Below are 130,882 nucleotides of genomic sequence, written 5' to 3'. Positions count from 1 at the left end.
TGTTATTACTACTACTACTACTACTACTATTACAGTCAGCATTATGTAGTGGTTGGAGTGTTGGAATAACTCAAATCCCTGCTCAGCAAACACGCTCAATGGGCGTTCGAAAATCTAACCTATCTTCCGAGGTTAAACTGAGGATAAACTGGAGGGGAGGACCATGAATACTATTTTGATCTCCTGGGAGGAAAGGCTTTTTTAAATGCTTTATTTATGTAATTTGTTGCTTGCTGGTATACCAAAGAATATTTAGCAAGGTCCAATATAAAACTGAGCCAACTAGTTTCATACAATTTTAGGCTTAGCTGCCCCACTATAAACTGCTTATGTGGCTCCTCAAATATTTTCTGATATCCACATAATTCTGGTATCGGTTACACATCCCTATGTGTGTAGAGGATATAAGTCTGTAAATTTCTTTGCTCTATTTTTTCTTATTATGTGTGAGAGCAGAAGGTTGAGGGAAAGAGTTACTTCAGTATCTCTATCTCTAGAGATGCAATAGTCTGGAAACTCAGTACTAATGACCATTACTGTAGAAGTCGTGTGAGGATTTAAATTGCGTTCTTCCTTGGTGGACTCATTATCATGCTTACTGAGCTAAGATGTCCAGGTTCCCTTTTTCACCTTAGCTACTGCATAGCATCATTTATTTCCTGAGTTACTGAAGCCATTCCCAGGCAGAAAAGAAAGAAATTTTAAAGACAGCAAGGAAGGAGAAGACCAATTCAGCAGGCACATACGGTATATAGTTTGGTCTTCACAATTCTGAGCCTTGCCTGCTGTATTCTTACACGGAATAGGAATGGAAATTTCCTCAACTTTACTTTGTTATAAGACACCACATTCAATATTGCCGCCATACCCTACTTGTGGGCTTCCCATAGACACTGTGGAAAATAATATGTGAAACTAGATTTCTTCATTGCAGGGGGGTTGGACTAGATGACCCCTGGGTCCCTGCCAATTCTACAATTCTATGATTCCAGGCCTTTTGTCTAATACAGAAAGACTCTTCCGTTCTTCATCAAGCTCTTCTAAAAAGTCTGAAACCCTGCTATGCTATTGTCCCACATACAGATTTTTAAGTCTGGCAGCTAGCAATAACAACATTTAATTTATTTATAATGTATAAGATTTGCCACCCGGTTTTAATTATAAAATGATCCCACAGCAGGTTACACTACTGATAAAACACATGCAAACTGTCAATCAATAATAAAACAAGAAAACAGTTGAAAGCACATACCCAGTCAACTAGTGTTCTGTTCTGGCAGGTAGGCCATAAGCCACAGAATCCCATACACAATTGGCAAACGATGGTAGGAGAAGATAAGCATGCCAAGTCAAAGATAAACCAGGACCAGGCACAAGAAACTAATCTGAGTCCAAAACATGATCTAGGAGCAACATTAGAAGGAAACAGTTGAGGGTTCAGCAACAGAGGAAATCCAATCTAGTCCAAGAGTCCTGTATCAGGGAGCTAGAAACACAGAAGAGGAACAATCAATAAAAGGGGATCAAATTGTAAAAAACAGATTATATTATATTTGTTAAGTTGTGGGTGAAAATATCAGATGACACAGCGATTCTTCAAACAGCTCTTGTTTATTCACAGGCCAGAACAGAACTGAACTGAAGGGTTCAGCCAGCCTGCTTATATACAGCTCCACTACAACGCAACAGTAACAACTTTCTGTAACTATCCAATCACTGAATGTCACTTTCAATTCCTTATTTGCATATGTGGACCTGAGTGAAAACTATCTACAGTTTCCCCCTGCTGGCCCAGGGTGAGAACTTCAGTACATAACAGTATTATTATTTTAGTGCCATAGGGGTATTGTTTGTATTTTCTGCCTCAGGCAGAAGCAGTAGACCCCTGGGTTAAGCTGAATTTCTATTTCTCCTTAAATGCCAGGTGTCCTAGGCTGATTGTTTCACCCTCTTGTGCAAAACTTTCACCCACAAGCACTTGTCCTTCCTATGCAGAAGAGCCTCTAGAACAAAAAGCAACCAATTTACAACTGAAGGTAAACAATCGATAATCAAACACAAAGGGGCCGAAAGTCCCATTCCTTCACAATTCCAGCTACAGACATTGTCCAGAGACAGTAAAACCCATAGTTCCTGGAAAGTGTCAGCACAGATTCCCATCTGATTTATTCAGATCACCAACAACTCACTGCCTGTCTGTGAACCAAACATTAGCAGAAATATAAAGGACTCTTGCTGCGGACTGAACAATGCTCCCATGGCTTTACTTTTGAAAAGATAATGGCAGCATCATCGTTACACTGTGCAAACTGTGCCAAGTCAAGTAACCACCACCCAGGGGTGCTTAATTCCTGCACAGTTATCATTTAAAACTGTGCCCAGCAACACTCATTTGACATGTAGGCATGTATGCTGCTCATTTTTTGTTACTCACCTCACTCTTTTTTCTTTCCTACTATATATTTTGGAAAGTTGTTTGTCCATTTGCTGTGCATTTGGACACCTTTTAGGATATTGCAACCAAATCTTGTACGAAGGTTTCCTGAGATCAAAGGGCAGCTTTTCATCTATGTTTGGATACAACTGGATGCCATTTTGAATCAGGCTGATGTGCCAAACCTATCAAAATGGTAAAGAAGGACTTTAAAAATGCACTGGGTTTTTTTGTGTGCTTGTTTGTTTCTTAAGCAATGCTGGGGACAAAGGCTGCTAGCATGTTTATAAGAGTTGATAAAAGAAGCAGATCTTGGTAATTAAGGAGAAATGGGTAATGTTTATTATTTATTTAAACCATGCTTTCTCTACCAAAGCTGAGTGCAGAACAGTGGAAGACAAGGAAAGGAAAGGAACTGCCGAGAGAGCTTTGTGAATTTTAATGCAGTTTGTGAGACTGGATGGGAAGCAGAATGCCAAATCACTTCTGGCCTGTGTAGTATGTTGGGTATTTGGTAAGGCTATTTTAAGGCCAACTCTCAAAGTAAGAGTATCTGTAGTTTGTTGCCATAGAATGTTCTAAAGCCTCTTCACAAACTATGTGCATCAAAAGCATGAAAAACTTTTTTTAAAAATCATTTACCTGCTCCCGCATCTATCCGTAATTATTTCTCTTTTAGATTGCTTCCTATGAAGCATCTCAGAGCAATTTCACAAGGTGACAAAAACACACACACATATATAACAATTGCACATATAAGAATAATTAAAACAACTGCATATTTTTTAAAAAAGCTGCTGCCTATACAAAAAGTTTAAACCATTGCATATGTCAACACAATTTCTAACACAATACAGATACCGATCGCATACATCATACATAGCAGTGTTTCCCAAACTTAGGTCTCCAGCTGTTTTTGGACTAGAACTCCCATCATCCCTAGCTAGCAGGACCAGTGGTCAGGGATCATGGGAAGTGTAGTCCAAAAACAGCTGGAGACCCAAGTTTGGGAAACACTGATACAGAAGCAAAATGTGCTCTTTAAATGCCCTCTGATTTCCAGCTAGGGATATTAACCATAATGTAGTCTAGCAACCTAGTGGGCAACTGGTGCCCCTGAGAAGCAACCTCCCACAAGCAGGAACATGAGTGTGATAGTACTCTCTTGTTTATGGTTCCCAGCAGTTGGTATTCAGAGCTCTACTTCCCCCGATTCTGGTATGGTAATATGGCCATACTGATTAGTCGCTGCTGACCACCTTCTCCTCCATAATCTGCCAAATCTCCTTTCAAAACAGCCCAAGTTAGCAGCTATCACATCATTTTATTTTAGTAAATTCAGTAGGGCTTCAGTATATTGCAGTGTAAATAAACTATGCAGACTCCTTCTGCAACTACTTAATTTGGACTTCACATTCAGGTACTCACTGTCAACCAGCTTGTTCTTATAGAGCTTCTATAATTCTAGGATAACTTCTGGGATTACATATAAAATTTCCTTTTAGGTTAGAAGTCAATAGCTGAGCTAGGATGAGTTTAAACGTAATTAATTTGTTGGTCATTATGTTGCCACAAGACTAACAGGACTATTCCTCTGGAAATTGTTTTTAAGGCACAGCTGTTCTACAGTCATTTTTACAACCCCTTTACCTTATAACATGTCCCTAAATTCTGGAGAGATTTAGCAAGTTAGGATAAAATGTACTTGAATTTTCCTTCCTATTTGAAAATGGACAAGGGAGTGCTAAAAAAGTATCCACAAAGACAAATACACCAAACATCCCACTTCTCAGTTGAGTCCTTGGGTTAATTTAGTGGATGGCTTCCATTTGTTGCAAACTAATTTACAATGAAATGCAATCCTTTGTCAATTGGGGAGGGAAATTAGCCATTGTAATTCTGAGGTTCATAGTGTATACTATTTTCAGAAACTTTGGTAAGGTGAAGTTTTAACATCTTCCAGAACGTGCAAAGACACACTTTGCTATGCATGTACTTATCCAGAAAATAAAGAAAGATGAAGGATGTTTATGAATAGCACATGCTGCTGTTTACATCGGTTAGTGGAGTGCAACACAGTGGGACCAGATGTTCCTAACATAGCCTGCCATCCTTTATTTTGAAAGATATTATTTGCATGCTATATAATCTAATGTGTCAATTAAAATATGCTCAAACATAATTTCTCTGCCTTTTTTTGCTTTGAAATTGCTGTGATACAAAATCTGTGTCATGCCTGTCTGAAAGTTATCCTGTGGGCTGGTGTGTTACATTCTTGGTTAAAGTTCGAGGCTAGTGAGGAAAAGCCCCAGTTCAGGTGACTGACTAAGCCTACTAGGTCAGCTCAGCGCAGCAGACAGCACCAATTTTAATTTTTATTATTTATACCCCAACAATCTGGGCAAACTAGGCCAAAGAATGACTTCCTTGCAAACAGAAGAAGAAGAAGAAGAAGAAGAAGAAGAAGAAGAAGAAGAAGAGTAAGAGTAGTAGTAGTAGTAGTAGTAGTAGTTTGGATTTGATATCCCGCTTTATCACTACCCTAAGGAGTCTCATAAGTGGCTAACATTCTCCTTTCCCTTCCTCCCCCACAACAAACACTCTGCGAGGTGAGTGGGGCTGAGAGACTTCAGAGAAATGTGACTAGCCCAAGGTCACCCAGCAGCTGCATGTGGAGGAGCGGGGAAGCGAACCCGGTTCACCAGATTACGAGTCCACCGCTCTTAACCACTACACCACACTGGCTCCTCAGAAAGACCAGCTCCTTAGGTCCTGCCCATCAGAAGGGCATAATATGCCATCCCAAGGAGAAGAGTAGTCATTGCTCTGGCTGTGATCATCACTGCTGTCACTGTCATGGTGTAGTGGTTAGAGTTTTGGACTAGGGCCAAATTGCACATCCCCACTCGGCTCTGAAGCTTGTTGGGGGCCTCTAGGCCAGTCACTGTCTCTCAACCTAACATACCTCACAGGGTCATTGTGAGGATAAGATGGGGAGAAAGATATTCATGCACAGCACCTTCAATTCCATGAAGGAAAGGTGAGACATAAATGAAAAAACGAACAAACAATTCTGTGTTCCCCTTAACGATACAAGGCAAAAGAGAAAAAGTTGTCTCTTAGATAATATTTTGACAAACAGTAGCCTTACTGAATTTTTTGTTTACTGACTGAACTTGCTGAGTGCCTTTGATATTTTAGTACTGGTTTGCTGGTTTGTCGTTTGTTTATGTAGACAACTTACACACTTTCAGCAAAAAATGAATTCTCAAAGCAGTTTGAGAATTGTGCAACAATTAAATTGTGCAACAATTAAAACATTCTAAACTTGTGCAGTGTCTTCCAAACTTTCCACTAGTTTCATATACATCTTTCGTTGTGTCTTGTATAGGGCAGCCAGCTATGCTTTGCCAGGAAAGAGCATTTGCCTCACCGAAAAGATAAGACAAAACAGGGAATCAATTTGCATAATGTTTGCATACCACAATTTACACATATAGGCACAAATTTAAAAGTAATTACCAGAATTTATATAAAACTACAATATATCTCACCCTATCGCACTACAGTGGGGGAAGAAAACAGTGGCTGAATCCAACTGTTTCTGGGCAACTACAAGGCTGCTGCTCTCCATTTTTATGGTTCCCCATCTTTAAATCAGACCTGAGCCACATTCGCACCATCTATTTAATGTCCTATGATAACACTTCAAGCAGCCATGGCTCCCCCCCCCCCAAGAATTCAGGGAGCTATAGTTTGTTAAATATGCTGAAAGTTGTGAAACAGGCCCCTATTCCCTTCACAAAGCTACAATTTCCTGTGGTGACTGATTTTTAAACCACTCTGGTAATTGTCGCTCTTGGAGGAGAACAGGGAGAAATATTCTATCAGTGCTTTTAATTGTACAACAGAACTGTAAAACACCTACCAGGCAGCAGGCTTCTTTATGTGATCAGGAAGGCTACTTGGTCTTGATCTGTTCATAGTTTTTCACACTCACCGCTACTCAGATAAGGGCTCACACAGAATGATTCCCTGCCTCAGTGGCTCATGGGGAATCTCGCGCTCATCTCTGCCTAGCACAGAGGACACCCCTTCTCTGGTTTGCATCATCTCTTACCCAGAAATCATGAGGTAAATGAAGAGTCACTGATCTCTCTCTCCTTCAACTCCTGCCATTCCCAGTGTTAAAAGTAGAAGAACCCCTTTTTAAAACAGTTAGTTATCTTCTGCGTAAGAATTCTCACCTTAGCAAGCCAGCAGCAATATAAAGATGCTAAAATATCTCCACAGATAACTGTGCATCTTTTTTGTTCCCTTCAGTAGGACTAGGATACTCTTGTGTATGTAGGCTACTCCAGTTAAGATGAAACAAAAGCTGGTTTTATTTACAGTGGTACCTCAGGTTACATACGCTTCAGGTTACACATGCTTCAGGTTACAGACTCCACTAACCCAGAAATAGTACTTCAGGTTAAGAACTTTGCTTCAGGATGAGAACAGAAATCGTGCTCTGGCGGCGCGGCGGCAGCAGGAGGCCCCATTAGCTAAAGTGGTGCTTCAGGTTAAGAACAATTTCAGGTTAAGAACGGACCTCCGGAACAAATTAAGTACTTAACCCGAGGTACCACTGTACTGATTTCTGTTATATAGTTTTCAGTCTGGCACTCAAGAACACTAGTCCTCACTTCCAAACTCTCCCGAAAAACACTACTGCCTTTGGGCCAGTAGGTGGTTACCATACAAGCCTATCACAGATGCTAGTTGACGAATGAGGCGGCCGTTGATCCTTGGGACGTTTGGCACTGCAAACCTTGGAGATAAATTACTGATGACAATTATAAATGATTTGATGGACAATTACTGCACAAAATCCTGTGCTTGGGGGAAGGGGGTGCTTATTCCTCGTCTGTCCTTTCTTGATTAATTAATGAAGCAATTAATTTAACAATGGATACTGAATTATTTCAAATGCTTGACAGGATTAGAAACAGATTGAAAGCTAATAAATTTTTTGCTTGGCCACACCCACTTCTGCACTTGGCCTGCAAAATGTTAGTCACTCCCCGGCCTAGAGGCAGCACACATAGCCTGAATCACACATTTACTCATTCCAATCCAAATACTTAAGTGTTTGGACAATGATAGAAAAATGTGAAATTGGCATATAGTTGAATTAGTACATGTAAATGAGCAATGCTACATTTTGGAAAGTGCATATGGTTAAACCTGTTTAAAACATGATGGGAAATACTGTATATTACATTGCTAATCCTTTTCACTTACCTAACAGCATTGTTGCAGTGTTTAGTGATCTTAATGCTTGCAGAACTGAATTCACATTAATAGCTGATTTTGGCTGCAACCACACTGTACACTTAAAGCATATTTAAAGTGCATGGCTTCCCCCAAAGAATCGCGGGATGTGAAACGTAGCCATCACAGAACTACAATCCTCAGCATCCTTCAACTACGGCTCCCATGATTCTTTGGGGGATATAATATGTTTTACTATAGCCCAGGCTAAAAATGTTGAAAATCCAGGCTCCTCTTACACCTATTAATCTATATTAAGAGTCTCCAACTTTTTCACGGCCAGGGGCACAATTGGAAATATAAAAAACTGCCATGGTCCTCACCAAATACCCATGGCATAGAAAAAAGGGGGTGTTCAGATGACACCCCCCAAAACAAACCACCCCAGGCACACCTACCCCCTCTAAAACAAATAAAACAGATAGAAAGGCATCAACCCACCCCTCCAATCAAAAGAAACTCTCAGTTTTGTTTAAGATACCACAAGTCTTATTTTGTGGTACCTTATTGAATGTGTTCCTTCTGAGGGAAAGGGAGGACCAATTTTGAGAAATATACTAGGATCCCAAAACACATTAATCAAGTCTTGATGGTATACATTACTATCTTTTGATATTGGACGTTACTTTGGGTTACAGAGCACAGTCTGGTTTGCTATGGCCTCTTAAACATGCATTTTCTCAGCGGTAACCAGCTGGGCCATAGGGCTGGCCTTGTAAATCCTTTTAATTAAAATGTCTTCCTTCGCAAAGGTGATTGTATTGGGGGAGACAATTGCCTGCCTGAGCATGTTTTTACATACAAGACTTCTTGTGGCAAATTTAACAGTGTAAGAATATTTATCTAGCAGTTCATCGCCACAGGATAGGTGAGGCCCAAGCTCCTGTTAAAGCAATTGATTTTGGAAAATGATTCTCTGTCACCCTTCTATTACAAAGAAAAAAATGTGATTCTGCAGCAGTAGGTTTAAATTGCACTCAAACCATTCCTAGTGATTGTAGTGACCTCTTGTGGCGCTTTTAGAATATTGTGTGTTGTTGTTTCATTTGGGGGCCTTCAAAATTAAGTTGGCATTTGCCAATATTTGGTTAACAGGTTTTCCCCTCCCCACCCCTTCCTGCATTTAAACTTCAGGCAAGTTTTATTCACACTTAAAATGTTGCCCCCCTCCCTCATTAGAGTGGTAGTCTCGTAACCTGGGGAACTGGGTTCGCGTCTCCGCTAGTCACATTTCTTTGAAGTCTCTCAGCCCCACTCACCTCACAGAGTGTTTGTTGTGGGGGAGGAAGGGAAAGGAGAATGTTAGCCGCTTTGAGACTCCTTAAAGGGAGTGAAAGGCGGGATATCAAATCCAAACTCCTCTTCTTCTTCTTCTCCTAGAATGATGGGCAGACACCTTCCTTTGAGCTCAAGGACAACTGGTCAATATTGTTTCCTGACATCCTGACATCTCCTTTGCCTTGTCAGTCAGGGCTCACAGATGGGATTGGGCTTCATGGGTAATGCTGATGGCTTGGGATAATGTTGATACCCGTATATTGATAGAAAGAAAAGGAAACTGTGCCAAAGAGGCCCCATTGCTTTTCAGAAGCACAGAAAAATGGAGGCACATCTAGAAGGGCAGCTTTATTTTTTCAAAGCACACAAGTATATCCCAGTCAACACAGTGGGAATTGTTGATTTTCTGGACTCATTTGTGTATTTATTTCATTTCAGTTCTCAATAGCTTCCTAAGAAACACATTTAAGTGTAGACAATTCTCAGCTATGTGGACCAGAGCGTAGTTTCTAGACCACCCTTCATCCCAAAAGAGCCCAGGGTGGCTAACAAAGCAGTTAAATTAAAGTAAAACAGTAAAACAGCAAAACAGTAATAATAATAATAATAATAATAATAATAATAAAAATAATAAATAAAAACATTTTAAAACTTCATACCTGAAAATGTGTTCAGCTATAACAGAATGGCTTCTAATAATGTCAGTTAGAACAGAATGCTTAACAAAATTTTAGAAAAAATATTAGATGACAAGGAAAAACATTGTAATTTGGGAAGCTGGTACCTGACTGATGCTGCCTTTATATCCTGCAATCCTGACAGACAGGACCCGTTTTTTGTTCATATACTTACTGTCCATTATCTATAATATGTGAGTAGACTTCAGCCTTTTTATTCAGCTAAGTTCTGAAGCAAATTACTGTGGCAAAAAAAGGATAGACTTGTTGACCTGTACTTGGTATGGCAAACCTTTTGAAACTGCGATGATCATTATATAGCACACTTCAAAGTACAAATTGTTTTCAGTTCTTATCCTTTCCCCCCATTGTGATTTAAGGTAGGCTGGATGAGATCAAAATGACCAGAACATTTAACAAGTATCTGAACAGGCATGAATCAGCAAGTGTGATATACTTGGCTTTCCAATCTGTTTTTCTTTTATTGTGTCATTTTTATAACTTAAATCCTGCCCTTCAGCGGAAGACCTCAGCATGGATTACACACATGAAAACACCACCAATAAAATTAAAGTACAATAAAACAATTAGATGCCATTAAATAAATATTACCCATCTGTAAATCCAAACTTTTGCATTCAAAGGCTTGCTGAAAGAAACAGATCATTTGCTGGTTTCTAAAACTGGCTGAAGTTGTATCTGTACTTCATGCAGCACTCCTGATAAAGGGTTATCCACTGGAATAACCTACTTTGCACTCAAAACAACACATGGATAACAACAACAACAACAACAACAACAACATTTCTACCCTGCCCATCTGGCTGGGTTTCCTCAGCCACTCTGGGCGGCTTTCAACAGAACATTAAAAACAGAGTAAAACTTCAAACATTAAAAACTTCCCTAAACAGGGCTGCCTTCAGATGACTTCTAAAAGTCGAATAGTTGTTTATTTCCTTGATATCTGATGGGAGGGCGTTCCACAGGGTGGGCGCCACTACCGAGAAGGCCCTCTGCCTGGTTCCCTGTAACCTCACATCTCGCAGTGAGGGAACCGCCAGAAGGCCCTTGGAGCTGGACCTCAGTGTTCAGGCTGAATGATGGGGGTGGAGACGCTCCTTCAGGTATACTGGGCCAAGGCCGTTTAGAGCTTTCAAGGTCAGCACCAACACTTTGTGCTCGGAAACATACTGGGAGCCAATATAGGTCTTTCAGGACCGGTATTATATGGTCTTGGCGGCCACTCCCAGTCACCAGTCTAGCTGCCGCATTCTGGATTAATACATATTCATAGCAAGCAATCCCTTGCTCCCCAAATAGCAGACCAAATAGCAGACAATCAGCCATGTCATGTATCTTATGCTGAATGCTATAAATCTGGAGCATGAAGGACTTAAACTCTTATGCTCCATCAGGGGGGTCTATATCACATTACCATTTCACGTGGAAAGGAAAACAAGTACCCCTCCACATTTTTAATGTATGGTACATTTTCTTTTCTTTTTTTAGAAGTTCATCAAATGGTGGTTCAAGAGATTTCTCATGGCTTCTGATACTTTTTAAAAAGCCTGCCTCTGTAACTAGAGGCTTCAAACAGCAGTTTGTTTCATCCATGGTTAGTATAAGCAATTTTCATAATTTAAACCACGGGCTGAAATTGGTAGATATATTTCAGCATGGCTTCATGTGACCCAAGTCTTAGGATGCTACAGGGGTGCCAACTTGAATAAAATATTGGCGGGGGGCAGGTAAGGCCCGTCCTACATAACTGATCACATGACACAGTGCACGCACACCATTTGAATGGCAATGCCCCTCAACTTGAGTAGGGGCAGCCCCCTCAAATATTTTATTGGGGGACCAAAGGGACCTTGGCCCCTAGGAGTTGGCTCCAATGGGGCGGCGTCTGAGAATAGCAGATGTGACCACAGAATGTTTTAAATGATGATGGTGGAAGAATAGGGCTTACAGTGGTAACTCGGGTTACAAACATCTTGGGTTACAAACACTTCAGGTTACAGACTCCGCTAACCCAGAAATAGTACCTCGGGTTAAGAACTTTGCCCCAGGATGAGAACAGAAATCGCGCGGCGGCGGTGCAGCAGCAGCAGCGGGAGGCCCCATTAGCTAAAGTGATACCTCAGGTTAAGAACAGTTTCAGGTTAAGAACGGACCTCCGGAACGAATTAAGTTCATAACCAGAGGTACTACTGTATTTATTTTTGCTGGCAGGGTTTTCTAGCATCTTATACAGTTCTGCGGAAGGGACAAAATGTAGCAGGTGCATTTTCCTAGCTTGCAGACACAGTGATAGGGAAAACTTTACCAATATGTACTTGTTGTGTAATTGCTAAAGAAATAAGAGCAACCACAGAATTACAGCTGCAAGCGCTAACAGCCCAATCCCAACTTTACCAATATGTAAATCCCACTGAGGGCAAAACTCGGTGTTATTTTAGCGACATCTGTGGTTTTTCTTTATTTACAGGAAGTGGGGGAGATTTTCATTGGGAGCACAGAAAGCAGGGAAGAGAGGCTCCCACAATGAGCCAGAGAAATTCTCTTTCAGCCTGCCCCACCCTTGCGTTCCACCCATGAGACCTAGAATAAAAGCGCTCAAAGGAGTAGGGGAGTTGCACTGCCTGTGTCTGTCTTCTCCTGACACAGGTCATCCATAAGTGTAGTTTCTGTACCGGAACCAGACCTTCAGGCGGAATAAAGCATGAAATGGCCCAACTTCCACATACTCAAGTCCCTTACCTAAGAAGAGGATGTTTGCAACCTGCCAATAATTAACTGAATCCTTGGGGTCTAAGGGGTTCCTAGAAGCAGCCTTAGGCAAGCATCTCTTTCAAGGAAGATGGTATCAGATAGTGTCATTCTACTACTTAGTCACTAGATGGCACTGGACTTAGGCACCCATTTGCCTAAGCTTTTATTGTACCACTTTCAACAAGCCATGGCTTCCCTCAAACAAATCATGGGAGCTACAATTTGCTAAGGGTGATGCTAGTGGTTAGAAGACCCCTATTCCCCTCACAGAGCTACAATTATCAGTCCATTAACAGTTAACTGGGGTGTATGGGGGTATTAGGGGAGGGTTAGCATCTCTGGTGGGGTGGGGCACGTCATGCTTCTTCTGAGGTAGGTTGTCCACCTTTGGCCCCCACCTTGCACTCAGCTCTCACCAGTGGCTCCCAGAAGCTGTCAGCATGAGACTGGGCCAAACCCCAGGGAAACAGCTTTGACTGCCCGGTTAAACCAGGTGAGGGTAGCCGATGTGTCTCAAACCCTTCAGTGAGTTAGGGACTTCCCCTGAAAGCAAAGACAAGCTCTGGCAGGTTGAGAGGACAAGACCAATAGAGCGTCCAATGGTCAAGAAGGTGGTTTCTAGACAAGTTGTAGAGGAAAGTGAGGGGCAGGTGGGGTTTGTTAACTTGGGAATGCAAGAAAGGTAAAACTCTAATGCTAATCCTACCCTGCAGGATGTCTCCGGGAGAAAAGACATGGGAGTAAACCATTCATGGATTTGGAGTGGAGTGCTTAAGATGGCTGGATAGCACTTTGCACACCGCCTGCAGCCAAGCTAGTACCAAACGTGTTGCTCTACTTTTGTTTGGGTCACAGCAGAAAGGCCGAGAGTGGGGTCTTGTCATCTGGGCAGCCCAGGACTTCCATACACAGTCAGGCTTGCGCCCCAGGGGAGTGACTTTGGTGCTGCAAACATGATTTGTCTTCCCCGTTATCACTTGAGGCAGACAGATGCCAATGACAAAAACAGTTAATCTTCCCGCAGAATTCTGAGAATTGTAGCTCTCTGAGGGAAATAGGGGTCTCCTGACAACTTTCAGCACTCACAACAAAGTACAGTTCCTAGGGTTCTTTGTGGAGAAGTCATGACAGAAGCGGTGTAACACTGCTTTGAATTATAGTGCAGGTGGAGACCTTAAACTGTGTGGCATCAGGAGTTTCTGCAATCTGATCTGTTCTGTTCTTGTTTAAGAGGGTCAATAAAGTTATTGTCTAGCTTCCTGGCTGATGCCTTCTGGGATAGCTGGGGCTGCCCTCTCTCACAAGGAGAGGTTCATTACAACTCCCAGCCAGAGAAGCTGGTCAATCCCTCTCCGTCCTCTTATCAGCCATGAAGGCCAAAGGTCAAGTGGGCATGGAGTTGGTAGGCAGGGAAATATAGTCCCCCCAAGTAATGTGATAGGGCATGCATGAGTCAGAACCAACACCCCAGGGCCTGTAGAAACCTTTCCAGTATGCTGAAGCTAAGTTGCACATGTGTCATTATTTAGATCCTTATTAGGCAAGCTTTTGTCAAAGCAAATACATGATTCATTGCAAAATATTCCAGAGACCTTGACAGAACTAAACAAGAGAAACTGCCATTAAAGGCTTACAGCACAGCTTGTGTAAATCACATATATAATTCTGATTTAGTAGTTATTACGTGAGCTTCTCCTTCTGTTTTGTTTTTTAAGGGAAGATGTATTTGGAAATGCCTCCTTTAAAAGTACAGTGCATCTGTGATGATTATGTGGTTTAGGAAATAATAATCTCCATCAATGATTCAATAATAGCAGCACCAACAATGGCGGACTTACAGTAAATCTACAACTGTTTAAAGCCCTAAATGGCCTCGACTCAGTATACCTGAAGGAATGTCTCCACCCCCATTGTTCAGCCCGGACACTGAGGTCCAGCTCCGAGGGCCTTCTGATGGTTCCCTCACTGCAAGAAGTGAGGTTACAGGGAACCAGGCAGAGGGCCTTCTCGGTAGTGGTACCCACCCTGTGGAACACCCTCCCATCATATGTCAAGGAAATAAACAACTACAGTGGTACCTCGGGTTAAGAACTTAATTCGTTCTGGAAGTCCGTTCTTAACCTGAAACTATTCTTAACCTGAAGCACCACTTTAGCTAATCGGGCCTCCTACTGCCGCCGCACCACTGGAGCACGATTTCTGTTCTCATCCTGAAGCAAAGTTATTAACCCGAGGTACTATTTCTGGGTTAGCGGAGTCTGTAACCTGAAGCATCTGTAACCTGAGGTACCACTGTATCTGACTTTTAGAAGACATCTGAAGGCAACCCTATTTAGGGAAGCTTTTAATGTTTTAGGTTTTATTGTGTTTTAAATATTCTGCTGGGAGCCGCCCAAAGTGACTGGGGAAATGCAGCCAGATGGATGGGGTATAAATAATAAATTGTTACTATTATTATTATTATTATTATTATTATTATTATTATTATTATTTCAGCACTGGCTCTTGAGTTTTGATTCCCTTTCACCTTTTTGGTTGCAAGAGTTCACCCACCACACACACACACACAAACCATGCTTCGTTGAGTTGCTGCAACATTTTGGAACCATTATTATTTCACCTCCTCAAGGTGAAGTTCAGAATAATAAAGCACTTGTTATCCACCATTTAACAGAAAGGTGAATGGGTGGAATAGGGTAGCAAGGTTGAGGCTATGTGGGCATAGGAGTGGGAGCACCAGATGTTGACTCTGCTGTTATGCCTGTGCAGCACTGACCTTGCTGCCACCCCACAAAGTGATAAGGGGCAGCCAAGCAGGTGTCAGAAGAGCAGCTCCACAGCACTGCTGTTCCTGAGCTGGATTACTATGTCCATCATCCCTGGCCAGTGACCATGCTGGCCGGGGTTGATGGAAGCTGGAGTCCAGCAACAGCTTGGGGGGGGGGGTTCCCCACCCTATAGCTAGCAGCCACTCAACTGTTTTCATCCATCCTTGTTTTCACATATTTGGCACTAAATTTCCAAATTCAGTAACGGCGACAGTTGTTAGAATGCAGAGGACAGGACAAGACGAGTCAACAAATGCCTGAATTCTATCTCGCCACCTGGTCACAAAAAACGAGGGTAGCATGTAGTCGTCATGCCCTACCCCCAGTACTCTTGTACAGCTTTATGACAGGCAGAAATTAAACAGGTGTTATATTTTCCAGCTCACAGAATCTGTTATGGGGAAAGCTCTTACCTGTTGGATTCATGACTGATCTTCTTTCCTTAAAAAAAAAAAAAAGAGGCCTATACAGTTTTAAAATGTGCTTTTTTGTCGGGGGGGGGGGGGAGAATTGGGTTGTTGTTTTTGTTTTTATTTTTATTATGTATTTTGTGGTTTTATATCTTTATCTTATTCTGTAGACCGCCCTGAGGCCCCAGGGCATAGGGCGGTATGAAATGAAACGAAATGATGAAATGCATGCACATGTCCCCTCAGAGTTAAGTCTCCTCGAGTTCAGTGAGGCTTATTTCCTTTTCGATTTGTGGACTCGTCAACTGGAGGAGATATTACCTCTGGCCACTAGCACACTTAAAATCCATAGCCTCGCACCTGCTGAGTCGGAGGATGCGCTTCTGCGGACGTTTCCCTATAAGACGGGAGCTTTCTGGAATCGAAGGGCGCGCTTTGCTGCCTACCAGTTCTTTTCCCAACTCCAGAGTGAGGTGATGGACACTTTTGTAGACATTGGACCGCGACTGAGAGACGGGGCGGGCGGGTTTGTGTGTGAGATCCTTCCTGGCAAACAAACGAAGCAAGGGAACAAGACGTCCTAAGCTAAACCCCCAGCGAGAAATCCTGTGTGTGTTTGTGTGTCTCCCTGCTTCGGCGGGGCCCCCCAGGTGGTGTTTTTGTTTTTTGCTTCTCTTACTTTCTGCCCGCCTTCTTCGCTGCGCGTCCGACGTGTGCGCGGCCAGCTCGTGTTCCCGGAACCTCTCCAACCCTTCCTACGTGAGGGAAAGCAGGCCGGCTCCCCCGTCGGGGACAAATGACTCATGCCATACAAGCAAAGCAAAGCGAGGCGGCTCTTAAGCCCTTCACACCGGGCAGGCAGCCCCCGGGTAAAATGAACGCCTCTCCAGACCGACGTGGGCTCCGAACAGAGGCTGCAGAAGGAAACTCCGCCCCCAAATTAAACTGGGAAGAAAACTTCTCCAGACTAGCGGCGTTTCTTAAGCGTTTGCGCCAGAGCGCCAGCCCTGCGAGATGTTTCTTCCGCTGCAGCCTTGGCGCACGTCGAAAGTTCCTCCGCTTTGACGGTCGTGGCCTTGAGGCCGTTCTATAGCAAGTACTGTACAGTAAGTTTTGCACAGTAGCATGCATTCCAGCCACGCAAAGGTCAGGAGGCTTTTGGACCCAAGCTCAGCCCCAGCACATGCCGCCTCTCTGTAGCCAGGTAAGCAAGAGGCACGATCACAGTTCCAAGCCAGGCCTCCGCTCTAATAAATCTTACAGCTTTGTGTGAGATGCGTAGCTGTCAACGCTTCCCCTTTTTTAAGGGAAATTCCCTTATTCCAAATAGGATTCTTCGCAAGAAAAGGGAACAGTTGACACTGCCATGCCATTTTCTTCTTTGCTCTTCATTATGTTTAGTTTGTTTTTTCCTGGTGGTGACTGGTAGCTGTTACAGAAACGCTATGCATTTAAAGCACATCCCCTCCCCTAAAAAAATTAATAAATCCTGAGAGCTGCAGCTTAGGCCTCATCATGCTACAATTCCCAGCACCCATAAAAACAAAAGTACAGTTCCCAGGTTTCTTGTGGTCGGGGTGCTTTAAATGTACAAGCCTCGGCCACACAGCCAGTACATATGACCTTTCCTCTATCTTATTCAGTGCAATTTTTCTAGAAAAAGAGGTGCCAGAACTCACAATTGAACACCTCCGTTTTCTTAAAATGGCAATGGTGCCCACCTGAGGTGCCAGAACTGAGTTCTGGGGAGTTCCAGTTGAAAAAAGCCCTAATCTTATCAATACAGTGGTACCTCAGGATGCAAACGGGATCTGTTCTGGAGCCCCGTTCGCATCCTGAAGTGAACCCAATCCACGTCTGCGGGTCGTGTTTTGCCACTTCTGCGCATGCGCATGACGTCATTTTGACCATCTGTGCATGCGCGCGCAGCGAACCCCAGAAGTAATGCGCTCCATTACTCCGCGGTCACCGCGGAGCGCAACCCGGAAATACTTAACTTGAAGCACATTTATCCCGAGGTATGACTGTATTCCCTGCTCTACCCCAGTTTTTTCACCTCCAATACTTTTACCACAAATCTGCAGTATAAAACTGTGTTGGTTTGTTGCGATGCAGCAGCATAGGGGAACATTTTTTTTAAATAAACAGGTTTATTGTTGCATAAGCTTTCATGGACTTTAATCTGCAGTGACCAGCCCAGGTCCCTCCTGGGCTCACAGTTACACTTCAAGACCTACTTTTTACCTTGTGGTAATCCCTCGACATGGGAGTATGCAGAAAGAAAAGCCTGTTGCACTGCGTTTAACCTCCCACTTTTGTTACATCTGGCTAAACACAGAGCTGAGGCGAGACCTTGGTATTAAACTGCATGATTTCTGGTTTGCAGGAGGTATCGCTGTCCTCACTCACATAAACCTTCGCTGCACTGGTTGGTTAATATAGGTCAGCTACCTTAAATGCTAACCTTAGCAATTTGTTCTGAAAATACCTAGCATTTATATGGGCATGCTGCTGTTGCTGCTCTAAATACATTTCTGATTTGAAGAGGAGCAAACCTTTCTGCTTCAGTTTGCCATATTAGAGGCCAACAATGTGTCAAGTAGGAGAAAAAGAGTGGAGCCTTCTGACGGAACTGCACATGCCCTGAACCTTCCTCTTAGAACATTAGTCATTTCCATTAAGAATGGGCAGATTGCCACTACAGTCATCCCAATCCCAAAAGTAGTTAATCCAGAAACACTGAACTAGACCAATTACATAGACATTCACTGACCATTTCAAAATAAATCAAGTTTTCTCAGATTAGGATTATGTGATTGCAGTTTATCTGTATGCATGCGCACCCAGCCTCCCAACCACGTGATGCTCAGATGCCGTGGACCAGGGGTCAGCAACCTTTTCCAGCCATGGGCCAGTCCACCGTCCCTCAGACCAGGTGGTGGGCCGGACTATATTTTGAAAAAAAAAAAATGAACAAATTCCTATGCCCCACAAATAACCCAGAAATGCATTTTAAATAAAAGGACACATTCTACTCATGTAAAAACACGCTGATCCCCAGACCGTCCGCGGGCCAGATTGAGAAGGCGATTGGACCGCATCCAGCCCACAGGCCTTAGGTTGCCTACCCCTGCCGTGGACACACCACAAGGAAGTAGCAAATGCGTCCCAGCACCTATTGACAGCGCTGGGTTTATGATAATTAGAAGCCTCTGCAAAACTGTATAGGGGTGGCCCAGTATGCATGGAACCTAATAGCCCCTGTTGCATGGTCATTAGTATCAGTTGTGCAGAGACACTTGAAAGGTAAGGGACCTCATGTCCCATTCAAGAAGGATAGACCATCTTTTCTACTTTTCCATGGCAATTGTCATCACAGGGACATTGCAATAGTGTGGATCATTTCTATTTTTCTAAATAGATGATCACTCATCAGATCCCAACTCAGAATAGCAAAGTAAAACAAAGCATGCATGTGGCAGGAGATCCAAAGTTAATCTGAAACTATCAAAATAGAAGATCCAAAGTCATTCTGAAACAATGTGGAACAGATTCCAAAGGGAGGTCTATTTTTTTGTGCTGGTCCTTTGTTGCCATTTTAAAAAAGAACTCAGGGAATATGCTTTGTCTTTTTTCAAGATGCAGAAAATGTCCCCAGAGTGTGAACACTATGCCAGTGTGGTGTAGTGGTTAAGAGCGGTAGACTCCTAATCTGGGGAACCGGGTTCGCGTCTCCGCTCCTCCACATGCAGCTGCTGGGTGACCTTGGGCTAGTCACACTTCTCTGAAGTCTCTCAGCCTCACTCACCTCCAGAGTGTTTGTTGTGGGGGAGGAAGGGAAAGTAGATTGTTAGCCGCTTTATCAAATCCAAACACCTCTTCTTCTTTACAAAAGAACTAGAAAATGCCAGCACATAACAAAAACGGCGATAAGGAACAGAAGTAAATACTACACAGTACAGAGTAACAGCAGCACTCCCAATTATTTTGTGCTCACCGAGTTTCCAGTGCTAAGTTTTTAATCCTTGCTCACATGACTTTATCCAAACCGCAGGTGTATCCTGTACTTTGTTGCAAAGTACGGCTTTTTGATGTGGTGTTTCTCAAACCAGCTTCAAACTGACTGGAGTCCTTAAGCCTTTTCTAATTAGCTTCTAGCCAAGGTGTGAACATGTTTGCTAGGGTAAAGACATATTTGCCCTTCAACGCCCCCTGGTGTGTATAGAAACAGAAATGAATCTAAGCCATGCTGATGTGAACATCTAAGGGTTGGGGAGAAGAACTGTAAAATGCACACAACTTCCCCTCCCCAAACCTTCACTGCACTCCAAGCGGTCAATGTGAACAAACTCTGTGTTTCGGTCTCGTATTATTTTGGTTCTGAACCAACCATGGGCTTCATTCTTACACTGCACATACACACATTTTCACTAGACACAAACAGGGTGCAAGTGAGGAGAAGGAAGCTGTTGTTAAATCACAGCTGTAAATGCCTAGAATTCAGCAGCCATGGGAATTCTGACCCAAGAGTCAGACCATGGAAAAGCTTATGCTACAAAAAGGCGCATTTTCTCAAAACTGCATGTTGTGATAAGAATTTTATGGTCTTAGATATATGGTAATGTTCATAAGTGACCGAGCACGTACATAGATCAGCACAGGAAGACCAACCTGGAACCATTTTGATTCCTAAACTGAGCCAATGTTTTCTCTGCAAGGTCAAAGTGGGAAACCTACCGCTGTCTGTTTCCTCACAAATCCTGTCTTAAGGGCACATTTAAGATATGAATAAGGTATGAGCCTGTGACATGGCCCAGGAGTTATCACTACAAAAGAATGGCCAGGCTCCCCAGGCAATCCAATTAAGTAACCTGCCAGACAGGAGATAAACAAGGACAGGAGAAAAACAACATTCAAATTTCTGTTTAGACCACCTTTTCTGTGATGTAGGTATGATGTATCTGGGGGGTGGTCTTAGGTTACACCCCTTCTGTGATGTATGTATGATGTTTCTGGGGATGGTCTTGATCTACAGGGTGGCAATTTCAAAAGTCTTTATAAGGCCTTGTGCGCCATTTTTCTGGGCTCCTCCTCCTCTCCTGCGGGTGAGGGGAGCACCCTGTTGCAACAGATCAATAAAGATCAGGCTTACTAGCTGCTTTGCTTCTCAATATTCTCTGGGTGGCCTCTGTTATTCTCTCCTACCAATAGGGAACCTATGTAAGGACTCTATATGGGCTCTTGGATACCCCATAAGGGAAAAGGGCAATTTTTGTTTACAACAATGTATAAAATATCCACTAGATAACAATAGATAGGCACTTGCGTATGTGCCGGTTTTGTATATGCACAAAATTCAGGAAGTTAAGCATTAAATAGGCAAATATTTCCAGCCTTTGTTTCTGCCTGCCTGCAGTTGACGTATTCTGATGTTGCAACAGGTAAGCATCAGCCTGGCTAGGCAAAACAGTTGTAGGCGAAATGTTATCCAGGGATTTTACTGCTAGTTTGTGTGAGCAGAAATCAGTTGAGACATGGGGGGGGGGGGTTGCTTCTGAAGAAAACTGGAATTTGCTGCTTAAAAGGAAGGGGAGAAGATTATAAGAGCAGAGCTGTAATTAACATCCCATAAGAGTTGAAACCGTAAAGCTACAAAACCACTGTACAAGGAACAGTTACAGAACTATTAGGCCTCCTCAGTTAAGTTGTCATGTGGAGAAGTTCCTGGACTTCAATGACGTGACACGTAAGCTACATGTGTCAGCGCTTAGAGAAGACTTTAATCTGCAAATGCGGATTAACACTAAATACTCAAAAAGCTTCAGGAGAATTCAAACAACATGCAGGTTATTGAACATGCGTAACAGCCTTTAATGACTTCTTGTTATGCACAAACCAGATATAGAGTGGTCTGAAACAAAACTTTGCTTAATACATCAGCCTCATAACCCATGGTTTGAAGATGGCTTTTTTTAAAAAGAAACTGATCGTTTTGTTTCAAACTGTAATCTGGGCCACGCATAACAAAAGGATTCTTTAAAAAGTGAAAACTAAGTGTCTCCCAGCCACAGAGGTGGTGGAGTGTGTGCATTCGAACCCAGGGCTTTGCTTGGGCTCCCTGCAGCTCATGTGTAGCACTAAACCACCTATTAGCATTTCCTGAAATGCATAACTTGAGCTACTGGTTCTCTCAATAAGGGATATAATACAACAGTTGACTCCTGATGAAAAATTAGCAAAAGGACAGATGACACTTTTGAACAGAATTTATTTATTCCAAATATCACATAAATACATTTCCCCATGAATATTCCAAATATACATGAAATGAACATTGCAGCAATTTTTTATTTTTATTTTAAAAAAGGGGTTTGGCTTTTGTTTCATATAACAAGAAGTGCCAAACATAGTTGTAACACATACCTGTCTTTCATCTTCTTTTTAACCAAGTACAAAAATGTGATTAATAATTTATATTTGTACATATATACACATACACCCACACACACGTAGACATACACACATTTCTTCAACTAGCTTCAAAACAGATAAGGATTTTCTTTCAAGTTTTATCTACATAAAATACGTTTTCTTTAAAAAAAAAAATGGTCACAAGCTCCAGGATCTGGTTTTTGTGGGTGCTTTGTTGATACAATCATTCCAGAGCTGCAAAATTAAGGCGCTACCCAAACACCAGGCCTTCAGCTATGTATGACACTGCATGACTTACGCATACAGCTTTCTGAACACCCTCTGCCATTGATTCTCTTTGAAATTAACTACAGCAACAAGCCAAAGGAGCAGAAATCTGCTGATTATCAGCTCACTGGAGTCACAAAGCAATCTCAGTGACTGAAAAGAAGAAAGGGGATTTCGAAAGAAGTAGATAAAAGGCCACAAAAGCAAACAACTGGTATGATCCGTGAATTATTTTTTTTAAAGAAGATTTAATCTCACTTACAAAATCTATTTTTTTTATATGGAAGCCTTACACAGCAGGCTTCTAATGGAAAACAGGTTTTTGCATGTTTGTTTAGAGGGGAGAACGGAATGCCTTCTCCTCCTTATCATAATCAATAAACATGTCTGGATCATTTTTCTGCAAAGCTTTTCAGACCATAGATACCCTAAGCCCCACTTCTCTTAGGCTGCCAGACCAATCAGCCTAAGAGAAATAAAAAAAAAAACACATTTTTAAAATGTTGGCTTTCGTCATGTTTTTCAATTAATGCGTCTGCTCACTTGACAGACGTTGATTATTAAAAGAGCAGACAACCTGACCTTTCATTTCAAGGGCTAAGTGTACCATGTTGAATTCTGCCAGAAAAGTCCTCCAACCAAAACAAAACACCAAATAAGAATATCAGCGGTGCTGTAGAGAACAGAATTTAAACATGGAAAGTGCTGAAACAGTAAATCAGCAGAACAAAATAAGTTTCCTGTTTATGCTCAACTGCCGTGTAACTTCAGCTATTAACAGAAAACGAGACAAGGAGGGAAAATATATGAAACAACTTTTAAGCAAGCACAAAGGTACTGTGAAAAATCATGAAGTTTGTCGAAGTTCCCTGCCAAAAATTAACGAGGGCACATTTTGAAGGGATTTTTTTTTTTTTTTACTAGATACCTTGGAAGCTTCTAATGTTCAGGGGGTTTACAGGAAGACGGATGTGTTTCGGAAAGTATGATAGCACCCAGGGAGCAGATCGAAGGGAAAATTCACCAAGACGGTCCTTTCTCTAGCTTAATGCTAGCTCTCTTGAAGGAATTACAAACACAGCTCTGGTAGAAGGTAGCAGAACTTGCAGGAAGGCTATGGTAGAGATTATTAGATCATTGGTTGCAAGTTATGCAGTTTACAATTAAAAGTGTGGTCACAGGTCAATACTTTACTACAAAAGGCGAATTCAAGGTAGAGGCAACTACAGTACATTCAGGGTGTGTGTTGATCAGTTCCTAGGCAACTGCTACTGGCAACTTCTGACTAGATACTTCTGCCAATCATCTAATACCACTCGGACTACAATTACGGTACGGATAATGCAGTCAATCACCTTTTAGATGATATTGCTTCCTGAATTCACATGCAAGTGTTCACACCTTCGTCAAAAGAGAACACACTTTGTAATTTAAGGAGGAGGCACTTCTGAAATATTTTGGTATTGCCACTATTTTCACCTTCCTGTCTTATTTGCACGTGAACCTGTGTCTTCAGTTCACACGGCATTCCGAGATTTGAACCGGTGTTATTTCTCCCAAGCTGTTAACACAACTGTTTTCTACAATTTGGAGAGTTCAGCAGTTTGTAACAGTGCTTTTGCAGCTTCATGTTCACTGCTAAAAATTTCTTTCCAACAGGCTGACAGACCTCTTTTTAAAAAAAAAAAATTAAAAAAGAAAATTATTAACAATACGTACTGAGACATCAAAATACAGCTATATTTACAGAACCAACAACTAATTGAAGGTTAACACCTGGTTTAAGCTTGCATTGAAATTTGCCTTTACAGATTTCAGTATGTGCCTCCTCTCAAAGTTGTCACTGAGGACCAAGACTCCAAGCACAGACAGTGGTCGGTACATAACAAATAATAATATTAACGTTTTGGTTTTAAAAAAAATGTGCTAACAAACATTGTTCCAGTATAACAGGTTAGGCTGGCATGGCTGTTGAAAATATAGGTGGAAACTGGATCTTACCTGTTCTGAGTTATACTTACAGAATGAGCATGGAAGGGTAATTTGAAATGGCAATTCTATATCTCAGCGGCCTTTTGAGAGATTACCACAGAACTGCTTGAACCAAGTATATATGTACATATGCTAGAAATGCTGGCCATGATCCAGCAACGAAGCTCAGCCTGCTCAAGTGGCTCCAATGGCAGCAAAAAAAAAGCATCCCGCGCACACAGGGAATTCCATCCGGCACGGGAGGCTGCAGGATCCTCATGCGTACCGATATCTAAGTCACAACCACTGACAACAGGCTATCCATAAGTAACTTTTTTCCATATTGTAACGCGGGTCACCTGAGGTTATTCTTTTTTTCTATTTGTAGGAAGTTGGGGGGGGCGGTTTAGGGGAACCCGACCATCCTATACATACATCGAAACACTATTTCCCATTACACATAGCATGCAAGTTACAAAGACAGGGAGGGTTGATCAGCCGCAGTGCTGTCACCAGCTACTCTTTTGGTCAAACACTGTCTTGCAAGGCGAACGTCCAGGAAAACACATTTTGCTTCACAGATCAATCATTTTGTCAATATGCTACAGACGAAAAGACTGCCCCCTGTTCATTTAACACTTGTTGTCTTGTGCATTCTTCCTCTGGAGGATATTTTGGGGGATTTCCCTTCAACTGGCAACCTCTAAGAATTGTTTTTCAAAGTTTCTTTTCAGTTTCTAGTCCACTGTTTGTTCCGAGTTCTGCTGTGTAGAATTCAAAATGGCTGTTTGGGGCTTCAGGAGCATCTCAGGGCTTCTGACTCAGTTGTCCCCCCGTGATAAAATGGACAGTTGGTTGCAAGTAGCGATTCCAAGTTGTTGCCTGCAGCGATCGGCTATGCTGCGATTGTGGTGCAACTTCTAAGAGGCTCAGATTTCTCCAGGACAAGAGGCACAGAATGCTTGGTTAACTACTGGGCAGAGTGTGTGCAAAAAAATAAAAAAAATAAAAAAATGTGAGTGCTTAGATGAGCAGATCAGTTTCACTGAAAGGGAAAAATGCATCGGTCTCTTGAGAATACTTAGGAGTATTCACAACCATTTGTTTTCAGTGTCTGTTCACAAATGAGGATGTGTCATCTAGGTCTTTTGCGTGTCACAAATATTAATACGCGCCGTATAGCGATAAGACGATCTTTAAGTGAAGTCATGGCAAGAATGGCCAATTGGGCCCTGTTCTCCAGTGGCAATACGGCCAACAGCCACCAGTTCCAAGCTGGACCACTTGGGTTGCTCTGCAAAGGGAACAACGAAACAATACATCTTTAACATGCTTAATATTTATAGAAAAATCTAAACGACAACCCTCTGCACTAAAATGTCTTACTATTTATAGGGTGATCCAAAATACCACATTCTGCAAAATCCTCAGGCGACCGACAGTGAGAACAGACCCTCTCTTCCTCTCACCAACCCATCTTTTGGAGAAAACAGTACTATAACAGGGAGTCGGCCCAAAACCAAAAGAGCACTCTCTTTTCTGAAACTATTTCTATTTCTAGCTTGGTGTCTGTCTAAGACAAAATTATACCTGGCTAAAAATAATTGGCACAGAATAGGAACAAACAAAGCTATAGTATGACAATATCCTTTGGTCTGTTGTAATACTGGTGTTTATCATGCTAGTTAGAGAGAAAGAGAGACAGAGAGAGAGAGAGAGAATGTGTATTTGTTTAAAGAGACTGAATATACATCTAAGTCATCCACTACCATGTTTAGGTTGTAAACCCATGTGAAATCATACAGTTGGCATTATAGGAATGGACATCTTGAGGCCATCCCACAATCTTTGTTGATGAAATAGGAATAACAACATGGGTGGAGATTTTTCCTTTAATGAGAATTGCTTTTTCCATTCTGGCTTTAAGCAGTTTTGAGCACTAAAAGCTGAACTAGGAACAACACTGATCATTCATGCAGATTTGCTCCTTTCTAAAATTTCCAGAGAGTGTTTTCCACACACACACCAACCACTCACTATGTGGTCTCTCAAGTGCAATCGCCAAAGGAAGATCTCTGTAAGTGTTTCGATAGAACAGTCCCGTGTTACTGATAAGGCTGTACTTTCACCCTGTACTAGCACAAAATGATTGGTTTATAATCTCAGAAAAGGCTAATGCACAAAAACAGACCAAGGAAACAAAGCTAAACCGAAGCCCATACAAAATTTGCCCCAATGTCTGTCTGTTAAAATGAGTTATCAGTCTATGTGAGCAAGTCCAAATGTAATTATGACACAAATGAGGATTTAACATCTTAATGGATTCTCCCTGGGGTGGTAATCCAAACGTGCAAGATTTATTGGTGGCAGAAATTTAACTAGATGTTTTTAAAGGTGGTGGTTGTTTTACTCCCAGAAGCAAGTGAGCATAGACCACAGTTTAGTATAGCAACTAGCTAGCAATATATGTATTTTTAGGGCAGAAGGACAGTTTCTCTCTCTCTCTCTTTTGAAAAATCTAACAGTGGATTTTACCTGTAACACTTTCCCCAACTTGAACAACAGCATGAATTAGAGCCCTTCCTCCTCTAATTTATCTCTTTTTTTTGGCAGAAAAACGGTTTTGGGAGGAGGTATTTGGAGCAGAGAGAAGTAGCAGGTTTTCTCATCCTAACTGCCTCATAAATGTGTGCTGGAACCTCGTAAAAGCAGTCAGGGAGCAATTAGGCAGCGGCAAGGGGTGGGCGGTGGGGGTTAAGCACTCCCCCTGCTATTTCTCTCTTCCAAATTTCTTCTTCCCAAAGTTCTTTTTCTTTCTTGAAAGAAAGGGGGTTGGTTCTAATACACATTTGCATATAATGAATACTTAGCCCCTGGTGAAAAACGTACTCTGCACGCTCCTATCTTTGACCCTTTCTCAATTTAGTAAATTGAACTTCTTACAAATTTCAGCTCTGAGAATTCTGCTGGTGTTCTAGGGACGGGGTGTGTATGTGTCGGTGTAAAATGGCACGTTTTGTTCTACTCACGCTGCAGTATCCTCACTGGATGTCTATTAGGTTTATACTCCTTTGTTGGGGCCTAGGGATGTGGTTTGCATGGACCCTATCCCTATACTGCACATTTCCTGGGCCCTGCTGCTCCACACTTTCAAGCAGCAAGCTTTGGTCTGCAGGATTGCTCTCCAGGAATTTCCCCACCCTGTCAGAGGAAGGGTGAAGGGAACTTCTGGTCCGCTTCCCTGCAAAAGTCGGTGGAAAGTATCCCCTACTCCGTGATCTTAGACGTTCTGATCCATGAACATCTTTTCGAATGGAGACTTGTGGTACGTATAGCACTTACCTGTGGCTCAGGCTCCTTCCCTGGCATGGACCCAAAGTGGTTCAGAATTTGCGCTTTCATGTTGTCTTTAAGAGAAGTAAACCAGGCGACAGCTTGATCATAGACTGAATCATGAAGGCGGACAAGTTCTTCATACTCTGCCCCTTCAACCTGCACAATGCACAAAAAGGGATTCAAAGTCATGTTTCTCTCATTTGCAGCGTGACAAAATCAAGGCAGATAATATAAATTAGGGTTTATCTACACTTTTTTCCGGGGCATAGTACGTGCTTTAAAGCTCTGTGTCCGAGTGCCCCCCCCCCTTTTGCTTCGGAACTTTCCCCGCAAAAACCCACTCTTTAAAGCTGAACAGGAGCAAAAGGCAATCCAGGGGAAATCTGAATAGCCATTTGCTCCGATTCAGCTTTAAAGAGTGGGTTTTAACTGGTAAAGATCGGGGGGGCGGGGGAGAGCACTTGGACACAGACCAGGAAAGTGTGGACCTGTGCCTGGAAAAAAAACGGAGCAAAGGGTAAGTGTGGTTAAGGCCTTAAAGTGCTGCCTAAACAGTTACGCTACTTTCAAAATGACTTGGGGCACAGTAACTTGATTTTTGTGCTAAAATGGGCACTGGGGCAGAGGACAGTGTAGCCTAGAGAAGGTGTACTCCCTGAAAGCTCTACTCAGACCCATTCTGTCCCCTAAGTGTGTGGCAGAAACTGCAATAAGTTTGTGTAAAAAACGCACCAACACTTGCTTTGCAATCACAAGGGCCACAAACTTTCTCCTTCAAAAGCGAAACAGAGATCTTTTGGGTGGTAAAGGTGTTCATCTCGTTTGGGTTTTTTTTATACTAACTGTTTTAGATAACTTTTCATCTGAATGTTGAATGTGTAAGTGTATGTCTAGAGACAATGGATAAAACAAACACCATCAGATGTACTGCTGGATAAGTGTTTAATGCTAATTGTATTTGTTTAAAGACCAATATAAATTGTTTTTTAAAACAATTTAAAACATAGGTTACAAATATATATGTATATTTTAAATGTTAGACAGGAACTCTTTCTATACTTTTTGAGAAGCCAGCTAAAACTTTTAATTCAGCAAACCTATCCAGACACAGATCATTATTATGTACAAATGTTTTTAAAATGTTGGTCTTTATCTGTGTATTATTGATCAACTTATATTAATTGATGTGTGCAGATATTTCATTATGGGTATCCTGTATATTTTTTCCTAAATGAATGAAACATTAAAAACTGTAAAAAAAAAATAGGCCCCACCATACTTCAACAATAACAGTAAAAAATATTCCAAATCAGATAATTAAAATCAATGTAATAAAACAGGCATCTGCAACCCCCCCCCAAAAAAAGATTAAGAGCAAACCACTCAACACAATACAATAAACTAAATACAATTCAAAAACCATCGTAACGGAAGCATGACACCCACACCTTATAGAAGCAGTCATACAGAAGAAGCTTTCTGACTGAAATGAATGACTCCTCCCAATTATTCAAGGAAGAACATTACAGTGGTAACCTCTAGTTACGGACTCAATCTGTTCCGGGGTGCCGTTCGCACCCCGAAAAGCCCGTAACTGGAGCACCGCTTCTGCACATGTGCGAAGCACACAGAACACTTCTGCGCATAGCGCGCAGAACGCTTCTGTGCACACACACGCGGCAAAACCCCACTTCTGGGTTTGCCGCGTTCGCAAGCCGAAAAGACGCAACATGAGCCTAACGCAACACGAGGTATGACTGTATTCCCCAAGGCCTGCTGGCATGGGAAAGCAATTTCTTTGTACTGGAAACTTGTGGCAGCCACCTAAAAAGTCAAAACTTCCATCTCTTACCACTGAGCCTAACTTGCTATCTCCCCTCCTAGATCCTTAAACTCAGTGACTGCTTCCAACAGTGCAATGGGTCTGCGAGCTCTCGCATAGCCTTCATGCATTTGGGTGCTATTCTTAAGGCAGATCAAACCTCCTTGACTCAATGTGGCTTCTGCATTAAGAGGATTTCACTGTATTTAAAAGGGACAGTCATCCACAAGGACAACCTTCTTAGGGGAAGGATGGAAAGTGAAGAGCAGAGAGTTCAACAAAGTGCATGAAGCACAAGCGTACAATTTTACACACATCTGCTTCACGTGGAAATTTCTCGAGCCACTGTTTTATGGCAAAGCTTTTGTCCAGACATTCGCATGGGAATCAAAATGGCGCCCTTGATACAAAAGAAGGTTCTGCCATATTTTGAGGTAGCGGAATGTGCAAACTAAAAAATGGAATTCTATCAGATTCTGGGAGGGACCAACTCCCTGTCACCTCAAGCATTTCCAAAGCTTGTTATTCTCATGGTTTAGTGCTGCATTAGTGCCCTTCTGATACAGTGAATAATGTGTGTATGTGCTTTCAATTATTTACACAATCGTGTTGCAGATTAGTAACCTCTGGTCTGGTAAGCTTTCAATCCTCCTTTTGAAGGATGGAAAGATGGCAATCAACAGCGAGTGATTATATATATGCACGCTGTTTGAGATGCCACTTGCTAAACAGTCATCTGTATTCTCCCCGATGTCCATGACTGATGTGGAGGATGTGAGTTAAGTCTCTTTGCAGAGTGGATATTAGGCAAATACACTTGTAAAAGACCCTTACGAGACAAGTTGTAATTTGAGTATATTTGAACAAATGATTTTTTTCTGCTGCCAACTCTTGCTCTGCATGTAATAAGAGATCTATTTCCCGTATTCTGTCCAAAACTCAACACAGTAGCTCAAGTTATTTTAACCTTCAAGATCAGAATGATAGCCTATTCCCTATGCCTTCATCTGTTCCTCCCATCTGAGAACAACTTTACGTTGTGCTGCTGGAGAAACCAGTTGCAGAAATTAACAGGATTAAGCGCCAGTGACCAAAGCATGCTTGAGGAACGTGTGATCCGATATAGAGCTTTCTAATGCCTTATCATCAATCTAAAGCAGAGCACCACTATTTAAGAGGCATGATACAAATTACAGGCAGATTATATATGCCAGTTCTAACATTTGTCCACTAAATACTACTAGCAGTACCTATAACCACCAATTTTAGTGAAATTCCCATTTCTCATGTTGCTTGTTTCCCCAAACTGCTGCTGCTATAAACTCATGTTTTCTCACTCGATATATTTTTCAGGCTGTGCAGGGCATGTACAACTAGGAATGCTACACAATAAAGTTATAAACATCTCCAGGAATATGCTTCCAGTCATTGTGAAGTTTGGTATGATGCTGTCTCTTCAAAACTTGTTGGGCATAGTGTTTCGATTCAAAGTAGTATTAAATTTCCTAATGTTAGTGGACTAATATGCAGAGCAGGGGAGAGGAAGGAAACAGCTTAAGCTACTGGGGAAAGAAGGTTCTATGGTTGGTAGAGGAGGAGAAAATGGAAAGGGATGAAGAGAGGTTAGTATTAAGAGGTTGGGATGGGGTTGTCTAATGGGACAAAAAACAAACAACCCCCCAAAAAACAACATAATTTATTTTGCAGTTGATTAAATAAAAGGATGCATACTTGGAAGGCAAGTGTAGAAAAAAGCCTCACAACACTATACAAGTTACCTTTTTATCTTCCATGTATTCAATGTTTGCAGTATTATACCCGTCTCTCTGACCATGGCTCAAGACCCTGAAACGCCGGACACCAACTGTGTCAACAACCGAACGTCCGTCAGGGAAAAACTTCACATCCCTGATCTCTAACATGCAGCCGTAATCAGCAAACCTGAAGGGACAAAGAGAGCCATATTAGTCCTGTGTATTAAGTATACCTAAAAATTCTAAGCAAACTTAAGGAATGTGTCTCATTGATTCAATATGGAATCATCAGTTCCATGCATGTCTAGAATCAAGCTGTAAAAGGTTCTTGCAGAAATTGTGCATATATGTGATCAGAGAGATGCAACGCACGTGGAACTAGGTTGCCTATTCTGTGACTGATGAAAGGCTGCAACATTGGTGTTAGAAGAATGCACGGACTACGTTCAGATGGCTGGATTTTCTTAGTACTTTGCAACTCCCCATGAGATTATTGACGGGGAACAGTTAGGAGTTCTTTAACTCTTTAGATCAAGGTGTGTATGTGCTGCAGGATTTGCCGCCTGCTTGAATTGTCGTTTTGTCATCTGAGTCAGCATGTAATACACACAAGTCACTTTCAACACATGTAATAAAACAATCTTTCTTTATTCCTTTTGGGTGAGAACTTCTTGTCGGCACATGGTTATGGATAAACACATATTCATAACGAACACACATCGTAACTCTAGCCATAGATCCTTAAAAGTTCTTGGCAGTGTGTGTATGAATACACCTGAGCGCTGGACACACAGGTGGGTTCAGACACACACACTCCGTAACACCAGCATCTCTTTCAGGAATTTAGTATTTGTAAGTCTGCTTCCAAATCCTTTGCTTACCCTTTCAGTTCATCAGCTAAGCACATGCCAAACTGCTTGGTGCCAGTATCCATACATCTTCTTATCATTAACCGATAGCGGGGTTCAAAGATGTGAAGAGGGCAAGGAATGGTAGGGAATGCCATGGTGCACACGAAGATGGGGACATCTTTATTCAGGCTGTAAGAGAACGAAGAGTCGTATTAAATCAGCGCATGCAGCCGAAAGCTATTTTCTGAAACCTGCCATGAAATAAGCTTGGCCGTGTTGACATTATTATTCCCTATTTCCTAGGCCTTCCTTCTATCAGTGACACACCCACATGCAACATTAATCCACAGTTTTAAAATCAACTGGAGCAGGCCTGCACTCCATGTTTGTTCTTGGCCTACTGCTTGTGGTGCGCTTGAAGGAAATAAATCATGCGCCCAGCGCAATCATGAGCAAGGCACACATCGTAACAGGCTTCTTTCCTTTGCCCCTGCCCTCCTCTCTTTCATAGGAAGGCTGCTTACTTTGACAATTCCTTCATTTCTTCTTCGTAAACTTTCTTCCTTTCAGACAACTCTTCTGGCAAGTAGCGAACTATTAATTCTTCAGTAAGGATGGTCTTCTTGTAAGTTCGGCCGGCCAAAAACTAAAAATGAAAGCATTCAAGAACTCAGTAACAAAGCTGGCTTAGGGGCAGAATCTAGTGATGAAGTTAGTGTGGTTAGCCAAACCTTTCCATATTTTAAAAGCACTGGGGGGGGGGGGGAGCTGCAGATGTTGTTGGATGGCAACTCTTACAATCCCTTGTCATTAGATATGCTGACAGGAGTCTGACTTCCAACATCATCTGTAGGCCCCAGGCTCTGCCATCCTTGCCTTAAAGTCTGAAGAGAAGAAGAAAAAGTGTGTGCAAAATACACAAAGATGGCACAATCCTGTATAGTGCAGTGAAGGGTTTTCAACAGCCAGGACAGATACCTGGGATAGCAAAATAGGGGGGGGGGCACTCATTCTGTATCTGCAGAAGATGTTGTAAAAAGAAAGAAAGAACAGGAACCATTCTATTATTGTGGTAAAGCCGTACTGCAAAGAAATTTCCAATTACTTTCCTTTTTTTGTAGTCAAAAGCGACCTTGGAGGAAATAATTCATGTTTAACTACTGCTGTACAGTATATTCATATCTTGCTAGCCAAGCTTCTTTGAGATGCCCAGCTATAAAATGAGGTTCACATTAATAGGTAGGGAGCTTGCCAAAAGAGGGTTGTTGTTGTTTTGCTCCTCTACTAATCCCTCCCCCATGTTTCCTGGCTCTGTGGGCAACGGCTGGAGCCAGGAAGAGTCCAGCTCAGACATAGCAGGACTGTGGCAGGTCCCTGCAGGCTCAGTGTTCATGAGGCCAGTTTCAGAAATATTTGACACCTTCTCTTGAGTTGGGTGTGTGGATCCAAGTCTCAGGAGGTCCACAAGAGCCCAATCCCTTCAGCGGTGTCTGGGCTGAAGAGTGTGTACATGAGCTTCCTCCCTTCCCTTTGCCCTCACACCAAATGAAAAACCTCGTTGTTCCCCCAAGAGGAAAGCCTTCCTGCAATAACTTTGGGGGGAAAGCGTGCAGCTCAATCTCCTTTGGCCTCCAAATCCACTCTAGGAACTTAGGCTGAAGGGTACCACGTAAGAAACGGCTTGCTTCCTTTCAGCCTAACTTTTATTCACAGCTGTTTAGAACCACACAACTTTAGTTGTAGTCCAACCCGTTGCAATACAGGAATGTTTTGCAAGACATGGAGCTCAAACCCACCACCCGGAGATTAAGAGTCCCACACTCCTTGCATTACTTTGCATTTTATAATGATGCTTTAAAAACGTTGCGAGCCACCTTGATTCCCAAACTTGGGGGGAAAGAAGGATATAAATATATTAAATAAATATAAATAAAACTAAGCTGAGCTGTGCAACTCTTGAGCATGCCTAGCTTTGTGTCCTGCTGCAATTTTGAGTGGAGAGTATTTCACCCACACCCAAAAGTTTTCCTGCATACCCTGAGGGCTTTTATCACTGGAACACACCTACTTCTGCATCACCAATTCCTTATTTTGCAAGTCAGTCCCCCCCCCCCCACGCCTGGTTTGCTAACAGTATTACCCAACCAAGAGGCTTCCATTCAAGCAGCCCATGGGAGATAGTGGAATACTTACTTCAGACAACTTTTCCTTACAAAGCGGGCAGTATGGATTATGGTCCAGGCAACGTTCAAGGCATTTGAGGCAGAAGGTATGTCCACAGGGAGTAGCAACAGGTTCGTAGAATAACCTGAATGATTGTGAGCATTGAAAAAACAACTAGTTACACTTCCGTTCAAAGCACAACTCCAGATTTTTCACGTGCATTAATAAAGGCATATGTGATTTCATGAGGTACAAATAACAGCTCCCGAGTGTTAAGATACTCAGATATATAAGGTAGACGCCAAATTGCTCCTTAAACCAGGGTTGCAGGTGCCAAAACAGAAATTCTAGTTGCTATTTTGGGGCCAGACAGCTCAAAAGTCGTATTTTTCAATACGACTTTTGGGTTCCTGAAATTCTTTCTGATTTTGCAGATAGATGGATAGAATTCTACAAGATGTGGGAGTAGTGTGCGAAATCAGTCAAGATCCAAGGACCCCCAGGCATGCACCTCCAGATGGTGGAGACATCAGGCGCCATCCTGGCACCAGCAGGAACTCGCGCTGCGCTCCGCAGGCTTCAGGCGGCTATCCCTGAAGCCTGGAGAGCGAGAGGGGTCAGTGCACACCAACCCCTCTCGCTCTCCAGGCTTCAGCGAAAGCAACGCGAAGCCTCCAGAGCGCGGAGGGAGCGCTCCCTCTGCGCTTCGGAGGCTTCGCGTTGCTATCGCTGAAGCCAAGGAGCCTGCATTTGCTCTATAGGACGCACACACATTTCCCCTTAATTTTTGGAGGGGAAAAAGTGCATCCTATAGAGCGAAAAATACGGTATATGACTGAGAGCTCTTTTTAAAAAAGGAGTTTGAGCATAGCTATAGAGCACATATTCCACAGGAAATCAATGTGATGCCCTCCTGTAGTTTTTGTACTGCAACACCTAACTTCCATGACCACTGGCACGGCTGGCTAGGGCTGATGGGGAGCTGAGAGTCAAGAAACATCTGGAGGACCAGTGCTATTTTTCTAGAAAAAGAGGTGCCAGAACTCACTAGGAACACCTCCCTTGTTCACTTATAATGGCAAAGGTGCCCACGAAAGAGGTGCCTGCAAGGCCCTTTCAGCCAAGCTACACCCACCTGCTGTCGCCGATTTCATAGGACATTCCTTTGGCACCGCACCTTGTTGTGCTGCTTTCGGCAGAGACTGAATACACTCGGGAGTTCCAGGTCACTTCCAAGCATACCTGATCCCTGCCAAAATTAGCACAGCAGGGCAAGGTGCCAGATACGAGCAGCACCCAAAGGTAAATCCCCTGTCGCAACAGGAGAACCTGCAGCACACTCCAGACGGATCCTTTATCTTTGGCACTGCTTGAATTTGGCACCTTACACCATCACGCTGCTTTCAGTGGGTATAGGATGCACTCAGGAGCTCTGGGTTTTTATGGCATCGGGTGACTGGCAGGTCGGCCATCCTGTCAATGTGGCCTGAAAGTTGACCACTTTCAGATCCAGCCCTCCAGCTGATGAGTGGTTCCTCACCTCCGTGGGTAGATAGATTGATAGATTATGAATTAAATAGCTTTGTGTGCATAAGACAGGATCTTTCCCTCTTTCCTCCACCTTTAAAATGCCACACAATATTTTCCAAACAACGTTTAGTCCATTTATTGCTAATACCTCATGCAAAGGGAACACTCAAAATCAGATGCATCCACAAGGCTTGCGGGTATCGCTGTTAAGGGAAGAGAGCTGCGATTTTCGCAATAAGCGTCTCCATCTTAAAAAAAAGAGAGAACACACACACATTGAAAATCAGCAAGGTTTACTGAAGGGACCTATTATTAATTTTAATTGTTCAAGGTCATCCTACATTAAGAGCTTTTTCACTAACTAAACCAACATTTCACAAAGGGTTTGCTGGAGTACTGAAATTAGAGTATTATAGAGAAGGGCAGGCTAAAGTAGACAGCGTAAGGCACCCATTTTCCTATCAGAAAAATCATGCGTTTACATCATTTGGAATTGCTATCTCCAGCTCCGGAGGAACAGATAATGAATCAATTTTTCATATCTGAAATTGCTGAAAAACATCAAAAGCAAATGAAAGCTGCTGCAGAACAAAACCAATGAAGTTGGGTAACTTGTTGAATCAAATGAAGTAAATTCCAGTCCATGAAAGCTTATGTTACAACTAATGTGTTCATCTTTAATATGCCACAAGTTCATTGTTTTTGATATAAAAGAACAATACTGTAAACTGGGAGTTGCATCAAAACTGCTCTCCAGAGAAGGAACACAGGTCTGGCTGTAAAATTTCACATGTTGCCCACTTTATTGTTTATTGTATATGACCTTGGTGGTTAGGAGTGAACCTCTCTCTCCAAAGAGTTGTAGCTGGCATTTTCTTTAAACAAATTTCAGCAAATGCCGATGACACATTCTTTACTCTGGCTTCCGAGATGCATAATTTTACAACCAACCTTATTTATGTGACTGGACTTTGTCTTAAAATTGTTTTCAACATTGTGCTGTAATTGTTATCAGCTGCCCTTGGGGCCCTTAGGGTGAACGAACAATGAATTAAAATACTATTTCAACTCATAAAGTTTTTTTTTTTTTAAAAAGAATCTTACAAATTTATCACCAAGTATCAAATTAAATTCAAAAGCTGTGACACAGGCATAGGCAAACTCAGCCCCCCAGGTGTTTTGGAACTACATCTCCCATCATCCCTAGCTAACAGGACCAGTGGTCAGGGATGATGGGAATTGTAGTCTCAAAACATCTGGAGGGCTGAGTTTGCCTTTGCCTACTGTGACACATCATGTCATCCCACAGATGCTGCCAACCTGGTGCCTGTGGATAATGCCCCAATTCCCCAAATTCTTTAAAAAAACAAACACCTTCTACTATTTTAAGACCCTGATATATGAGATGAGGTGTAGCAACACCACTGTTCTCATTTTTCTGTGAAAAATTAGCCAGCTCTCCCCTATTCAGTGTTTTGCTTTGAGCCACACTCTAAGTTGAGAAAAATTCCTGTAGATACCCGAGTGTGAGAGAGGGAGAGATGAACACGTGTTGTGTGTGAGAGAGATGTGTGTTTGTGTGTGTGAAACAGAGAGGCATGTATCCATGACCTGTATGCGGGCAGCAATTGTGTATATGTGCATGAGAGAGGGGTGTGTGTTGTGGCCACCTGCCGCGTTTCTTATGGTTCTGGAGAATGCTCCCTTTTATTTGACAACAACAGCATGTGCGAGCGAGAGAAAAATCAGTATCGTGTGATTTTCAGAAACAGGCTCAGAAGGAAATGGATGACTTCCAGAAATTTTCTGGGGCAGGAAGGGGCAGAGAAGCAAATTCTTGTACTCTCTTTAATTATGCCACACCCCCACAGCAGCTATGTGCCATTGTGCCACATCTCCATGGCACAGGTGCGAATGGTGCCCACAGCACTTTCTCAAAATTCAAAACTTGCCCGCTGGTCCCAAAAAACGCTTAGTGACCCTTTTTCTACAGCAAGAGAATTCTCTTATTACATTAAACAGTGTATATATTACAAACTTTTAACTTTTTAATTTATAGTATTCATGGCAAAAATTGTCCAGGTGCTCTTAATGAAAAATAACCTACCAACCACAGAAGCAGAGTAGTGCGAATTTCCTTACAAAGCAAGGAAAAGGAGAGATCCTCATTCAAAAAACACACCTTTTCGAGGAATTTTGATAGGGACGCCCAAGCTCTGTAAATCCCCATCACTAGAAAACTTTCTTTTTAAGCTTGCACCAGGCAGACTGGAGAGGACCGTTCCCAAAGTTTTTTTGTTGTCTTCAAAAGAGAAGTCCAGTATATGATGAGAAACAGAAGACTCTGTACTTCGATATGCATCAGTCTCTTGGGACAGGTTTTTAGTTAGCTTCAAGCTGGCCTCCTGAAACAGATACAACAATAGCATCTTCAATTCAGGAACAGTTTCATAGACCGCTGTTGCATGACCTTTACAACTGCTGCTTATAAATCATCTCCTACCCCTGTTACATAAAAATGGACTAAGTGGATAATTATCCAAGTCAGTGGAACAGTGGCTCATGCAGGGCTCTATTTGCATAATTACTGGAACAGACGAGCTCTGGCTTGTATCTCAAGACTGCAAGTCTCCCCAGTATGCTTTAAATGGGACTCCTCAAATTTGCAAAACTTTACAGTTTCAGTTTTTTGTGGGCAATTTATTTCACTTCGTTTTCTTCCCATTAGCAAAACACTTCCTTTGTGAACTACCATGTTACTGACTTTTACTGATCTAGGACCAAAGCTGAGAAACTTCTGTACACTGTGCTCCAAAGTGCTGGTGTAATCACTTTGCCGGTGTATTCTAAACCTCAGTAAATAAAGAGTCAGATAGGGAGGTGATATTCTGATCCCCAACTTTTATTTTTGAAGCATACGTGTTGTAAGCCTTACCTTTGAGGTCTCTGCAGTTGACCCATCTTCTCCAGAAGACTGTGTGTTTATGCTACTTAGAAACACAGGTTTCAACCTTGTATACGAGGTCCGATTACAAAAAGGTGTTGTTAGATTATCGTGCACGTTTTCAAATGCTGGGAAAAACATCTCACACATTATCTAAACAAAGAAAAAAAGAGGGGGGAAAGAAACAAGTTTTGAAATGCTGTTGCAGTTACTCGGGTTAGAGTGGTCTTGGGGCTGAAACAATCTCACCCTATTCTCAGGACTTTAATAGAATCACAGAATTTGTAGAGCTGGAAGGAACCCCAATCCTCTGCAATGCAGGAATCTCAGCTAAAGCATCCCTGAGAGATGGCCATCCAAACTCTGCTTTAAAAACCTCCAAGGAAGGAGAGTGCACAACCTTCCGAGGGAGATCGTTCCACTGTCAAACAGCTCTTACTGTCAGAAAGTTCTTCCTGATGTTTAGTTGGAATCTCCTGGGTAAGAAACCCAGCTTGCAAATAACTTCTGGTTAGCAGTGCTGGGGCTGTGCCCGATGCCTGTGCTAATCAGGCTGCACATGGTTTTATCTGATAAAGTGAATGATTAGAGGTCTTTGACAGAACAGTATAATACACTAGAAATGAAGGAACTATAGGTTATGGGGAGGGGGCTATAGAGATCAGCTGCAAAGCTGCAGCTGTAGTGGCGTATGTGAGACCTTCACTGGTTGGTAAGCTAGATGGAGGTTAGATACGGTTTCAAAGGCTATTAGCTGCAGACCACGGTCTTCGTGATTATTTTAACCAGCAGGCAAATCCACAAGCCAACAGTGGCTATTCTTTCATTGGAATGATCAAGCTACTCAAGCTATAAATCCCTCTGCTAATTATCATGAACTGATTAACTTGGCAGTGAGAACCACACCCATGACTAACACACAATCTCACTGTTAACAGCAGAACTTGTGCATCAGAAGCCTTTAGCAAAACACAAAACGCACACCTGCATATATTATTCCCTGCACTGACCACATGCAAAGTTGGTACAGTTATCCTACCTTCTGAGCTTCCATTTTCATTGAGCTCCACTCAGGATTTAAGGCAACGCAATAAAGAAATTCCTTCAATGCTTCTTCAATCCTTCCTAACCCAGAAAGAGCTTGTGCTTTCACATAATGACCCTGTGTGAACATAACACACAGAAAAAACCTCAATGTATCTCAGTTTCAAAAAAATTGTGGGAAACAGTACGGTTTCTAACATGCATTTCGTTATTTCATATTTGCTACCCACAGGCAAACAAAAACTTTTGCCACCTCCCCTATAGCAGCTTATGAACCTTGTACCTTAGGCCAATGGGGTTTATTTCGGCAGAGTGCCTCTGCATCATAAAGAGCTTGTTGATAATTCTTCATAGCTGTACAAAGTTCTGCCCGCTGTGCTATTAACGAACATTTACAGGAAGCTGAAAAATAAGCAGCAGACGAGAAAATGTAAGGGAAACTTTTGTCTATCATTATTAAATCTTGCTAGTTTTACACAGGCACAATCAAAACATAATCAGTTCCTACAATCAGTTCCTCGCTCTCTTGTTTATAATAGCATTTGTTCCTTTTTAAGAATATGATGGTTGAGAAACACATTTCTGCTAAAAGGCTGCATATATAAAGCATTGTATTTTTAGAGCTATCTAGCTAATCGCCAGGCAGCTTTCAAAAGGGGTGTATGTGGCAAGTTCGAGATCAGTGTGACATCAGGTTCTGTAAGGATTATAAAACATGAGAACACTTTGGCATGCCATTTCACTATGACCCTTGGGCTTAAGTTCCTAGTAGCTGGCAAGCTTACTAATTGGTAATATTAGCTCATGGTTCACAATTCCTGAAGACCAAACTCTTCCTCTGCAAAACAAGGCGGCTTAGAAGCAACAGTATTTTTAAAAAAAATCATTAAAATGATTATTGGCCCTTCATCCAGATTGAGGCCATCAGTCTACTATTGTTTTTCATACATTATTATTTCTGAATTATATAATTTAAATTCCCAATGCATATATATTTAGGAGGAGGATTCTTTTGATAAAGGTTTTCTTTATATATACTAAAAAATCAGCATCAAAATCAACTGGAAAGTTTGGAACAGCAACTGCTTGGTTCGATGTTATATAGCCTTCCTTGCAAACAAATTAGGATGCTCAATAAGCAGCCAATATCATATAACCTCCCCAAAAACCTTGTACCAAAGCTTGTCTGGAAGTGACCTCAATATAAGCAGAGACCCCTCTGCTTCCCTTCAAAGATAGAGAAAAAGCACTCAAGGCTTTATTGGCTTCCTTAATTAAGTAACAGAAGGTCACCGGTGAAAACCAGAGCTAAGTCTCAACCTACTTCAGCAAGACTCCACTCATGTGATTAACATCTCTCTTAGAACTTTGAAGTCTACAGCTCCTCTTTGCCTCCCACAGGCTCAGTTCTCTTAGTCTGTCCTTAGAAACTGTACTCAAGTTTTGTGAACAAAGATGTTTTGAAAGGGAACTAATTAAGTAGGCATGTGACTAAACCATCTCAGTTCCTAATGAAAAGCTAGACAACAGGTACGAACAGATGAAGATGGAAGAGTGAATGACACCACTGATGGTCAAGTTATTGAATCACCTGCTAGTCCTTTATGCTTCTAGCAGGTACTCATGCCTTTTAGCAAACAAGTCAGGTAGACACTCTGTAAAATACTCTGATGGTTCGATCCTATGCATTTGTACTCAAATCTAAGTCCCACTGAGTTCAACAGGTCTTACTGCCAGGTAAATATGTACAGCAAGGGCAGCTAACCAGTGACCCTACAGATGCTGTTGGACTACAAATCCCATTATCCCACTGGCCATGGTAGCTAGGGCCATCTGGAGGATCACATCTGGACTAGCCACCCTGGTCGGTGTAAGATTTCAGGCTGAACTTTCCACACTCTGTATCAGCATTGTCCCCAATGCTCTGAACCACAGTTTTGCAGGCGTTTCTACATATGTTCTACATATGCTAGTGGATCTCTTAAGGTTTATGCTTTAAAAAGGGGGGGGGGATCTTTTTTCCTCCGTGAAATCTATAGCAATGAAGGGTGAATCAGAAAAGAAATATTTGGCTAACTTGTTGGGGGAGTCTTAACCATTCTGGTTCAACAAGGATCGCTCTTAAGGAAGGTGTGGCATGTTTTCAACAAGTACTTTAACATCACCTACGGAACACACACACAGTCTACCAAAGCTTACAAGGAACATGTGTTTTACCATGACTAACTACGTGACAGACATGGGCACTTAAGATATTTTTAAGCACAATTCAAAACATGTTTGTGCAAGCACAACGGAAGCGTTTTAAAACAGACTGAGACTGTGTATAATATGCAGTTACATCAGTCTTTCCCTAAATGTATTTTCTTCCCCCGCCCACCCCCAAGCTTTAAAAAAGCCTTAGGTTTAGTGAGGGAACAAATTGGGGAGAATCTGCTTATCCTTTCTCCCAATGCCCCTCACCTAGGCATTTTTTCTCACTACAGGGGGTAAAACCACATGCTCATCTATTTCTTCCTGTCTGGAACTACAGAGAGGAGATTTTGACCAGAAAGAACAGCTGGTAGAGGAAAGGTTAAGCAGAGCCTCGCAAAGCTCCTTTTGGACAAAAGATCCACACAACTTCGTGCCATGCATTATTTTGGCCTCAATTAAATTATATATACAGTTTGTTATCTGATCTCCACATTATGCCACCATAATGGGATACAAGCTGTGTGAGGCATATGAAATATATTTAAGGTTGTTTCCAGACAACTCGGTCCGAACATTCATCCTGATTCGTTTGCAGGGAGGTTGTATGAGGTCGTGTCATTTCAACCCTTATCCCACATTTTCCAGTGTATCTTCCCATCACTTTCCTTACTTAAAGAAAGGTTTTGGCTTTTGGAAGTGTGTTGGTTGTACAAGACTGCCGAATCCATTGAATTTGCAGGTGTGCGGCTGAATCCCACCCACAAAACAGCAAAGGTTGGGAGGTGACCCACGTTGTTTGATACTAGATTGGATCCGGGCATAAATGGTACTAGGAAACTACACTGTGCTGCAGAATGGGTTAAGTAACTGGCAGCACTCTTATTTCTTATGTGTAGATTTTGAAGAACTTTTTTGGGGTGGGGAGGTGGGGAGGGTTATATTGGAACAACATCCCTTTTGGCGATTTCTCCATAATCATGAGCGCAGACCAGCAACTGCTGTCAAAGTTACAGGGGGAAACCTATTTGCGGCAAAGAGGTAGGCTTTAATTAACCAGACACATAAAATAAACGCTAATATGCCAGAGCTTCCATGGGCTTGAACACTCATGCCGTTACGATTCATGAAACTATTCAAGTATGTCTGAAGCAAATCCTCACTTTATTCTGCACAGATCACGCTGACATCCTGCCCATTTCACAAAATGCTGTGCCAGACATTCTGCCCTGGGTGGGTCAGGATTGCTCCTAAACCCATATGCTGGCAGAGTGCAATGCCAGGCTTGCAGGAAATAATCACACTGGAAGCAGCAAAAGGAGACTGCTGGGGCCCTTACAGCACAAGGAGGGAAACTGGGCAAAGTTGTTGGTTTGTTGTTGTTGTTTTGCAAGGGGCAAGGTGGCGGGCGAGTAGAAAAATCACATCTCTACATGCTAATTACAGGGTTCCCCCAACCAACAATGACAAAACTCTAGTTCTGCAAAAGGAGTAGTCCAAGTAAAAACCGAACACAGATTTCAGTTTATTTGAGGAGGGATCATAGCTGAGTAGGAGAGCATCTGCTTTACATGTGGAAGGTCCCAGGTTCAATTCCTGGCATCTCCAGTTAAAAGGGATCACATAACAGGTGCTGGAAGACCTCTGCATGTTCATAGAACCATGCAGCTATTATTGTGAGTTTGACTTCGCTTGCCAAAGAATTGATGCTTTTGAATTATGGTGCTGGAGGAGACTCTTGAGAGTCCCATGGACTGCAAGAAGATCAAACGTATCCATTCTGAAGGAAATCAGCCCTGAGTGCTCACTGGAAGGACAGAGCCTGAAGCTGAGGCTCCAATACTTTGGCCACCTCATGAGAAGAGAAGACTCCCTGGAAAAGACCCTGATGTTGGGAAAGATGGAGGGCACAAGGAGAAGGGGACGACAGAGGACAAGATGGTTGGATAGTGTTCTCAAAGCTACCAGCATGAGTTTGACCAAACTGCAGGAAGGAGTGGAAGACAGGAGTGCCTGGCGTGCTCTGGTCCATGGGGTCACGAAGAGTCGGACACGACTAAACAACAACAACAACAAATTGGTTGACAGTTTTGTTCTCTCTTACTGGAATTAGCTCCAGTGTATAGGATATTACTGATGCAGAGGATACAGTGGATATACTGGGATTCATGATTGCACTGTGACTTTCTAGAATAAGTAAGGAATGTTTTCACAACATTTCAAGGGCATCTTTAAATAGAACTCTATTTAATTCCCATTACTACAGCGCAAGAAGAAAACTAGATTTAAGAACCAATAAAACTGGTGCAAGGCTTATTCAGAGAACGGTATTACTAATTATTAATGCAGAACAGAGTGAAGTAAATTTAACATTTCATTTTTACTGCATTCAGCCTAAAAAAAAGTACTGCATTTATCCCTAAAATATTGCCAGTGTTGAATAATCTTCACCACCACTACAAATTTTCCGAGTTATAAAAGGGAGTTGCAAAAAATATACCAGTTTATGCATCTGCAAGGTACATCTAAGTGCAACTAAAAATGAATGTTGTCTGTTATAGCAGGAATGCAAATAAAAAAACATTACTGAGGCTTACAGTGAAATAATTAAAAGTATAGGTGACATCATCATAAACTTGGAATAGGGCAAAAATTCAAAGCAGGGGTGTTTAACCACAATATACAAAATTAAAGTGAGCACAGCCTGCTGCAAGAAAACTTTCCCAACATGATTCTGTTTGCACCCTGCTCACCCAGGGGAATGCTAGATGGAGGGCTCACTCTATGGTAGAAGTCCAAAATCTTAGGCTAGTGTCCTTTTCCTCCATGGAATCCTAGGGGTTGAACTACAACTTCCCACTATTCCCAGCATAAAAAAGAAATTAGCAATATCCATGCCTTGCCATAGTCTTTCCCTCATACTAGAAAAAACACTTCTCTCAATTAAAAGATCCCTTCACTGGGCAGGCCATTATTAGGAGGCTGGGAAAGAGGGAATCAAGTCCTTTGAAGGACCAGGAGTTCAGTAAGTACCTTTCAAGGGCATTATTTTTTTAAGGGAGAATTAGAACCAGCAAGAATAACTTTTATATGAGCTCAGCAACTTCTGGCGGAAGTAGAGCTGCCACACTTCAAATCAGCTGAAGCTTGAAAACTAGTTCAAGGGTAGGTTGAAGAGAACTGCATTACAGTAGCCCAGAGGTGTTGCTACCAGGGACATGCCAAACATCTAGTTGTGTAGTATCTAGGTCGATGTGATGCAGACAGCTGTGTGCTACTCAAAAGCTGGAAGAACGCATTACTGGTCATGGCTGCCATTTGGGTATCATGAAACAGCTACAGGTTCCCAAGGTGCACGCTTGTTCTTTATTTTTATTTTTTTATTTTTTTGAATAACCAAGTTGAATTTATTCGAACATGTTACAGGACTACAGGAAATCAAGATTCGAGGAATCTGAGGACTCTGATTCTGAAGCCTCGTTCCACCGATATGTTTGTTCTTTATTTAATTGAAAGGAGACTCCCATTTAAGAAAAGGCCCGCCGCCCAGCATCAACAGGTCCATCTTATCTGACTGAACTTTAGTTTTCTCACCGCTATCCAGTTCCTTATGAATCTTATTCATGGAAGACCCTGCCAGCCTGGATATAGAAGGAAATCCCTAGAAGACTCCATGAAGCTGTCTCACTCGGGTGTTAAGAAGCACAGGCAGAACCTTGAGAAACTGCACAGGATTGTCTCCTACATGAAATGGAAATACCACCTTCAGGAACTGCCCTGCAAGGTAGGTACAGAAACATTGCAACCGAGTGCCACCTCTTAGCAATCCTCAACATTCCAGAAAGACAATCACTGCCACTGATATCGAAAGCAGAGATCAAAAGTAATCAGCTTTCCCCCACTCAAGCAGGTAGTAGTAATCCACCTACGATAAAGGAGTAATTAAAGGCTCGCCAACTCCAGATAATCCCATCTCACCCAATACAGAAAAAATCCCATCCAGAGTGTGACCGCCCCACACACAACTGCCTGACATATATTGGGACAAAGCCCACACTTGTCATGGGGTTCCTGGGTTTGTTGAGAGTCACCAGTTAAGGAGGTCTCAATTGGAGATAAAAGTCTCCCCATATCCACAACCTGGGACAAATCCAGCAATGTTCTGTCAAGCTCCATCAGGGAGACCAAGAGGCAATCAGTAGACCGACCGGAAGGCCTATTCTGCCCCAAGCTTCCCCTCTTATGGAATGTCTTTTGTAACCAGAAAGAATAAATAGTTCAGTAATATATAATCAGGTAGTCAGTTGCACCTGTAGTGTTTACTTGTGGTTAAAGCATCATTAGGAGTCTTTTAATTGTATGTTGCACACCCAGCCTATGCTGTTAACAGAACAGTCATTCTAGAGCTGCTCTCTAAGTTCATTCTGTATAGTCCATTCCTGTCTGGCCTACATTAACCTTCTGCTGTCCCAGAAGCAACCATGTTTTTTCAGCAGTGTTTATCAACTGCTAAAAATTGTAATAAATGCTGGCTAAAACAAAGGGAAGCGTAAGAGTAGAAGCGCAGGTTCATACCCAGGAGCTGCAAACTAGAAAGCCAGCCATCACACATGTTCTTTATCTGCCAAATGCTTCCACAAAGGCACATGTCTGTCCAGAAATAACAGCCTATCACTTAAGTCAGGATGGGAAAGTACAGTAGGAAATGGCTAACCTTCTATGTGAGCAAGATAAAAGAAATTCACCTGGGGTGCATTGAAGTCATGTCAAGGCTTTGGGATATACTACTCTTAGATTTCATAGAAACGTTACCTAATTACTGTAGTAGATTCATCGAGTGTGGAATCTATTTCCCATTTAAATCAGTGGTAACATTCCTAGCTACCTTTAACAGATGACGGTTGAGCCATATGCGTACAATTTTATTTTATTTTAAACCAACATAAAAATGTAATACAGCTTCATAAAGATGAGAGCTACTGACAGTCTCTAGGTAACCACAACTCCCACTGCATGATATTTCTTCTGTGCACGTGTACTCAGTGGAAGAGCGGATTTCAGAGATGGCAAATGTGATGCTTTTGAAAAGGAGTGGGATGATCAGTTCTTTTTCTAAAGGTTGCATCAACCCCATTTTAAAACACCAGACACATTTGTCTGCTTCTCGGTCACGTTGAGGCAGTATAACAAAACATTTTAAGCTCTGATTATCACTTCTTTTTTACGTTAAATCTGGCAGGCTCATTATTATTATTATTATTATTATTATTATTATTATTATTATTATTTTGTGAGGCAAGAGGAGGAATGAGCAAGAGGCAAACCCCTGATTGCCTACCTAAACCTACCTTGTATTAAAGCAGAAATTAAATATTTTGTTCAAAGTGGATTGCTCCGGCCAGTTGGACAAGCAGCGCTGAAGACAGCATCTGTAGGCCTGACCTTGAAAAGATTACGAAAGCCTGAACTAAGACCTAGGAAAAGACACAACATGCTTGCTGGCTCAGGGAATGCCTGTAGTCCAAAAGGCATGTGGGACATCTTTTCATTGCCACGTGAACAATGTTTGCATACACATTATCAAGGGAAGCTAGGGAAAGAAAAACAAACTTACATAAGCACTTCCAGTTATATTTTAACCAATTCTTTAAGGGGAAAACAAAAAACAAAAAAACCCCAAAACACTCTTTCAGTTATCCTTGCTCTGTTTTGTTGTGAAAAAGAAAGAGGTAGGAGGAAAAGGGAGAGATGGCCAGATAAAAACACTGTGAATATAATATACAGTGGTACCTCGGGTTACATACGCTTCAGGTTACATACGCTTCAGGTTACAGACTCCGCTAACCCAGAAATAGTACCTCAGGTTAAGAACTTTGCTTCAGGATGAGAACAGAAATCGTGCTCCAGTGGTGCGGCAGCAGCAGGAGGACCCATTAGCTAAAGTGGTGCTTCAGGTTAAGAAGGAACAAATTAAGTACTTAACCTGAGGTACCACTGTAATGTTCCATCCATGCCCCTATCGTGAAACAGCACAAACCATTCACAACGATAGGGCAGTGGCACAGTGAATTGCTTTTTTCAACCCTCAGTTTTGAAGCATGCCAAAGAAGTGTCTGGCCCAACAACATGTGCGAACATATGGCACAGGCTGTCTACTGGAAAAGAAGACTCCACACCATTAACCTCAGCTGGGAAGCTGCATAATACCAGTCAAAGTATTTGTCTGTCGGTCTGACATTGTCTACTTGGACTACCAGCAGCTCTCTGCTGGCATAGGGAGAGGAGTCTTTCCTATCCCCTGCTCCCTGATTCTTTTAACTGGCGACAGCAGGGGCTGAACCTGGGACATTCTGCATGCAATACACGTGCTCTGCCCATTGAACTATGCTGCCTCCACCAATGGTTCCCAGGGGTTAGTTCTTCTACCTCAGCCCTATATACCTGAAGAAGCATCTCCACCTGCTGACGTCCAGCTTCGAGGGCCTTCCGGTGGTTCCCTCACTGTGAGGTTACAGGGAACCAGGCAGAGGGCCTTCTCAGTTGTGGCACTCGCCCTGTGGAATGCCCTCCTATCAGATGTCAAGGAAATAAGCAACTATCTGACTTTTAGAAGACATCTGAAGGCAGCCCTGTATAGGGACTTTTTTTAAATGTGTCATGTTTTATTATGTTTTTGTATCTGTTGGAAGCTGCCCACAGTGGCTGGGACAACCTAGTCAGATGGGTGGAATGCAAATAAAACAACAACAACAACAACAACAACAACAACAACAACAACAACACTGACTCATCTCTGCCCAGCAGCATTGGGCTTAAGGAACAAAATCCTAAGGGGTCCCCATTTTGGAAAAAGCAGTATTTGTATTATGCGGTAGCTCTAGAGGGTTTTCTGAATCTTCCAAGTTGTAAAACTAATGTTTTCCCCCCCTGGGGGAACGCAGGGGTACGTATACACCTAAACATTTTGTGAATCTTTGTACTTTTGTCCATTTATTGTATTTATTTCCCCCGATTTGAACTATAAAATGGTGATTCTCCTGAGTCAAAATGAGAGTACCTCTAAACATATATTTTTTTTAAGAAAAAAAGCACTGGGTAGAACAAATTGCTTTGAATCTTACTTGCTTTGATGGCTTTGATACCTGCCATCACTGAAAATTACCAAGCATTTATTTTAACACATTTATATCCCACCTTCCCATGACTAACAAATGACTGAAATAAAACCACACAAGGTCACATAAATCTCCCCATCACTCTAACCTAGGTAAAACGTGTGTTCATATAAGATTACAAAGATAGTCACCTTATGGACACACTGTTAAGACAATAGTCATGGAAGACTATTTTACTCGACAACAAGTGATCACCAAAGAAGACAAAAATTAGACAATGTGGAAATGTAGCAGAACTTTTCCTGCTATCAGCAATAGTGATGGGCACATTATCTCTGGGACATGCCAGCTCTATCATGTATTTAACAATAAGTCTCTTTCCAATGGTAATTGAAACACTCTATTCCAAATGGCTTGACACGGGGTTTTGTTTTTGTATCTGTATTAATTACCAAACAGCTGCAATAAACCGTTTATTCAGCTGCACGTGACCTGCAGGAAGCAGGCAGCTTAGTGCAAACCAGCAATGGGCATATTAAAAGAGGTCACGAAGTTGCTGAGAGCTAACAAGAGCTGAAAGGATCAAAACCTCCTCAAGAAAACCAACATTACATTCCTTTATCCCATATATTTCTACCTCCAAGAAAGTGTGCGTAGGATTGCAGCTTTAGTGTTATTCCTAGCTTTAGAAGCAACATGTAGGAAGCGAACCAAGCAGTTAACACAAAAGAAGAAGAAAAAGACCATATTCAGGAAGAAGAGGAAGAGAGAGGAAAGGGGCAATAGTGGTTGACTTAAACTTAGGCACATAACATAATGCAACGTTGAGAAAATTGCATGGCATTAGCTGGTAGAGATAGCTTCTCCCCACTTCTGCATGTAGTCATAAAATCGTAAGAGTTCAATACTGAATAAGCTAGGGTTATAACTTCCTTGCTATTAGTGCAGAGAATTTAGATAGTGTTATTTCAACTGTTACACATGCAGAAAACAGGCCTGCAAGGTAGGCTTGCTAAGCTGCAATATTGCCACCTGGTGAATTCATTGCAGAGGTGAAATTTAAAGCAAGCACTTTCCAATTCACAAATTTAGCCATGAAGCTACAATAGCTCAACCTTCCAAAACATTTCAGCAATTGCACACACACAACCGCTTTTTAAAAACTGAACAGAGTTTTTCGAGCTCCAGAGATTGCACTGTACCACATGCTTGTGTTTGCCTTTTTAATTTATTTACAAAAGGTCATTACATGGGGGAAAGATAGCAGCGTCCATATGGGTACCACCGTGCTCGACTATGCAGGGAAATGTTTATTTATTACTGTCAGAAGGAAAATGAACTGACAGCTGAAATTGGAAAGTCACCTTTATGCAGAACCACCACCCTGCGCTGAACACCCAGCATCCAGCCAATTTTAGCTCAACCTTTAACATCTGAGCAAAATCGACAAGGCAAGCCAGTGAAGAGTACATTGAGTTGAATGTCTCTTTGTTCACATTAAGAAAGAAACCACTTGCTTGCACCTCTAATTTTCTCCTGTCTACCTCCACTACTATTTTTAGGAAGTGCTCCAAACAGAGCATAATCTACTCCCACATTTCCCCAAAAACACACAGGAAGAGAGGAAAGGAAATGTCACTTCTGAACTATATTACACATGCACCTTTAGTCCAATATATTTCAGAGCTTCCGGGTGATATTAATTAAATTTGGCTTTGCATGTTCCTTAGCTACTCTTGGTGCTCTTCTTACCTCAAATAACGGTGTCAACAATATAAAAGCAAAGTTACAGTCAAAAGTCACCTCCTAAAGTAGTTCACACACTGAGACACTTAAACCAAACTGGGTTGGGGGGGGGGTGGAATCTAAGAAAACAGAGTTATTTGCTACTGCGGCGCAGGAATGCCTGCTGAGACACACAATGAAGGTCCAAGCTACAAAAAGCTATCTAGGAATATAATAGCAGGGGGCCTATTTATAGCAATTTAAGTTGGGCAAAAAAAAATTCTTTTTAAAAAAAAACAACAACAAAACTCAGCAATTTCCCTTGTACTATCAGACAATCCTGGTACATTTATCCATTCAAACAACTTCTGTGAATCATGCCAGTTACAATGCCAGGAGTGTCCCTGCAGAACTGGCATTATCTTATTTCAAATTCTAAAAGCAGGGCCTGTTCTTTTGTTGTCTAGCATTGTTGGGGGAGGAGAAGAGAAGCCTCATTATACTGCGCTTCAGTCCTTTTTTCCTCTCATTACACCATTTCCCCACCCCCACCCTCTTTGATTCATTTTGGGTTTTAAAATCCAGCATCTAAGAACTACCTTCAATCAGGTGTCATTTCTGTTCTCTTTTTCTAAAATAAAAATGGCTCTCTCTTCTTTTTTTTTTTACTGCCCCACATTACTCAAAATTACATATAGGTTAATACTGGAAGGAAATGTCATTTGGGAGGAGTTCTACAAAGAAAAAAATCACTGTACAATAGTAGCCTGTCACAAATTACACAGGAAAAGAAACAGAAAGACAGAAAAGAACAGAAAGACAGAAAAAGAAAGAAAGAAATCTGTTGGTGCTTCTGGAACAATCTAGAACAGGGGTAGGCAACTTAAGGCCCGGAAGCCGGATGCGGTCCAATTCTCAATCCGACCCGCATGTTTTTACATGAGTAGAATGTGTGCTTTTATTTAAAATACATCTCTGGGTTATGTGTGGGGCATAGGAATTCGTTCATGTTTTTCCCCAAAAAATATAGTCCGGCCCACCACATGCTCTGAGGGACGGTGGACCAGCCCACGGCTGAAAAGGTTGCTGACCCCCTGATCTAGAATTACTAAGTCACCCTACTAAATCCCACTTAAGAACTCGTTCAAACATTGGTAACCAGTATGCAACTAGTTGCTGAAGCTCTCTCTACTTGCCAGTCATTTAGGGATGCCTCAACTTAGATAATCGCTGTTGCTATGAGGATTTTTCTCTTTCTATAGTTTTTGCACTGTTCCCCATTGCACCAAGATCATCTTCAAGATGCTGGTCTTTAATTTCCAGCAATCCCTACCTGGATTTCTTTTACAACCTCCACTTTCTCATTTGCTCATTCCAACCCTCTTGTCTCCTTTCTCACCTTGGTGTTTCCTGCCATACACAGAACTGAATTCCAGTTATTCCATCACGCTAATGCTTCCCCCTACAAATCCCCCTTCCCTGCAAAACCCCACAGCTTCCACAGAGCATGTTTAGGATCAGTGCAACCAAATCATCACCCCAATATTCATTCTATCCTTTTGTGAAGCCCTGTCCTTATTTCCAGGACTGGATCTCTCCACCTTGATGGTCCAAACAGCACCAAATAGGATGCGAGAGCTTAAGAACTAAAACACTGTAGTACAGAACAGCACGACACTTGCATTTGCCCTAACAGCTCTTTACATTTTTCTCTTTGAATGCAGAACCCTGGGAATGGGCTTTCATAACCTCATTGGTTTCTATCAAGATGAAGTTTTGAGCAGAACAGAATTCTTACAAGGAGTATGGCTTAGAAGAACCCGTCCCCCACCCCCAAAGAGGAGAAACTATCCTTGGAGGTAAACATCCTCTTATCACCAGCTGTATTTAAATCTTTTTACAACAGAAAGACCTTACGGTGCTTGTACAGGCATGTACAATGCTAATAAAAATGGCCTTATGCAGGGTGCATATAACCCCAAAGTAAGCTTGCATTTTCCTGCCAAGTGCTGGGAAAACTTTTATTCCAGACTTCTGTGCCTGTTTTGAAATCCAAAGGTAGAAGTGGAAAGGTTCTGCTCCCCACTTCACAAAGAAACGCAAGCCAAAAGCTTGCCACACACCTCGCGATAAACTACCACTTGGTTGGTTAGTAAAGGGCTGTCACCACTGGTTTTCTCAGACTTCAATTTTTCCAATTCCCCACAAAATGTTTAATTGTGTTATCACAAAAGCAACGCCACATTGCTTGCAAGGAGTGCTGACCCAACTCCTTGGGTACTGCTTAAGTGAATTTTGAAGCAGGCCAAAAACTGGACTATTCTTCAACTAAAGAGGCTTCCCTGTGTTCTGAGCTTGCAAAGAAGCAGGATTAAGAATGACGCTGCTTCTGCACACTGATACAGGTTTCATTCTGGGTCCTTTTCCAGGTTCTACATTGCATTTCTAGATATATTCCTAATGTGTTTTAAGTGTGCGCCTAAATTTGTAATGGGGTGGGTGGCAGGGAACATAACAGATGTATCTCTGCAAACACAGAGGTGTCGTGCAGGTACACGTGTCAAGCAAGCTGAGACCAACCGCAACTCCCTGTTGAGTGTACACTTGATGACACACTCCACTTCGCTTGTGCACAATGTGCGGAACCCCGATCTAGCCACCAGCATACAGTCTGACATAAAGCTCCCCCCGCCCCTCAAAATAAAGAAAAAAAGCAATGTATGATTCTTGTTAGCTTATCCAAGCTGGCTGAGGCTTGTTCCATATTGCAATTTGTTGCCCACAAGCCAGCAAAGGTTGCCAGCTTTGATTTAAACCGCTGCAAGTTATTTCAGTGATCAAACCACCATTTTGCCACGCAGAAATGTGAAGGAATGGTTCTAATGTGCCTCTGACTGCCTATTGTCTCAGAGTAGAAACATCAACACATTTTACATAAGGCTCTTTTCGTCACAGACCAGGGAAAAGGCTTTTCTAGAAATGCTGCAGGATGAGTCATAAACTGCAAGGCAGTAAAGCATTTCACTGTTGATAACTTGATGCAGTGTGATTAAGCCAGGCTTTGTTTTCCTTTTTGTTCCATTTACCAGGCTGCTATCTCGCCCATTTTAAAGTATAGGCTTGTCTGTGATGCAGCTAGGCTATGTATGTATAGTAGGAAGTTGTTTATGTATGTCACTGACCTTCTGTACACAAGATAGCTCTAATCTTATGATAGGCAATGCTGTGTAACACAGAGAGAGAGCTTATTCACCTTGTCTAACTGACGTATGTTTAGGAAAGGCGTAACTTCAGTTAGAGGTCAAAATCGCACCAGCTTCCCTAAAATCCATCTTTCCCCACTGGAGTTCCAGTGACTAACTTCCTGTTTTACCCTCTTTACCCTTTGCAAATACTTATTTACAGCTTGCTCAACATACTCGCATAAGAGAACTCGACTATTGGAAGGCAACTGCAATTTTGTGGTCCTTCCTACTGAGGATGGTCTCTGCAGAGCCATAGCTAGAGGTGGGGTGGGGTGTCTAGCCAGGGTTTAAGCCTCTGGGAGAAGCTGCCAGAGGGGTGCCATTGAGGCTCCCAGCATGTCTGGGCTTCAGCCAGAGAGGAAGATGAAAACGTGATGGCAGCCTTCCTTCCCCTTTACCCATGAAGCTTAATAATAATAATAATAATAATAATAATAATAATAATAATAATAATTTATTTATACCCCGCCCATCTGGCTGAGTTTCCCCAGCCAGTCTGGGTGGCTCCCAATCAAGTGTTAAAAACAATACAGCATTAAATATTAAAAACTTCCCTAAACAGGGCTGCATTCAGATGTCTTTTAAAGAGAAGATAGCTGCTTATTTCCTTCACATCTGAAGGGAGGGTGTTCCACAGGGCAGGCGCCACTACCGAGAAGGCCCTCTGTCTGGTTCCCTGTAACCTCACTTCTCGCAATGAGGGAACTGCCAGAAGGCCCTCGGCGCTGGATCTCAGTGTCCGGGCTGAACGATGGGGATGGAGACACTCCTTCAGGTATACAGGACCGAGGCCGTTTAGGGCTTTAAAGGTCAGCACCAACACTTTGAATTGTGCTTGGAAACGTAGAAGGCTCATTTACAACACACTGCAGGGAAAGGGAGAGTTGGAAAATCTGAAGAGGCTGTGTGGCTCTCCCCAGTGAAGCAGAAGATAGGATCCCCTGTGGGTTTGCTCAGGTTTGAGAAAGAAATTCTGGAGGGAGGGAGGGAGGGGCAGGAAGCTGAGGAAGAGAATCAGATGGACTAGATGAACCTTGGGGTACCTTCCAGCTCTACATTTATATAATTTTATGATCTCTTCCGAACTTTGAATGTGTTGAGTCATTTTACAGTTGAGTCATTTTACAGACTATACATGATCTACACACAGGAAAATAAGGGGTGTGTGAGCATTTTCCTTGCCAGAGCCAGTTCCCTGGCAAGCTCTGGTATCTTCCTTACTTTTACAAACATTTCTAGCAAAAAAGCTGTTATAGATCCATACTTCTAGTGCAGCCTCAAACTAAATGCATAGTTCCAGAATCAAACTTTCAGCTGCATTTATGTGCTGAACACTCCACTCAATATTAAAAATACAGATCCAAGTAGCCTTAGGTGTGTTATCAATCCTCTGGCAAAACAATATTTAAAAATTTTAAATATTAATATTTTAAATATTAAGTATTAATATTTTAAAACCCTTTAACAACCCATTGTGCATTATGACTGCTAGTATTTAGGTACTGTTTCACTGTCCATATAAGCACTGGGAGAGTGAGAAGATGAGTTTTTAAAAATCTCCCTAAACCTGAGCTAAATGCTTTCCAGTTTGAGATGGGCCCAAGAAGGATCACAGAAATCAAGTTTTCCGAGGGGAAAATCTATTTGGGGATAATGATCTGTGTTAGGTTTTAAACAAGTACTTTTCAAAAATTTATCCCAAAAGTTTTATTCTTAAAAAAACAACCCCGCAACTCATTACAAAACTGAAAAATGCAGCATTGCTTTAACGCTTGCGAGAGAAAGATCTTCTCCATGGTTAAGTTGACAATGACAAAGGAGGCACAGCTAGGTAAATCAATTCCACTGATTTGTTTTACTGGGTTAAAAAGAGGGCACTTTGGTATCACAATATAGAGATAATTCAAGATGCAGAGACGTACAATTACAGAAACTTTCCTCATATCAGAATGTGTTTTCCAATGAAACAATGAGGCATGAAACAAATGTAGTTTTGCTGCTTGACATGACAAAAAGGAAGACAATTTCAGCTCCAATGGTTCTCTCTATTATTGCAGGTATGGGAAGCCTCTGGCCATCCAAATGTTGCTGAACAACATCATCCATTGGTCCCAGCAAGCACAGCCAATGGTCAAGGATGGGAGCTGCAGAGGTCAGCAACGTCTGCAGAGCCGAAGGTTGCCAACACCTGCTCTACTTGGGAAGGTTTTCGTTTGTTATGTCTAAACAGTTGCATGTAACGATAGCAAAATAACGACTGAAAAAGGAAGGAAAAACATATTTCCCTATATACAAGCTCTGTTCCCAGCCTACTGAAGTCACCAAGAAAGGCCCAGCTCCAAAAACTTTGAAACAGCCTATCAGAAGAGAACCAACAGTACTCCTCCCTACTGGCATTTCAAAAGGTCAGGATGACCTGTGAAAATTTACACATCAAGCATACACAGCCAAACCTGGAACCATGGCATTCTAGAGTGTTCCAGACTCTCTGATTCATGCATTAATTCACACACACCCATATTTCTGAAATTTTAACCACAACCAGCAACAGTGAAACTTTCACTCTGCCTGTCCAAATGCACCTATTTGATGTTTCTGGAGACATGGCTTCCTTTTCTTAGTCACATAGATACCAAAAAGGTTTTGAAATCCATCTATAGTATGCAATCTGGTGGTCTTACAGTAAGCATGTCAACATCTTAGGTATAAGGTTCGGAATGTGTTTAGAGAAGTCACACTCTCTTACACTGTGTTGTGATGATGAGTATTCAGGGAAACAATATTATGCAATTCTGATGCTGTTCCCAGAAATTACACAGAATCTATTCTCAAATTCTCGATTGTCACAAATCTGTAGATGAAAATAGAACGTTGTAAATTCTTTGTTTTTTACAAAATAAGTCCTCCATCTCCCACCATGAACAAATGAACAACACACAGATAATCTGCAGGGTGCCCAACTGCGTATCCATAAGTTCTGTGGATACAGTAGCTGCTGCAAGTTTTGCTTTGAATTGTAAGGAAGTCCCTGAGGTAAGAGAAGTAAGTCATTTATTAATTTCCCAAGGTTTGGATAAAGACGATTGACAATGACCTTAACCCACACTGCAAATGTTTTAGAGATTCTGCCAAGCAGGAAGTGTCATCTTATATATTCCCAGCTATTTTGTGGCTAGTCAAAAGGCTGGCAGTGAAAATAGTATGTACCTACTGGGTACTGGCAGGGCAGTAGATGAAGATGTATTGCTGCATTAGAAAAGGTATGTGACGAGGAAGGATTAGCTTGTATCTTCAGGTGCACACCTTACACCCTTTCTGAGTTTCCAAGATGCTGAAAGCCCCACAAACCTCTGTGTTGACAATGTCACAAAGCATTACCACACCTAGGCTACAATTACATTTCAACTTTCACTATTATACAATTTAAAAACTCTCTAGAATTATTTCCCATAAAGCTGTTCTTACTGGTGCCTGACCAGTCAAATGGAAGTCAGAAACCAATACAAAATAAGTGGCTTTAGTTGTGCTAGAGAAAAGGAAAGCTAATTTGAACCTCTTGAGCATAGATCTGAGCCACAAGGCACCAGGATTGAGAAAACCATGTGGGGTATGAACTTTTCTAACTCCTGGATGAAAATCTCAATTTCTCGCAGTTGCAGAGGCCCTTAACATTCTCCACAAAGCAATGCACAGAAGATACAATATGTGTTCCGATGTCGACTATTCCCAGTATTTGCTCTCACCCCTGCCTGACTTCAGCTGGGAAGCATCCTGGGGCTGTAACTGCCAACCCTCAAGAGCACACCTTACCTCATTCTAATAAACCCCATGGCTTCTTCTGGTCAATGCTAACAAAAACCAAGTTTTTTTTACTGAATGGGCAAGGCAGCTGGAACCCACCTAAACAGAATTCATTTCCCACATAACTTGAGAAGGCAAATTAACCCTTTACCCAACACCCCAATAAGTGTTTCGGTGTTTGGAAGGCATGTGTATTGGGGAAATAGGCTAATACACATGCCTTCCAAACACCGAAACACAACTGCGCCTATGCCGCAGACCCTTCTGACCCCTAGAAATTATTTCACCATTGGGCTGTCACACAGCCCAAGCACGACAACACAGCAGTTTGTAAGAACTGAATAGATTCCCGTTCTCCTTCACAAACTGCAACAGTTGGGAGGGGGGCGCCTCCCAACAGAATATTGGGAACCCCAATTGCACAGTGCCAGGAAGCACAAGCTTAGTGGGGGGGGGTTGTTTCTTTTTTTAGAAAGTGACACACTTCCTCCCACTTTCTACACTTCACATATAGTTTGCAAAAACACCAGGCAGTGCAGAAAGCGCCACAACGCACTTTCCACCCAGGTGTTGAGAAGGGGCCCCTTATTGTCGAATTCCTTCTCAAGGCCTGGCTGCCCAGCGTTGGCAGAAACACCCACTCCTGGAAATGGCCCCCATTACACTGCGCTTTCTCCCCGTCGGGAAATCCCTAATCCGCTTCCCACATAAGGAAGGGAGCTCAGGAACGCAACTGGGCCTGTTTCTCCCCTTGTAAGCCAAAGCAACACAGGTCGGGTATGTGGCGCAGCGTCGCCGAGCATATTGACAAGGTTTTTGCCCTTGCTGCTTCCAAAGGCAACAGGGAAGCTTTCTTCTGTGGGGAGGAGTCGGGCGTGCGCGACGGCGAGCACTCACCGAGGTCCAGGGCCTGGTTGTACTTCTCCAGGGCGGGCGCCAGCTCCTGCCTCTCCTTCAGCGCGTCCCCTTCGGCGCCCAGCCGGCGCGCTTTGCTCTCGGCCGGGAACCACTTCTCCAGCAGGCTGCCCAGGACCACGTTGACGCGGGGACCGGCGGGGGGCTGCGCGGCCGGGGCAGCGGCAGAGGCTGGGCGCCGGGCGGCGCAGCGGGCGCACTCGCCTCCGCCGCTCTGGGCGCAGCGCTTGCAGTGGGTGTGCCCGCAGTGCAGAGTCACCGGCTCGCAGAGCAGGCGGCGGCACACCGGGCAGCCCAGCGGCTCCGGGGGTCGGCAGCAAGGCGGGTCCGCCAGCGGGTCGTCTCCCTCCGGAGTTGTTTCCCCGCCGCCGCCGCCGCCGCCGCCGCCAGGCCCCCGCCACGGCGGCAGGCGCAGCTCTTTGTCGCGGAGGCTGAGCGCGAAGCTCTCGGCCAGTTCGCGCAGCTCCTCGGGCCTCAGGCGGGCCAGCCTGGCGGCGGCGCTGTAAGCATCCAGAGCCTCGGCCATGCGCCCCGCGCGGGCCAGCGCGTCCCCTTGGCGGAGGCAAAGGCCCCGCTCGGGCTGCGCCAGCTCGGCCAGCTGCGAGCTCAGGATCTCCGCCGCCAGGGCGAACTGCCCGCCTCGGAAAGCCTCCTCGGCCACTTGCAACATCTCCGCGCAGGGACCGCCGCCGCCGCCGCCTCCTCCTCCTGCCGCCGACGGGGCCTGGTGGTGGTGGGCGCGCTGCTGCGCCTGCTGCCCGAGCGCGGCCCCCAGCTCCATTTTCGCCGGGTTGGCTGACTGGGTGGGTGTGGTGGTGGCGGCGAGCGCTCCTGCTATGGCTTCATCGTCGAGCTCAGCGCCTCCGCGAGGAGCAGGAAAGCGGAGAGGCGGCCCCTCGCAGCCGCCGCGCCTCGCTCAAGGAGCCTGGTGGCCGCCAGGGCTGGGACGGACGCCGTTATGAAAGGGCTGCGCGGGGGGGAAGGCGCGCCGCCAGCTCCGTCTGGGGCGTCCCCCGAGGAGAGCGAGCGCGTCGGGGTCAGGGGGAGGAGAGCAGGGCGGCGCTGGCCTCGCTCCCGGAGCGCGCCAGCAGGCAGCTGAGACTATTCCGGGCTCAGGCGCTTATGCAACGCCGAGCGGTTGTATAACTCGGTCTCCCCGGCTGAGGGCAGCACCGCCCCGCCGAGCGCCCGCCCCAGTCCCCGGCCTGGTGAGCCGAGCGCACATGCCCTCCGACAGCCGCTCCGCCCGCAGCGCATGTGTGTGTGACGGGGGAGAGGCCGGCCAGCGCCTCGCAGGCTTCCGGGAAGCGGCGGCGCGGCTGGTTTTCTGTTCCTCTCCAAACTGGCTGCGTCTCCGCCTCGCTTCAGCCACAGTTCTGCGCGGAGAGGGGCGGCTTTCAGTTCTCCACAAAGGAGAACTAGGGCGAACCGTGTGGCCGTGACCCTCATTTTTAAGCCGGCAGCTCCGCATTTGCGATGCTCCTTTTGTAAAGTTTCACAGACCGCTGGGTGTAAATTGGGCCGAGTTTGTGTTTTTCAGCGCAGTTTCACGTGCGAGGAGAGGCCAGCAGAAATCTAAAGAGGGTTAAGAGGGGAAGCGCGTATATTTCTATAATAACCCATCCTCCACTCCTCTCATCTGTCTGGTTGTAAGTCATACGGCTTCTTGGTATGACTGGACAAAGTCTCATCATCCATCATCCACTGTGAACCTATCACAGTGCAATCCTATGCATGTCAGAGCAGAAGGAGGCATCCAGTGGAGCTTACACCAAGGGAACCTTGAACCGAAGCCTTGTTCCTATTTCCATATCAGGTGAGACAGGCTTAGCTCATCTCCACACCCAGATAACTTCCCTTGTTATCCACAGTATGGCTAGAATCACTTTTTAAAAACCCACGCTAAATGCCATCTGTTTGAATCGGTTATTTAGAAATCAAGAACTCTACAATGGATCTGACGTTTGCCTGACACACTAAAATGGCACCTGTTCTACTGGGCTGCTGCTTCTCTCCCTCCGTAACTTATGGGAAATGATCAGCTGAAGCTGCTCCCTCACGTTTAAGGCCCCAAGTCACTTGGGCCAAGTGAAGCCCTGGTCAAAACAGGTAACCTTCTTCAAGTTCTGTTTCCAGAGGCAGCGCTGATGGTCCTGGGGTTACTGAAGTTCTGTTGAAATTCCCATCAACCCCAACCAGCGTGGGCCATGTTGGCTGGCTTGGGGCTGCTGGGAGTTATAGTCCAAAGCAGCTGGAAGATTTCAGGCTGCCAAAGGCTGTTTTTTGGAGTGCACCATCCGTAGTAATGCAGGATAAGCAAATATTGCAAATGAAGCTGTAGTGGAACGGGGGCAGACAAAAACCAGAAGCTAGGAGCTGCAGGCAACACCACGCCCATTTAAATAGCCTGCTTCTGTCAAATGTGAAAAAGGATTAACTTTGCAGTTGCACTGGTAGATTTTGCATTACAGTAAATTGTTCTACAGGAGAACTTAGGCGACAGTTTGGACTCTTGTGTAAATCTCCAGCAAATCTGCACACTCAGAGCTGTAAAACAACACAGGAAACCTGTGTTTTAGTATCTTAATAGTGTGAGATTAGGTGGCACTTTAGTATGAATTAGATTTGTAGCACACTCCTGTGGCTGTTTTAAGCCCCACTGAATTGAGCAGGACTTGCTCCCTCCCAGGCAAGTGTATTTATGTAGCCTTAACAGAAGCAAGCTCCACTGTCTTTGCTGGTAATAAAGAGATCTGAGCCTCAATTCGCCATGCAAAATATACCCTTTGCCACCAGTTATAAAAGTGGGATAGGATAATAAATACAGTGCGGTCCATTCCTGAAGCAGCAAAAGTGGACCTTTGATTCCAGAGGTAGCTGGTGCCCAGGGGACACCAGGGAGACCAACAATAGAGGAAGCCAGAGCCCATGGCAGGCAGAACCAACAAATTCTGATTTTGTCTCCCATCTTCCTCCCTGTTGAGTTCTAAAAGGGCAAACACTCAAGACTAAGGAGTAGGAGGAAGATGGCATGCAAGGAGATAAGCAGGTGGAGGCTGGCTAAGGGCAAACTGGGCCTGGATGGACCAGCCTCCATTGGAATTGGGGAAGTGATGGATGAGTGCCGGCCACCTCATTTCCTGGTGCGCTGCAGGGCATAAAATTCCATAGCATAACTATATAATTGCCCTTAAGCACTGCCTGAATCACTCATCGACTACAATAATAAACACCCTTACGAAAGTGTAAACCCAAAACAACAATGTGCAAAACTGAATGTCATGGGACAACAACTGAGTAAATGTGCAATTGCATAAAGCTCTGACAAACCTGAGTACAGGAAATTCCTTTCAAGTCCAATTCATTTACACACAAATGAAGAGTTACAGAGTTAAGAGTGGGGGACTATATGTCCTCATTTTAAACAATGCCTTTGCACATGGAAAACTTGACGTATTAAGGAAGTTGGACAAGGAGTCTTGTCGCCGAAAAGCTAACTTTTCATACACAGGAATATTTTTATTTCAAGAAATATATGTGATAACTCCCACCCGCTGTCTGAAATGGTACAGTCCCAGGATTTTTTTTGCCACATTATTGACCTGGATGTGATACGGACATTAAGCCTTTGCCATGGTGTGAAACAGCAGAAGCATAGTATATGCCTCGCTCCCTTTCATATACTTTTACTTGAATCATTGAGTTGTAGAGTTGGAAGGGACCTGAGGGTCAACAGTTTTTGACTAATACTGTACTATGCATGGGTCATGCCCTCAGTGACTGAAACAATGGTCCACTGGGGTGATTTTAATTGGGTTGGGATGACTTCAGGGATCCTGTAATTCCCTCCCTATCATCTGCTGTTACACCACCAGTCAGTATTGATTATATACACCAAGATGCACCAATATTGTCCGGAAGACTCTTATAACAGAGATTTGGCAGACATCCTTGCTTTTTTTCCACTGTCAAGAATCTTTTTTTCTTTTTTTTTATGCTGAAGAGCCTACGCCTGTTTGAAGCTTTTTTGGCTGGCCAGTCATTTTAATGATTGCTTCTTGCTGTTTTTAATTAAGCACCCTCATATTGCAGTATGTACTTTTATAAATAAAATACTTGCAGTGGTTACAGTTATTAAGGTGCATGACAAATCATTATCAATGACAGTAGTTGCTCCTATGTTACCTGTAGTAAGATATACTATTGTAGCCTTACACAGAAACCCATTCCTTCACTATTAAAACACGTACAGTGGTACCTCGGGTTACATACGCTTCAGGTTACAGACTCCGCTAACCCAGAAATAGTACCTCGGGTTAAGAACTTTGCTTCAGGATGAGAACAGAAATTGTGCTCTTGCGGCACGGCGGCAGCAGGAGGCCCCATTAGCTAAAGTGGTGCTTCTAGGTAAGAACGGACCTCCGGAATGAATTAAGTACTTAACCCAAGGTACCACTGTACTGTATTTTGCCTCATAAGCACTAAATTAATATGTGACTGTAAAAAGAATTGGCTAGGTCTGGAGATGTTTTAAGAGTTGTTTACTGGGGACATCTAGTGGTGGATCAAAATAGCTCTCACTTCTTTGTTGACCTGGAAAAAAGACTTGTCAATTCAGAATGTAAATCTTGAAAAAGGTTACTCTAGCTGGTTACAGAACAAGAGTGATGGCATAATCATAATTTGTACCCAACAATAGCACAAATTTGGATAATTGAAGATGACGAGTCCAGGAAGCCAAGAATGTTTTAACATAATTTATTCTTTCAGCATATTCTTACAGATCTGGGGTAACAAAAGTCTGGGGGTGCAAGGCCACCTCTAACTGCTAGAATTGTTACAGGAAATGTTAGAAATTAATAAATGGCAGAATTTAGATAGTATTTGCAGTATTGAAGGGAAGATGCCAGACGTTAAGATTTAACAAGCAGACTAAACCAGGAAGTCACCTGGGGACAAGGGCCACAAGGTGTCATTACGGACAATGGCCAGTCACTGACCTGAGGTCTGGGTAAATAGCAGAGTTGGGAGAGGGATGTTACAGGAGGTGTGATGTCACACAGGAAAAATGTGTCCTTTTGAAACTTAGAGGTTGGGGAAGAAGGGGGGGGAGCTGCTCATTTCTTGGCGAGAGCCTAAGGGAGGTTGGAGATAAGCACAGAAATGTCTGGGAATCCAATGAAGGACAGCTCCTCTTGAGATGTGAGTGCTGTGAAATCTCTCTCCATGGAAAGCTTCCCAGGGGTCCTGAAGTTTAACCATAAACCCCAGCTGCCAATGCACCAAGATTTGGCTCCCTACTTTACTCCCAATTGTCTGAATAATACCAAAGCCCCAAATACACATAATCATCCTAATGATCAATTAGCATAACACAGGGCCTTGCAAACTCTCAGCACAATACCTATAATCACTCTCTGGGTTGATTAACTTAACACAGGATTTTTGCTAAATCCTGACATTTCCAAGGCTCCACAGTGAGTCCATGGTCAAGGTGGTAATTAAAGGCAAGCTTTCAAGATCCATGTCCGGTTCTCTAGGCACTAAACCGCAGGATCAGGAAAGAGGCACCAAATGTTACAGTCCTTTGCAGTGAAAGCAAAAAGGGCATCATAAAATTACCTGCAGCAAAGCAGCTGCCAAATGCCTTTTAGTTTTGGGACCTGTAAGCAAGATGTTATCCTTTTTGACTCCTTGCCAGCCCTTGGGTTTTATATTCGCCATCACTAACTTAGATTGCATGCTTGATTCTGTCCTTACAGATGCAATCAAAGTAAACATCTGAAGGCAGCCCTGCTTTAGGGGAGTTTTTATTGTATTTTTAATATTTTATTGGAAGCCGCTCAGAGTGGCTGGGGAAACCCAGCCAGGTGGACAGGATATAAAAATAAAATAAAAAGTTATTATTATTGTTATTTTACAAACAAGAAAATCATCCTGATTATTACTACAGAAACGTGATGGAATCATGTTCAGGAGCAAATGCTGTGTGATGTATTGAGTATTGCATCTTAGTCTGGATAGCTCAGTCAGTTAAAGCGTGGTGCTGATAACGCCAAGGTCACAGGTTCAATCCCCCTAAGGGTCACTTGCATATTCCTGTAATGGGGGTTGGACTAGAGGACCCTCAGGGTCCCTTTTAACTCCACAATTCTATTATAGTCCTCTTTCATCATCATCATCAGATAAATATCCGAAATAAATTATGAGGAGTTGAGCCTAAAATATAGAGGCAAGTTAGCATCCAGGATTAAACTCCACCAACTTAAAACATTATGACCGTGAGCCAGCACCTTTTCTAAAACACCCTCTGCCCCACAAACTGTCTCATACCTTGCAGGTTTTTTCACACAGCTCGATGTGCAAGTAAGTGGTGAGCCTGGTGCAACCAAGGTGTCTGCCAAGGACATGGAGCCAGGAATGCAAACATCTCTGCCCACACACAACCAGACAAGAATGCCTGTATCTGTAAAAGCATTCTCTTTCAAATATTCAGTTCAGGGAGTGCCAACTAATTTTATCTATTTCCCCCCCCCCCCATCTGCATGGCTTCCACTGCCTATTTGCTTCGAACCCTCTTGAAGCATGACTCATAGGAAGAAGCTGAGCAAAAGCAGCAGCCTTATTTAGCATGACCCTGTCATTTAGAATTTTCTTTTCACTTCCTTCAAACCCAAAACGTGATCTCTCACTCACACACAAGAGTTCTCCGATCTAGGAGGCAGTAATTTGGATATGACTCACAGGGGTGGAACGTAAGCAGCCATTTCACTTGTCCAAGAAATCCTGCAGACATGGCAGCTAATTTGGGTGAATCACCCAACACTCATCCATTGCCCAATGAGGTGGCCAAGCTGGCACTGAGCTACGGGCACTAGGCAGATTTGAGATTTCACAGCCTTGCTGATTTGTTGGAATGAGTTTTCGAGCTGTTAAGCTCCTTACACCACTATGAGAAACAAAAATAGATGCCAACAATGGAGGTTAACTAAATAGTTTTTTTGGCTGCTAAAACAAAAGTGTAAATTAGTCATTATTTTGTCATTCAACCCAACACCAAGAGCACTGCCCAATATTGTGTTATATTTGCTATTGCTGAGGCGATAGAAATCCACATTTAGTTTACTGAAAAACAGTGTAACGTTAAACATCCTTGAAATTTAAGCAGTGCCCTGAATCATTCAGACCAGTGTGATACTTTGCTTGAGAGATTTGAAAATATGCTCCTCTACTTGAAAAAATACTAGTAGAAAAATCATTGTATTAAGTCTTCACTGTTGCTAAATTTTCACAGCGCCTCACATACATTGCCACAGGCATTCTTACAGAAACCCTGTAAAGTAGGCTGATGTTCGTATGACATTGGTGGTGTAGTGGTTAGACTGCTGGACTAAGATTTGACAGAGCAGGGTTCAAATCCCCACTTGACCTTGAAGTTCACTGGGTGACCTCAGGCCAGTCACTGTCTCTTGGCCCAACCTACCTCACGGGTTTGTTGTGAGGATAAAATGGGGAGGAGAAATATGTATGCCACCTTGGGTTCCTTGGAGGAAAGGTTGGATATAAATGTAAAAATTAAAATAAAAAATTATGGGAAGTTGAGGTAACCAGCAACACCATCTGTGATTTAAAAGATTCCATGTTGCCCATTGCCCCCATAAACCTGGCAGCACTCTGAGAGAAAAACTTACTTTATGGGACTAACGCATGGCACCATCCAATAAAATAAAAAAACAGGATTAAAATGGCATTTGTTGTCACCAAACAAACTGGATTTTGACGCTCAGTAGTACAGTACTGGTCTACTATTAATGTTTTGGCCACTAGAGGGCCCTCCTGTGATCGTCCAAAACAGTGCAATGGAGGGCATGGATATCATATACTGTACTTGGAATCAGCAATCCTGAATTTATTCAGAGGATGCTGAAAGCCTGGACATTCTACAAAAAGCAAAGTTGCTAAACGGGAAAAAATACTGAACCACTATTGTGTAGCCTGGATCTAAAATCAGTTGACAGGGTTGTACTGGGCTATACTTTTCAGTCTCATAGACTGAAAAAAAGACATGAAATTTACCACAGTTGCACACGGGCAACAGAATTCACCGTCATCTTCCTTTTCGAAAATCTGTTTTTTCTGTTAGTCTTTCATGCCAACAATAAATGCTTTTGATATTTTCATGCTTTTGATATTTTGATGCAAGGCATCAGAAGGCAATGAAGGCAGTCTGCTAGGCCTTCCATACGAGAACCAGAAATTTCTGCCATAAGCAGTGCTCAGCCAGTACCAGGGCAGGAGTTTAAAAAGCTGGAGATAGGTTTATTAAGAGAATGAAAATTGTCAAGAACCATGCACTATTTAATGGGGGCATGAAAAACTTGGGAGACCTCTTGCAGAAGGACCTTTTAAATCCATTAGATGAGTTACAGTATTTAGCTCCTCCTCTCCCGTTCTGTCTCCTGCTACTTTATTACATAATGTAACACCACAAAAAAAGAGTGATGTCTAAATTTGCTTATTTACCTCTTCCCTACACAGTGGTGCCACCGGGACAGGAATTTGTGGTGAAAGGCTAGGGCTGGTTGATATATCACTACATCATCCAAAATCCTGTTGAAATCCATATTGTGATAGCGGTTTCATAATATTTGACCTGGAAATATATTGAGAATCATGATATGTGTGTGTGTGTGTGTGTGTGTGTGTGTGTGTGTGTGAGCAATGCAAAAAATCAGTGTGGGGAAAACCATGAAGCAAGCCAATGCCTCCAAGTAGCTCCACCCTTATTTCAGACATCGTGATCTGTATATATATCATATATATACAATGTTGAAAACCAGATATCGCCCAGTCCCACAAGAGACTAGGGCAGAATGAGCAGGAGGACCCTCAAAGACAGCAAAACGGGCTTAACATATTTTGAAGCAAGTGAAAAAAAAGTGAAATAATATACATGATAACCTAATACTGTCCCCCACCCCCTTGTGAGACCATTATGTCCAGAGTTTAATGTTACTTAAATCAGCGTTCTTCCATCTTGGGTGCCAAGATATCATTGGACTACAACTCCCATTAGCTAAGCTGCATGTGGATGATGGGAGTTGTAGTCCAATATCATTTGTGGGCCCAAAAGGCCCAATGACCTACCTGAACCACTGTTCTTTTTGTATCATGCACCTCAGTCATTACTGTCAGTTGTATGCCATTTTCCTTCTGAAGGACTATGCACTTTAACAACGGACACCAAATAAATACCTAAAACAAAAACTCCAAACATAGGATGGATGGATGGATGGATGGATGGATAAATAAATGGATAAATAAATAAATAAATAAATATTTAAGTATATAAAAAGCTAAGAAATTCATAAGAGCAAACATAACAACTACAAACTAGAAGAAAATAACCACAATCAAACAGACACCAAAATTACTTTATGAAACCAGAATCTATTCAAGTTTAGCCTATCACTACATGGGAATCTATCAAAAGATACACCGAGTTTATTAGAGAAAGAAGCACCAGCAAAAGGGGAAAAAACATTTACCATGGAATTTGCAATGCACCCAGATTCTATACGAAGATTGCAGAAGGATACACCAATAATATTCTGGGCAATCAGATCACAGAGAGAATGAGGGAAAATAGACTTCATCTTCGCTTTTTTTTATTAGAATTAGCTTTAAGGCCTTATTTTGCTATACATTTCTCACATTGTTACATTTTAATTCAGCAGAAAGGTAACTTGATCAGCTCATTAGTCCTGAATTGCAATTTATTTTCTAACATGTCGTATAAAAATAACTGAGCTGTTACATCTTTTAAACATCAGCTAAGACCTATTGTATACCGAAGATCTTGTAAATGTGCCCCCCCACTCCCACCCCCCAAAAAATGACAAGAGCGCTTCAAGCTTTGCCATCTTGGACATATCTTTTGTTATCAACGGTAACTAAGGGCAGCTTCACATGCAATTATTTCCTGGCATGGATATTACTTCTGTGTAGGAAAGCTGCATGTACAGTACATACAAACATGGCAATATAGATGTACATCCCCACTGCGCACACAAACGTGCCTATGGTTTTCCTACACAGGCGAGAGATCTCTGTGGGAGAAATTTCCATGTCAGAAAGAGCCCTTAATTCTCCTCCAATAAACTGGAGCCATTCTACACATTACAACAGAGGGAACTAACATGGCAGCCCCCAGATGTTGTGGACTCCCAATTCCCATCAAACCCAGCCAGCTATCAGCTATAGAAAACTATCACCAGGAAGAAGTGAAACTAAACCATCTCCTGCTCCAAACATGCTCCCTTCAGGGAGTATTATTATTATTATACAAGGGCACAAAGAAAAATACAGCTAATGTCTGAAGTGGTATATAGTGTAGAATTCTGTCATCTCAATCGTTGTGCAATATATAGAATGGCTCTCAAGTCTTTAAAAGATTCCCACTGGCAACAGAATATATAGGAAGCAGCAATTTTGGCACTGATTTTTTCTTCTTCAAGTTTACAAAACACGTCTTACGAGAAGACATGGAGGTTTTTCTCAATTTTCTCACCATTCTGACTACTCCTGGCCAATCAAGTTAAGACACTACTATAGCAGGATTTCAACATTTATGTCAAGTGTCAAAATTGTGTTGACCAAAATCAGATTCTGACCTACTGAAAACTAATATGCAACTATTCCTTTCTCCTGGCATCACAGTGGAGCAAAGCTGATCAACAGGAGTTTTTTTCTTATTATTATTATTGCTGGTGAACCTAAAAATAAAATGAAAAAGTTGCCTCTTATGACAATGACAACACAAGCACAAATCAGAAGTATTATTGTTGTTCTGGACATTTAAAATTTGCTATTAAACTTTAGTACATGTATATACACAGACAGAACATATATTCCAGGTGAATTTTGCCAGTTATTCATATGGAAGTGGGGGGGGGACCCTAAAGTATATTAAAAAACAGACAGGGCTCTTTTGTGGAAAGATTAGGAATTTGGGTTCTCCCCTCTGATGCAACAAATCTGCCTGCTGAAAGGGTCAATTTACACATTCAGTTCTGGAAATATCATGCTTGCACCTGGGCAGTGGCAAAGCTGCATGCTCTGGCACCGGGGCGGACAGCAGGTGGGGGAGTGGCAAGTCGCCTGCAGGGGCGTGGCACCCGGCACGGTGGGGGGTGCACGCGGCGCAAGTCCAGGGGTGGCGGCTGCGATGATACCCCCCTCCTCGATGGTGCCCGGGGCAGTGCACCCCCCTGCCAGTGCACCTGGGCAGCCCCTCTGTGTATATAACTCAGTGTGACAAAATATGCACATGTTCATCAACATCCATTTCTGAGTCTTACCATCCTTTTTTTATAATGTAAGGATATGAATATCGGACATTAAGTCTTACAATACTATGTTAGTGTTGCACATGCAGTGGAGATCTTAAGGGAGTCCCACTGCCCCACTGCACGCATGGGTATTTCCAAGATTAAGAATTGGTCCCAAGAGACACCTGGCTTGAATGGAATATTGATCCAATTTACTTTGGCAGCACTCTATAAGTTCGCTTGTGTGATCATTAGGATAGCCAGCACCATTTAAAAATAAATAAAATTAAGAATGGCAAAATGCACATGTTTACCAAACCCTGAAAATGCACATTAGATATCTTTTACCAAGGTGTTCAGCCTCACTTTTGACTCCTTCAGCTTTGCTCTACAAATGATCGTACAAAGTGTACACTAGCTCCCCGCCCTAATACAACTTAGGCTCCATCTCATTACCATGGGAAACAAGGGCCCAGAATAGTTACAAATGCCTCATTCTGGCTGGACACAGCCAATGCAGGCATGCAGCTCAATTTGGCTGTTCATTAGCCCAAGGTGGGAACTAAAGTGCAATTCCAAGAAGTACTCTCCATGCTGCATTTCTTAAGACAGGGGTCCATCGCCTTGGTTTAGCATTTTTGCAACCAGTACTTTCAAACTTGGCATTCAATCTTACACACACCTCTAAGTTTACCCCTAACTGCCCTGAGGAGTGGAGGGAACAGACTTAAAAGCATCCTGCTTCTTCTCATTTCATGCAAATACACCTTGTTTTGGAAACATATCCGTCTTTCAGCCAGATTTGCAATCTTCCCAATTGATTAAGGTAACCCCACACCCACAAGAAACAGAACCTTTTAAGTTCTTGTCCCCAAGTGGACACACAGTTCAATTGGTTCAGATTCCAACGGGTTGCTGGCTTCCCTGCCTCCTCTACCCTGTTCCCTTGCCTCTCCTCAATTTTTGTTATCTTCTTCAGGATCTTAAAGCCTGGTGTCATATCCCTTTAGCCATTTTGGGAAGGTTCCAGAAGAACCCAGATTGCTTGCTTGAGTACTGCACCATTTGGGACTCAACACACCCTACAAAGGCCTTTCGTCTTTGGTCCCCCATCATAGTCTTTTTCCTGCTTGCTTGCATGTTATCTCAGAGCCAGGGTGTCAATTATCCCAACAACCTTGGCATCCATCTAGAACCCCAAACTCTCTACTCACTGTGAATCACAGGAAATTACTCTTTCCCCTGGCTTTGTAACAGGTAATTATTAATGCTTCAACACTGAAGCTTCTCTGCTGTTTCCCCTGATCTTGCTGTTCTCTCTATCCAAATGCAACCTCTGCTTTCATCCAAAGAGGGACTCTGTGCATCTACATACTGCTATTTCCCCTTTGTGGCCAAAGTGCAAGGCACTGTCTCCACGGCACACTGTGACTTTGGCTCAAGTTGTTGAATAATTTCACGTCTGAGGTGTTTGCTTGTGTGCTCACACTGAATATGTGGTCAGGGACACAGGTAGGCTTGGTAGCAGTAATGGTACCTAAGTCACTCAAGTGTATACAAGAAACACCACGTTTTTAAATTTCCCCACATTTTTAACAAGTAGGATCTGTAGCTTCACTTGCAGAAGATTTCTGATCTCCTATGACCTCAAAGGTTGTCAGTGAAAAATGCACGACTGTTTGACTTGAATGGTTAGTCACTGCTATCATAAGGCTATGGCAAAGGAACCCAAGAAAAAAGACCTTCAGATCGACATCAGAATCTGGAAGTCTTTCCCTCATCTATAAAATCCTTTCCAATGCTTGGTCCCAGGTTGACATCCAAGTTTCATATTCAGGTCCTTAGCCCATGAACTCTAGAGAAAGCTGCCTCCCTCTTTAAATGTTCTTTATAAATGCAATCACTTTCAAGTTCATTTATAGATTACTGGTCCATCCTCTGTTGGTTAAGGGAAAGAGGAACGTTTGACATTTTCTATCTTAACAAGTTTTGCTTTTGACATATTGCAGTGCCATGTATTAAAAAACTATTTTCAGTAGCTAGCGATTTGCAACCCTAGTTGCTCCTACATAGCAAATCTTCCAACAGATATAAGGAACAAGTTTCTGAAACCTACAAAAGATACAGTACCATCTCAGTTACGCAGAATATTATTTTGTACACTTTAATCAACTATACTCATTCATCCACAGCTCCTAGGTGTCAGTTGAGTAGGAAATCTGGCTCTGGGTAGCCAAAAAGATTAAAATCTCCTTCAAAACGGGCATAAAGGCGGCGGATGTCTCTCTTGCTAACTCCCGAGAAATAGCGTTCCACCTTAGTTTTGTTATACAGTGTTATCCCCGGCGGAATAGTAGGATAAGACACCAGATGGTCTATTCCAGCTTCCTTCAAGATGTATGGTGCATCCTCTTCCAAGGTTTCATGATGTCCAATTACACTGTATGTTATTTCACAGGGGGCACAAAGTTCCACATAAGTCACCCAATGAATGATGCGGTCTCCAAATTGTATATCTAGCCACCGATGATTTGGATCACCCAAGTAGCGCACGAAGTCCTCAAACTGCAGCCCCCTGGTCTCAGTGCGATTCTTTCTATATTTTCGAATGATGCCGGGAGCAATTTCATGCCTATACCAAGGTTCAAAACGAGGATTGCGGACAAACTTGTCTTTGAATGCAGAAATAAGCCTCTCGAACGGATCTCTTACTATAAGGAACTTGAAGTATAATTTCAGCCTGAAATAGGTAAGAAAAAGAGGAAACAAGTTGTACGTGGCAATTTTAGGAATTTGTTATCTGCTGGAAATTCACAGCTAAATAAAATAAGCAGTGTTCCACACATGCATGTTCCTCACTTGACGGCTGCAGCAGCAAATGGTGACTTGCATGTGTGAATGCAACAGCAAGTAAAGGTAAAGGACCACTGGACAGTTAAGTCCAGTTGAATTCGACTATGGGGTGCAGTGCTCATCTCTGCTTTCAGGCCAAGGGAGCTGGTATTTTTCTGCAGACAGCTTTCCAGGTCATGTGGCCAGTATGACTAAACTGTTTCTGGTGCAACAGGACACCGTGACAGAACCCAGGTCGCACAAAAACACCGTTTACCTTCCCGCCGCAGCAGTACCTATTTATCTACTCGCGCTGGTATTCTTTAGAACTGCTAGGTTGGCAGGAGCTGGGACAAAGTAACAGAAGCTCACCCCATTGCACGGTTAAAACTGCAAGGCTTATGATCAGCAAGCTCAAGAGGCTCAGTGGTTTAGACCACAGTGCCACCCATGTCCCGAATGTGACAGCATAGCGGTAGAGGCCATACGCACCGAAAGTCTGTCCATGCATTCTTCAAGTTACGAAGCAATGAGAAATCAATTGATGTACAGGTGTGAATGAACCAGCGCTGAGAACAACATTTGACTCTTATGTCTTACCTAAATGAAATGTTTAGCCTACAAACAGAGAAAGTTTTTTTGTTTTTTTATTTCCAGAGATGGAGAATCAGCCAGCACCACCATCCACCCACACTTCTTCAGGATGAATCATTGCTGCTCTACAAAACTGCCATTTTAAGAACACTAGGGTATGGTTGATGACAACTTTATAAGCTCATCAAGGGGATCAATGAACTTGGAAGTTTGAGAAAACTGATCTAGCCTAACTGGGTTGGACGATATATCGATCTATCATCCAAAACCGGTTTGAAGTCCATTTTGTGATACTGGTTTCAGAATTTTTGACCTGGCAATATGTCATGAATCATGGGAGGGGGGCACAGACAAAAATGCAAAAATCACAATGTGGAAAAAACCATGAAGCCAGACAATGCTTCTCTCAATACCTGCAGCCCCTGTAAACTGTGCAGGCCCAGCTCTCCCCAGCCTCCTGCAGTGAATCACAAGAGCAGGCACCGGCAAAAATCCTGATGCAGGAAAAACTGTGAAGCCACAGCCAATGCCTCTACATAGCTCCATCCTTATTTCAGACATCGCGATATACTGGTATATTGCGATATCTAGCTGGTGATATATCACGATGTTGAAAACCAGATATTGCCCAGCCCTACAGCCTAATAGCATTCTGGATCACTCAAAAGCGTGTGCACTATCATGTGACATTTTTGTTAGCATAAAAAAAGGTTCTGCCTTAGGTCAACATGGGTTACTTCTCCTTTCAGTATGCTTACTTTTCATACACGCCACTTAATTTGGTTAAGTGTGGCTTTTCAAAACAAGACAGCTGTTTGGTTCAGAAACCAAGTTAAGCTAAAGTTTATCACCTACCGCTCTTGAATTTCTGAGTCACTGAAGGAAGATAAGCGTGGCAAACCATTCTTCTCATGGTCATGCACAATGTTCTCTGGGATCTCCTCAATGGAAGAAAAAGCTCCTGCGGAAAAGTAAGTTAGTACATGTTTAAGAAAGGTACCTTTCTTTAAAAAAAAAAAGAAAATTACTGTACTTTTCCGTGTATAAGAGGGGGACTCAAATTTAAGAAAATGGGGGGGGGGAATGCCCAGAGTTGTAGAGCTTTTGTGGGGGGGAGGAATACAGAAATTCACTAATCCGAATGCAAACGCTCATAAAAGATCGCGTCGCAAAAGAAGAGGAGTTTGGATTTGATATCTCGCTTTATCACTAATCTAAGGAGTCTCAAAGCGGCTCACAATCTCCTTTCCCTTCCTCCCACACAACAAACACTCTGTGAGGTGAGTGAGGCTGAGAGACTTCAGAGAAGTGTGACTAGCCCAAGGTCACCCAGCAACTGCATGTGGAGGAGCGGAGACGCAAACTCGGTTCACCAGATTACGACTCCACCGCTCTTAACCACTACACTACACAAGCATCTGCCCGCTCGTCTACAGCAGCCAGCAATCGGATGCCCAGTTGCCACAGCAACAGCCAATCCATGACAGCCCTTGCCACAGCAAACAATCACCCACCAAATCGCTGCTGACAAGCTGCAGCTCGCGGCTGCAACCAGTCACCCGGCCCAACAATACACTGCCCGTGTATAAGACAAGCCCCGTTTTTTAACATTATTTTTGAGTAAGAAAAACTAGTCTTATACACGGAAAAGTACGGTATTAGCTCTATAACTATAACTTTATTCTAAGCTGGGAATGCCTATGGACTATAGATTTTTGAAATGAAATGAAGTCAAACTGAAATGCTAATTTGACATTGCAGTAAACTTTAGTTAAAACTTTGGGGGCATGGTATCTTATATTTGGAATAGTTTGATTCTCTTGCTTAAGCTGCACTGGGCACAGCAGTAGATTTAATTTTAAAGCTCAGGTTGCAATTAGCTCCCAATAACCATAGCAGTGCACCAACCATATTGCCATGGTTTTGGAACCGGTTATGAAGGTGGCACAAAGGTGAGTATCGGAAGACTTCAGAATTTTTATTTTTGAATGAAGTGTTTAAAAAACAGAATATAAAAGAAGAGGGAGTGAAATGCTGGAATAAAAAATAAATAAATCAGTGGACAGAAACAACGTATTTTTTATACTATGCTAGTTAATTTTTTTCTCTAGCCAACCAAGCACACACGTCAGAAGCTTTAAGAAGTAAACAGATACCATTTAAAACAATCAAGACTTTCTTCCACTGAGTATTGCCAACTTTTGGAGTTTGACAGAAGAGGATCTTGTGCTTGTCACATACAAATATCCGATCCAAAATGAATTTTGAAACAGTAGTGTGAGTGAGGTTTTTCAGCGATGTATCTTGGCACACATTCCTGAGTAGCTCAAGCCTTTCCATATGGACCAAAGGTTGATGTATAATGTCTTCAGATAGACCTCTACCTATTGTCTTGGTATAAAATGGGAGAAGAGGAGGGAGGGGGAGGGGAGGGGAAAAGGAGAGCATAAGGAAGAATTTTATTTTCCAGTTCACATTTTAAAGGAACATGAGATTAGGCATATACAGCACAATTACTCTGTACTGGTCTCATGCAGAACACCCATTTGTGGCATCCTATGCTTCTAATAAGGGACACTGGTGGCGCTGTGGGTTAAACCACAGAGCCTAGGACTTGCCAATCAGAAGGTCGACAGGTTCGAATCCCCGCGACGGGATGAGCTCCCGTTGCTCAGTCCCTGCTCCTGCCAACCTAGCAGTTCGAAAGCACGTCAAAGTGCAAGTAGATAAATAGGTACCGCTCCGGCGGGAAGGTAAACGGCGTTTCCGTGCGCTGCTCTGGTTCACCAGAAGTGGCTGAGTCATGCTGGCCACATGACCCAGAAGCTGTATACCGGCTCCCTCGGCCAATAAAGCGAGATGAGCGCCGCAACCCCAGAGTCGGTCACGACTGGACCTAATGGTCAAGGGTCCCTTTACCTTTACACTTCTACTGGGTGTGTGTGTGTGACACAATTTGCACAGCTGAAGTTGCTCATTTTCTCAGTGACTGTGATTATGCAAGCCTCTGTGAAAACTCAGTATTGGCCCTAAGTACAGGATTTCCACTAAGCACGCAGCACACTTTCCAGTTTGCCTTCATCAGAAGAACAAATCAATACCTTTCCATGTGTTGGTTGCCAGGCTATATACATACTGCAGTGGTGGGAAAAGCCTTCTCCCACTGCCTGCCCCCATGCTGAAATTATGACGCACTAAGCACTGGAACACAACTTTTTATAGAAAAATTATCCCACCTTCTCGTCTTCCTCTTCCTTGAATTTATGCACATTATTTCCACAATATAATTGCACAATGGATTTCAGAATTATAATAGTTAGTGTATACTTGCCTATGGTTACATTGGGCTCCTATATTTCCATTCCGTGGAGGCGGGAGGAAATTAAGAATATTTAGGACATATATTCTGCCCTAAATATTCCTACCGGAATAAAGAGAACGGTTGGAACAGGCCTAATGATTAATCCTTTGTAAGATAAAGCTGTTTGGGTTTTAGAATCCAGCAAACAAGCTGCTACAGGTTGTGCCGAAAAGCAGTATACCTTATAGCTTCTCTGCAGTATCATATAGACAAGGAGGATATTGGGATTGCATTAAAATAAAATAAAATACAGTGGTACCTCAGGTTAAGTACTTAATTCGTTCCGGAGGTCCGTTCTTAACCTGAAACTGTTCTTAACATGAAGCACCACTTTAGCTAATGGGGCCTCCTGCTGCTGCGCCGCCGGAGCACGATTTCTGTTCTCATCCTGAAGCCAAGTTCTTAACCCGAGGCAATATTTCTGGGTTAGCAGAGTGTGTAACCTGAAGCGTATGTAACCTGAAGCGTATGTAACCTGAGGTACAACTGTAAGTCATATACCTGGCACAGAAAATACAAAGTTCTTTTTCAGACAATGTGTAACTGATATACAGAATTCACTATGACAAGTTGTGGTGATGGCTTTCAATTCCATATTAAGAACGATTAAAAATATACGATGTTTGTGCATGTGTGTATTGTATTGTTCAGCTCATATCCCTCAGGGATAGGGCCAGTCTAGCATCTCTGAGGGGAATTCTACAAATGCCTCAAGAGAGGTCCTATCTTTTCCTTCCCACCAACTAGAATACAACTTTTACTCTGGGTTAGCAGCACATACCTGAATCTCTCCAGGAAACCTTTTCGCTTTCGTCACTTGAATTTTCTCTACTTTAGTTATAGCTGTCAATGTTAACGGCTCTTGCTTGACACCATACACTAGGTAAGAAGAAAACAGAATAATAGAAAGAAAGGCATACATATATATTATTACCAATCTCTGGTATCATTTATCACATGCTTTGAGGGTGGGCAGCTGCACTTGCTCAATAAGAGAGGCACTCTGCATGTGCTCTAAAACACTTTTGGCATATTCCATGTCTAGAAGAGATAATAGCTGACTACCAAGCCCAGCTATGGTCTGAGAACCCTGTTCATGAATCTGCTTAGGGTAAGGGTTAATACTTCACATGCCATACAACCATCGTGTCTGAAGTCACTGCATGAATCTGTGTATTCATCACCATGAATATTCAGAAGGAAATGGCTACTTCCACCTTTACTGTATAATATGCAATTTTACCTTGAGTTATATTTGATAGAATTAAATCATTTTAGCTTTATTTCCTTGTGTGTATATGTACAGTGGTACCTCAGGTTAAGTACTTAATTCGTTCCGGAGGTCTGTACTTAACTGTTCTTAACCTGAAGCACCACTTTAGCTAACGGGGCCTCCTGCTGCCGCCGCGCCGCCAGAGCACAATTTCTGTTCTCATCCTGAAGCAAAGTTCTTAACCTGAGGTAATATTTCTGTGTTAGCGGAGTCTGTAACCTGAAGCGTATTTTACCTAAAGCGTATGTAACCCGAGGTACCACTGTATATATATGTGTGTGGATAGATAGATAGATAGATAGATAGATAGATGACTAGGAACTTCTGCTGTCGATTTTATTTTTTTATTTTTTTTATTTGTTTGTCACTTTATCTTGCCCAAGTCAACCCAACGTGATTTACAGCCAAAACAGACAGACAAAAACCCCCCACAGAGATACATTAAAACCAGAAGGAAAAAGAAAGTTTGTGGAAACAGAGTAAGACCCTGTTGAAACAAATGCGTTGTAGGTTATTATTATTATTTATTAAATTTGTATGCCTGCAGGTCTCAGTTTGCATTTGTATGTCACTTTTCACTAACTACCTTAAAAACTGAATGGAAGTGAACACTGTGTGTTGAGTGTATGGAAAATGTGTAGCTCCCCTCAACAATAATTCTATCTTAAGTGAAGACGACTGAAGTGTGTGCAGCAAAGTCACGCAAGGAGTCTAATAGTTTGCTGGCACTAATCTTCCTCTTTTAGCCACCTAAAATTTGACTGCAGTACATAATACTTCCTTTATCAATTTGATCACCACTAAATGGCTTATTATGGGAAAATGCAGAAATTGCCACCATGACACATCCACACACAAAAAGCACTATGTCCCCCGCCAATGGAAGACTTCTGCCTAGTCTCTCTAAAGACCTTATCAGAGACATAGAGAGAGAGAGAGAGAGAGAGAGAGAGAGAGAGAGAGAGAGAACAAGAAGACAGTGCCATCAAATGGATTTAAACTCATTAACAGTTTAATACCATCTGGGCTACTTAAGATAAGCAAAAGACTAGCTGTTGTTTTTCAACTAAGCAGCCAAGGACAGAAATCAATAAGTAGCAATACAGGGCCAATTTGGGATAAAGCACAAAAAATACCTTACAAACATGCCCCTGGAAAGCAAGCATTTAAATTACTGCTCGGGATTAACATGTAAATGCTGTACGTAGTAGAGAACGACACTATTTGTACTTTTCCATATAAATTTTCATGTTGCACACAAAATCTTTTGCATCTAACTCTCATTATCACACGTATTGTTTCATGTCTTACTCTGTTTTAATTTACTGGAAGCTACCCAGAGTGGCTGGGGAAATCCAGTCAGATGGGCGGCATAAAATTATTTATTTTTATTTTTATTATTTCAGAAAAAAGGGGTCCACTTCTGACCACCTGGAACCTTCAACCCAAGAACACATGACCCAGTGTTAGCAAATGGGAGCAAGGAAGAGCTGAAGTGTTCATTCTGTAGCAACTTGCCAAATGACAACTTTTTAGATATGGCAATTTCTAAAGGTATATATTGGTTGCCAGCTAGACAAGTTATTTCTTTTTACAGATATACAGTTGCATTGAAGATGTATACTGCTTTATACCTATCTTTCATGTAGACAAGCTGTTACTTGTTCTAAAATCAACAAACACGATGAAAAAAAGCAGGCAGGGAGAAAGGAAAGCAAATTCGGGAGATTTGTATTATTTCTTTCAACTTTTTCTAAACTGCACAAACCTCAGTTGCTGCACAGCATATTTGATTCGTTTACCTTAAGGAAAGCAAGTCATGGGAAAATATGCATCTTCAACAAGCATAATTCAGGTAATTTTTCCAACATGTGATTTATAAGTGGGAAAGCACGTTATTAAAGGAAAAGCATTTTCATTTTCTAATTATTTATACTGTGCATTGTAGTACAGTATTCTGCAATGTTTGTAGTAAAGACAAGCAGCAGCATATAAAAATAATTCTCTGGACATTAACACTGCCAGGTTTTTTTGTTCCAGAATGTGCATCAGTAAAAAGAAAAAGATATATGAACTTACCATCAGGATTTTTGAAGGTCAACGTGATGAACTTGCTAGCAACCATGAACATGAATACAACCCAAAAGCATGCAGCTAACAGCAGCCACTGGCGGTGCATGATGTTTCAGATATGATCCATATAACGTCCGTTGGTTCCTGCTGCTCTTCCAAAACAAAAATAAAAATAAAAATGTTCTTATGAGTTTCTATGCTGCCTGTCTATCTGTAACAGATCCAAAGCAGCTATAAAACAGGAAGAAACAAAACATTTAAATGCATCGTAAACAAGCAAGTATCAATTTTCACATGTACTTTTTTATTTTCTGAGAAGTAGCCTGTTCTATAACTAAAGAAGCATCTCCTTCCATTGCAGTCTACTCCAGTAAGAGGATTAACAGTACAGCCCTTGAACTACCCTCAGCTATAGAATTACTAGAATTCGTTATTTTACACAGCTATCTTCAAAAAGAGATTGCCTCCCACATGCTAATTCCGGTACAAATACATACACACTAAAGGTGAAATGTTGAAATTAAGAGAGGTGGCTGGCGGATCCAGACCTCCAAGCTATAGGAAGTGGCCTGCCGGCCCTGGACAGCTTTATCTTCTGATCCAATGCTAAAACGCTTTGTCTGTTCTGTAGATGGAGATCTCTAAAGAGCAGAGAGAGCACGTTATCTACCAAATCAGGAGATAAAGAGATTTCTCCAGCTGCCATTGAGCTGGAGAGCAGCCAGAAGGGTCTTTTTCTATGTACTATCAGCAAATTATCTGTGCAAAGCAAAAGGCAGCATTTCGAGACACCCCACTGCTGGAGTGGGAATGCTGACTGTAATTGTGTATGTGCCTGTGTGCAAGAGTGTTATATTTAAATGCTTGCTTGCACGTTGTTCGACAGTGTATGTGTGGTGACTCTGTGTGCGCCGCATGTGGGCTATGTACATGTGTAGTGAGCGTGCATGCATGTGGGCGTACACGCATGTTCCACATCCGTTGTTGGCGTACAGTCCTCAGAAGGGTAGCTGTGAATGTGGCTGTAGGGGTGGAAAATGTTAGCCACCCATGCATTAAAATAACAAGAAAACTATGCAGAAATGGATGGAACTGTAAAAGACAGTAGCCCAGTCTGCACATCATTAAACCATAGTTAAATGTTGAACTATAGTTTCACACGAACCAATAGCATGCTGCTGCGAACTGCTCGGTGACAGCAGTCACGAAATTAAAAGACGCCTGCTTCTTGGGAGAAAAGCAATGACAAACCTAGACAGCATCTTAAAAAGTAGAGACATCACCTTGCCAACAAAGGTCCGTATAGTAAAAGCTATGGTTTTCCCAGTAGTGATGTATGGAAGTGAGAGCTGGACCATAAGGAGGCTGATCACCAAAGAATTGATGCTTTTGAATTATGGTGCTGGAGGAGACTCTTGAGAGTCCCATGGACTGCAAGAAGATCAAACCTCTCCATTCTTAAGGAAATCAGCCCTGAGTGCTCACTGGAAGGACAGAGCCTGAAGCTGAGGCTCCAATACTTTGGCCACCTCATGAGAAGAGAAGACTCCTTGGAAAAGACCCTGATGTTGGGAAAGATGGAGGGCACAAGGAGAAGGGGACGACAGAGGACGAGATGGTTGGACAGTGTTCTCGAAGCTACCAGCATGAGTTTGATCAAACTGCGGGAGGCAGTGGAGGACAGAAGTGCCTGGCGTGCTCTGGTCCATGGGGTCAGGAAGAGTCGGACACGACTAAACGACAACGCGAACTGCTCAGGATTCCCCACTGCTCAATGCCACACCTCACCAGAAGCAGCAAACCACAAGCCAAGAAACCCACAAGGTTTGTTACCTATTGTTTCGAGAAACTAAGGCCAACCTGAAAACTATTACCAAGTTACCCCAGTTAACATTATTGACTTCAGTTGATGCAGCCTGAAGTATAAAGTGCGAAGAATAGCCACTTTTCACTGGTTGCGCATGCAGACATGGCCTCGGCCTGGGAAACAATGGAAGGAATTTCTTTAAACAGGAGGTACAGGCAGGTGTGGCAAATTGCCCACCTGGGAAGGTTAACCCATGTTATGAAGGTGTCTAGAGGACCAAAGGAAATATGACAAATATGGCTTGGCACAATTGTATTGTGCACACAAATCAAAGAGAACACGGGTATTCGGGTATATAAAGCTTTTGCTGTCCCGATACAAGACTTGTCACTATTTCTGACATTTTGGTTGCTCCTAATAAAGGCTGCACAATTGTGGATTTTGGAGCAATTAAGCAACGAGTCTCAAAATCATTTCAGTAGATTACATAGGGTAAATATTAAATGGACTATACTCTGTGGTGTTTTTTTTTAAAAAAATGAGCTTGCAGACTTTTTAGAGGAATGTACCCTTGTTCAGAATGGATAGATTTGTCAGTGTAAAATAAAAGTTTAGTAGAGGAACCGTGCTAATCTGCAGTACCAAGAGGACAAATGGAACGAAGATGGAGATTAACCTGTTTGTTGTGAATACCGTGTATTTTTGTAACATTTGATTCAGCTGTGCAAGTCTTTCCCCTTTCTACGCAAAGGCCTGTAAAAGCTGCCTTAAACATCTGATGAAGTGGGCAGTAGCCTATGAAAGCTCAGCCATGCCACAATAAGCCAGTTATTCTCCAAGATGCCACAGCACTTTTTGTACAAGCTTTTAAGAATCACGCTTGAGCACATTTGCGGAAGCCATGAACAAGACAGCGTCACAGAAGTCTGGACCTGAGTTCTCTTTCAAGCTTCTGAAATGCTCTTGCCAGTCTTAAATTGGTGCCAGTCTAAGACAGAACAAATAATTGCGTCCCCTGCATACATAAAATTCTAACAAAACAAACCATTCACAGAAGTTCTACTAAATATATCTACACCACAAAAAGTGGATTTTATGTAATTTTTTAAAAAATAAAAATCTTCGGAATTGTACTGAGCCTACAAAGCAATTCATTGTTCTCAATGCTGCCGCAACTCAACATGTTAGGGAAGTTCTAAAAGCATGCTGCAGGTACACCAGTTCTGCACTGTAGAATATACGTATATGCATGCATGCACATATATTTAAACCCCAAGTACACACATCTGGTGACTCTGGGCCAGAGCCAGATGTACACAGACATATCCCTCCACATATCAAGTGTGTGCTGGAAGAAACACCAGTGTAAAATCTGTACACACTTGCATCAGCTGTGTGACGTATGGAGCTGCCTTCAACTCTTGCTAGTTTAAGACAGGAATCCTGATGTCTTTCATTAAATTTCTGGCCAAGTTTACTCTTACTTCCTGCTACGCTCAATAGGATGATCTGAACGCAGACAAGAGTAAGGAACCCAGAAGCGAACATATTGCTTTTATTTGCTGGGTCTCAAAAAATACATTAAACCATGACCTAGATTACACATCTCCCTTCATGCAATATTTTCTTTAAAGTAACAGGGTCCAGCGAGACAGACTGCTTTCTTTCCCCTGAGCTCATTCTTATAGGATTGTGGAATCATAAGGAGAGAAATATTTGACCCACTTAAACTTTTCAGCATCTGCAATTATAAAAATACACTTAGTTGGGCACCATGATATCACCATGATACCTAGGTTCTCCTCTCCATTTCATCTTCACAACAACTCTGTGAGGTAGGCCAGACAGGGAAAGTGATTGGCCCAAAGTCACCCTGTGAGCTTCATAACTGATTGGGGACATGAACTGCTGTCCCCCAAGTCCTAGTTCAAAACTCTAATCATTATACCACACTGAAGAAACTCTGGGTCTAACTCCGAGTTGGGTAACTTTTTCAGCCTATGAGGGAGGCAAATTCCCTCATAGCCAAATTTATGGGAGCCACATAGTTTGGGGGGGTATTGTTTGGCATTTTTGTGTTTTTATACTGTAAACTGCCCTGTGATCCTTGGATGAAGGGCAGTATATAAATTTAATTAATAAATAACAGCTGTGAGTGTACAAGAGGGAAAAGTCTTGCTCATGGTTTGCATGAGACAAACCATGAGCCTGGGTTTGCACGTAATGCTGAAACAAACCATGGCTTAGCTTTATGTGGCACAGTAACAGCAGGGCTGATGAAAGAAAGAAGCAGCCATGATTTTCATTCCAGGGATCTGCACATTTGGCATGTCAACCAGGCCTTTTAGCAGTCTGACCCTTAGTAAGCATGGCTCATGGTTCCTTCCCATCAAACTAAGCTAGTGCAAGGAAGAACTCTTTCTTTCTGCCAGTACTCACAATCCCAAAGCAGCCCAGCATCACACTTTGAGAAAGCAGCTGCTACAGATAAGTGTGGATTGCTCCTGACTCATTAAATGATGAAGGGATCCTAAAGGATTTAGATGCATCAACCTCAGATGAAAAGTTGAAATCTGACACTTGTCTAGTCCACTGCTTCCCTAATTACTAAGTGAAATATAAAAATGGGAATCCCCAGCCCACTCAAAACACAAGATACAAAGGCCGTCTCACAAAAACAGCAGCAGATAACCTAGTTTTGGGATTCTGTAGCAGAGAATAAGCTAAGGCAAAAATGAAGTTGAATTCTCAACAATCGGGGGGGGGGGGGAGTGGCAGAAGACTGCAATAGTAGCCAAGAACATGAATTTAAAAAGTCATATATATGTGAGATTTCACCCTTTGCACACTGTAACAATTGTCAGATTGTAAGGAAGTTATATGGCATCTATGAAAGCTACACTTGTAGACTGCAAGTTGCATTTTATAATATAATCATGCTCATAAAACTAATAACAAGTCATACAAATGGGCAAGGTTACCGGTAAGTAAGGAAACAGCGTGTAGCTATAAAACTGCACTACTGCATTCTGCAAAAGTAGGTGTTTAAGGCTTCCCCCGCCCAGCATAAAATCTGCACCATATGTCCAATTTTTTCAATTCTACAATTGGTATAAGATGCATACCAATTTAATGCAATTTGCACAAGTTGATATGGAGCATGAATCTCCACTAAATGTGTTCCCATTAATTGGTGTTCTAGACCAAGTAGAGAACTGAAGTTGTGGGTCTATGGTGAAGAGATCATAGTGTGAACTCAGCAAGTTCTTTCTACATACACAAACATGTAAATAAAACATTCAGAAATCCTGGTTATTGCAAATAGCATTTTTTATTTCACTCTATTCCACTGAATCCTCAGTGCTCACCTCTCTGTGGTTTGACATCTTCCTAATATATTCAAGGAGGTTGCTTTGTTTATAGGGCACTAGGTCTTACTCCTATAGCATTATAAGATTGTACAGTACACTTTGGCAGCAATCCTAACCTTACTTACCCGGGAGTAACTGCCACTGATTTCGTTGGGAAATGTATCCATTACAAGCAGCACAAAAGGGTGACATCCATCCCCAAGCCCTCCATCAGCCCCACCAGTCAGGGATGATAGAAGCCGTAGCCCAACATCTGGATATTCATAGGTTCCCCATTCCTGCTCTTATTTCTCCCAAACACCTGGCACTGACAGGTCCCTTAACATGGAAGGTTGTTGACAGATAGCAGACACCAGTTTATCTTTCTTCTATGATTTTGTCGAATATTTTAGATGGTAATCGCTACATCTGGACTCCAGATTGCCTTTTAAGCAGGTGGCAGTCAAACAAAAAACCACAGGCAGATGTTTGCTTCTCATCAACATCAGACCTAGCGCCCCTGATAACCAGCTCTCAAACTTCATTTTTTAATTGGCCTCTCTGCTCCAAAATTCCTTCCCTATACATAGTGAATTTCAGCTTCAAACCTATTCTAACACCTTCCCTGGCAGGTACTCGTTGCTCACCTTCGAGACCCAGGCTGAGAATAAACTAAGGTTAAGAGCAGCTGCTATCTCTTCATTTTATACATTAAAAAAGCAAACCTATAAAGATAACAACCTGTATAAAACTAGGCAGATCACATTTCTGAGCTCTCATAAATGCTATTTGTTTGTTCAAGATGGTCATATTCTACCTCTGTAAGTGAAATGCAAGCAAAGGGTAAACAAATGTCATAAAATAATTAAATTGTACTGCAGCCTTGTCTTAGTTTTCCAAAGCTATGGTCCTGTGCACATTTATCTGGGGAGTAAACCCCACTGAACGGTAAATGGGACTTACTTCTGAGTAAAGGTGCATAGGTTTGCACCGTCTCCAAGCCTGCATTAGCAAATGGCCTTTAGGTTTCTTTCTGAAAAACAACTGAGAGGTGTGTTCTTTTACCTTCTCCAGGAGTTCATGTCAAGCGCTTGGGCACATGGCTGAAAGAACCTTGATCCTTACTGCTACAATCCCCATCTCATCAGGTGAAATCCTGCTCAAAAACTCCCTAGCCAAAAGTTCTTAACAGGAGGTGAAGGGCCTTTAGGCCAGTTCAGATATCACTTGTACAATTGATGCTAGGGGTTACCTGCTCCTGAAAGGTAGCAGTCTGGCACCTGCACATGGCTCACCACTGCATCCAATTAATTTCTGTGTCTTATCATGCATTATGTCAAGATGCTTCCATTCAACTGCTTTAAACTGACTGCCGGTCCATTTCATTGGATGAGGCGCCAAGTTCCAGAACCGTAGAAGAGGAAAATGTCCACCTAGATACTCTGCACACGCCACTCATGCCTTAACGTTTGTTTTGCCTCCTTAAGAAAGATAACCCTCCTCTAGCCCGCTGACCATTTCAAATGACAGTCCTAAACATACTTACGAGCCAGGATGCCCACTGGAAAACCATGTGACCTTTCTATAGGATTCAGCTACAGTGGTACCTTGGGTTAAGTACTTAATTGGTTCTGAAAGTCCGTTCTTAACCTGAAACTGTTCTTAACCTGAAGCACCACTTTAGCTAATGGGGCCTCCTGTTGCCGTCGTGCCGCCGGAACACGATTTCTGTTCTCATCCTGAAGCAAAGTTATTAACCCGAGGTACTATTTCTGGGTTAGCAGAGTCTGTAACCTGAAGCGTATGTAACCTGAAGCGTATGTAACCTGAAGTGTATGTAACCCGAGGTACCACTGTACTCATTGCTCTTTTCAGTCGGGTTGACAAAATTGCTCACAGTGGCTGTGCTAAACATGGCATATTTAGAGAAAATGACAATACGGCGCTAACAGTTTTATTTCCAACCCCCTTCCTAACAATTCCCTGAATCATTTATTTATTTATTTATTTATACATACTACTGCAGCAAACTGGGGAGCCAAATGCAGTGCACCTTCCACCAAGACATCAAGATCTCTTTCCTGAAATCATCGTCCCTCACCTCCAAGGTATCCACCCGCTGTTCTCTTGCCCAGTCAACCAAGTTGGAGGGGGAAGGAATCCTTCTGCACATACAGGAAAATACATCTTCCACCTCACAATTTTAGACCGTATATACGGATTAAAGACACCTAATCAATAGTACCTTCCTTGTGGGGGATTTTGTGAAAACACTGACTAGGGTCTCACTACACCTAGGGGGCTGTGGCTCAGGGATGCTTCGCAAGGTTCAACCCGTGGCGTCTCCAGAGGGGACTGGGAATGTCCCCTTCCTGAAATCCTATACAGCTCAATGGACCACCGCTCTGACAGCTGCCCATACCCTGGTTGAAAACAGACAGACCCGCCCCCTGTTAACAAACGCGGCTTGAAAAGTCAGGTACTTACTCCGGAGGAGGCGGGGGAGAAGGGCCCGGGGCTGCTCGTCGAAACAGCCAGCCCCTCTCGGGGTGGGGCAGAGTCCTTCGCTCCCTCCCGGGGAAGAGGGCCAAGGGCCGGGGCTCCCGTGGTGGAAGATGCGTCCTTCCTTGCAAAAGCCGGTGCTCACCCGTTTGCAGCCCAGCTGGGGCCACTGCTGCAAGCAAGCGGCCGGCCGGGCGCGCCGTATCCACCGCCACCCTCTTCTCCTCCCCAAAGGGAAAGAAGGCTTTCCCCCCCCCGCCCGGGGCCTGAGTCGCTCAGCGACCCGCCGCCGCGTTCCTCTCATGCATTGCCCGCCTACAGCTCCGCTCCTCCCACAGACCCGCCACCAGGCCCTGCTGGTGCAGCAGCAGCGCGAGCCGGGGAAAGCGTCTCCCCTCAGCAGGCGACGCAGACGCGCAGCCCGGGCTGCAGCTGCATCGCCTTCTTTGCTTGCTGCTCCCCCCGCTCCCCGCTTTGATATATATATATAGATAGATAGATAGATTATTGCCTCCGCAGCTGCAAACAGCAGTAGGACCGTGTATTCTCCTCAGCTTCCGTTGCCCGGTCCTGCTGCTCCTGCAGCAGCAGCAGCCTCCGCAGCCTCTTCCTCCATGTTTGCGCGCCGCCTCGGAGGTGGCGCCGCCGCGGCGCGCAAGCTGCGCTGCCTTCCCTAAGCAGGCGGGCAACAAAGGAGGCGGGGGGAAAGGAGGTGGGGAGAGGCGTGAGGGCCCGGGGTGAAGGAAGAGCACCTCCCGGGCACGACGCTGACTCAGCCCCCCCCCGAGGGGGCGGCCGAGGGAGGATGCAAAGGAAGTCTCGCCCGCCACGGCGAACAGGCCAATTGCATGTGAGTCTTGCGCGTATGGTGAGCCGCGCAAGAAACAATCTTCTGTACGCGGTGAATGGTAGAAGGGAATCTCATATGAAACTTCAGAATGATTAAAATCTATTCAGGTTTCAGCAGTCAGAACGGCAGTAACAACAAAGGTGGCCAAGGCTTCAGGGACGGCGTGGTTGAAAAGGAATGTTTTTAGCAGAAGTGGAAAATATATTGCATTTGCTGGATAATTAAGTGAGCTTTGGGTAAGGAATGCTTATGCATAGGCACACGGCAGTCCAGTGCATGGCTACTCAAAAGTAGGTCCCATTGAGTTCAATGAGACTTCCAGGTAAATGGATGTAGGACCTACTGCAGACCAAATACAGATACAGGGGCATTTGTGCGTTTCTCCTGCGAAGTGCCACACCTAACAGCAAACTCTAGTATGCAAAAGTACATCCCCCAAGAAGTATTTTAAGGTGCCGAAATACTTTTGGTTAGGTTGCACGACTAGGTGAGACACTGGCCTAATCCAGCAACCAGGTTCTTAAGGAGATCTGTTGTGATAGCAGAGCATCAGTGCCTAGGAGCAGTCTACCTCTGAATACAAGATGATCGGAAACAACAGCTAGAAAGTGCTTTTGCACTCATGTCCTGCTTGTGGGCTTTGCCTCCATTATGGGCTGAGTGAGTGCCATCTATTTGGCCCCAGTCCCTTGCCCCAGAGGACTTCAGTGGGCCCTGCAGCCTACTAGGCAGAGATGGAAGGGAGAGGGCACTTTGGGAGCCCCTTGGGGCTATGAAGTGCAATGTAAATATTCCAAAGAAATGAATAAATAATGCTGAGGTTCATATGGGTAGCTCAGAGACCCTCCTAGAATAGGCCAACAGCAAGTGGAAGCTGCTGTCTGCCTGTTGTCTCTCCTACCAATTTTCCATGACAGGTTCTGTGGGAGAACAGAGCATCTTAGAATCAGGGGGCTGGTCAAGTCAAAGAGGTAGGCCACTGCCACCCACAATCAAAAAGAGATCCCTTCCTTCTCCTTAGCTTTTCCAAATGGGCCATGTCCTCCTGCCAGGTGGTCCAGCCCCAAATCTAAGCTCTGCTTCAGAGACTCTCCTCTAACTTCTCTGCCTTTGCTGACTCCTTGTCCTCTCCCTGCAAAGCTGTCCTCAGATCAGGGGCATCTTACCCATAGATGCTAGTGGCGTGGGGCGCCAGGCCGCCAAGTTCTGGAGGGCGCCAGGGAAGAGGCGGACGCTGGACGCGGCATCTCCCGGCATCAGCTTGCCGCCCTCACCTGCCTCCACCATTCCACACAGAAGCAGTGCCACGCCTGGAGCCTCCGTCTGCCATGGCCACCACGGCACGAAGCGGCCAGCTGAGCCGGGAGGCGCCGCGTCCAGCCTCTGCCTCATCCCCGCTGGAGGAACCGCCCTCCAGCTACTGCCCGCCTCCTCCAGCCCCACCAGCAGTGCCATCCTACCTTAAAAACTCTGGGAGACGGGGGGTGGGGGTGGCGCCGGAGGGAGCTTTGTACCATGGCACTGGATATGCTTAAGACAGCCCTGCCTCAGATAAAACAGTCAATCATCAGGAGCAGAGTAGGGTTCCTCACATTTGGGGCGGGCCTCACACAGGAGGGCCCCAAACAGCAAATTCAGATGCTCCTCTAAGTCCTGTTTTCATCCAAGTGGGTCCATGGAGAGCTGTGGATATGGCTAAAGGTAAAGGGACCCCTGACCATTAGGTCCAGTCGTGACCGACTCTGGGGTTGCAGCGCTCATCTCGCTTTATTGGCCGAGGGAGCCGGCGTACAGCTTCCAGGTCATGTGGCCTGCATGACTAAGCCGCTTCTGGCAAACCAGAGCAGTGCATGGAAACACCGTTTACCTTCCTGCTGAAGCGATACCTATTTATCTACTTGCACTGCATTGCTTTCGAACTGCTAGGTTGGCAGGAGCAGGGACCGAGCAATGGGACCTCACCCCATCGCGGGGATTCAAACCACCAACCTTCTGATCAGCAAGTCCTAGGCTCTGTGGTTTAACCCACAGTGCCACCCGTGTCCCTTTGTGGATATGGCTAGGTGTGTGTTAATCTGGGCCCTGCTAGGCCTACGCATCCATTGCACTCAGCAATTGTTTTATGTTTTATGTACGCGTTAGAGCAGCCATGATGGATTAAAATGGATGTCACTATGCCCTGCCTGTCTCTGTCCCTTTGTGCACATTATTCTTCTTGTTGTTGTTGCTTTAGGTAATGAAGACATTTTGCCAGTGCTTCACTCCAGCCAGGTAAAAGCACATGAGGAGGGTACATAGCAGTGCCAGTGAGGGGTTTGGCCTGGGGAGAGCCTGAGGGCCTGATAGCAAGACCTGGAGGGCCACATTCACACCAGTGCTCTATTGAATGGCAGATATACCAAGCAATCAAAATTGGATGCAATTCTGCTTGATTTGGGGCTATTGTTTGGTGTTTTTCTGAGGTGCACGTTTGCATGATTGTGATCAAGAAGGGCAGACATACCGTACTAGAAGCTAAGCCCTTGAACTGTCAGTCATGGCCTGTGGGAGTCTGGTGTGTGGTCTGAAAGGCTGACAGCCTCCACCTATTCTCATTTTGCTTCATTGTAAGTTGGGATAAACGTAATTGTTTAACAGACAGAAAATTTCAATTTTTTTTACTAAAGCGGACATCTGAGATATGCCAACATCTGTGCAATTGCATTAGGTTCTCTGCATGCATGCACATATTATTTTAGCTCTCCATATGCAGTCAAGTGGAAGTTCCCGGCCTCTTCAAATCTTCCTAGCTGGAAGGTTTGGCCACTGGCCTAGATGGAAGACGGAAGACAAAGAACAATTTGTGACAGTTTTTCTCACTATCACCACCACTCTTTGGTAGTATCGCTTTGTGGTTGTTAGTGGTTCCTGAAAGATTATCTAGCCATACACTTTAGTGTTTACTTGTTAATGTAATTAATTAAGCAAATTTCTTGAATCCTAAATCAGGACATATATGCCTTTTGCCTTTTGTTACTGTGTGGACTTTCTGTACAGGGTCGTTTTTTGTAACTAGGCAATACTCAGGTTCACCCATAGGTGGACCTTACACAGAACTTGCATCATGTTTGTGTTGCATATTTTCTGAACTTGTTTATGTGTATGTTGCATATTTTCCGTTTGGTTAATGTCAGAAATCCCAGCTCTGACGTTCTGTTGATTCCAAACTAGTACAACAAACTGATAAGTATCCAGTGAAAGATCTGGCCAAGGTAAATTAATTGCACTAGAAACATTGATTTAAACTTATTTGCTTTCCTTAGCCCAGATCAGACTTGCTTAACTTAGAAGAATGGAAGATAATCTTCTGTTGACAGAAGGCCCCAAGATCCAACAGACACTCCCTACTGGATGGATGGAAGGGAGGTGATTTTTGCTGATTGCCCCTTGCCACTGGGCTGCTTTGGAGGGTCTCCCAGTTCTCCCTGGCAGATCTGTAGGGGGCACAGAGTGCTGAAGCCAGACGGGGGGGGGGGGGGATCAGTAAAAATCACCTTCCTTCCTTCCCTTTTGTGCAAGGAGAATTCTGCTGAGTACAAGTGTAGATCTAGCAACCTATTGCAAAAGAAATCGAACGCAATCACTGAAGTACTAGCCCAGGGCACATCAAAAGCTCAGTTACAAGTTAAAACAAGCAAGCAAAAACCCAGACAACCTACATTTCCTTTTTCTGCACTTTCCATTTTGAAGTGCAATATTGAAAATAAGCATTCCAAGTCTGCATCTCAAATAGCTTGTAGATATTTTAATTGTTTTATCATTTGAATGCTTGCCGCACAGGCTCCTTTGGAAGGAAGGGCAGGATATAAATTAAATAATAATAACAAATAAAGCCAAACTCTCATGGAAAACCTATGTTCTGAATCATGTTCCACTGGATTAAATCTCCAGCAATAAATTGGATATGTTCAAGGACATCGTGGCCAATTTCTTGCCATCTTCATCTGTCAGCCTATCTATTTCCCACTGTTCCAAGTAATAACTAGCCTCTGTTTCTGCTCAGTGCCTTGCTGCTAGCCTGGAATTGAAAACTTCATTACCAAGGCAGGCTATTTTCAGGCAATTCTTCTGGTTGCTGCTTTTATACAACCCAATGCACATTTTCTCAGCATATTTTTGCCTAGGCAGTAAGGTTTAATTAGAGTATATGAATTGACATAATAGGAATGATAGGAAATTTAGTCACTTATTTAAAAGCATTTGTAAACCACTTAATATTTTAAATGTATTTAAGTAGTGTAATACACACACACACACACACACACACACACACACACGTATCATTAAAACAAAAATACAACCTAAAGCCAAGTTTTTAAGAGTAATATAAGCATATAAAAACAAATAAATTCTCATATCAAACAAGGTCAAATATTTTGAGTCAGTGAAAGCCTGGGGGAAAAGATAATTTTTTACAAGATGTCTGAAGCAACATGATGGTTGCTGCTTCATGTAAAGGTAAAGGGTAAAGGGATCCCTGATCGTTAGGTCCAGTTGCAGACGACTCTGGGCTTGCGGTGCTCATCTCGCTTTACTGGCTGAGGGAGCTTCCAGGTCATGTGGCCAGCATGACTAAGCTGCTTCTGGCGAACCAGAGCAGCACACGGAAACGCCGTTTACCTTCCCGCCGGAGCAGTAACTATTTATCTACTTGCACTTTTGCAAGCTTTCGAACTGCTAGGTTGGCAGGAGCAGGGACTGAGCAACGGGAGCTCACCCCGTCGCAGGGATTCAAACCGCCGACCTTCTGATCGGCAAGCCCTAAGCTCTGTGGTTTAGACCACAGTGCCACCTGTGTCCCTTATGTATGGCAAAGCTGATAGTAACTCCAGCATATCCTTTATTGGAAGCATTTTACACAATACAAACCTAGGCTTGCTCACTCAAAACAGGGAGCCACAACCAGTCTCAGGTAATTCCACCTTTATAATGCATAGGTTTATTGCTCTGCTACAAGCAGCTGTTAGGGACCACTGTATCATATATCTGTTGAACATCCATATCCCAGTGAGCAATGAAATCTCTTGCTAGGTGGCAGGAGCCTCTGTTCATGTCAGTGGAAAAGAGGGGCAGAGCAATGGGGCGGGGAGGGGTCAGCAAAGGGCACTATGTCACAGTGTACATTATGGCTTACACCATGCCCCGACCACTTGAGATGAACCAGGGTTCTAGTGTCATGGGCTGACCTCACTTCACTTCCACTTTACATCTCTTAAGTGTACACAGATAAAATTGAACAACCTGACCCTATGTACAGTTTCTACTATGCTCCTAGGCCTTACAGGTGAGATAGGACGGCACCCTTACGTATAAATCTAAAAATATCTATCATGTGACCCATAGAATTTCTTTCATTACATTTTTGTCCGCTCTTCTTCCAAGGTGCTTGGCTCCCTGCAATTTTATCTTTACAACTGGTCTATGAAAAAGGTTAACCTGATGAGCAGAGACTTGAGCCTAAGTCTTCTCAATAGGACTCCAGCTCTTTAACCACCACACCACTTGGGCCAACAAGCTGAGACTTGAGTCAGACAATCAGAGACTCTGATCACCAATGGACCATCTAGGATTGGGAGCACAGCCTGTTCTGGATGAGGTTGTACTCCCTCTGAAGGAGCAGGTCAGAGGCTTGGAAGTATGCCTGGTGCCATGGATGAGCCTCACCCTGGGAAAACCACCTTTGTGATCATGGTATCTCCCCTGCCAGTAAAATTAGCGAAAGTGTATAAGACATGTGGATTGAAAATAAGTGGCATTAGCAACAAAGTTAATAAGAATATGCAAAAATGAATTGATAATGGATGAAAATATAGAGTTATAATATGTTAAGATACAGAGTTAAGATAAATGAAAGAGGGTAAGGATTTGCTGATTTGATTATTTAAATGGGAATACAAAAAGGGGAGGTGTGAGGAGGCCAAGGAAATAAGCTAATGAGTTCAAAGTTACAAAAAACGGATTTGTTTTTAATTCTTTTTTAGCTATTTGTCTTTTGTATTTTTATTCTTCTTTTTTCTTTTTCATGTATTTTTCTATGTTCTCTTTTTTGTATCTTTTTCTTTTTATATGACCTTTTTTATTTTGTAAACTTATGTTTTTGTAAAACTTCAATAAATATCTTTTTTAAAAAAAGTGTATTAGACATGTAATAAGTGTTGGAAATGTAAAGATAAAGAAGGCTCTTTTTACCATATGTGGTGGGAATGTAAGAAAGTGAAAGGCTTCTGGGAAATGATATATAATGAATTGAAGAAGATACTAAAATATACATTTATAAAGAAGCCAGAGGTCTTTCTGTTAGGAATTTTAGGAAATGAGATAAAGAGAAAGGACAGTAAATTTTTTCAATATGCAGTGACAGCTGCAAGAGTGTTACTGGCTCAGAAATGGAAACAACAGGAAATACCGACAATGGAAGAATGGAGAAGGAAGCTGTTAGACTATGCTGAGTTGGATAAATTGACTGGGAAGATTAGATACTTAAGAGACCAAAAGTTCACCGAGGACTGGGGAAAATTTGTGGAATATCTGGAAAGTATAAGTGAGGGACAAATAACGCTAGAGGGATTTAAAGAAGCACTGTGAAATGTGAGAAGTATTGTTAAAAGCGAATAGAAAAAGAAAGGTTCAAATAATGACAATACAAACCTAAGAAATGCGTAAATTAATAATGACTACGAATGATTTACGGAAAAGCTGAAGGAAGTCCAGAAAAGAAACACTTTGTGAAAAATTGGATGTGAAATTATTATGTGTTTTTGTTTTTGCTGTAAATTAATGAAAATTATTTATATAAAAGGAAGTATGCCTGGTGCCAGCATTGCTCCCTGATGTTCCAGTGGCTGCTGGAGTCAGTAGTGTTTTTGCATCATTTGTCTCCCTTCTCATAGGAAAGAGAGATTGGCTACAGAAGTACATGCCTACTATGCATAGCTGTTAACCTTCCCTTTTTTTGCGGGAAATTCCCTTATTCCAGCACCGTTTCCTGCTGTTTCCCGCTGCTATCCTGGAATCTTAGATATCCTGTAGACTGTCTCCAGGACAGGTGAGGCTGCTGATCCCTTATTTTCAAATCTGAAAGTTGACAGCTATGCTACTATGCACCTTGACTTCTGGATAAGCTTCAATTGCTGCCTCACCTTTCTCTAGCCCCAAAGCCATTGCGAATCACATGACTGGAAAACTCTGTGATGCATATGCTAACCTTTTTGCTGAATCGTCTTAAGAATGGGCCTTTACTTCTGCCTCCATTTCAAAATGGTTCCTATGTTTAATCAGAGACTGTAATGAGAATTGAGATAGCAGGGGGAAAAGTTTATATGAAGTCTACCAAGGGTGATAATGGTTGCCCCTTTTTCAATTCCATCTAATCTCTTCACTTTTGCAAGTTGCATGTGGCTGAGGGCAACAGAATTACCAACCTGATTTCCAGCATCATGTTCTCCACAGGGAAAGTACAGGAAGTGCAAGACCTCCCCAAGGCATTATTTCATTTGTACAGCAAATGCAGTTCATTAAAACTGATGTGGTGCTGGCGAGGCCATTGACGATACTGAACTCTCAGCACACACCTTTGAAATGGATTAAGTGAGAAAAAGAACCTATTCTGATTAAAGGAAACAGTTTAAATGTCTTATCTGGTTAAATTGCGGTTTTATAAAATCCAAGAACCATAAGCTAATTTTTAATGGATGTTCAGCAAGATCAAAAACAAAAGCGTCAGTTTCAAAGCAGTATTTTGCATCCACAAAATGCCTCCAGGAATAATTCCTCTTGAGTGTATGCACATTAAATTATGCCTGAAATGAGGCACCCTATCAGGGGTTTCAAAATGATCATGATTTTCCTCTAGAATCAGGTCCCACAAAGTATGAAAGCAGAAGTAAAGTGGGCTGCTACATCCAGTTGTTAATAAAATCCAGACAGGCAGATAGCAAAAGGCAAGGCACCCACAGAGGTCCTTCATTATGTAGTTTGCATCACATACTGAAGACACATCTCATTACCCCGACCTTAGACACTTAAGATATAGATATTTTAGGACCCACCCTGTTATTTTGATGCCTGGGACCAGATGTAATCTGGTAAGATATAGATATTTTAGGACCCACCCTGTTATTTTGATGCCTGGGACCAGATGTAATCAGATCAGCTTACATAGCACCTTCAGGTAGCAAAGGCTGGAATCCCTTCCAGTCGGGATTCAGGCCTCATCATGGGACTGAAACTGCCTTGGTCGCACTGGTTGATGATCTCCGGCGGGCTAGGGACAAAGGTGAGAGCTGTTTCCTAGTCCTGCTGGATCTCTCAGAGGCGTTTGATACCATCGACCATAACATCCTTCTGGACCGTCTTCAGGGGCTGGGAGCTGGAGGCACTGTCATACAGTGGTTCCGCTCCTTCCTCCTGGGCCGTGTTCAGAAAGTGGTGGTGGGGGATGAGTGTTCAGACCCCTGGGCTCTCACTTGTGGGGTGCCTCAGGGTTCTGTCCTCTCCCCCATGCTTTTCAACATTTACATGCAGCCGCTGGGAGAGATCATCAGGAGGTTTGGGCTGGGTGTTCATCAGTATGCGGATGATACCCAGCTCTACCTCTCTTTTAAATCAGAACCAGTGAGGGCGGTGAAGGTCCTGTGTGAGTGTCTGGAAGCGGTTGGAGGATGGATGGCGGCTAACAGATTGAGGTTGAATCCTGACAAGACAGAAGTACTGTTTTGGGGGGACAGGAGGCGGGCAGGTGTGGAGGATTCCCTGGTCCTGAATGGGGTAACTGTGCCCCTGAAGGACCAGGTGCGCAGCCTGGGAGTCATTTTGGACTCACAGCTGTCCATGGAGGCACAGGTCAAATCTGTGTCCAGGGCAGCTGTTTACCAGCTCCATCTGGTACGTAGGCTGAGACCCTATCTGCCTGCGGACTGTCTCGCCAGAGTGGTGCATGCTCTGGTTATCTCCCGCTTGGACTACTGCAATGCACTCTACGTGGGGCTACCTTTGAAGGTGACTCGGAAACTACAACTAATCCAGAATGCGGCAGCTAGACTGGTGACTGGGGGCGGCCGCCGAGACCATATAACACCAGTCTTGAAAGACCTACATTGGCTCCCAGTACGTTTCCGAGCACAATTCAAAGTGTTGGTGCTGACCTTTAAAGCCCTAAACGGCCTCGGTCCAGTATACCTGAAGGAGCGTCTCCACCCCCATCATTCTGCCCGGATGCTGAGGTCCAGCACCGAGGGCCTTCTGGCGGTTCCCTCATTGCGAGAAGCAAAGCTACAGGGAACCAGGCAGAGGGCCTTCTCGGTAGTGGCGCCCGCCCTGTGGAACGCCCTTCCAGCAGATGTCAAAGCGATAAACAACTACCTGACATTCAGAAGACATCTTAAGGCAGCCCTGTTCAGGGAAGTTTTTAACGTGTGATATTTTACTGTATTTTTGGTTTTTATGGAAGCCGCCCAGAGTGGCTGGGGAGGCCCAGCCAGATGGGCGGGGTATAAATAAATAATTATTATTATTATTATTATTATTATTATTATTATTATTATTTAGAGAAGAACTGTGTTCTACGAGTTCCATTCAAGTGGTCTATATGGAAAGGTTAATCTGTATTTGAACGACCAAACTAACTTACTCCCACCACCCCACTCAAATAATGGAGGTCAAGGTCATCAGCACTGGATTTTCCAAGCAAGCTAACAAGACCCTGGCATAAGGCCTGTGATTTACATAATATGGTGCTGGTGTGGTCTATTTCTTCTCCACTACAAATTTTTCAGTTTAAGGACCCTTTTCAGCATCTTTCCCTTAGGGCTTTTGGTTTTCGTAATACAACACTTTTTTATAATAATACTGGTGCTGAAAAAAATAAAAAGTTCAGGTGGTCTGCCAAGACCTCCAGAAATTTTCATGTGGTGGTCTACCAAAAGATAAAATAAGTTTGAGAACTACTACTGTAGAATTATTCTAAATTCCATGACCCTAGGGTACGTAATCACATTACAATTGATGTCACTGATCCAACATTACCAAGTGGACTTCATGGCTGAATGGAGATTTGAACCCTGATCTCCCAGATTGTAATCCAGCACTCTAAGCACCCACCACGGTGACTCTCTTACACATCTTGTGTCTAGCTAAAAAAAAAGGGGGGGGAGATAGGACTTTAACAGATCATAAACTGCTACAATTATATATTCAGTTTCTCCCTCATAATCCTCATGGGTATCTTGCAAGATGCCAGCACACCTTGTATGTACACTGTACATTCTGTTCTTGGGCAATCTAAATGGTGACCTGTGATTCACTCTGATCTTCTGGTAGATCCTGACCTGCTAGTTGGTAATCCCTGGGTTTAAACCAAAAAAGCATTACGTACAATTGCCTTTCCATTCATTGATAGCTTGGTTGATCTACAACCAATATGGAATTATTGCGTTTAGATAACTCAGTTGTACTAAGTTGACATATGACTAAGTTGGCATTGACTAAGCTTAGGCAATGTCCAGCATATAAAAAAATGTTATGGTATCAATACAGGCACCACTTACTGAGGGCTCGATCACTCAGTGTCCCAATTTACGTAAGAAGGAATGGTTTATTGGTGCAACCTTGACTGAAGAAAGATTTAGGTATATTTTGTATATTATTAATTTAAAAGATGTCTAGTCCACCTTTCAGCAGGACTCTGAGTGGTTTATAAGAACAAGATAAAATACAAAGTAAAATATAATGGCAAGTTAAGAAAGAAAACTAGGTGAAAATAATACATGAAAATGCTTGGGAGACTCAAAAGTATTTGCCTGGTACTGAAATTAAAACAGTGTTGGTGCCAGGTATACCTCTCTAGGGAGGGAATTTCACATACAGAACATTCTCTCACTGATCACCACCCACCATAACCTCTGTTCCTGGGCAGGTTGGTGTAGGATCAAGCATTCCTTCTGGGAAGCGGATCCTAAGCTGTACAGCCAGGTTTGAGAAATTTTTGACCTGTCAAATATTGATGATCTACAACTCCCATCTGCCCTAGCAAGCATGGCCAATGGCCATGGATTATGGAAAATGTAGCTCAACAACAGCTGGAGAACCAATGGGTCCCCACTCCTGCGGCATAAAATGGATGAACAGATTTTTCAAGTTTCTTACTGTATCTGAGATTATACTGTAAATTCTGCAATATTGGTGTAGAAAACAGAAGTATTGCTTAACGTATCAGGTACAGTGTAGAGGGTGTGGAAGAAGGGAGGTTGAATTGTACAAAAATCACACACCTTCCCATTCATCTCTGAACCGCCTCTTTTGAATAATTTAAAACGATTTGCTTCCTGTCGTTTTCTATATTTTAAAAAATAAAATAAGTTTTAAAAAGTGACTTCAACAATCAATAATTATGTACCAGCTTTGAATGATCACTGATGGCATTTTTGTTATCCGGCACACATTTTACTGTTAATATTCTTTATTGAATTTCAATTGAGTACTGATATTACACAGAGACTGGTTTTTATGTCCAGCGCATTTTATCTAAAGTAGAGATGTGGCTGAAAGGGCTGCATATTGATTTATAGCACTGGCGTGTTACATATTGCAACGCTTTCGAGCATAAAGGACTTTTAAAAATTCTGCAGGGAAGAATTTATGGGACTTTGCAACAGAAAGGTTGCAAATATATACAACTGTTACCTTGCTTTCTTTAGGGACATTTTCCTTCCGCCTTTAGTCGTCCATCCCCAAGATCTTTCAGAAACGTTCATTCTGTATATTCTTCTTCTCGGAAACTTGGCTAATGCGTAGTTAAAATCGTTGTGCGCCAAGCGCCGAGCAGGGAGCAATTACTTCCTGAATGAAAGCGCAGCGTGGCGCTTAATGAGACAACGAGGAGCCTGCGAGGTGCTGATTGGCTCTTCTTCCGAGTGGAAGTTTGTTACAAATAAAGATGCTTCTCGAGTTCGGGAGAGTCAGACAAAGGCCGGGCAGCAACGCGGCTGCCTCGTGGGCTTGGACTGAAGATGCAGAAACTGTGTCAGAGAAAGCCCAGCCTGTCTCGGCCGCTGAAAATGAAACGGCACGCGCCTCCCTTCCCCTTGATCTTCGTTATCTACTGCGTTTGCACCGCACGATTCACCTCAGGTAGGAGCCTCGTTCCTCACACTGCGTATTATTTCAGATACTTAAGACTTTTTTTACAGCGTCCTTCATTATGTCTATGGATGGACGATCTGGAAAGTTTACAACAGACCTGGGGGCAAAGGAAGAAATTCTTCGCAGGTTTCCTGTCCGTCTAACGAGAGGTTTCTTGGTTGTAAGCCAAGCTTACTTCTAAGAGGAAACTTGCCCAGGAATCTTGTGCATGAGGGAGTCAGAATCTACTGCTGTAGCAAGTAAACAAAAAAAAAAGGGGCTTCCTTTAACTTTTACTAATCTGCCTCAGTCTTTAAGAAATGAGCAATAGCTTCCCCACGCGCACAACTCAACGACTGTTTCTGCGTGAAGTGGAATAATCCTCTCCTGTGGAGGAAAGAGCATTTGGGAAGTTTTCCTGATCTAGTAGTAATCTAAGAGTAAAAAGGCTGCGAGCTTTTGCCACAGTGGATTAGGGTTTCCACCGGGGTCTTTATCTCTCCTGAAAGAGGAGGAAAGTTGTAAATGGAAGAGCGGCCAATCATTTAAATAGGAGAAGCAGAAGTAGAGCCTCTAAAATTTCTCTCTAGGTAAAGCTCCACGTGGTCAAGAGAGTTTGTTTTTAATAGTACAGTTAAAAGGTTCCGGAGACGGTTCAGAAGCTCCAGCATATGCGATGCTCTCCGAGGTGCTGAAACGAGGATGACCGTCTCGTCTCTTTATAAAATGTGTTGTATTTAGCACAAAGCCTGAGAAAACATAGGTATCGGGACACAGATTTAAAACTAAACTTAAGCGTGTGTGAATTGTGAGAAGGGTGGTAATAAATAGATGTTAAGTTGGTGTGTGTGTGTCTGTTTTCTCTGTGAGGAAACTATGTCCAGTTTCATCGTCATCTATTTATGCCATTCTGATCTACCGACTATTAAAAACAAAACTAATCAAAAGAGGCTAATTATCACTGTACTGTATAATAAGTTTTTAAAAATGTGCACATACACACTCAAAGAGTCAACTGAAGACAGTACTACAATTCTCTTAAGTGCCTTCTGTTGGACTTGCCCTGTCTTTCTTTAGATCTTTATGCAATTAAGGCCCGTTAATTAAACCCATGCTGTAGTGTATCTAATGATTTCTTACTGTTTCACTTTAACAGGATTTCCACAGCCCTTTGATGACTATCTAGGCGAATCAGACATTCCTAAAAGCAAGGTATGCAAACTTTTAAATAAATTTCCATGCCTGTGCTTGGAACACCTATCTCAAAAGTGTGTGAGATCCCATGGGAACAGTGAATTCTACTGCTATTATAGAGGGAAGACAGCCTGGTATATGCCTGATGCATGTAACAAGAACAATTGGTTGCTGCGTCCCCATGTTCACTGTAGGAACAAAATCTGTTGATCTAGTGTATATATCAGCTAAAGAAAAATCTTCAAAAATGTTGCCAATATAATAAACTTTCCGATTTCTCTACCCCACTCCCTCCACTTCTGATTTAGAGACTAGCATGCTGTTTCTGTCAGTAGATGGAACTGTCTGAACAACCCCATGTAAAAATAAGTTGTAATAAATTTTCAGTGGCGTAGATTAGGGGTTTTCGAAGTTTCTATCCCCGGGGCAGACATGAAAGGGTTTGAGGCCCGCCAGTCACAAAATGGAGGTGTTGTGAGCAGTGGATGGAAGCAGAGTTTGACATAAACACGACTGACATGATTTTATTCTGATACCTAATCACTCTTTGCCACAGCAATCTCTTTATGGTGGCAGGGAGTTTCATAGTTCACCATTACTCAAACTAAATAAAGACTCTGGAGTGTGATCCTGTCAGCACATCATGTCTCTGCTCAAACATCCCACTGGCCACTGATTTGTTACCAGGCAAAATTCAAGGTGTTGTTATTAATCTATAAAAGCCTCATTAGCTTGGAACCAGTTTACTTGAAAAAAAAACACCTTATCCTTTATGGGCCCACTAGACCACCTTAATTTGTTAGAAGTTGCACTTTTAATGTTTTGTTTGACTCTTGCGGCAGCACTCTAAATTAAATAAAAATTAATTTTATGGCCACTATCAGACATAGTGATTGTATATCAAAACAACTGCAAAATATGTAATGCTTGACTAACTATGTTTGAAAATAATGTATATTAGAATGATTTTTTTAAATTGATGTTTGTATAATTACCTCTATTTTTTATTGTTTGCTTCAAACACATCAATATTTAGTTTAAGCTCTTTTTGTCTTCTAGATCTGCCGTTCTGTTATGGATCTTTGTAACTCCATGTTTAATGGCATGCAGATAGATGAGGTATGATCCGATTCTTTCTTTTTTCTGAAAACTCTGTCACAGTATTTATGTAGTTAAGTAATCATCAATCCTCATGTAATCTGATATGCTTCTCCTCACTAGGAAAATAATCAGGAAATATATAAAAGAGTAAGTATTTACCTTTCTTTATAATATGCACAATACCTGTTTTTCTTTAAATAATGCAACATACTAAAATAGCTCTTTCTGTGCAGTTTTTATTTCACTACTCCAGAGCTCAAGATCCAACATATCCACTTAAAACCGGGGTTAGTATTTTAACATAAGCATATTTTATATTTTGTACACCACAACATACAAAATAGTATAGAACAGTATCTAAAATCTTTCACGTGAATTGAGTGTATTTATTAGCGATGCAAGCCTATGCATGTCTGCTTGGAATTAAGAACCATTGAAACCAATGGCACTTATGACAAAGGAATTGTGCATAGGATTGCAACTCAAGTCCACAAAGGGCAGGCTGAACCTTAAGACAGGCAAATAACGTCAAACAAGATTTATCTCACATCTGGACCACACATTTAAAGCACTCTCATACCTCATCAACAGTCCAGGCTTCCCCCAAAGAATCATGGGAACTGTAGCTGTGTGAGGGGTGTCCTAATAACTCGCAGGACTCTTACAGTTCCCAGTAATCTTTGAGGGAAGTAATGATGGTCAAAGTGATATAAGTGCTTTAAATGTACAGTGAAGAAGTTATCAGGATCTGAAAAAATCTAGCAACTAGATTCATAAGCGCCCGGTAGGGTTTTAGACAGCCACCAACGGCACACACTCCCTTCAGTGTAACATGGGAACCATCTATCAAAGGGGGAGGGGGAGAATTAGGTTTTAGCCTAATAAAACCCTCTCTTTCAAACAGTTAGTGAATGACTTTACCCACAAAAAGCCTTAGCAACGACTTTATGAAATATTATTATTATTATTTAGTATATCTCTGTGTGTATACATATATAATTAGTAATGGTTTTCACTTCATTAAAACAATGGCAAGAAGTGTGCTGAACCACAGTATGGCCCAATTCATGTTTGCCCTGAACAGACCCCACTTAGTTCCATGGAGCTTTATGCCTAACAAGTGCGTTTAGGATTACAGCATGAGGCATCTGCTCCTAATTACCCAGCACCTCTGCACTGCTCTACAATCCCGGCAAAGCCCCCAAGAGATGGTTTTCTGGCTGCATCTGAAACTTCTTGATAAACTTATTTTGGGACTTTTGAATATTTTGAATGAGCCAGTTCCTTATAAAGTCATCTATGTTGAGATGATGTTACAGGTAGATTAGGAATGTCACTCTGTCAGTGAACCATATAGCTGTCATCTAGGCTTTACACATTTATCTTTCTAATTTTTGTCTTTGCATAAAATTGGTGTTCATGATATCTCTTTGTTACAGTCTTTCCCTGTGCATCCTTTAATGAGCCTTGCTCCAAAGCTCTCGGAGAGGAGAATGAAAAGATTCCTTGATCCTGTATGCACTCGCTTCATCCATAGTATTTTGTGGCACAAACACTTCATTTTGACTTTTTCCTTTTCTTTTAAAAAGCCATTGTACTGGTGGTGAAATTGTGTGCATTTGTCTACTCTCCTTTCCTCCTTATCTCCCTTTCGTTTTCTTAAAACATTTTCTTAAAACATTCATGAATTTCCTTATTGTAACCCATTTTTAAAGTTTATTCAAAGTAAGTCACAACCATCATTGTTGATGTGATTATTCCTGTTAGCTAATTATTCTAGTGTTTGTGAACTGCTAGGCACATACACTATCCCTACCCAAAGGATGGTCAAAATCTCCAGTATCACTCCTGTCTTGGTGCTGAATGCTGAAGCAACTTTGCAAAGGGCTTTTGCATGCAGGAACATACTGCACTGTAATATCCTTAACAGGTAGAATAATTCATTCCCATTGCAGTCAATTGCAACGTTTTGTTGACTGACATCTGTAGGAGACAGGGTGTAGCAGATACAAAAAAACCCAACAACTCTGTAGCATTGTAAACTACCAGCTGCATCATTTGACTAGTTTAACATTCAGTGAAAATGTAGAGAATGGTACCAGGAACAAATTTACAGAATAAATAATAGCACTTTCAAAAATCAATACTAAGATCTAACTTTCCATTTGAGCTTTGGTGTTGTGCTCAAGAGCATGATCACGCCATTTCCATTTAAGAGACAGAAGCATGCGCTATACACGTTGCTTGGCCAAAGAAAAACCTCAGATGAATTCAAGGTGTTTAGCGTTCTCTTTCTGTTTCCAACATTGCCTGTGGTTTTTGTGTTTCAAATGTCATGTACTAGTGCAGTCTTCTAGCTTCTGCTGAAAGGCATCAACCTATCTGCATTAGGAGATGATTAAATTAACATGCACTATCATCTTGCAGGAATCTCAGCTTGCAGCCGAAGAATTCGGAAAGAAGGTAGGCTTAAAATGCTGGCATTATCATGCATATGTGTTACAAACAGCTCCCAATGCTCAGTTAATTTGTTTTGCCACCCTGTGAGCTGTCTGGGTCAGCATATAAAAGAGACAGAAGGCAAGGAATGGCAGGGGTGATGCCAGCAACACAGTAAATGTTTAAATGCTCTGCCCTTTGCTTCTCCTACTTTGTGAGTGAGCACGGGGTAGACTCTTTATACATTCAAAACAGACATAGCTATGATGGTTCATAAGAAAAATAGGAAGGCAAAGATTTGCTCAATTTGGGGCAATTTTGCCCTCCCTTAGCAGCCCTCGAAATGCCATCCCAAATTGTTCAGAGGGCATCTCTAACCTTCTTAATATGCTTAATGGGGGTCACAGAGTCAGCTCTGTCTTCCTCTTCTCCTTGTTCCTATTTCTCTGTTGGTGGTTTCTATACTAAGGCTGCAGTCCTAACTTATCCACCACCACCCAGCTGGTGGGGCTTTTTTGGAATGGCAGGGCCACCAATGCATCTGAAGCCCTGCTGCTCAGAAAGTCTGTGGTGGAAGAAGGAGTGTCAACTTGATTAAATTATTGGGGGGGGGGAGTAAACCCTGTCCCACATAATCAACCACATGTCGCGGTGCAGGGCACAATTTGAATGGCAACGCCCATCAACTTTGGGGAGCCTGGCCCCCTCAACTGTTTTATTGGGGGGGAGGGACCTTGGCCTCCTAGGAGTTGGCTCCTATGTGCGGAAAGCAGAGGAAAGGATGGTGTGCCCAGATCCATGCTCCAGGCTAGTGCACCAACTGGACCTGACCCTGTCACACAACAGCAGTGAGACCAGAGCTCAGGATCCAATGGATCGTGGACCAGCTCAATCCTACCTCTTCCTTGCCCCAGAACACCTCGTTGTGGTGTTTTCCTGGCTACCACCCATCCAGACATTCAGCAGGTGGAAGCGGAAGGTTAGAGCCAAGGGAATGATTCTTGTGTCACTTCCCTTGGTAATGGGTGGCAGGAGCCAGCTTAGTCAGGAGAGCTGGGTGGAGGGATAAGTCTACTCATTCCAACTGCCCTCCCCAGTCTAGTTTAAATGGGGGGGAGTTGGATTGCTTTGACTAGCTGCCTTCCTATGCATATTTACCGGGGAGTGATCCCCATTTTCAGTAGACATGCATAAGATTGCACTTGAACCCCCTATATTGCTGGGAGGAAAGTTCTGGCTCTGTTGGCTGCAGAATCTCATTGGGCCCCACTACACTGCAATATTTCAGAACTCCTGACCTATGTCAAAGTGCACAATAGGTTTAGAAACATTTAGCCAAGTCTGCTTTATTTCTTTCCTTTTACAGGAGAGCTTGGATACCTTGGGCCGACCCTTTTTTCTCTTCAGGGTATCTAATTTTATTTGTTCATTATCGGGGGGGGGGGGGGGGAATTGAACCATACATAGTTTCCCCTCTTGGTATAAAAAAATGAAAATGAAAACAGCATTTATAAAGCCTGAAGCCCGAAACACACACCATTATATCAGAGCTTTCCAAACTGTGTGTTGCAGCACGTTAGTGTGTCAGCTGCAGTGTGTAGGTGTGTTGTGCGAATGCTGTCTGCCTTCCTCCCAGGGATGGAAAGGGGTTGGTTTAACCTTCGGTTTGCTAGTAAAACTGAATTCTGTGTCGTGAAATGATGCGCGTCTGAAAAGTGTGTCACCAACATGAAAAGTTTGGAACGCTCTGCATTATGTGATACTAGCATGTGTTAAAATCTACAGTTCACCCTACACTGTGGTCTCATTGTAGATTGCATCAGGCATCCTTACCGCAATACAATATGTTTAGTGGTGCTATCGAGGCAGCAAATGGGGCAGGAGTCCAGTGCCCCGCTCAACAGAATGAGCTGCAGCTATCCCTCACTCCACAAATGCAGCAGGACTGGGGAATAATATGTATTGACTATATACAGAGTCATTCCCCATTGTAAGATCGTTAGGTCCAAAATCTAAAATTACTTAAGTGTACCACTGCATCTGTTTCTTATCTTAAATATCTAGAGAATTTAAATAATTAAAAAGCCAGAGGAGCTACACAAATACATTATTGTAATTGTTTTTTAGAATGTTTCAATTGTTTTAGAATGTTGTTGCTTCTGTGCAAGGACTTTCACTTCTACAGCAGGGCTTCTCTCCCTCTCCTCCCCTTGCATCCCCTCAAATTGGCTTGTAAGGGTCTGAAGAACCCACAAAACAGCACACAGCAGGAGGAAAATGTTCTGCCTGGAAAGCTGGAACGCTTGCGCAAATGGGACCTTCATAATAATACAAATGCTTAATTCCACCCCAAATATTTGGCAAAGAATTGTCTCCCACCCACCCTTGCCGTGGCTTCAGTGCAACCTATATGCTGCTTATGTGGAGGAGTGCAAGCAAGTAGAGGGCACCTGCCCACAGACCAGCATATATGAATGGGAGGCATGGAAAGATAACCACATGCCTGCATGCTGACAAAACATTATGACAGCCAGTCGGAATGCAGCGCATTTGTTCTAGTCAGCAAAGTGATGCTCTTTTGCAAACTCTCACCTTTGAATGACCTTGAGCTAGAGAAGCACCTGGTGTGCAGACAAAGTCAACTCTGCACCTCTTATTTTCTGCTGTTCACTTTGTGGCAAAGCTGGAGATTATGCTTCTCAATGTTATTTCATGAGTAACACTGCAGTGTGTTTAATTTATTTTTCTTTGCGTGTTAAATTTTCAGCCAAGGAATGGAAGGACAGTGGATAATGGAGGTGAATAGGCCAGTCAAAAGGTCGTGTATTTATTTATTTACAACATTCATATTTGTTTGTGGCGGTAATGATGATTTCTCAGTGGGGTGCATGTATCCTCTCCTATATTAATGAGTATGGAATGACATGGATGTAGCTGGTGGTGGTGGTGAGAATATTTTTATAAGCATGTTGATGCCTGTGAAACAGTTCACATGTATAGTACTACTTCACACTAGGGGCAGGTGATTTTGGGTTTCATCCTGTTCTTCAGTCATGTGATCACCACCATCAAAAGTTGACTGGAGCTGCACATGGGTCTCGTGCTACGTGGTCTGGAACACCATGTGCAGCTACAGCACACAGATTTATGCTCACAGCACCCCTGCAGAGCACATCTGTCAGGAGAGGGAGTCAGGAACAGGTTGGCAATAGATCAGCGAAGTTTATTCTTTATTCAGGGGAACATGGTTGGCTCAGGAGGCCAGGCCTAGTGAGCACAGCAACTCATCCCAGTAGATCTTGCCTCTATGAGGCAGTTGTGGGGACTGAAGGTCCTCACCGTCCTACAGGTCCCTAAGTCTTCTCCTCCCCTGGGTCATTCCCAAGCCATCTGAGACTATATCGCCACAGCTGTCTTTACTCCACTCTCTTCATGCTTATTTTGGTTCTGGGAGACCAGGAGGAAGGGGAACTGGTCACAGCAGGAAGGGAAGACACCTTGGCTTCTTCACTAACCTTACTCATCTCTTCCTCTTGGCCCTCTCTCATCTCCAGTCTCTGCTTCTGGACTGTTCTCTACCACAGACTCCCCCTGCTCACTAAGCCCTGTTACTGTCTCAGCTTCCAACACTTTTCCCCAGTGTGCTCGTCTTACCACCACCAATCCCCTAGCTCTGAGCCTTCTTCCTTTGGGGGTTCTCCAGCTGGTGCTTCCCACTATTCCTCTGCATTCAGCCAGCCCATGACACCATTTCACAATCCATTACCTTTTGAATGAATCAAGGCACCTTTGTAGAAACAGAATAGAACTTATTGTGTCCACATGGCTGGGAAGAGTTGGGATTAAAGGACTGTTTTTGCCATGAAGATGTTTGGACAAATAGCTTTATGTTTTTTAAATGGTTCCAATATCTGAGATTGCTAATAAGATCCCTGCTGTGTTTTAAAATAATTTGGTGTTACTGCCAACAAGCAGTTTCCATGTAGGAAGAAGAAAGGAGCTCTAGCTTTTAGAAGTAGACTCATTATGCCATATACTGCTATGTATGCCAACTTCCTCATAAGGAGTGCACTGACTGGAACTTCTACGCATCTGTGCTCTGCCTAGCAATGTGATGCATCTCCTGTTTGTTGTGTTTCTTGGTCATCGGCAGAAAATTACAATATTTTCTCTACCAAAAAGCTTCTTGCTAACTACATGTTTTAGCCTTTTTGAATCCAAGTGAATATTTTTTATTTTAACTACCAGCCAGTTCAGCTGAAGTACTGGAAATCATAGCTGCTACATACAGATCATATTATTTTGTAGTACTGGTAGGCTTCAAGCTTTCAGAATTGACACAACTGCCCTAAAGATGAAGGGTCCAATCCAGTAGAATCATAGAATTGTAGAGTTGGAAGGGACCACAAGTGTCATCTAGTCCCAAGACCCTGCAATCTTTTGCCCAACATGGGGCTAAAACCCGCGGCCCTGAGATTAAGAGTCCTGCTCTCCCAACTGAGCTATCCCATTACCAAGCCTTTCTGGATCAGACCAAAAGCTTGACTAGTCCAGCATTCTCTATTCACAGTGGCCAACCAGATGTCCATGGCATGCCTGCAAGGAGGCTGGACTGCAACAGTGTTCTTGCAACTTGCATTGTCCAGCAACTGGTATCTAGAGGCATACTGCAGTAGTTATGTGCAGCCTTCTTGCAAGAGCATCTTTGCATGGAGGACATCATCTCCATTAGGTGACGGAGAGGGAATGCTTCAACAGTTGATTGGCGAATGCCTTAAGTACTTAGATTCCTTCAAAGACTAACTATTTTTCTTTCAGACTTTTCTTTCAGACTTCAAGGAAAGAGAAAACCCAAGGGTCACTTGACTTCCTCGCTCTATCACTTTAAACTCTGAAAAGAAACATTTGGACTACTAGTCCTCTGTTAAGAGACATGCTCTTGAAGCCTGTGAAGTTACATGTAATAAATTTGCAGCCATAAATTATACCTGTATGGTTTCTCTGTGTGTTCATGCCCTCCCTTTATACCCTCCCAATCCCCATATGTACCCAGCTGAATATTCATTTAGGTTTGCCATGTCCTCATTTAGCAGAAACCCAAATGTGTTCTTTGTTAAAAAGAAATAATTACGATTCAGTGAATAGTTACTCAGATGTGTCTACTTTATTTGTGGCATAAAGGGACAAGTTGTTGGGATGTGAATAGCTGCTTGGGGAGGATATATTTATTAGATATTATCCTTCCTTACGTTTGTGAGTTCAGCAGCTTAAAAGAGAAGCTGTCCCCATCAGTACAACATAGAGGCAGCCACATGCAATGGCCCTCAGCACATAGAAGTACACATGAAGTAGCATGGTTCCTGCACCATTTTAAAAAGCATTTTTATCAGGCATGGCAGAAGTGATGTGCCTTCAAGCCGCTCCAGGCCTCAGCTTTAAACTGTTTAAAGCAGCAGAAGTGGAGATAAAAGAACTGCCTTTGGTACAACTCATGTGGACTCCTCACTTATTTTTTTAATTACTGTTTTGATCTCCAGATTTTTAAAGATTTTCCTGGAATCATCCTAAAAATCCCCCGGGACATAATTTAAGACGTACGTGAACGAAATCAGAACAGGAAGGACAAATATGGATTCTGTCTGCCTCTGGGATAGGTTCTGTCCATCAAGTGATTGACAGATTAATGGCCCCACAAACCTGTCAGAAATGATCCAGAGAGAGTGGGCCAGTTCTGGATTTGGACCACCATTACACAATAATCCAAGAGTAGAGTAGGGTGAACAATTTTGATATAGGTCAAAAAGTCTTTAAAACTGTAAGAAAATTAAAACTTTGAATTTTGCCCACCCAAACCCACAAGAGTATTTTCAGCACACAGTAGACTTCAGTGGCACACACAAGGTATTCATTAAAACTTTCAAGTCTGAATTCAACTTCAGCTATGGGCAAATCCTCCTGTTCATTCCTGGGGAAGTGAATCACAGCCCATCGCTAAAGGGAACAGAACAGAGGATGACAACACTTTTTTAAAAAAAGAAGAAACAAAACTCTCTAATGGTCAAGCCCTGTTCCTTAATTGACAAAGACTGGTGGAAGCCATTCTGTGGTTTTTCAGTTAACTCGGCGAGCAAAACACAATTTCATCTCCATCACGGGGCCACGTGAAGCTGAACTAGTAATGTATATTAAAACCTTGCAGGAGGTTCCAAAACACCATCTTGGTTTTATCTCATAGGGATCTAAAAGATATTTGAAGTTGTACATTTCAAACTCACATGCAGAAAACCTGAGACGTAAACACTTTGGTATGTTAATTTCAACATATCTTTCTTCTAATGAACGCATTTTACATCAAATTAGAGGGTTGAAGGTATGGGTGGTGAAGCTGCAAACCGAAACATATCACCTCCATCTGCCTCAGCCATTACAGTGCAAATTGTACGCATTAAGGTTGTGGTCCTAAGTGTGCTTATTTGAAAGCAAATCAACTGCTGTCAGCAAGAACGACTTGCAAGCAAATCTGGCTAGGATTGCATTCTACAAGAAGCTGATTCACATTGGCGCACACTCCTAACTGTGATATTACTTGGCTGCTTCCAAAGCTAGCTCAAGACATTTCTGGTAAAATGATTGGAAAGCTTGTTACAATCAAGCAGCAGATAATTTTGGTCAACTAAAACAAATTTTGAAACCTGAAGTGAAAGACAAGATGCTGCCCGGCCTGCTCCATTCTACATAGCAAAATCTAGCAGGCTGGCATTTTAATCTTACCTCATTACTGATGAGATAGTACTCTCCACCTTGCCTGAGGGCAGCCAGCTAGCTTAGGGGGCACAGAGCAGGCTGCATGGAAAACACAAACAACTCTGTACCCCAAAGTGGCTGTCTTTGTCGGATGCTAGGGGCCACCACCTCTAGCTACTCCACCATTATCAAGTATAAAAGGTAAAGGGACCTCTGACCATTAGGTCCAGTTGTGGCCGACTCTGGAGTTGTGGCACTCATCTCGCTTTATTGGCCGAGGGAGCCGGTGTACAGCTTCTGGGTCATGTGGCCAGCATGACTAAGCTGCTTCTGACGAACCAGAGCAGCCCACGGAAACGCTGTTTACCTTCCCGCCGGAGTGGTACCTATTTATCTACTTGCACTTTGACGTGCTTTTGAACTGCTAGGTTGGCAGGAGCAGGGACCGAGCAACGGGAGCTCACCCTGTCATGGGGATTCGAACTGCCAACCTTCTGATCGGCAAGTCCTAAGCTCTGTGGTTTAACCCACAGCGCCACCCGCGTCCTATTATCAAGTATATAATACTTGAGATCAGTCACAGCCCAAGGTCATTACAAGAATTGCGCTACTGCAGGGTCAAGAAGGTGGTGAAGCAAGCAATCAAGCTGGCCAATGTCTAAGTTCATAGGTCAGTGGCTGGGAACCCATAGGTCTTAAAAATAACAGCTCAATTGCTTCACACAACAACTTGTGTGGATCTGTAATGGAAGGTCATACAAGTAGGAAAGATATTGTAGCTAGTTCACAGGTCATTAGACACAACCAGTAAGGCTAATTAAAAGCATACATTTCTCTGTACATTATAGAATTTGCCTTTATTTTAACATTTAATAAACATTTAAAGTTTTTGTTTTTGTTTTTGTTTTGTTTTTTTTACAACAGACCATACTAATGATGAATGCCCCAAAGAACAAAAGCTAAGCTTCTGACAGTACAACCTTTCTGGCAGAGTCTGTTCTTGCAAGATGCTGAAATGCTGAAAGTTTTATAATTCCTGGGATTCGGGGTGTCCTGTGGCTTCCTTACGCTGCAGAGTCTTCTTGGGAATAAGCTGGGTATGGATGTTGGGGAGAACTCCACCTTCCGCAATGGTCACATGTGCAAACAGCTTGTTCAACTCATCATCGCTTCTGATCGCCAACTGGATGTGGCGTGGCCCAATTCGTTGCTTCTTGTTCTCATGAGCAGCATTTCCCGCCAGCTCCAGTAGCTCTGCAGTCAGATATTCCAACACAGCAGCCATGTACACCGAGGCGCCAACACCCACTCTTTCTGCATACCGACCCCGTCTCAAAAGACGTCCAATGCGGCCCACTGGGAACTGCAAGCCAGCTCTTGCACTTTTGCTTTTTTTTACCTTGATTGCAGGCTTTGCAGGCTTCTTGCCTCGCCCAGACATCCTGGATCCTACAAATAAGAGGGAGAGCCCACCTCCATTACACAATGCAAATAGCTTTGTGAGGTGTCCAAAGCCTAGTTGACCTTCCTGCAATCTGGAAGGAAGAGTATTCGGAGAACCAAATGCCTAAGAACTTTCTGTAATAATGACCTAGGATGTGGCCTTAAGATTTACATTCTTCTAAGCAGACTGGTTTTCTGCCAAATCAAGTTCAGCCATTTTAGGACCAGGTCAGCCACAGAGGAGCTCTACACCAGTTGCTGGACTCCAATTCCCATCAGCCACAGCAACTACGATCCAGGCTGAAGGATTGTAGGCCAACAACATCTGCATACCATCCAACATTTCTCCGATGAACATAAGGACGTCTCATTCCATAATGATAATTTTACTATTTATACTCCATACATCTTACTGGGTTGCTCCAGCCACTCTGAGCAGCTTCTAATAGATATAAAAACATAATAAAACCTTAAACAACGTTCCCTATACAGGATTAACTTCAGATGGCTTGAGGGTTGGATAGCTCAGTACCTTCCAACATTTCTCCAATTAAAATAGGGACATCCTAAGGAAAAATGGGACATTCCAGGATCAAGTAAGAAACTGGGATGCTTTTCTAAATCGGGAACGTCCCTGGAACACAATAGAAACACTTGGAAGGCCTGCATCCAAAAGGGCACCATGTTTGCTATCCCTGTTTAAAACAATGCTACCACCCCATAGTAAGGTATAGAAAGCTAGGAAGATGGAATTTTTGCCACTGATAGCACAAAGTTTGTTCAGTCAGTAGCAAAAAGTGCTAGGACAAAAAGCTGCTGGAGAATTCTGCTTCATCAAAAAAGATGTCAGTGTCATATAATTTTTAAAATAATTACTAAGTGGGTATATAATTTTTATTCTCTAAAATACAGCTACATGGTGTTAAGTCAATGCAGGAGCTATGCCTCTTTACTGGGAATGCTATTGTACACCTCCAATGGTGGCTTGCTCCTCAGACCTTAGAAGGCCTTATGTCTCACCATACAGTTAAAAGTTTCATCTGCTATATTTCTTAAAAAACATGATTAGCCTACCATTAAAGGCCAAGCAGGGTTTCCCACCCCCCTAAAAAGCTTTTAAAAATTAAAAAGGAAAGGAAAATCTAACAGCAATCAGTAGTACACATAATATACATGTGCTAATATATATTATTGTTAAGCATAATGTATTTTTCATAACATATTATCTTTAAGCATAACATAGGTAATACTTATATGTATTGCTCTTATATTATAAACTAATTAAACCACTTGCATTTTTTTCATTTCAAAAAACCCACTGACCTTCTTATTACAGCAGACAACTACAAAGACAAGAGTTTTCTCCTCCTTTGACATAACCCTCTTTTTAAACCAATTTGTTCAGAACAGCTGCATCCAATTTGTCAGTATTTCTGACTTTAATGGATACTAATCCTTTTAATTTAAAGAAGTCTCATTGCGATCAATAGGGTTTGAGAGGGTATTTTACCACAATTATGACACTTTCAGAAAGCTAATTTTAATTCTCAAGGGAAGTAATAGAAGCATTCTATTCTGCCTTGGTTAGACCACATTCAAGATGTTTTCTACCTACCAATGAAACTTTCCACTGAGAGATGGAAATAGAGATATGGGTAACAGCTGGGTTTTATATGTTAAACAATGGAGGATAAACTATGGTATGTTTTATTTTACCCCTGCAGTCCCAATGACAACCTGAAACCTGCACAGAACCTGGTGGAGTCTAATTTGAACATCTGCTATCTCCTCTCACGGCCCGTTTTAAGATTATGGGCTCCTCCATACTTATATTGAGCATTTATTATGATTGGTTTGAATGTTATGACAGCCATATCATATCAAAGTAGAGCAAACAGAAATGGACCTTGGTTTTAGAAGTTATCTTAAGAGCACTATACACTTTCTCTCTTTCAAGTATCCCCCACCCAGACTTTTTGGGGTCTATTTTTGTCTCTCCTCAACTGTAACAAGCTGATTAGCAATTTCATTTCAGCTCAAGTTACCTCAGTAACCAATCTCCCTCCCTAAAAGGTAAAGGGACCCCTGACCATTAGGTCCAGTCGTGACCGACTCTGGGGTTGCGGCGCTCATCTCGCTTTATTGGCCGGGGGAGCCAGCATACAACTTCCGGGTCACGTGGCCAGCATGACTAAGCCGCTTCTGGCGAACCAGAGCAGCCCACGGAAAAGCCGTTTACCTTCCCACCGGAGCGGTACCTATTTATCTCTGGTTCACCAGAAGCGGCTTAGTCATGCTGGCCACGTGACCCAGAAGGTGTATGCCGGCTCCCTCGGCCAATACAGCGAGATGAGCACTGCAACCCCAGAGTCAGTCATGACTGGACCTAATGGTCAGAGGTCCCTTTACCTTTACCTTTATTTCTCTGCATGGAGGAAGGAAATGGGAAAAGCTTTCCAGTTGTCTTGGACTGTAGGGGCTTACGCCTTCCCTTGCAAAATTTGTCTGGCAAGTATCTGTTAAGCTGCGCAAACTATCAATATGTGTAAGAGATTCAGGAACTAAAGTATTTACCATCACAAAAGAATGGCCCAGGTTGAGCAATGATTGGACATTATTGGGTATCCTGACAGACAGGTTTTCTGCTGTAGACCATCCCCCTGTGATGTATGTATGATGTTTTAGGAGGTGGTCTTGAGCTACAGCGGAGGCCAATTCCAAAAGTCTATATAAGAGCTTGCACACCATTGTTCAGGGTTCCTCTCCTCCCTCCCTGTGTGGGGGGAGTGGGGGACCCTGTTGCAACAGTTTAATAAAGATCATGCTTACTAGCTGCTTTGCTTCTCAATATTCTCTGGCTGGCCTCTGTTATTTTCTCCTACCAATAGAAAACCTACATAAGGACTCTATATGGGCTCTTTGATACCCCATAAGGGAAAAGGGGCAGTTTTTTCTTATAACAGGGTTGTTATCTGGTGCTTGCTTTCAAATGATGCATCAGTAGGTAGCAACAAAGCACAGAGCGGAAGCTTGCGTATCTAATAATAATAATAATAACAATAACAATAATAATAATAATAATTGCATTATTTATACCCCGCCCATCCGGCTGGGTTTCCCCAGCCACTCTGGGCGGCTCCCAACAGAGGACTAAAAACAGAATAAAACTTCCAACATTAAAAACTTCTCTAAAAATAGATTACAGCAAAAGTGACAAAGAATCTCGTGGCACTTGGAAGGCCTCAGTAAATCTGTTAGTCTTTTAATAGTGCCACAAAGTTTGGTTTAGCCACGAACTGATACAATGCAGCAGAAGCAGCTGGCTTGTAAGCTTGTGCCATAATGGTGAGGTAGAATCATAGAATCATAGAGGTATCTCCTACCGTGGAAGGACGTGTGAATCCAGAATTGGCCTCCACAGTCACAGACACACACATGGTTAAGACCATATTCATGGAAGACAATCTTACTCGGCTATGAGTGATCACCAAAGAAGAAGACGATGTCAATGGTGAAGGCTTTAAAGTGCCACAAAACTCCCAGAAGCTTTCCCTAACCAGCCCTCCCATTGGGTAGAGTGAGGCTACAGCCTCAGGCAGTTCATTTTTGGGGTGTCATAAAATGGCAGCAAATGGTAATGTATTCAGTGTGCTAAAATGCTCTGCTGCCATAACACAACATATCCCCTCATGGACTTTTTGCACTTTGGAAAGTGACTGGAAATGAATTGAAAAGTGTGAGAGGAATGAATAATTAACAAGACATGTAAACACACAAGTAAATCAGGAGAAATAGTTTATCCTCCATTTATTTAAAGATATGAAAAGGTGGCTCTTAGCCATGTTTGTTTCCATCTTTAAGTAAAAATCAAAGTTTCCTTGGTAGCTGGAAAATATATTTAGTGTTAATTATGCTATACCCTCCTTCAGAATTGAAATTAGCTTTCTGAAAGTGTGATCATCATTCTATTGAACAACCTACTGATCACAAGGGAACTTCTCTAAAGTAAGAGAATTGTGTTCTGCCACCAAAATAGCCAAGTTGAAACCAATTCAGTCAGAACTACTGGGAAAGTGGATACAGCTGCGGGAACTTTCATTCAAACACAGCTGATCAAACTCCCACATTAGCATCAACAGAGGAGTTTAAAATGAGAGCCATGTTCAAAAGGGAGAAAATTCTTTCGTTGACTGGAGAAGAGTCATAACTCAAGTGTTTCACTGAAGGAGGTGAGTGGTTTTATTTTTAAAAACATGCTAGTGGTTTAATTATAAGGTAATATTAATAAGAAATATTATGTTTAAAGAGCTAGCTATGTATGCTGCTGAGGGCTACTGGAATTCCATCCCTCCCTTGACTTGCATAAGCCTTTTAGAAAAATGTGATGTATAAAGCCAAAATTGCTCATTTTGGCCTGCCAACAGTAGATTAATCAGTAGTATGAGTTTTAGAAATCCAGTAGATCAGACATCCCCAACTTGCAGCCCTCCAGATGTTTTGGCTTACAACTCCCATGATCCCTAGCTAGCAAGACCAGTGGCCAGGGATGATGGGAATTGTAGTCCAAAACATCTGGAGGGCCGAAGGTTGGGGAATCCTGCAGTAGATGAAGCTTTTCATTGTAGCCATTAGGGTCTCTAATGTCTTGAGAACAAGTCACATGATAATATTCCTAATAGGGAGGCGTGGCACCTGCATTGGTTTAACACCATGTAGCAGGGGCAAAACTCTTCGATTTCCCTAGCTTTCTATCACTTACCATGGAGTAGTGGGATTGTTTTGAAACAGGTATAGTCCAACTGGTGCCCTTTGGATGTTTTCGGCCTGCAGCCCACTTCATCCTTCAGCCTGGGTCATAGTTGCCGTGGCTGATGGGAATTGGAGTCCAGCAACTGCTGTGGGGCTTCCCTTTGGCTGACCTGGTTCTAACATGACTGAACTTGCAGAAGATTGATCTGTTTATCTTAAGGCCACATTCTAGGTCATTATTACAGCAAGTTCTTAGGCGCTTGGTTCTCCGCTTACTCTTCCTTCCATATTGTTAGCAATATGACAAAACCATTTGCATTGTGTAATGAAGGTGGGCTCTCCTCTCTTACCTGTAGGATCCAGGATGTCTGGGCGTGGCAAGAAGCCTGCAAAGCCTGCAACCAAGGAACAAAAAAACAAGAGTGCAAGAGCTGGCTTGCAGTTCCCAGTGGGCCGCATTGGACGTCTTTTGAGACGGGGTCGGTATGCAGAAAGAGTGGGTGTTGGCGCCTCGGTGTACATGGCTGCCGTGTTGGAATATCTGACTGCAGAGCTACTGGAGCTGGCGGGAAATGCTGCTCATGAGAACAAGAGGCAGCGAATTGGGCCACGCCACATCCAGTTGGCGATCAGAAGCGATGATGAGTTGAACAAGCTGTTTGCACATGTGACCATTGCGGAAGGTGGAGTTCTCCCCCACATCAATGCTCTGCTTCTTCCAAAGAAAACAGCACCGTCCACTGTTCCCCAGGAGGAACCTTATAAGGGGACCTGACCTCATGTGACTTTTCTGTCTCTTACTGTCTGAAAAAGCTCCTCGTCCTTTTCATGTAGCACTTTCGCTAGGAAGAACTCTATATTTGTGTGTTTTAATAATATTTTTGTAATAATAAATTGTGCAATATAAAGCTTGGGCATGGTTTCTTTGTGAGTAAAGAACGGATTCAAAACTTTTTTAAAAATAAAAACTGGGATGGGAGCTTGTTGTGCAACTAGAGGCCTTTTGCAGGCCCGATGGTATGGTATGTGGAATGAAGCTGTACTCTTCACCGATTATTCAAGGCCTGCTAGTGGAATTAGATGCCATAATCGGGCTACATGATGTTGGGAATAAACTCAGGTTATGTTCTATTGTCATCTTAATGAACTTTCCTGGGAGGACATTGGCTACAAGCTTGCGACAGCTGCCTCTGAACAGCAAGTGATTTGTTTCCACATACCTAAGGTGTGCAAATGCTGTGCGATGATGTGCATTCAGTGCTTGTTGCTGGCACCATTTTGGTCACCCCCATGTTCACCCTTTCCCACACTGTTAATTTAACAAGCATTCTGACAAGAGTGCACTGCGGGAACAGAATGCTGGTTAGGTGAGCCTTAGATCTGACCCAGCAGGGCACACCGAAATATCCTGCACCTTTGTGCCCCTGTACTGAAAGCGGTACCTATTTATCTACTTGCACTTTGACGTGCTTTCGAACTGCTAGGTTGGCAGGAGCAGGGACCGAGCAATAGGAGCTCACCCCGTCACAGGGATTTGAACCGCCGACCTTCTGATCGGCAAGTCCTAGGCTCTGTGGTTTAACCCACAGCACCACCCGCGTCCCTACAGAGAAATATTTGAGGTGAATTTGGGAGAGTCAAAATGGGTTCAGGATTGCTCTCCTGTACTGTTTCAGACACTATACAGTGGTACCTCGGGTTACATACGCTTCAGGTAACAGACTCCGCTAACCCAGAAATAGTGCTTCGGGTTAAGAACTTTGCTTCAGGATAAGAACAGAAATCGGGCTCGAGGCATGGCAGCAGCAGAAGGCCCCATTAGCTAAAGTAGTGCTTCAGGTTAAGAACAGTTTCAGGTTAAGAACGGACCTCCGGAACGAATTAGGTACTTAACCCGAGGTACCACTGTACTTATGCATGTGTGTTTGCCTTGTACATTTATGAACATTTATTCGATATATATATACATATAAGACCTTAAAATTCCTCTAACAACCCTATTCAAATGCCCATGGTGATTCAATTATAACAGATCTCCTTTTTTTTAAACGCACACGCATATTATTACATGCGCAACCAGCAAATGTGGTGGCAAAAACAACAACACGTGCTGGGTTTCCAGAGCCCAGGGAAAGGTGGGCGGTCCCTTGCTACTGATTTCCTTCCCGTCACCCACCCTTCTCGGCACCCCGCCTCCTCCGAGAGCCTTTCGCTGCTCCCTCCTCCGACCAGCAAGAGAAAGTGCCCGGATCAGTCCTAATACGGGCAAGTCGGGCAGGCGCGTCAGCTGGGCGTGTAACGCGAGCTTGTGCGCTCTTGGAGGTGGCCGGCTCAGCGACCCCCGGGATCCACGTGGAGCACCTAAGGAGGACCTGCCTCAATCAGCAACAGCAGCAAAGTTGGGACACCCCGCTCCCCAAACATGCAGGTGAGCTACTCTGAGCTGGATCCTCCCTTCTGGTCACCTGCCGGGAGACCCCTTTGCGTAATGGGATCGCTTTATCTGGAGAAGGGGAAACGGGGCTGGGGACGCGAGTGGGACATAGCACGGTCTGGGCAGGTCCACGAACGATCCCTGCCCAAGGTAGCTGAAACCCGGAAGATCAGCTCGCTTTCTGCTTCCCGTGTGTTGGGTTGCAAAGATGACACGCGGTGGTTCTTCCTGTCGGGGAAGGAAAGGCCTCCGTGTTTCCCTTCCACCCGTCGGCTTTCTTCTTTTCGCGAGCATGCGCTCCAGGCTGCGTTGCATTTGCTAGTTGCAGGAGAAGAAACGGAGGCGATCAAGGGGGGCCGGTATTCTTTCGAACACAGGAGGTGGGGAAGCTGGAATTGTTTGAGTTCTTAAAAAAGTCATTCTTCCTGCACTTAGCACTGAAGAAATGAACTGTAATTTTGTATGGGATAGGGGAGAGTAAAGTTGGCAGGCTGCAACTGTGACTGCTAATTGAGCCTGAGTGATGTGTAGCAGCTCTGCTTTCCAGTGGTAGGATAGCTGTGACATCACTTACACGTTCTTTGTGAATGGTCACTGTTAATACAATGGTCACAGTTAGTACATTTCATTTCCCTCTGCCTCACTGTTTACAACACACACCAATCCATGTCTATTTATACAAGCAACTCAGGATATTTCTTCATGTGCCTGATGATGTCGATTTTAGTCCACAAACTGATTATGCCATAATAGTTTTTTTTAAATGGCATCTTGCTCTATGTTCTTTTCCGTTTTTGTTTCAACAGACTAATCCCGCTACCCTCTGGACACTAGTTTAATGTAGTCCTGTGTATGTGTATGTGTATGTGTATGTGTATGAAATCCAAAACTTTACTTGCTTTTTCCAGTATGTATTTGTTTTATTTAAGCAGCTCAGGCCTTTTTTTCTACTGGAAAGTGGAATTGAGATGAATCATAAATGTTTACTCGGAAAAAAGCCCACTGATTTCAGTGATACTTCTTCCCACATATATACGCATTGGATTGAAGCCTGCATACTTATGTAGAATACGTTTTGTATAGTGTTTGTTGGAATCCTAAAAGAAAAAAAGCCACAGTGACCAGCATGGCTCCAGATGTTGTGGACTATAACTCCCTAACCATTGGCCGTGCTGGCTAGGATTGGTGAGAGTTGCAGTCCAGAACAACTGGGGGGTTAAGTTTCTTCAGTGCCAAACTTGGGTTTTGATAGTGAAGGTGCTGGAGTGCTTGGGGGGGGGGGCTAAAGAATGAAGGGCTGGCAATCACATCTTGATAAAACAATTGTGGGTACCAACACAAGATGGCTGCCATGGGCAGCAAAAAAAGGATGTGACAGTACTCTAAACTGGTTGGTAAAGGTACCACTGACTGTTAGGTCCAGTCCCGGATGACTCTGAGGTTGCGGCGCTCATCTCGCTCTATATGCCGAGGGAGCCGGCGTACAGCTTCCGGGTCATGTGGCCAGCATGACTAAGCTGCTTCTGGTGAACCAGAGCAGCGCACGGAAACGCCGTTTACCTTCCCGCTGGAGCGGTACCTATTTATCTACTTGCACTTTGACATGCTTTTGAACTGCTAGGTTGGCAGGAGCAGGGACTGAGCAACAGGAGCTCACCCCGTTGCAGGGATTCGAACCGCCGACCTTCTGATCAGCAAGTTCTAGGTTCTGTGGTTTAGCCCACAGTGCCACCCGCGTCTCAAACTGGTTGGTAGGCCTGGCCAATATCTGGTTTTCAACATTGCGATAGATCACCAGCTAAACATTGTGATATGCTGATATATCACAATGTCTGATATACTGATATAGCACAATGTCTGAAATAAGGATAATGTCTGAAATAAGGATGGCTGTGTAGAGGCTGGCTTCACATGTCGGCTTTCCCACATTGTGAGTTTCTCATAGCTCACGCACACACGCACCCCCCCCCCCCGATTCAAATTATATTGCCAGGTCTAAAACTATGAAACCAATATCACAATATGGACTTCAAACTAGTTTGGGGCAATATATTGATATATTGCTCTGCCCTACTGGTGGGTACCATCACAAAAAACCCCCACTGGTTGTAAGTTTGGGCTCTGACAATTCTATGTGCTTTAGGATCCTAATGCGGACACAGAGTGGAATGACATCTTACGTAAAAAAGGCATTCTTCCTCCAAAAGAAAAGCTGAAAGAGCAAGAACAAGCTGAAGAGGAAAGGGAGCAGCAGATAATCCAGCAAAAATCTGTTGGTAAGCCCTTCAGTTGATTTAATGTGATGTTTCTGTAATCTACCTTGCCTTGTCACCAGAATGTATCAACCTATACAGAGCACACCAAGGCCTCATGGTGCATTCATTGCATTTTGAGGTATGGATAACCTTCGAGAAAGGAGTTTGGTGCTTCCTCACCCCCTCTGAGACCTTGAAAAATATTGAGATTAGTCCTTACAGAGCATCATATTGAGCTATGAGGACACTCAAAGAGACATATAGAACTTCCAGGGCTTCTGGGAAATCATAAGGCTTCTTTTGGGGGACTCCCAGGTGAAATCCTTACAACCCGGGTGGGCATTAGGGTTTTAATCCCATAGGGAAGGACAATTGATGAAACAGAGTCTGGATCCAGATTTCTTGTTCAGTGAATAGACTATGAACCTAGCAGAGGTATAAAACAAATTGTTCTTGCACTTTTTGTTGCACTTTTGTATCATTGTAAATCAGTTTAAATTATTGTAAATTATAGCTTTTTTATTTTTCAGCACAGTCAGCAGTATATTTTTCTGCAGGACCCACCAATGCTCACTGTGGGATGCAACTTGTGCAAACTGGGATAAAATCTTGAATAGATACTTAAAAATATAGATGGATGAATTTCTCTTGACAACTGTAATGGGGTGATCTAAAACTGTGGACCTGCGTTGCAACGCTTCCCCTCACATCAGGGGCACAGAACCTCAGGCCTAGGGGGCAAATGTAAACCTTCATATCTCTCTGCCCAGCCTTTCAGAATCTCCTTCAAGTCCTGCCTCCTCAGGCCATGCTCTCTCTTCCCAGGCCACAACCCTCGTTGGATCTGATGCACCCCCTCCTCTAGTGCTTTTGTTATGAGTCCTTGAACTGCCTAGATGTATATATGGAGGGGGAATGTAGAAACTGCATGGCTGGGATGTATTCTACTGCTCACCTACTTTTGTTGATGATTTGATGATTTTATTATTTATACACCGCCCATCTGGCTGGGTTTCCATATGCCTCTGATCCCACTCTTTTTGCCTCTGGCTCCTACACACCAGTGGCATGCAGCCCTCACAATGCTGTTCTATAAGGAATGCAACCCCCTCATTCTCAGGAAGGTCTTCCCTCCAACCCACTACCTGCTTTACATCATCTTATGCACCTGCAGGTCTTTTTGTGGGAATTAGTGTGATGGCTCCGAAGTGCCTTGGTAAATAAAATGCTTCTCTTTGGAGAGATTTCTTTGACCTTGTGGGGTGCTCTTTTGATCATTAGAAAATATTTTATTGGACAAGAGCGCATCCGTTGGTTTGGACTAATTGCCTTCCATATTTCACATCATTTAGAAAGTGAACTGATGATAGCTGCCTAAAATAAGAGCTTACTCAGCAGGAGCTGCAGCCTTGTAGCAAATGATAACTCCCAGGATGTAAGTTACAGAAGCAGAGTTGCTGAGACAGTGTGGTGCCTGGAATCCTGGATTTTGTGAGGACCTGGATTTAAGATGGAATTCACTTCTCTTTTGTAACATCTAGCAGATTTGTATCTTGGTTTTATTGTGCAGAATGTTTATCTCGGCAAACATGAGGTAGATACTCCTTGCCGTATAATACTTTCATTGGTTCTTAATTACCAAGATCTCTCGTTTGGAAATTAATTATTTCATGATGAAAGAGATTCTGTTGTTGTTATTTATTAAATTTATATTGCCCAGAGCAGCAAACACAATGATAAAGTAATTAAACAACTAAAACATATAAAAAAAATTCTAAGACTGGTATCAACCTTGTGTACCCATTCAGAGCTCCAATAATGGTTGGCTTTTATTCTGTGCCATGCTGATGACCTTGCATTTCTTACAAACAGTGAAAACATATGAAGACATGACCCTGGAAGAACTTGAAGAAAATGAAGATGAATTCAATGAGGAAGATGAACGGGCTATGGAAATGTACAGGTTAGAGCACTCTGTCCAAGACCCACAAACGTGCTTGCCAGTTAAGCGCTGGTGTGTACATTTTTTGAGCAGGTAGTTGGGGAGAACCCCAAGCCTGGAGCAGTAGGAGGACTCTCCCTGATGCCATGCTGACTTGAGAAGAATAGGAGAAAGGAAAGGGCTCTCCTTGACACTGCATTGAACCTCTAAGACACTTGAAAAGCCATGTGACATTTTGCTGTTTTCTTAGTGTCCGTGGCTCAGCAGAATGGGAGGGAGTCCCCATCTCTCCCTGCAATGGCTCATCCTCCTCCACAGTTGGAGAAGATGGGCAAAAACAGGTTGGGCTGGCCAGGAAGGCCAGCTAGGATTTATTGACCCCTGCAATAGATAAGAGAATTAATGAAATCTTCAAGACCCACCCCCTGGTTTTCCTTCAGTTTTAGCCAAATCAGGCCGCCTCTTGGTAGCCCTCTAAATAACAGTAGCTGAAAGGGCTATCACAAAAAATAAGAGGACGCAAATTCTTCCTGGAGGATCAAAGGTTAAAAGTTTAGACAGCATATTCGCAGTGGCAGTAGGATTTGTTTAATAACTTCTCATCTCTCTGTATTTAGGGTTATCTTAGAACTCATGTTATTAGTGTTTACTGTGTTAAATGCAGCTTCTAAAATGAATTCTTTAAAACATCTGACCTTGCAAATTACAGTTCAGTTCTAAAGATCATTACATACACCTCTAGCAATCAACATCTGCAAAACGAATATTGTGCTTAGAAATGATAAGTGCCCAGTTTTTAGCAACTGCTCAGTACTGCAGGTTTGTCAATACTGTTGTGGTTTATCTTCTCTCACCTGCTTTTTCAATCTGTGAATCAATAGAACAGTGTGATATTGACATTCACCTATGATCCCACTAATTCCACTAATCCTTCCTGTATTCATCAGGAGCTTGGAAACTGGGTTTCATAATTTGCAACTGAGATGTGATCCTTTATAGGAAAAAAAAGGGATTGGCACTGCAGTCCTATGCTTCATTGGATGCAAGTATCATTCAGTGGGATTTGCTTACAGTCAGTGTTATTAAGACAGCAGCCGGGCAGGTGAATTCCTAAATCTTTTGGCTGCACCAGCATAGATTCGAGCCTGGGCTCTGCAACTAAGGTTGCAATGCTATGTATACTTATCTGATGGGAGGGCTTTCCACAGGGCAGGTGCCACTACTGAGAAGGCCCTCTGCCTGGTTCCCTGTAACCTCACTTCTCTCAATGAGGGAACCGCCAGAAGGCCCTTGGAGTGCGACCCCAGTGTCTGGGCTGAATGATGGGGATGGAGATGCTCCTTCAGGTATATAGGGCCAAAGCCATTTAGGGCTTTCAAGGTCAGCACCAACACTTTGAATTCTGCTCGGAAACATATTGGGAGCCAATGTAGGTCTTTTAGGACTGGGGAGAGTCTTGAGGGCCAGATACAGGTGCCTGGAGGGCTACATGTAGCCCAAGAGTATGAAGTTCCCCGCTCCTAGAGTAGACAGTGCTGAGTTAATATGGTACAGCGCCACTTCCTGTGCTCTTACATTTACAGCAGTGGCTTTCCAAACAGCTGTGGTCTCTGGGTTGCTGGGGATCAGAATTGGTGACAGCGTGGATGTAGTTACAGTATAATCCTAAGTTAGTGTGTAAAGAGAGACAGCTGCATGGGAGCTGGGAGATTTGTTGCACCTCCAACACACAACTGCCGGTTGGGTTTTCCACCTCAGCCCCTTTGAAGGTTCATTTTTCATCAATTACAACTGTCCTTGTTACTTACATTTTGGCTCATTTCAAAACCAGTCATCAAGCCCTTTTTTGTCTCAACTTCTCGCCTCCTTCCATTTTGATGGAAGCATAGTGGTTGTGGTGAGACATGAGTTGTGAACCTAGGACCTGATCCTGGTTCTGTCTTCCCTAATGCAGGAGCTGTACAGGAAGCTTTCGGCATTCCTTTATCTTGTGTGGGATAGGGAAGGATAAAAGTAAACCATGGTTTCCTGAGATAACAAATGTGAAGTGCCTTAAACACTCAATCTCTGGTCTCAAATCCATCTGTATGTTTCCTTTTCTAATTCTTTTCCCATGGTGTAGGCAGCAAAGGCTAGCTGAATTGAAAGCCTTGCAAGCAAAGAATAAATTTGGACACGTTTTAGAGATCTCGGGACAGGATTACATCCAAGAAATTACCAAAGCTGGCAAGGATATATGGGTGATACTACACCTGTACAAGCAAGGGTAAGCAAGCATTTCAAGATGACTGCTGTTTGCACAGTTTTTTCTGTAGCAGGTTTGGTCTTATGAAACTGTCCCCAAACTGGGGATCTTGCATTTTGTGTTTTAGCCAACTAAACATGCTTCGGCAGACGAGCCTTCCTTGCTCTTTCAGAACCCTGATGTTGGTATCTGTTGTGCAAATGAAAGGAATTTTTAAAACACAAAGTCACCCAACTACAGTTCAGTGACATCATCAGGAATTGATTTGCTTCATTGTTTTAGCCATTTAACCAGGAAGGGGGGTAGTTGTGTACAGGCAACGACCATTTTGCAAGTGTTCAAAGCACATGCCCATCGCTGCAAACCAAGAAGTGGCAGGAAAAGGCACCATTGCAGGGCAGGGCCGTAACGGATTTATATATTTTCCTCTGTCATGTGCGATGACCCGGAATGCAACCACCAAGCAAATTGGGGGTGCCTGTATTGGAATGGGGAAACATTTTAAAGGTTGTGGGAAATCTCTCTTCTTTGCAATGGTAGGCGTAGATCTGAGAACCAGTGTGGTGTAGTGACTGGAGAACCAAGGAGACCTGAATTGAAATCCCCACTCAGCCAAGAAGTTCACTAGGTGACCTTGGGCCAGTAGCTTTCTCTCTTAACATAACCTACCACTCTGGGTTGTGGTGACGATAAACTCAGAGAGTGGAAAGCGTGTGTACAACCATTGGAGAAATGATGACATAAAAATACAATAATAATGTATGAGTCACAGCAGCCTCCGTTTTAAAAGATGCATTCGCCCCTTTGTGTGAGAGAACACATTTGCAAGGTTAAATATGTTCCTATCAGGTTACCTACTCTAGAAATGGGCATTTTGTTTTGTTTTTTGTAGAGCATATCTTTTGCAGAGACACGTGGAAAACATGGCATTTTATTATTTTATTATCTTGTAATTTCATTCTCCCTATTCTTATGGCTGTTTTTATTAATAAGAAAACAAAGGGAAAAAACATGGCTCTTTAATGGGTTTCTTCCCATTTTCCTTTTTAAAAAACAAAGCATTCCTCTTTGTGCCTTGATAAATCAACACTTAAACGGACTTGCAAGGAAGTTCCCAGATGTCAAGTTTGTCAAAGCCATTTCGACAACCTGCATACCCAACTATCCAGATAGAAACCTCCCCACAATCTTCGTCTACCTTGAAGGGGACATCAAGGCCCAATTTATTGGACCCCTGGTGTTTGGCGGCATGAACCTGACAAGTGATGGTAAGTAGCTGCCACTTAGACCTTGACAAAGGGCCCAAATGGACACAACCCATGTCACTGTCTCCTTGTGCCCTGTGTGCATTGATTGGCGGCTAATCCCTTCTATGTGTTTAAAACATTAATAGGTTGCTTTTTGGTACTAAACTGATATTCAAAGCACTTTGCAAAGTACGTAGAAACTCTTAAGAATGCAAAGGCAGCAAAGACGACTCATAAGATAAAGAGTCATCCTATGTACCCAGCTATAATTGTAACCTGCCCAGGTGCCTTATGGTACAAGTGGGTAAGAAATCCTATAAAGAAATACAATAAAAACATACCTGATTGAAACACTGCTGAACATTGTCCACTTAATTTGGTTCTATCTCTACCTCACATCCAAGCTCTGCAAGCCACAGTCTCTGTGGATTTTTGTCCCTGACTCTGTGGAACAAGTCAACTTGCGTAACAGAATCACATTAATTTCCTCCCCACCCCCCTTCCTTTTTGTTCTTTCTGCCTAACGTAATTGAGGCTGGCTGGTTAGATTGCCATCACTGTTAACAGTGAGACATCTGATTAACTTGAAGTATTGACTTTCTTCCAACTTCTGGGGTGTAAGCCAATTTGAGCCCATGTAATAAAGACCTGCTGCTAGGTGGGAAGTGTTTCTGGGTTGGGGCAGTAAAGAAAGAAGCAGGAAGTAATGGGGAGCAGTGTGTACGCATTCTTGCTTTTTGTTTCTCAAATCTCCCTTTAAAACAGCAGATGAAACATTAACAGCTGCTTCTGCCTCTCCTGACAACAGTTATAAAGATGACCTTGCTTTTGTCTGTCTGAGAACATGCTGGAGTTTTGAGGCAATTAACCGTATTTCCATTTTCTTCAAAGAGCTCGTGTGGAACTTAGCATTGTAGTAAAAGCAAATTTGAAAACAGCAGATGGGAAGCGCACGTTCCGAAGAGCAGGAACACAGAGATGCTTTTTGTTGTTCCAGCTTGTAAGTCACTGCCGTGTGTCATGCTTCTCTCTTGCGTTTTAGAATTGGAGTGGAAGATTTCTGAGTCGGGCGCCATCAAGACAGACCTGGAGGAGAACCCCAGGAAGCAGATCCAGGACCAGCTGATGACTTCCATCAGGTGCTCTGTCCCAGCAAGGAGAGAGGAAAGTGACCCAGAAGATGACTAAGGCCTCGTGCGAAGCTCAGTTCTATGCCTGATTACTCTGAAGTTAGTCTGACTGCATTCAGTGGGACTTGACTTCCATGTAAAGAGTGCATGTGATTGCAGCCCCGTAAATACCACTGATGGGTTTTTGCTTTTGCTTTTAGATTTTACTAAAAAAGTCGTGGTTATGTGGAGGCTTGCAGAGCAGTAAATTGGAGGAAATTGGAAAGGCTTCCTGATGAATCAGGCGCTTGTTGTGGACATTCCCTACAGTGGACATAACTACCAACAGCACATTCACCCTCTGGGTGTTTTGCTTGTTCTCTTTCCGCTGTTGGGTGACAACTCTCTCCTCTGTACCAGAGTAATTTTAAGCACAGAGAGTGCTTGGTCATTTCTATGCTTTTGACAAAGGCCAACAACTCCATTATGGTTGGGAAAAGGCTATAATGCAATTCTTGATTCTCAAATAAAAATACATGATTAATTTTTAAAGGGTTGTGTGGAACATTGTGTATATTTTATTGGGCAGATCCAACTGTAGAAGGCTAATATTGCTTCCAAGGTCTCAGAATTAAAGTGAGAATACAGTATTTATATATTTACTTAAAATCTTGAAAACTCTGAAATTTTTTTGACTGTCTCATGGAGATGCAGTGTGTTTTATTCTATTCTTGAAATGTAACAGAAGGATATTTTTAAACAGTTAAATTTGTCCTGCACCACATGTTCTCGATTTTGGTAAAACTAGTGCAATTGCATACAGTGGTACGTCAGGTTAAGTACTTAATTCATTCTGGAGGTCCGTTCTTAACCTGAAACTGTTCTTAACCTGAAGCACCACTTTAGCTAACAGGGCCTCCCGCTGCTGCCACACTGCCAGAACACGATTTCTGTTCTCATCCTGAAGCAAAGTTCTTAACCTGAAGCACTATTTCTCGGTTAGCAGAGTCTGTAACCTGAAGCGTATGT

The 130,882-nt window shown here is 42.9% G+C and overlaps 5 protein-coding genes and 1 long non-coding RNA gene across 11 annotated transcripts; 3 read left to right on the top strand and 3 right to left on the bottom strand.

Moving 5' to 3' along the window:
• Positions 1–21,966: 21,966 nt before the first annotated feature.
• Positions 21,967–60,028, bottom strand: LONRF2 (LON peptidase N-terminal domain and ring finger 2). Its single transcript, XM_083610626.1, has 12 exons — positions 58,806–60,028; positions 40,113–40,231; positions 39,825–39,947; positions 38,777–38,938; positions 38,024–38,246; positions 35,990–36,089; positions 34,342–34,456; positions 32,673–32,794; positions 32,179–32,337; positions 31,322–31,484; positions 27,728–27,877; positions 21,967–25,679 (listed from the first exon to the last, which is right to left on the bottom strand). Exons 1-12 carry the CDS (start codon positions 59,602–59,604, stop codon positions 25,521–25,523), a joined length of 2,394 nt encoding a protein of 797 aa, XP_083466752.1. The 5' UTR covers positions 59,605–60,028; the 3' UTR covers positions 21,967–25,520.
• A 93-nt stretch (positions 60,029–60,121) lies between these two features.
• On the top strand, positions 60,122–80,365 carry LOC310761328. 2 transcript variants are annotated; one of them, XR_014547389.1, is made up of 4 exons: positions 60,122–60,932; positions 73,643–73,734; positions 79,620–79,767; positions 80,254–80,365. It is a non-coding gene; the product is annotated as an uncharacterized lncRNA (long non-coding RNA). The 2 variants fall into 2 exon arrangements; XR_014547390.1 differs by lacking the exons at positions 79,620–79,767; positions 80,254–80,365 and having other exon boundaries at positions 60,122–60,639; positions 60,758–60,932; positions 73,643–74,425.
• CHST10 (carbohydrate sulfotransferase 10) lies at positions 68,470–88,725 on the bottom strand. 4 transcript variants are annotated; one of them, XM_083610957.1, is made up of 6 exons: positions 87,931–88,725; positions 80,293–80,433; positions 77,722–77,819; positions 75,736–75,970; positions 74,435–74,540; positions 68,470–72,893 (listed from the first exon to the last, which is right to left on the bottom strand). In XM_083610957.1, exons 2-6 carry the CDS (start codon positions 80,390–80,392, stop codon positions 72,356–72,358), a joined length of 1,077 nt encoding a protein of 358 aa, XP_083467083.1. In that variant the 5' UTR covers positions 80,393–80,433; positions 87,931–88,725; the 3' UTR covers positions 68,470–72,355. The 4 variants fall into 4 exon arrangements, with proteins under 4 accessions (XP_083467083.1, XP_083467082.1, XP_083467081.1 ...); XM_083610956.1 differs by having other exon boundaries at positions 88,457–88,714; XM_083610955.1 differs by having other exon boundaries at positions 80,293–80,517; positions 88,457–88,693.
• Positions 88,659–110,683, top strand: NMS (neuromedin S). Its single transcript, XM_083611107.1, has 12 exons — positions 88,659–88,795; positions 99,747–99,967; positions 100,528–100,960; positions 102,108–102,163; positions 103,205–103,264; positions 103,367–103,393; positions 103,480–103,533; positions 104,686–104,760; positions 105,674–105,709; positions 107,052–107,093; positions 108,453–108,483; positions 110,504–110,683. Exons 3-12 carry the CDS (start codon positions 100,840–100,842, stop codon positions 110,578–110,580), a joined length of 579 nt encoding a protein of 192 aa, XP_083467233.1. The 5' UTR covers positions 88,659–88,795; positions 99,747–99,967; positions 100,528–100,839; the 3' UTR covers positions 110,581–110,683.
• Positions 110,684–113,456: 2,773 nt separating this feature from the next.
• On the bottom strand, positions 113,457–113,870 carry LOC310761254 (histone H2A.J-like; the record flags this gene model as incomplete). The annotated part of the gene is made up of 1 exon (XM_083611168.1): positions 113,457–113,870. The coding sequence occupies one exon, from the start codon at positions 113,868–113,870 to the stop codon at positions 113,457–113,459; it is 414 nt and encodes a 137-aa protein (XP_083467294.1).
• A 6,958-nt stretch (positions 113,871–120,828) lies between these two features.
• Positions 120,829–130,405, top strand: PDCL3 (phosducin like 3). Of its 2 annotated transcripts, XM_083611076.1 has the most exons (7): positions 120,853–121,049; positions 123,199–123,331; positions 125,183–125,273; positions 127,375–127,518; positions 128,557–128,765; positions 129,787–129,973; positions 130,075–130,405. In XM_083611076.1, the coding sequence occupies exons 1-6, from the start codon at positions 121,044–121,046 to the stop codon at positions 129,930–129,932; spliced, it is 729 nt and encodes a 242-aa protein (XP_083467202.1). In that variant the 5' UTR covers positions 120,853–121,043; the 3' UTR covers positions 129,933–129,973; positions 130,075–130,405. The 2 variants fall into 2 exon arrangements, with proteins under 2 accessions (XP_083467201.1, XP_083467202.1); XM_083611075.1 differs by having other exon boundaries at positions 120,829–121,049; positions 129,787–130,405.
• The last annotated feature ends 477 nt before the right edge of the window (positions 130,406–130,882 follow it).

Source organism: Podarcis filfolensis (genome assembly GCF_964270895.1).
Source record: "Podarcis filfolensis genome assembly, chromosome: 4".
Taxonomy (NCBI): domain Eukaryota; kingdom Metazoa; phylum Chordata; class Lepidosauria; order Squamata; family Lacertidae; genus Podarcis; species Podarcis filfolensis.
This window is presented reverse-complemented; position numbering and strand designations above follow the sequence as displayed.

Coding starts and splice junctions, on each gene's coding strand:
- LONRF2 (XM_083610626.1), bottom strand. CDS start 59,604: ATGGAGCTGGGGGCCGCGCTCGGGCAGCAGGCGCAGCAGCGCGCCCAC. Junction 39,948..40,112: donor ATAAACCCCATTGGCCTAAG/GTACAAGGTTCA, acceptor ATGTTCACACAG/GGTCATTATGTGAAAGCACA. Junction 36,090..38,023: donor TATCAAAATTCCTCGAAAAG/GTGTGTTTTTTG, acceptor CTTTTTTTTAAG/ATGGAGACGCTTATTGCGAA.
- CHST10 (XM_083610957.1), bottom strand. CDS start 80,392: ATGCACCGCCAGTGGCTGCTGTTAGCTGCATGCTTTTGGGTTGTATTC. Junction 75,971..77,721: donor GGTTTCCTGGAGAGATTCAG/GTATGTGCTGCT, acceptor TTTTATACCAAG/ACAATAGGTAGAGGTCTATC. Junction 74,541..75,735: donor AGTCTTGATTGTTTTAAATG/GTATCTGTTTAC, acceptor ACTTTTCCGCAG/GAGCTTTTTCTTCCATTGAG.
- NMS (XM_083611107.1), top strand. CDS start 100,840: ATGCAGAAACTGTGTCAGAGAAAGCCCAGCCTGTCTCGGCCGCTGAAA. Junction 102,164..103,204: donor CAGACATTCCTAAAAGCAAG/GTATGCAAACTT, acceptor TTTGTCTTCTAG/ATCTGCCGTTCTGTTATGGA. Junction 104,761..105,673: donor TGAAAAGATTCCTTGATCCT/GTATGCACTCGC, acceptor ATCATCTTGCAG/GAATCTCAGCTTGCAGCCGA.
- PDCL3 (XM_083611075.1), top strand. Junction 123,332..125,182: donor AATCCAGCAAAAATCTGTTG/GTAAGCCCTTCA, acceptor TCTTACAAACAG/TGAAAACATATGAAGACATG. Junction 127,519..128,556: donor CTACACCTGTACAAGCAAGG/GTAAGCAAGCAT, acceptor TAAAAAACAAAG/CATTCCTCTTTGTGCCTTGA.